Source organism: Chionomys nivalis, chromosome 1 (genome assembly GCF_950005125.1).
Source record: "Chionomys nivalis chromosome 1, mChiNiv1.1, whole genome shotgun sequence".
NCBI lineage: Eukaryota > Metazoa > Chordata > Mammalia > Rodentia > Cricetidae > Chionomys > Chionomys nivalis.
Window position 1 is genome coordinate 9,103 of NC_080086.1, and position 144,179 is coordinate 153,281.

General features: G+C 38.3%; 4 protein-coding genes, 1 long non-coding RNA gene and 1 pseudogene across 5 annotated transcripts; 5 read left to right on the top strand and 1 right to left on the bottom strand.

Moving 5' to 3' along the window:
- Positions 1-19,037: 19,037 nt before the first annotated feature.
- LOC130886327 (uncharacterized) lies at positions 19,038-69,719 on the bottom strand. Its single transcript, XR_009058283.1, has 6 exons — positions 69,609-69,719; positions 68,908-69,050; positions 68,131-68,719; positions 54,927-54,978; positions 40,872-40,923; positions 19,038-19,411 (listed from the first exon to the last, which is right to left on the bottom strand). It is a non-coding gene; the product is annotated as an uncharacterized LOC130886327 (long non-coding RNA).
- Positions 69,720-101,942: 32,223 nt separating this feature from the next.
- LOC130877646 (olfactory receptor 4A5-like) lies at positions 101,943-102,872 on the top strand. Its single transcript, XM_057775114.1, has one exon. It carries the CDS (start codon positions 101,943-101,945, stop codon positions 102,870-102,872), a length of 930 nt encoding a protein of 309 aa, XP_057631097.1.
- A 4,212-nt stretch (positions 102,873-107,084) lies between these two features.
- On the top strand, positions 107,085-108,074 carry LOC130887847 (mitochondrial fission regulator 1-like; annotated as a pseudogene).
- Positions 108,075-123,617: 15,543 nt separating this feature from the next.
- Positions 123,618-124,541, top strand: LOC130876174 (olfactory receptor 4A16-like). Its single transcript, XM_057772628.1, has one exon. It carries the CDS (start codon positions 123,618-123,620, stop codon positions 124,539-124,541), a length of 924 nt encoding a protein of 307 aa, XP_057628611.1.
- Positions 124,542-132,765: 8,224 nt separating this feature from the next.
- Positions 132,766-133,707, top strand: LOC130878861 (olfactory receptor 4A16-like). The gene has a single exon (XM_057776975.1). It carries the CDS (start codon positions 132,766-132,768, stop codon positions 133,705-133,707), a length of 942 nt encoding a protein of 313 aa, XP_057632958.1.
- Positions 133,708-143,014: 9,307 nt separating this feature from the next.
- Positions 143,015-143,932, top strand: LOC130872197 (olfactory receptor 4A15-like). Its single transcript, XM_057766065.1, has one exon. The coding sequence runs from the start codon at positions 143,015-143,017 to the stop codon at positions 143,930-143,932; it is 918 nt and encodes a 305-aa protein (XP_057622048.1).
- The last annotated feature ends 247 nt before the right edge of the window (positions 143,933-144,179 follow it).

The following is a 144,179-nucleotide window of genomic DNA, read 5'->3' on the forward strand; positions in this document are numbered from 1 at the left end:
TAACCAGTAATAAACTAACCAGCAAACAACTACCCAGTAACCAGCAAACCAGTAACCAGCAAACCAGCAACCAGCTAACCAGCTACCAACTAACCAGCAACCAGCTAACCAGCAACCAGCTAACAAGCAACCAACTAACCAGTTACAAACTAACAAGCAAACAACTAACCAGTAAGCAACTAACCAGTAAGCAACTAACCAGTAAGCAACTAACCAGTTAGCAAATAACCAGTAACCCCCTAACCATCTAACCAACTAACCAGCAAACAACTAACCAGCAAACAACCAGCAACCAACTAACCAGCAACCAACTAACCCATGAAACTTGCCTTAAACATAGAACTTAGCACCAAACCCTAGCCATAGAACCTTAACCTAAGCAAGGACCAAGAACGGAGTGTGGAGGTAACCGGTAGGACAACCAAACATCTAGGACATTCATTTTGGGTCTAATGCCCAGGCCCCTTGCCAAATGGCTTTTCTTCTCTAGCTAACTAACAGGAGAGAGTTGCCTGAATGTACTCTAACCTAATACCCAAAGAAATCACTGTACCCTGGAAGCTGCTAATCACATCAGACCCAAAAAACTCACCGTTTCTCGTGCCACAGCGATGAATCTATGAAAGCAATGTGTTACAATACAGAGAGAAACAAGCGGCGCATGACCAGCAACACAGCACAACACCACACACTGTAGGACATCACAACACCCCACTCTCTAGGACATCCATAGTAGGAAAAGTATTTGGGGCCCTACACTACCTTCCTCAGGTTATAAAAAAAAGAGAGGAACTCGAAAACCAAGCAATGACCTCACAGAGTAGACCAAAAGAGCAACTCAATAAAATAAAACGAGAAAGCAGGCTAAATGAGACTTCTGAGACAGAGAGCAGACCAAGAACAGTTGCCAAATGACAGATAGCCACGGTAAGAATCGGAACAAGATAAAAAGACGCTGCCAGGATCAAATGAAAAGAAAACATGGGCATACTCCAATGAAAGAATATATCAAAAAACCTAAAAAGCATCAAAGTAACATCAGAATCAGATGATCACAGACCAGGCAGACATCGTAAACAAGAATAATCAGACTAAAACCATTTAAATGAAAAGAATACATGGGCATACTCCAATAAAAGAATTTATCAAAAAACCTAAAAAGCATCACAGTAACATCAGAATCAGGTGATCACAGACCAGGCAGACATCATAACCAAGAATAATCAAACTAAAACCATTTCAAAAGATAAAATTATGGAGAGGATAGAGATCATTAAAGTAAAAACGGCCCATTAAAATTAAAAAAAAGCAACAGCAAAAAACTTAAAGAAATTAATGAACCACTCACAGAAAAACCCAGATTATGCAGAAAAAAAAAACAAACTATTGAAGGAAAGAAATGGTTTAAGACTTAAGACCGGAATATATGCAATAAAGAAAACACAAAATATAGAAAGACTGGATATAAAAAACAAGGGAAAATTGACAGGAATTATAAAGGGAATTATAACAGACATAATGAAAGACATGGAAGAGAGAATCTCTGGGTTTGAAGATAACTAGATCAGTTCATGAAAACAATAAAAAGTAAAACTAACAAATTAACAAAACGGACAGGACAACAAGATAACAAAAGACGAACCCAAAGAAAATTTGGAATAGAAGACACAGAAAATATAATGACGAAAATTAAAGAAAACTTTCCCAACTTAAAGGATATCCCTGTGGAGATATAAGAAGCATGAAGAACAAATAGATTTAAAAGATCACGTCGTCACATCATAAAACATCAAACACAAAAGCCTACAGAATAAAGAAAGAATATTAGGAACCGAAAAGGACTAAAGCCAAGTAACATTTAGGGAAACCTAAGAATTACTCCAAACTTCTCAATGGAAACCATGACAGCCAAAAGATCTTGGTTAAATATGCAGCACACAATGAGACCTTGGAAACAAATACACACTACTAAAACCATCCAAGCTTTCTTTCACCATTGGAGAAAACAAGATTTAAAATATTTTTAAAATACGCATCAAAATACCCAGACTTACTAGAAAGCAAACCCAAACAAGAAAGCAAAGTTCAACCAAAAATTCCAAAGCAACAAGCAAACTCACATCAGCAAAACTAAAGAAAGGGAAACACACAGCCACTATGACTTACTAAATCCACAAGTAATGACAAAAGCTAAGAAAACAGATAGGAAAACAAGAATCAGCCATCTGTTGTATACAGGAAACACACCCACCTCAACCTCAAAAACAGTACCTCAGAGTAAAGGGTAGGAAAAAGGACCCAAGAAACAAGCCGGTGTGGCTATCTTACAATAAAAAATTTGATTTTAAGGTAAAATTAATCAAAACACTTGGAGAAGGACACTATGTTAATAACAAAGTCAGTCTATCAAGATGAAGCCTCAATCGTCATCTATGCCCATAATACAAGAGCACTAACACATATAAAAGATACGTACTAGAACTCAAAATACTCATCAAACCACACACAGTAATGGTAGGGAATCTCAGTACTCCTCTCTAGAAAATGGACAAGTAAACCAAGCAAAAATTTATCAGAGAAATAAGAGAACAGATGTAATGAATAAAATTGGCTTATCAAACTTCTATGGAATACTCAACCCAAACCAGAAAGAATATAACATATTCTCAGCATCTCATGAAACCTTCTATAGAACTGACCACACACTGTATAATACAGCAAAAAATCAGACACAAAAAATTTGAACAAATACATTGTGTCTTCTGAGATCACACAGTTTAAGGTTAGAACTTGACAACAGTACTCTCAGAAATCCTACAAAGTAATGTAAACAGAAAACCACTGAACCAGCACAGAGTCAAGTAAGTGATGGAGGTGGGTCTTGTATTTATCTGGTGCTTTCATTTAGGTGGGTGGAGAAAACAGAACAGAATGCTGGGGGAAAGAAGCCAAATCTGGGAGTCACCCTGATTCTCCCGCTCTAGAAAGACGCAGGTTAAGATCTTTCCTGGTAAGCCACCTCGTGGTACTACACAAAATATTAGAAATGGGTTAGATCAATATGTAAGAGCTAGCCACAAAGAGGCTGGAACTCATGGGCCATGCAGTGTTTAAAAGAATACAGTTTCTGTGTAATTATTTCAGGTAAAGCCCTGCGGGCGGGCGGGCGCCAGGGACGCAGCCCTGCCGCTCTTAATTCAACAGTGTGGCACCCAGCGTGATAATGAACTACACATAAAACCTGAGGGCTTAAAAAGGAGAGAGAGAAATTTAAGACAGCTTGTTGCTGTTTCTGTGTTGATTGCCACAAAGAAATTGTCCTGACTCAGCAGCAGGAAAAAACTGGCTGCTTTAAAATGCCGGCTTTCTGGGCTGTGCCGCCATTGCGATCTGTCGTGCTCTTGTGGGAGACAGACCTTTTGAATGGATCATTTGAAGTAAATGGCTACGATTTGTTTGATCGCAACTAGACTGTGTGCATAAAAGGAAGTCATTGCGTGCTGCGGCTCAGACGCACAAGCAGCTCATGCTACTGGTGCAATGTGCAAGGATCAGAGACACGAGCGGTTCCGCCATATTGTACTAAGCGGAGCAAACTAGCAGGACCTGTTTTTGAGCTAGAAGTGTCACAGCTTAGATTCTTAAAGCCCTAACGATTGAAAAGCTAAAAACAAAGTGATCCTGGATAGTAAAAAAAATTAGAGAATCACAATGAAACAGATTCAGACATAAAAGACCACAAAGTTGGATGAGTGTACGCAGGCTTGAGAGAGAAGAAAAAGAACATAGACAATGAAGCTAATTTTAGGAATGTGATAGATCAATAAGTAAGAGCTAGCCAATAAGAGGCTGGAACTAAGGGGCCAGGCAGTGATTAAAAGAACAGTTTCCATGTAATTATTTTGGGTAAAGCCATGCGGACAGCCGGGTGCCGGGGACGCAGCCCCGACGCTCCTTATTACAACCAAGAAGAAATAAAGACATTAAAGACTTCCTAAAATTAAACTAAGAGATGACACTAACACCCAAACCTATGGAACACCATGGAAGCAGTGCTTAGAAGAAAAGTCGTAGCATATACAGACAGCTCACACTAGCTACTTAAAAATACATATAAATGCTCTAGAAGACAAAAAGCGGACATGCACAGAAGTATTAAAGAACAGGAAATTATCTAAATGAGAGCTGAAATTAATTTAATTAAAGCAAATAAAAAAATGCAATGAATCAATGAGACAAAGAGCAGGTTCTTTGCGGAAATTAACTAAATAGAGAAACCATTATGCAAACTAATAAAAAAGCCGAGAGAAAATATACAAACTAACACTCCAGAAATAGAAATGGATACATGACAGCAGACACTAAGGGAATACAGAGAATTCTTAGAGCATACCACAAATACCTGTACTCCACAAATTTAGGGAAAAAAAAAAGAAACGGACAATTTTCCAGTCAGGGACCATATCCCTAAATTAAATCAAGCCCAGGTGAGCAATTTAAATAGGCATATACTCTTTAAGGACATAGAAGGTATCATCAAAATCAAGAAAAATATCCCAGGGCAAAATGGTTTTAATGAAGAATTCTATCAGAACTTCTGATACTCCTCAAAGTGTTGCACAGAATATAAACAGAAGGAACATAGCAAAACTCTTTTTATGAGACTACAGTTAGATTGATACCAAAACCACAGGAAGACTCATCGAAGAAAGAGAATTACTAACTAATCATACTACTGAACACGACTCGAAAATAACTCAAAAGAATACTCAAACCAAATCCAAGAATACATAAAAAATTCTTTCAGAATCAAGTCACCTTCATAACAGAGGTGCAGGAATGGTACTACAGTCATCAATCAATTAGCTTAATCCATAATATAAATAAACCTAAATAAAAAAACATATGACCAATTTACATCTCCTACTTGTCTTCAAAGACTGTACACATAATCCATTAATCAGACCTAATATTAATAAAAATTATGAATTAGCATAACCTGTATGTCCAGATTTCAGATATTTGTTTAAAATATCAGCCATTTATTTGGAAAAACTTGTTTGAGCAAGTTTGGCAAAATAATGCAAAATAAATGGTTCAATTGGGTTACATATGGTGAACTAAGGAACACTTGTTCTGAAATATCACCACTTGTGATTTGATCACTGTCATCAGGAAGAATAAAACAGAACAAAACAGTAACAGGAAGCTATCTTCTGGCATGGATTGCCTTCATCACAGCCCTTACTGCAATACCGACGAAAATTAGGAAGATGATAGCTACCTTAAAACCTGTTCAACTTTTTACTGGCACATTTTTAGGAATAGCAGTGGAGCCAGCAGTTTAACAAAAATCATCACGCAGTGGCTTTTCTTCCTGCAGTTCTTTATATTTTCCCTTCAGACACCTCAGATTTTTAACAAATACTAGGCGGACACAGAAATAAGACCCGGTTTTCATCACGACTAGGCAACAGCGCCACCTGCTGGATAATAGGTAATATGGCAGTTTTCGTTTCCAACACGAATTTTACGGTTTTGCTTACCAAAACAATGGGTTATGTCATGCAAGGTTTAGATGACTATGAGGATAAGTTAATTTAGTGGTTACTAGGTTTCAGTATTCTTTTGAATATTCAATCATTTAGGAATAATATGGCACTCCTAAGAACCATACAATCTTTACAAGAAACTCATGCAGGTCAGGAGATTCAGGATTCAAAAGCTTTGGAATCACAGGTGAAGAATAGGGACCCAAAAATTGATACCTCAGTGAAAGCACTAGAAACACATGTAAGTCAGGAGATTCAGGATTTGAGAGAGACAATGAAAAAAGACTTGAAATGATTGGAGAAATAATTGGAGATGGTGAACAGAGTAAGAAGGCACAAGGACAGGATACAATGCCACCACCAGCTATTAAAACTGGCTTGCCCAGGGTTTTAGCGACATACCCTGTAATTCATTCTATCAAAGCGTCAACTACTAAAGGCTCAAAGGGAGTCAGAGAAGCTAGATGGATGCCAATAGCAATGAATGATCTAAATGAAATTGAGCAAGCTATTGTTACCTTTGGCTTGCACTCTGCATATGTTAATGCTAGAGCAACCCCCCACGATTTCCATCAGTTAGTGTCTGCAGTTTTAGATAATGAACCTTGCTTGATGTTTGGAATCGATTTCAGAGAAGCAACCAAACATATGGAACAGCAAGGAAGAGCAAAAGGTGTGGAGGTTTCTCAAGATCAAATTCTTGGTGTAGGAGAATATGCTGATCCACAGGTTCAAGTTCTTTATGATGATGAAGTACTGTGTTTATGTCACCAAGCAGCTTTAAATGCTTGGAACAGGCTACAAGATCCAGCAAAAAGGGTTGAATCATACACCAGAATTAGGCAGGGACAGAGAACCCTTCATTGACTTTTTGCAAAGATTAATTAAGGCTCTGGACATAGGGGTAACAGACCCAGAAGCTAGACGACTACCTCTTGAATCTCTAGCTTTTGAGAATGCAAACATAGAATGCAAAAAGATAATTGGGCCTTTAAAGTTTAGATCAGCAACTAGCTATTGTAGACCAGGCTGGTCTCGAACTCACAGAGATCCGCCTGCCTCTGCCTCCCAAGTGCTGGGATTAAAGGTGTGCGCCTACTAATCTACATTCTTTAGAAATGCTAATGTTACTACTTGTGTGACACTAACATGTTTTTTTAGTTGGAAGAATCAATAGCACTACTAGAATTAGTTGTGATTTTCAATTGTATTCATGTATTAATTTCTCACTTTAGTTTAATCCTAAAAATCACTTATGAAACTGCAACAACGTGCACATATTCGGCTGCCTGCAAACTTAGGGCATTCTTGGGATCAAAATCATCTGGATAATAATGTTGTAGATATTGAAGATGAATAAGTGAATGTTATGTTTAGTAATAGCTGTAACTCCTAACATTATTGCTGTCACTGGTAATGCTTCTTTGGCTGGTATTGATTCACATACATCCTTGCATACATAACTCTTTCTAGGGCAATGCTATAAAGATTCTCATTAAATGGACTGAGCAAGCTCAAATAGGTCTTCGCCTTCAGACAGATCAAACTGTGGTATGGTGGGAAAAGAAATATTAATCTCTGCAAGAACAAATTACTTTGCGTTGTGATTGGAATTTAACCACTTTCCGCATTACTGATTAGGCTTATATTGATTCATTACTGGAATGGAAAGTTATTCAAACATATCTTTTGGGCAATGCCGCTCCTTGATCTCTCATTGATCACTTACATGATGATATAAAACTTACTTTTCCTAAGTATTTAATGATTAAGATGCCTCTACCATGACACCAACTTTCGATGACAAAATGTCAGGACAATTTGGACAAGTTAGATCCTCCTAAAATTATTCTTCATACCACCGGTGTGATGCTTATCATACTCATTCTTATCCTTTTTCATTTTTGTTTAATGGATCAGGCTTATTTTTTCAAACAAATGAATATTTACATACTTTATGGTTAAAATTCATGACACTTAAGAATAATAAAAGAAGGAAATTATGGAGACACAAAACTGGCGTAGAGTGCAGGCTCCTCTCGTGAAAGATGAGACAAAGTTTGTAAACAATTGCATAAGAAACCAAGCATAGATGAAAGCAATCTCTGCCCATTAGTCAAATGTTCTGTCATAATCTGTACCATGGATAAAGAATTGGATTTTTAGCTCAGGGTATTTTGCTTTTGTACACGTTTTGCCTCATTTCTATGTACTTATTTTCAATTTTCTTACTGATATTAATTAAGGTACTGTTTCTGCCAAGGAGAGGAAAGATTTAAATAATGACCATATACGTGAAAAGAGTGGTTTCAGAGTGTAACGCTTTTTTCATAGATGTAACGTTTTTTAGTCTGTATGAAAAGCCATACTAAATAAATCTTATTCTGCAGTTGTTCATACTCTGCATCCCCGTGTACTGATTTACAAGAGAACCATATACCAAGGGACCACAATGCACTAGATGTGGAAAAGTGGCACGGGAACAGGGAACATGAATAGGAAACGATATGAAGGGCTACCAAAAAATAACAAAATTAGTATTCTTCATTACAGGGTAATGGGACAAGCTAAATCTTCTCTGTACCTTGATATGCTAAAATGTTGCATAAAAACTCATGTTTCTTTTTCTGATTTAGAAAAGTGTGTTGAAGAATTTAAGTAATATTTGATTTACAGAAGGCACCTTATATATAGATACTTGGCAAAGAATTAAAGCTAATTTTTAAAAAGCTATAAGACAATGGGAGAAAATACGTGTCTGTTTATGGTGGATAGGGTCTATGAGTTTTACAGTTTTCAAATAAAAGCAAATGAAAAAAATGGTCACTGTGTGAAGTCACAATGTAGTGCCTGCTGTACCAGTTACGAACCATGTCTAAAAAAATAATATATTTGGCTTCTTTGTCAATGGGATGAGGAGTTATATAGCACTCGATCTTTTTTAAAAAACTACTGAGATAGAATTAAAAGTAGCTGAAGAACGTACGAAGGATTTAGAGGAGAATGAAACCTAACATTCCTATTAAATTATTATTGTTCGATACATATAAATATCCTACATTCATTTTAACTCAAAGTATTTTTTCCCTTGAATGTATTTACTGAAAGCATATTTTATAAAAACAATTTATGAAGTCATCTACATGTCCAATATAAAATTCCATTTCGTCAAGATAAATAAATTATTTTTAATTGTCCAACTTATCATCTGTTACATATACATTCTATTCCTCAGGGGGTTAATGATTAAGGATCTCAATCAAATGAAAATTGGCAAATGGCTGTTACTCATTGCAGATTTTAGATGTTAATATTTCCTCCATGTGACCATAGAAACTCCATGATTTTAATGGGCTACTCTTTTAGGTGGAAAACACTAAAGTTTTAAAACATTCACTAACAGCCTTTTCTATCATGGGTGTAACCTCTTTTAGTGAAACAGATAATGGGCATACTTTCATATTTCCAAACGTTTACAAAGTTATGTGAATCATATAACATTACTCGTGTTACAGGTATTGCATGTAATCCACAAGGACAAGCATTGTTAAATGTGCTCATCATACTTAAAAACAAATTAACAAATCAAAAAGGAGAAAAAAGGAACATCACGTCATGGAATTAATGTGGGATTATCAGAATAATGTGAGAGACAGTGTACATCAAGCACTGTTTATATTAAATTTCCTAATTATGAGGGAGGCGAACAATTTAACTATCAGAGAAACATTCTATAAACACTCCAAATGCTGACTTCGCTGAAAAAATTTGGGACAAAATTAGCAGAGGCTGAATGGCAGCCAACATAGTTAATCGTGAAAGGAAGAGGATATAGTGTTGTCTCTCTGCAAGATGGGCGACAATTATCCATCATGGCTCGGAAAGTAGGAGAAACTAAACACAGGAGTGCAAGGTAGTCATGATTGCGCTTTTGTCAAAGAAGCTATTCATGTATTGCCAATGGAACAATTATATCTACGGTAGCAACCTCGATGACATAGATCTTCACCCCAGACGACCTGGGGTCAGGTGAAATGTCTTACAGCTCAAGCTCAGATTATTGTCCAGCAGTCCAGATTATCGGTTATTGCTGAGCATTACTTTCTGGCCATGAATGCTCTGTTATCTGTCTCTTCAGTCCAGAGATCAGATGTAAGTTATTGAGCTTATATCCCTAACTCTAATGTATTTTAGGGAGATAGTGATGTGTTACTGTATAACACTCCCATTGTCCTGTCTCCTTGAAGGCGAAAGTCATAAACAACCCACACAAGTTTGGAATTATAATAGGGTGGTATTTATTTAAACGGGAAAAACATAAAGATCACCATTTCAGACAACAGCCCTCTGTGCAATTGGAGCAGGGAGTAAAGAGAGAGAGAGTAGCAGCCTTTTTAAAAGGAGAGAAAACACGCCACAAAGGGCTGGTATCCCAGCAGTTATAGGCTGGAGGAGCGGAAGGACATCCCCAAACATCTCCTACATGGAATAATTTGAGTTACCTGAGTATTTCTGATAATAATATGTGGATAAAAGGTAGCCAACAGTATTTGGAAATTATCCTTGATTTTCAGTGGGATTTCAGCAGTAGTTACACCTGTTATTAAAATAGGCAGATCTCACAGTCATCTTCAAAGACTCCAAGCATAGCCCAATAATGAAACCTGGGATAATAAAAATGGGATAATAAAACCACGTCTCTGCCCATGTGGTTTGCTATTTTCTGAGTCGTTTTCAAATCTACCTTGCAAGCACAGTTCTTAAGTGGAGCGAACCAGAGCACGCAGTTACCGGTTGCCGAAAGCTGAAACCCCTTGGGACAACTCTGACACGTGGAGGCATACACGGCTTCCGGGTTACTCTTCTCTACCCCTGGATTCTGGGTTTATGGTTCCGTGTATGGAATAGATTTAATTACATTTACTTGGTTGAGCAACTTGCAGTTCCCAGTTTTTAACAAATACTAGGTGGACAATGAAACAGCACCACGTTTTCGTCACGACTTGGCAGCAGAGCCACCTGCTGGATAATAGGTAATATGGCAGTTTTCGTTTCCAACACGAATTTTACGGTCTTGCTTACCAAACAATGGGTTATGTCATGCAAGGTTTATATGACAATGGGGATAACTTAATTTACTGGTTATTGGTTTCAGTATTCTTTTGGATATTCTATCATTTAGGAAAAATATGGCAATCCTAAGAAACATACAATCTTTAATAGAAACTCATGCAGGTCTTGAAATGATTGGAAATTATTGGAGCTGGTGAACAGAGTAAGGAGGCAAAAGCACAGGATACAATGCCACCACCAGCTATTATGACTGGCTTACGCAGGGTTTTAGCGACATACCCTGTAATTCATTCTGACAAAGCGTCAACTTCTAAAGGCTCAAAGGGAGTCAGAGAAGCTAGATGGATGCCAATAGCAATAAATGATCTAAAAGAAATTGAGCAAGCTATTATTACCTTTGGCTTGCACACTACATATGTTAAGGAAATGATAAGGACTTGGGCTTCTAATGCTAGAGCTACCCCCATGATTTCCATCAGCTAGTGTCTGCATTTTTAGATAATGGACCTTCCTTGATGTTTGGAATCTATTTCAGAGAAGAATACAAACATATGGAACAGCAAGGAAGAGCAAAAGGTGTGGAGGTTTCCCAACATCAAATTCTTGGTGTAGGAGATTATGATGAACCACAGGTCCAAGCTCTTTATGATGATGAAGTACTGAGTTCATGTCACCAAGCAGCTTTAAATGCTTGGAATAGGCTGCAAGATCCAGCAAAAGTGGTTGAATCATATAGCAGAAATAGGCAGGGACAGAGAGAACCCATTATTGACTTTTTGCAAAGATTAATTAAGGCTATGGACATAGGGGTAACAGACCAAGGATATAGACGACTACTTCTTGAATCTCTAGCTTTTGAGAATGCAAACATAGAATGCAAAAAGATAATTGGGACTATGGATGAATGGATTCAGCATACAATGAATGTTGAGACGTTTAGCTATAATGATGAATCCTGGGTAGGAGAAGCGATTTCCAAAGCAATGAGGAGACATCAAACTGCCAGGTGTTTAAACTGTGATAAATTAGGACATCTGAAAAGGGATTGCAGGCAAAGGATTTCTAGGAATAATATCCCGTATGAGAATGACAAAAATAGGAGACCTCGGCCTTCAGGTATATGTAGGAGATGCGGTAAAGGCCGACATTGGTCCAACGGATGCAGGTCAACAACAGACAGACAAGGCAACCCGATACCGTCGGGAAACTCCTTGAGGGGCCTCTCGCAGGCCCACAAGCCAACAGTGGCCCAGTCATTCCCCGTAACAGTAGAGAACGTGCCTCACCAAGAAAATTAAAAGCTCCAAATTCTGATGTAAAAAATATTACTGGTCTAAATGATGAATTACGCACGGAGGATGAGTCAAAAAACCCAGTAGGACATAGTAAACGTATATTTTGGCAGACTTCTATTAATGATCAAAGACCAAAGCTAAGAGTCTGTATAAATGGCACTTTTATTGAAGGCTTATTAGACACAGGTACGGATGTAAGTTATCATTACTCCAGAATTTTAGCATCCGAACTGGCCTCTTCAAGTAGGTAGATGTTCAGTTCCTGAGAATTGGAACCCTATCTCGTATAAAACAAAGTACAAGATGGGTTGAATGCATAGAGCATGAAGGGCAAATAGGAAGACTAAGGCCATATATTGCCAACATTGCAATAAATTTATGGGGCCGTGACCTGCTACACAGTTTAACATTACTGTAGTTCCAGGAACTCATAATTCTGGGAAGGATATGATGAGATATTATGGGAAAAAGTCACCAGGCATCCCGGCTGCATGAGAACACACAGCAAATACCAAACATTTAGACGTAACAACAGCCATACATTCAAAATGGCTAACTGAGAAGCCAATAAGGAGCAAACAGTGGCCTCTAGATGAAGATAAATTACAGGCATTGGAACAGCTGGTGCAAGAGCAACTAGATGCTCACCATATTGAAGAATAAACCAGCCCTTGGAATTCTCCTGTGTTTGCTGTAAAAAAGAAATCCGGTAAATGGATAATGGTGACAAATTTAAGAGCTGTCAACAAGGTAATTCAACCTATGGGCCCACTACAATCTGGAATTCCTTTGCCTTCTCTATTACCAAAAGGATGGCATCTTATACTTATTGATTTGAAAGATTGTTTTTTAACCATACCGTTACTAGAAAGGATAGATACTTATAATAATTCTCTGCCTAATAGGAGATATCAATGGACTGTCCTCCCACACGGTATGCTCAATAGTCCTACATTGTGCCAATATTTAGTAAGTAAGCCATTGGGAATAACTCGTAAACAATTCCCAAAGTCCATAATTTTTCATAACATGGATGACATCTTGTTATCTGATTCAAATAAAGATACTTTAGAAAGAATGTTTGGAGAAGTAAAGAAAGTCTTGCCTAGGTGGGGAATACTAATTGCCCCTGAAAAGTTTCAAAGAGGAAATTCTATTAATTACCTAGGTTAAAGAATAGGGCTAGAGAAAATGAAAACACAAAAGGCACAAATTAGGCGAGACCGGTTAAAGACTCTTAATGAATTCCAAAGATAGTTAGTAGACATTTCCAGTCAAGGACCAGCTGTTGGGATAATACCTGACGTAATAGTTCATTTAAACAAAACCTAGATGGTGATAAAGATTTGAATAGTCCAAGAAAACTGACAGCTGAAGCAGAAAAGGAACTGACAATGGTTGAGGAAAAATTACAGGAGGCACATGTGGATAGGGTGAACCCAAATCTTAGCTGCATCCTAGTCATATTGCCTCCAGAATTTCTCCTACAGGGATTCTAATGCAGAGGGAAGATATTATTTTAGAGTGGATATTTATACCTAATAAACCAAGTAAAAAATTAAAAACTCATGTGGAAAAAGTCTCTGAATTAATTATAAAAGGTAAACTGAGACTTCGTCAACTAGCAGGTATAGACCCAGCAGAAATTATAGTGCCTTTTACTACTGAAGAAATAAAAATGTTATGCGAAGACCATTTACCATGGCAAAGAGGTCGTGCTAATTTTTTGGGAGAAATTAATAGCAACTATACCAAAAGTGGTAGAGTTAACCTCACAAAGAGAACTTCTGGGATTCTTCCTACAATTGTACGTGATGCTCCAGTAACTGGAGCATGTACGTTCTATACAGATGCAAATAAATCAGGGAAAGCAGGTTATAAGTCAGATGAATTGAGTAAGGTGGAACAAAGCCCTTATAATTCTGTCCAGAAGGCAGAATTATATAAAGTTCTTGTGGTGCTAAGGGATTTTAAAGAACCTATTAATATAGTTACAGATACAAATTATGCCGAAAGAGTTATCTTGCATATTGAAACCGCTGAATTTGTACCAGATGACACAGAGTTGACTTCATTGTTTATCCAGGTACAAGACATAATCAGGAACAGGCTTTATCCAATGTACATAACACACATTCGGCCACATACAGGTCTGCCTGGTCCTCTAGCAAAAGGAAATGCCGACATTGATCAATTATTGATTGGAAGCGTGTTGCAGGCCTCAGAATTTCATAAGAAGCATCATGTCAATAGTAAAGTCCTAAAGAAAGAATTTTCCACTACATGGCAACAAGCTAATGACATTATAAAGAGATGTCCTACTTGTTCTTTCTATAATCAAACACCGTTGCCGGCAGGGAGTAACCCAAAGGGTACTAATAGAAATGAAATCTGGCAGATGGATGTGTTCCACTTTATGGAATTTGGTAAATTAAAATACGTATTCAGGTTGTCAATGGGCTACTGCCATGAGCTCAGAAAAGGCTGATTCAGTAATCACACATCTACAGGAAGTTATGGCCATCATGGGAATACCTGCACAAATAAAGACAGACAATGGTCCAGCATATGTATCTAAGAAAAAGAAACGCTTTTTTGCTTATTATAATATCAAACACATTACAGGTATACCACATAATCTCACAGGTCAGGCAGTTATAGAAAGATCAAATCGTACTCTAAAGGATATGCTGAACAAACAGAAAGGGACCGAAAATACCAGAAATAGATTACATCATGCTTTATTGACTTTGAATTTTATTAATGATAATGAGACAGCAGCAGAAAGACATTGGATAATGGAAAAGTCTGCTGAACTAAATCCATCAATTTATTTCGAAGATGTGCTGACCTCTCAATTGAAGCCAGGAGATGTGCTACATTGGGGAAGGGGTTTTGCTCTTGTTTCCACAGGAAAAGAAAATTGTGGATACCATCAAAATTAATAAAGGTTCGATTTGAAGAGGAGAAACCTCTTGGAAAGGAGAAATGACAACTCATCCACAATGATGATATTCATACAGGTGGTCAGAAAAACATATAGAATGGCAGCAGGGTTCTGTTCTTCTCTCCATAGGAAAACACCCGTCTTTGAAAAATTCAAAGGATCCTGGATGTTTGGATACTGACAGATGGAAAAATACCTACCCAACAGGAACTATCAAGAAAACTGAATAAGTTGTGTGATTAAAATATACTAAACCATATTTCTAAATTTATAGTGCTGGTTTTGAAGTTGGAATCAAGCTCAGTCCCTCTACAATTCCAAGTCTGTTGGTTAGAGAAAAACCCAGAGTTTCTGGAGTTTCTGTCTCATGTCAAGAGCCATGACAGGGGACAGAAAGAAATGAGTTTTGAAAACATCCTTGCTTTTCTTCAAATCTAACATACTTTTCATTGAATATATCTATCATGCCTTTCATTGAATATATACATATATATGTGTGTGTACATATGTCTATATGATTAATGTTTAAGTTTTTCACAGTGAACAATGAGTTTTTCCTGAAGTAACATTTAAAGTTTCCAGGAAGAAGATGGGGCCCCATAACAAGGACTACTCCTGGTTGACATGACGTCATGATACTGATAGTGCTACTACAAGACCTGTTTTGGGTACCAGCTGCACAAGATGATCCCAACTTGATTAGCTGAAATGGTGCACATCTTATACAACATTCTGGCCAGACATGCACCAAATACTCAAGAGACTATTTGCAATTTTAAAAGACATTGATCTTGAAATTTAATTATCATTTTACTTTCACAGGTTCCCCCAGAAAGAATGTTGCCCACGTGACAGCTGGAATTAACTCTAGAGGATGACATCCCCTCTCCCAGTACAGTTTGACCTTGGGTTTAGGGACATCATTTATGGTTTGATTATACTTGGTATACGGCTGAGGGCTGGGGAAGGGATTTTATAAGCTCAGGGATCATTTAAAGAAAAAGGGATAATTGTTTGGTACTTGTTGGTACATGTGAGTTATTGTTTTGAGACAAATGTATTGGTATCGATTGTTATATATTGATACAAAGTGAAATTATATTGACTATTGTATGCATGCTTGTTTCAACCTCAGTTTAAAAACATTTTTATGCATTGACACATACTGTATTTATACATATACATTGTATATACTTAACATATTGCAGTGTACATTTATACCTCAACCACTGACAGAAATACAGAGTCTCTGTGAATGGAAAAAACAGGACTGTCATATCCTGCCAAGACAGGGTAAGATAGTTTTGACAAAGTATCTTGCCTTTGAAAATGGTATGTCAGTTAAGTAAGGCATTAGCCAAAGTTGGTTGCTTCAAAGTTGCAAACGTGACCTTGGGTCATTGCCTGGTAGATTGTTGTCTCTGTGATTTGATGCATGTTTTGGAAGTTGTTTGATTGCATTTCATAATTACTCAGGTAACATTATTTCCCTTCTCAGATCTTCGATGGGGTTGAAGACTATATAAATGTAGTTACTTTTGACTCATGACTTAGCCAAGCCATTCATGATATAAGACCTAAGCCAGTTAAAATAGGATATTTGAACTTATTGTATATAATTTCATAATAGGTTTAGAACTCTCTTACTTAAACAAAAGGGTGAGGTATTGCGGGAGGTCCTTCTGCTCCTCCAGTCAATAGCCGATGGGATACCAGCCCATTGGGGCTTGGTCTCTTTCCCTTTAAAAAAGTGGCTACTTCCCTCCTCGCTCTCTTTACTTCCTGCTCCGGTTCCAGAGACTAGACTTCTTCCTAATTTAGCAGAGGGCTGTTGTCAGGGACGGTGATCTGTAAGTTTATTCCCCTTTAAATAAATACCACTGGTGTTGGATTGTTTATGACTTGCGCCTTCACCTGTATGTCCAGATTTTACGTATAATAGCTTAAAATATCATTCCTTTATAGGGAAAACTCGTTTGCGGAAATATGGAAATTATTTAAGAATAACTGGTCAATCTATTAACACTTGTTCTTAATGGTATATTCACTCTGTGATCTGGTTTATATTACCAGCATGAATCTAACCGAGAATGAAACGATAAATGGAAGCAGTATTCTGGCATGGGGATATGGAAGAATCAGTGATGATGGCAATGCCTTATTCACAGTCCCTACTGCATTACAGACGCATATTTGGAAAATCATGTTTTTAATGGGTCACTACTTGAAACAGAAGTATCCGCTTCTACTGATTATGTGTCACTAACACATGAATTTTTATTTGGAAGAATCAATTTTACTACTGAAATTAGTTGATGTAATTACTTAATTGTAATCATGTATTAATTCCTCCATTATATTTAATACTGAAAATCACTTATGAATAAACAACAACGTACATATATTTGGCTGCCTATAAACCTAAGTCGTTATTCGCCTCCAGACTCTATAGCAGATATTGTTGCATAAATCATCAATAAGATATTTGAGAAAATAAAGTCATGTTAGGTTCAGCAATAGCTGTAATTCTTAACCTTATTGCTGTTGTTGCTACTGCCTATATGGCTGTTACTGCTTTACATACATCCTTGCAGACCAACATTTTGTAGAGCAATGTCATAAAGATTCTCATGAAATGGATTCAGAAGGCTTAAACATATGCTCAACCTCATACATAGATTGATGTACTTAAGCAAACTGAGAGTAGGTTTGGAAAAAAATTTGTATTATTGCAAGAAAAAATTACTTTGCATTATGATTGGAATTTAAACCCTTTCAGAACTAATGATATCTCTTAAAATGATTCTTAACAGGAATGGAAGGTTATTCAAGCTTATCTTTTGGGCAATGCCTCTGCTAGATCTTTCAATGATCACTTACATGAAGATACAGAACTTCTGCTAAATCATTTCCTGAGTCAGATGGCTCTAACATTGAACATATTTTTGCTGACAAATTGACAGAATAAGATCCTAAGAGATTCTCACAAAGTATTATTCATACACCCGGTGATATGCTTATTATACTCATGCTTATAATTTTTTTATGGTGATGTATGTCTTATATTCAAAAAAGACAAAATGTTAACATACTTCATGGTTAAAACTACTTTTCATAAAAGTATGAAATTGTGTAGACACGGAAATGGGTCAGAATTAAGGCAACTCCTGGGACAGATGAGATGAAGTTAGGAAACAATTGCATGGGAAACCAAGAATAGATGAAAGCTAACTCTGCACATTCCTAAAATATTCTATGAGAATCTATACAATGGATAAAGAAATGGCTTTTGAGCTCAGTTCTTCACACTCTACCAGTTATAAAGGAGTGCTTTGCTTCTGCATTCTTTTGGCCTGGGTTCTATGTACTTCATTTCATTTTTATTGAGGTATTGTCTCTTGCAAGGAGAGGCAAAAGTTTCTCATGAACATGTATGTGAGTAAAGAGGGGGTTTCAAAGTTGAAGTAATGCTTTTTACTCTGTATAAAAGGTCATACGAAATTAATCTTATGCAGTTATTCATACTCTTCATCCAGTGTCCTGATTTAAATGAAACCACTACCCAGGGACCAAAAAGCAATAAATGATAACACTAACCAATGTTAAAGACATCTATGAAATGAACTTTAAGCTTTTGTAGAAAAACACTGATGAATACAGCAGGAAATGGAAAGATCTCCCAATGTTCTTGAATAGAGAGGATTAACATGATATGAATGGTAATCCTACCAAAAGCAATCTATATAATAATTGCAACCCACATCAAAATATCAATAAATTATTAATGTCAGTTTAAATAAAAACTTCATACAGAAAAAAAAAAACCAAAGAAAGCAGAAACAATCATGTAAAGGAAAGGAACTTCCAGAGGCATGACAATCCATCAACCTCCACCACAGAGACAGCAATGGAAACAGCTTGTTATTGGCATAAAAACAGAGACTTGACCACTAGAATAAAATCAAAAACACACATAGTAATCAACACTGATGAAAAGCTGATTTTTTACAAAGAAGCTAAAATTAGCCAATCAAACAAAGAAAGCATCTTCAAAAAATGGTGCTGGCATAACTGGATGTCAACATGTAGAAAAATGAAAAAAGATGCATATCTATCAACATGCACAAAACTAAAGTACACACAGATATCCCAAAAATATAAAAAGCTCAAGAAATTAGACATAAAAATAGCAAATTACAAAGTCAAATAACAAAAGTTTAAATGAAACACAAAAACAGATTTCTCAACGCGGGAATAGCAAATGGCTGAAAGCAACACCCTGAAGGGAGGAAACTAGGCCATCAGAATGTGGTTGACAATGGTATGTCGAGGCAAAATAAGGGGCCACTGGCAGTGTCACCAGAATTTATCTCTACTGCTTGTACTTGCTTTTATGGAAGCTACTAGCTTTGAATGGACACCTTGTTCAATCGAGATATAGTAGAGCGGTCCTTGGACTGTCCCAAAAGAAAGATGCCTTACCTTCTCTGACGACCAGAAGGATGTGGTAGGGAAGCTGCTTGTTTCTTCCCGGATGCTGATACCTAAGTAACAACACAGAAACCATATTATTTGTAACAGTGATTGGCAATTAGCTTAAGCATATGTCTGACTAAGTCATATCATAAATTAACCCATCAAAATTAATATCTACTTCAACAAGGCTGTGGACTACATTGTGAATTTCCTGCATCTGTCTCCAGCATAACTACATTGTTTTCCTATTAATCCACCTTCTCTCTGTCAGGATTGACTTATATTTCCCGAATGACTATCACACAGCAAAGCCACTATCTCAAAGAGATTTGTCATTAAACAACGGAATTAACAGCACACAGAGGGGACTCTGATATGACCTTAAGCATGAGTGAAAGCATCAAACAGAGAACAGGCACTCAAAAATCTGCTAAGTTTTCTGACCATTCAGAGGTGCTTCTCCCTGGCTACTAAAATTCTCTACCTACCCCATCCCAGATAGACTCCAAAGACTCATATGAATCTGCATGGTCCTGTGGTCCATCACCTACTCTATGGTGGAGTGTATACAAGAGAATCCAGAGATAAAATAACTAAGAAAAGGCAGACCCAGAAAAAAACACAAGTACACAGGTTGCCACAGCAAAGATCGTAACACCAGCCAAGACTTAGCACAGATGTACATGTGTGTAAAAATACCTCCGACAATCTGAAAGACAGCATAATAGCATGAGAATCCAGCAAACATACAACAGGAGAACTATGACGTTCCGCCTCGTACATCAAGAAGGATGCAGCACCAGAGCTTTTCCTGCTGCAGTTTATTCCGGACTTTATTCACAATGCATTCTCTGTCTCTCTTCCTCTCTCTGGGAAAACCTCTCGCAGCACTTAAGTAGGACTGGGACGCCAAACACAGATTGCCAGGTGGGCACTGCCCATAGGTCCACGCATATGCAAGCAGCGGACAATCATTGCGCGATAATAGCATAAGTGAGGACTAGCTGATATTAGTAGTTGAGTATCACAGAGAGCACTCGCTTTCGGGATCGCGGAGGGCGGGAGCCAGCACCATCAAGTGCAACTCCACGTAGCTCTCTACACATAGCCATCAGGTGTGACTCCACGCGACTCTCTACAGAGAACTTGAAAACGCTAATCCAAAGGATGAAAAAGAAATGTACACTAAAGGTAAATTTATAAAAGAGATAGGGTCCATCAAACAATGTGAAAAAAAATTCTAAAAAAATGGATGAGAAGAATCGCAAAAACTTTTAAGAAATGAAAAATCACTCAAAGATACCTTAGAAAAGGAAAACAAGAAAAAGGAATCAAACCTGAAATGAAAAGAGTACAAGTCTTGAAAACTTAAATAAAGGAAATCTTCAGAAAAAAAAAAGGAATGGCTGGATAAAGACAATATTGGCAAAAAAAACAGTGGGTACAGAGACAAGTATAAACAGTAGAATAGAAGAGATAGAAGAATCTCAGACGTTGAAGATAATAGAGGAAATAAACGCACTGATGAAAGAAAACAGCACACATAACACAATCTTAACACTAAAAAATCCAAGAAATCTGGGACAACACGAAAAGAACAAATAAAAAAATAAGGGTAAAAGGAGAAGAAATACAGCTCAAAGACCAAGAAAATAGATCCATAAAAATAAAAGTCTTTCCAAACATGAGGAAGGATATTCCTATTAAGGTACAAGCACATACGGAATACCTAATAGACCAGATTTTAAAAAACACCCAACATATAATCACAAAAACATAAAGCATGCAGAATTAAGAAAGAATATTAATAGCTGCAAAGGAAAAAGGTCTATTACAAATCACTAACATCTAACAAAAATTACCTTAAACTTAAAGCAGGCATAAAAGAATAAGATGGACACTTTATACTCATAGCAGGAATCTTTCATCAGAATGAAATATCAATACCAAATATAAATTTCAGAAAAATAAAAATATTACTAGATATCAGAGTATGCATCAAACCACACTAATAGTAGGACAACGCAGCACTCCTCTCTCCACAATGGACAGGACAACCACATAAAAACCTAACAGAGAATTAAGAGAAATAATGGAGATAATGAAACAAATGGACTTAACAGAAATCTATATAACATTCCACGAATATGCCTCCTCAGCATCTCACGGCACCTTATTACATATTGACCACATACCTGGTAACAAAGTAAACTTAACAGGCCAAAAAAAGGTTTTGGCAGAGACAGGTGGATCTCTCTGAATTCAAGACTGGCCTGGTATACAAGAGCTAGTCACAGAACAGGAACCAAAAGCAACAGAGAAACCCTGTCTTGAAAATGACAAAGGGGAGGGGGGAATACTGAGATGGCTCAGGCTAAGAGCATTGACTGCTCTTCCAAAGGTCCTGACTTCAATTCCCGGCAACCACAAGGTGGCGCACAACCTACGGTTATTATCATTGGCGCCCTCTTCTGGCCTACAGTCATACACACTGACAGACTTTTGCAAACATAATAAGTAAATGAATAAATAAATAAATAAAATCTAAAAGAATTTTTGCAACAACATGAGCCTTATCAGATCACCATGGATCAAAGTTAGAATATGACAACAGTTCTAAGCCCAGAAAACCAACAAACTTATGGAAACCGAACAGTCGACGAATAAAGTACCCGTGGGTCAGGGAAGAATTAAAAAAAGAAAAATAAAGTCTTCATGGAATTCAACGAAAATAAAGACACAACATAAACAAAATGAAAGCAGCTATAAGAGGTAAGTTCATCGTGCTAAGTGCCCACATAACAAAAGTGGAGGAAGCTCACATTAAACACTTAACAGCACAGCTAAAAGATCTTGATAAAAAGATGAATCTCACAAAGGAGTAGAAAGCTGGAAATCATCAAATGAAGGAGTGAAACTAACAAAATGTAAACACAGAAAACAATCCAAAGAAATCAATGAATCAGAAAGCTGGTTATTCGTGGAAAAACAAGGTTGACAAGCGGCTATCCAATGTAATAAAAAGGCACAGAAAGAGAACATGGAAACTAACAAGATAAGAAATGAAATGGGGGAAATAACAGACTAAGGATACCCAGAAATAATTTGATCTTGCTAGAAAGGCCTATATGCCACGAAGTTGGACAATGTAAAAGAAATGGACCTGTTTGTAGACAAATAACATATACCAATAATCAATAAGACGAGGGGAACAATGAAAATAGACTGAGAAGCGGTGAGGAAACATAAGGAGCCGTAAAAGACCTACAATCCACGAAAAGAACAGGTCTAATTAGTTTTAATGAAGAATTTTAACAGAAATTCCAAGAAGAGCTGATACCTATACTCCTTAAGGTGTTTCACAGAATAGAAACAGAAGAGTCATTGCAAAGCTTTCTATGAAGCTACATCATTGTCCTGATATCAAAACCCAAAAAAAAAAAACTCAACATAGAGAAAATAACCAAACATTCTTGCTCGTAAACATAGATGCAAAAAGTGAAAAACCTAATCCAAGAAAACAGAAACAGAAAATATATCACGATAAGAGGCTTGATCACAGAGATGCAGGGCTGACAGAAAACATGAAAATCTATAAATCAAAGCTATTATACAGATATAAATACAATACAATACATATAAATACAATGAAAGAAAAAGAAACCATACAATAATTTCATTAGTTGCTGGAAAAGCATTTGACAAAGTTAAACACTACGTAATGATAAACTGCTTAGAGAGGTCATGGATACAATGATCACATCTAAATATAAAAAAGCTATATACAGCAAACCAACAGCTGATATAAATTAAATGGAGAGCAACTCAAATCCATTCCAATAAAATTAGTAAAAATACAAATCTGTCCACTCATAGCGTATCTTAAACATAATGTGTAAAGTTATAAAAATAACGAGAATACAAAACACAGAGATCACGGGTATTCAAATAGGTAAGGAAAAAGTAAAACTTTTGTTTTATAAAAATGGTATGATTTCATACATCAGTGACCGCAAAAAAATCTTGCAAATAACTCCTACAAATACCTGCAGTGATGAGGATGGACACAAGATCAAATAAAAAGAAATCAGAACAGGGAAATAAGAGAAACTTCATATTTCTCAGCAGCCACAAACAGCATAAAGTATCCAGAGGCTACAGTATTCAAAAATGAAAGGCATATTTGACAAGACTTTAAGGCTTTGAAGAAAGAAACTAAAGAGGATCCAGAGCTCATGAATGAATAGGATCAACATAGTAAAAATGGGAGTTAAAGCAAAGGCAGTAGATAAATTTAATGCATTCCCAATTATAATCTAAACAAAATTCTTTAAGAACCTTGAGAAAACTGTATTCTACTCAATAAAGAAAACCAAGAAGTAAGGATAGCAAAGAATCAAGTACAGTAATATCACGGGCTGGCAAGTTGGTGTCCCTGTGCCACCCGGTAACCAAAAACCAAAAAGCCACAGAGAAAATCAGAGATATCACTAGACTCGCCAACTACCTCAGTCTTATTATCCCCTGTAGCTTAAAGACATTATTCTCAGTACCTTCAACTGTGGGACAGATCAAATATTGCTTCTTCAGAGTCTGTGCTGGAGTGGGGGAGTGTGCTTTCTCCTTTCTAACATGCTCTAGTTATCCTCACAATGCATCCACTTCCTGTGTGGTGCAACCGCATTTTCCTCCTGCCTAGACAATCAGCGTTTCACTGAAATACTTGATTGACAGAATACAGATAATTCCATAACACAAATTTCCTTATTTTGGTCAAACAGAGGAAAATACAGAGTGCATTTTTGGGAAATGTGTGCATAGCACTACTGGCTAATTCCTTAATGTTTATGGGCACTGATAATCCTTTAAGGAAAAAAAATTGTAGAGTCCTTTTTTTAAACTCAGAATGAATCCACAATCTCTCATTTCAAGTGAAAACAGAAGAAAATTCTATTCTCCAAACTAACATGCTTTCTGCATTCCAAGGTATTTGAAAATATCTATCTTAGGATTCACTTAGCAGCATTTGCAAACAAATATCTTTTCGCAGTGGTTGCTACATCTCAGGAATAAAAGAATTCAAAGATCGAAAATTAGCAAAGAGGATAAAGATTCTCTGTGTATTTTCCCTCTTTGAGCTGTGTGATTTTAATTTAAGTTAAAATTTTAATTAAAATCAGGGAAAACATCAACAGACAAAAACTAAGAATGATAGGGACAGAAGGAGAACTCAAGCTCAAAGACACTGAAAACACATTCACAAACATCATACAAGAAAAATTTCCAAACTTAAAGAAGGATAGCCCTACAAAGATAGAAGAAGAGAACACAATACAAAATAGACTGGATCAAAATAAAGTCCTATCACCATATAATAATTATAACACAAAACATATAAACTAAAGACAGACTTATGAGCTGCAAAGGGAAAAGATCAAGTACAAAATAAAGAATTACACCAGAAGCCGGGCGGTGGTGGCGCACGCCTTTAATCCCAGCACTCGGGAGGCAGAGGCAGGCGGATCTCTGTGAGTTCGAGGCCAACCTGGTCTACAAGAGTTAGTTCCAGGACAGGCTCCAAAATCACAGAGAAACCCTGTCTCAAAAAACCAAAAAAAAAAAAAAAAAGAATTACACCAGACTTCTCAATGGAAAGCAAGAAAGCCAGAAGGCCCTGGTAAGATGTGCTGCAGACACAAGTATCTATACCCAGCAAACCTTTCAATCACCATCAATGGAGGAGATGAGATATTCCATGACAAAACCACATTTAAACAACACATAACCACAAACCCAGCCTTACAGAAAGTACTAGAAGGAAAACCCCAAACAAAGCAAGCTAACAGAACCCAAAAAACTCAAACAGATAACCTCACATCAGCAAAACCCACCTGCAAAGACATTGTATCCAATAAACCAAGTGTTTCACAGATTAACAGCAACAAGAAAAATAAAAATAAGTAAATAAAGAAGCATATAATTAATTACTTGGAACACATTACCTAAAAACAAATATGCTGTGTATACTAAATTTAAAGAATAAAATTAATACAATTCAATGACAATTTCCAAAAATTACAAAGCTACATTCATAGTGGAAACACTCAAGAGTCACCAATACGATTATAAATAGTAGACAGACTGACACAATATGACTTCTGGCAGGAAAGTGGTGGTGTAAATCTTTAATCACAGCATTTGGGAGGCAGACACAGGTAGATCTCTGTGAGTTCAAAGAGAAACCAAAAACTCAAAAAAAAAAAAATCGAAGCTATAACAATCGTGAATGTAAACAATATTTAAGATAAATATTTAGAAAAATATTTAGAAAAATAAATACTTAAATTCTACTTTGTGTTGGGAAAAATTCCCAATCAAGCACAATTTAAAAGATTTTTTTTTGTAAGAGGCTTACAGTGGCAAAAACAGACATGGCTTTTTTCAGTAAGTGCCAAGTGTCCACATACAGAACTCCACCTCAGCCAACCCAGAGGCCAAGGGATTGACAACAACCTGACTCGAATTACCAGCGTGAGCTCACAACTACAATTAGAAATCTGAAAACGACAAAAATAAGTACGAATGGGTCCCCACAAACCATATAGCATAGACAAGAAAAGGGACTCACCAAGAAGCAGCCTCTATAGCCCAGAGAACGGTTTTAAGACTGGCACAGACAGTTCAAACTGCAGACTAGGGGCCTTTAAACAGGAGGCCTGCCACGTGGAAAGGACCTGCCCTAGCTTGGTGAGAACCTCCAAATGTTAGAAATAATTCCTAAACAAGCTCTATGAAGACGCAAAAATTACCAAACAAGCCAAATAAAACAATCAAAATTAAGAAATATCCAGGTTTAAAGGGAGATCTGCACTCTCGGTGGCAGAGAGGGAAGAAAACCGGGAAGCCGCCTGGAATGCGACCACCGGGAAGAATAAAGAGAGACCACGTGTTTCTCTTTTGGGGCATCAACTAAGTACCCGAGGGAGGGGTCAGGACCTGGCATGCTGAGATTTGAATTCCAGACCAAGCATGGTGGCTGGGATAGAAGCAAAGGACTCGGGAATGAATGCGGCTAAACCGGAAGAGGTAGGGAGTGTAGGCTTGAGGGGTTAGAGCAGGGGCCAGTGCCTCAGGCAGCATGGTAATGAGACTGGCTAAGGTGGGGGTGGACCAAGAGCACAGAGACCAAAAAACCATGGACAAAGAAACATATATATGTAAGTTAGGCTCATTTGTATAAGACAGGCTCAATTTAAAAGATTTTTTTTTGGTAAGAGGCTTAGAGGGGAAAAAAAAAACACCCGGCTTTGAACTGTAAGTGCACATTTAGAGAATTTGAACAACCACGTGGCCTAAGTCCATTTCAGAGCATCCTCCAAAGTGGCTCTTAGGTCAAAAAGGGGTCGCAGAGATTGAATAACTGGCGTCCCAATACAAACAGATCTCCACCTCAGCAAACCCAGATCCCGCAGGATTGGCCGCAACCTGACTCAAATTCCCAGCGTGAGCACATGATTTCAAATGGAAATCCGAAAACGACAAAAATAAGTACGAATGGGTCTCCCCAAACACTATAGAATAGAAAAGAAAAGGGACTCACCAAGACGCAACCTCTATAGCCCAGAATCAGTTTTTAAGCTTGGCATAGACAGCTGGAACTGAAGACTAGGGGCCTTTCAACATGAGGCCTGCCACGTGGAAAGGACCTGCCCTAGCTAGGTGGGAACCTCCAAATGTTAGAAATATTTCCTAAGCGAGCTCTCTGACAAAGCAAAAATTGACAATCAAGCCAAATCAAAACCATGCAAATTAAGAAATATCCAGGTTTAAAGGGAAATCTGTGCTCTCAGTTGGCCCCGAGAGGGAAACGGGAAACCTCAGGAATGCAACACCTGGGAGGAAGAAAGGAAGACCACATGTTTCTCATGGGGGGGGGGGGGATGACTTAAGTATCCTGGGGAGGGGTCAGGACCTGGCATGCTGGGATTTGAAGTCCAGAACAGGCCTGGTGGCAGGGATAGATGCTAAGGACTGGAGCCTAAGCTCCCAACCTAACTCTTTCTGGGTCTTAATGTCTCCTAAGAACTGGTACATCCTTATACCATTAATCCTATTATCAATTATACTCTTCTACATCACTGTTTAGCAGTGGAGTGCTACTCTACACAGGAGAAACATTTTACAAGCCCCTGTAATAAGTATTTTCTAAGCATATATATCACATATCAGCATATATAGCACAATATGCTACCATAACAGGACTGCAGAGTCTCCCTCTCCCCAGGAAATCCATACACAGGGAGGATCAAAGTAGGATATAGTTATAATCTCAAGAAATTACTGTGAAAATTGAAGCAGGCTTTATGGCCATGTGTTACTATGGGAAATTCTTATACCATTAATTATATTAGAAAATCATGCAATCTTAATTCACAGTTTAGCAGTGGACTGCTACTCTACACAAGAGAAACCATTTACAAGCTCCACAAAACTAACTACAGAGTAAACGTACCTACATGCTAAAAGTGTTATGGTATTCAACCTCACTCTGCAAGTCATGTCTGTTTTTCTTCTGGGGGACTACATCTCCCAGAAGGCCGCTGTGCGTAGAGGCCATAATGTTACGCCTAACCTGGGAAGACCACATTTCCCAGAATCACACAGCCTTTGAGAAAAGGGCCGCGCATGTGCAGAATAGAGCGACTGCCCGCATGATCTAAAAGACCACATTTCCCAGAATCACCCAGAGTTCCACGAAAAGGCCATGCATGAGCAGTAGAACTCACTCTGCAAGTCCTGTCTATCCCTGTCTCTATCTTTGGCCCGCCTGCCCTGTGTCTCCCTATCTGGGACCAGCCACTACTAGGGAACCAGCAGCCATCTCTGCCTGAGACTGGCTGCTCTCAGGGCCCACTGCCTGACACCGCATGGAATGCCATCACCACTCAGGCCAACAAACTGGGACTAGCAGCCATTTCTGCCTATGACTGGCTGCTCCCAGGGCCTGCTGTATGCCACCACATGGCCCGATACCACCATTTTGGGAACTACAGCTGCATACTGCCTCCAGGGATCTTGCAGGACTTTTTTAAAAATTATAGAAAAAGTGAGGAACTTCTGAAGATGCTGGAGAGACCAGTAGTCTTCTGAGTTTGGCAAATTCGGTGATAGCTAACCCCATACAACAACGTAAGCATGACAAAGGCACCACCTGGCAAGAATATCCTTATTCTTGCCAGGCAGACAATATTTGGGGATTGATGTGATGGAGACTAAAGAGCTTTACATTCCTGGGGAGACTGCAAAATGGGGGCTGTAGGATACTGTCACTGACAGTTTCATGAGGAGCCAAAAAAAGTAAATAGTAGAAGACAAGGAGGAGGCTGAACCAACATAGAAGAGTGGATACAGAGCAGAGATGGTGCCATCCTACTTAAGTGCACCCTATGCACTCTTCTTTGACATTTGATCCTTGGGATTTTGCAAACAATTCTTTCAAAGACAGCTCCATGTAAGTGTCTGATTAACATAGCCTTAAAGTGACTTCAGTTCAAGTCTCAGGATATAACCACAATCTGGATGTCATGTGGTCACCATCATTCAAAACTCCTAACTAGAGATTTTGTAGGCATCAGGGAAGCACAATATGATTCCATTCAAAGAAGTCAGAATACATGCATGCAAGTTCCTTTTCTTTTCTTAATAGGAAGTAAAAACTCAACCTGGGGTTCATCTGACATGCGAGCTTATGGGTTCCAATACATGTCTATTAAACAAAACATTATTTTGACTTTGGTTAAATAGTCAAGCATCTTTTAAAGTATTTTATTGTCAGTCTCCATCCTGATTATTTTTATACTTTACCAGCATTTAATGGAGGTTTTGGGTGATCAGAATTACACCTGACTTCTCAATGGAAACCAAGAAAGCCAGAAGGCCATGGTCAGATGTGCTGCAGACACTAAAATACCACAGATGCAAGCACAGATATCTAGACCCAGCAAACCTTTCAAACACCATCAATGGAGGAAATGAGATATTCCATGACAAAAGCACAGTTAAACAACACATAGCCACAAACCCAGCCTTACAGAAAGTACTAGAAGGAAAACCACAAACCAAGAAAGCTAACAGAACACACAAAAACTCAAACAGATAACCTCACATCAGCAAAACCCACCTGAAAAGACATTGTATCCAATAAACCAAAAGTATTTCATAGATTAACAGCAACAAGAAAAATAAAACCCAAGAAAATAAAGAAGCATATAATTAATTTTGGGGAACTTAATACCTAAAAACAAATATGCTGTGTATAGTAAAGTTGAAGAATAAAATGATTTTTTTTCTTGTTTGCAGGACCAGCACAGGATGAGTGGTCCTGAAAAGTTTAACTTCTTAATTGAAAGACAATAACACACTTGGACCACAGGCATAGCAGGTTTTGTATGAAGTTGCTTCCTAGGACTAGGAATCATATTGCTTACTACTTACATAAATTGAAGGTTTAAGTGGATGGAGTCTTACTCCTGGAGCATCTTGTGAGACTTCCATTCCATGGAAAGGCCCTTCTCTATAATAATAAACTCATTGAAAATCCCTGCTTATCCTAGTAATTGGTTGCCACCTGCAACTACCTTTTCATTTTCATTTTTTTAAGCCCTTGTTTTCCGTTTAATGTAGACCAGAATGAATCATCAATAATAACCATCCAACAGATCCAATGTTTCAATAGGAAAGAGAAAATGGATATGATATAATCTCAAAAAATTATTTTGAAAATTTGAAACAGGATGGATAGTCATGTGCTTCAGTAATTAGAGAACATCAAAGATTTCTCAAACCTTTTATCTCAGGGTGTATATTTAAAACCAGTAATAACAGTACTGTTAGGCAGGGCCACATTTTACTCGGATCTATTTTAGTTGAACTACTGTAAATATAGCGATTTGGCTTTAGGAATAGATCAGTTTTGTATCCAGATTCCTAATTATACTGGCATGTGGACAAAAATTGGACACCCGGGACATTTATGGAGCATCTAAAATTGATTACCTAATTACTAAGTAGGTAATTAATACATAGCTAATCACTGCTAATCTCAACTACTGTTGAGGTTGGAACCTTCTCCTGTCTCTTTCTGCACTGTGAATCTACCAGCTTCAAGATGAACCTAAGAACTCAGTTCTTGCACAGATCAATCTTCATTTATGATTAACAATAAAAGACAGAGATACTGGAGGTCACTCATTAGCTGGTCTATTTTTCCTTCACACAAAACAGACAAGGTCCCGTCATGAAGGAGTTCAAGGACTATCTACCAAGCACTGGGCAGCAGAGGCAGGATTAGGTGTTTAAACCAATTTTCAATTACATAGCATGAGGCAAAAACATTATAAGTTCATAGTATCCCATGCCAGTATGACAAAGCTTCAGCCTCACCCAGGGAATTCAAACTCAACAAAGATCAGAGGTCAAGGGCCAATAACAAGGTCACCAAACAAACGAACAGAACCTGCCTGGTTCATGGTTCATTGCTTTGTAAGAAGCTAATAACTCAGCCAACCTGAACTTCCTGGTGATCCCTTCAGCAGAAAAAGAGAATCCTTTAAAAAAAAAAAACAGTAAAGTAACGCTGATCCTGATTAGCAAGTAGAGTCCTTCATTACCTAGGGTCACCCATCTGGGCTTCAAGACATTACCAGTTAACCTAATGGGTGAACAGAGATAAAATATCTCAGAGAGCAAAAGTCCTCCAAGTTTGTCCTTACACACTATGGTGAGATAAGACGCTACTTTGTAGTTTAATAAAATATTCTATTCTCCCAGAGCACTTCCTGTTCTTCATCCAAGGCACAGGGTCCTATGCATATAAACACTATTATACACTCAATGTCCAGTGTAGCAAACCCTTTAATTCATACCTCGGAGGTACTGCAACCAAACACAGGTCACATTCAAACAATAACTGTGAAAAAGAGGCCATGGAGTATCTCTCTCTGCTCTTTTGGGGTACACACAGGTTTTGTCTCTCCACTTCTCTCTCTCTCTCTCTCTCTCTCTCTCTCTCTGCCACTCTCTCCTGTAATAAACATTTTCTCAGCATATATATCACATATCAGCATATATAGCACAATATGCTACCATATCAGGACTGCAGAGTCTCCCTCTCCCCAGGAAATCCATACACAGTGAGACTCAAAGTATGATAGTTATAATCTAAAGAAATTATTGTGAAAAGCTGAAGCAGGCTTTATGGCCATGTGTGACAGAAACTATGGGAAATTCTTATACCATCAATTCTATTATTAATCAAGCAATCTTAATTCACAATTTAGCAGTGGAGTGATACTATACACAGGAGAAACCATTTACGAGCTCCACAAAAATAAATACAGAGGCACGTAAACCTAAATGATAAAAGTGTTATGGTATTCAACCTCAATCTGCAAGTCATGTCTATTTTTCTTCTGGGGGACTACATCACCCAGAAGGCCTCTGTGCATAGAGGCCATAATGTTGAGCCTAACCTGGGAAGACCACATTTCCCAGAATCACACAGCATTTGAGAAAAGGGCCATGCATGTGCAGAGTAGAGCTTCTGCCCGCCTGATCTAAAAGACCACATTTCCCAGAAGCACCCAGAGTTAGATAAAGAGGCCATGCATGTGGAGAGTACTGCATCTGCCCGCCTGATTTAAAAGACCACATTTCCCAGAATCACCCAAAGTTCCCCCGAAAAGATCACACATGCGCAATAGACCTCACTATGCAAGTCATGTCTATCCCTGTATCTATCTTTGGCATGCCTGCCATATGTCTCCCTGCCTGGGACCAGCTACTACTAGGGAACCGACAGCCATCTCTGCCTGAGACTGGCTGCTCTCAGGGCCCAATGCCTCATAACACATGGCCTGCCACCAACACTCAGGCCACCACTCTGGGACTGGCAGCCATTTCTGCCTGGGACTGGCTGCTCCCAGGGCCCGCTGTCTGCCACCACATGGCCCGATACCACCATTTTGGGAACTACAGCTACATACTGCCGCCAGGGATCTTGCAGCATTTTTTTAAAAAATTATAAAAAAAGTGAAGAACTTTTGAAGATACTGGAGAGACCAGTAGTCTTCTGAGTTTGGCAAATTCGGTGATAGCTCTCCCTGTACAACAACATAAGCATGACAACATAAGGCACCACAATTCATGTATCTTAGAATATCATTATTCTTGCCAGGCAGACAATATTGGGGATTGATGGGATGGAGACTGAAGAGCTTTACATTCCTGTGATGACTGCAAAATGGGGGTTGTAGGATACTGTCACTGACAGTTTCATGAGGAGCCAAAAAAGTAAATAGTAGAAGACATGAAGGAGGCTGAAACACCACCATAGAAGAGTGGATACAGAGCACAGATAGTGACAACCTACTTACGTGCATCCTATGCACTGCTCTTTGGCATTTGATCCTTGGACTTTAGCAAACAATTCTTTCAAAGACAGCTCCATGTAAGTATCTGATTAACTTAGCCTTACAGTGACTTCCGTTCAAGTCTCAGGATCTAACAATCTGGATGTCATGTGGTCACCATCATTCAAAACTTCTAACTAGAGATTTTGTAGGCATCAGGGAAGCACAATATGATTCCGTTCAAAGAAGTAAGACTACATGCCTGCAAGTTCCTTTCCTTTCCTTAATAGGAAGTAAAAACTCAACCTGGGGTTCATCTGACATGCGAGCTTATGGGTTCCAATAAGATGTCTATTAAACAAAACATTATTTTGACTCTGGTTAAATGGTCAAGCATCTTTTAAAGTATTTTACTGTCAGTCTCCATCCTGATTATATTTGTACTTTACCCTCATTTTATGGAGGTTTGGGGCCCCTAACCATAACCTCTGAAAGTGGCTTGCTCCCATACAGAGATAACCAAGCGGTGAGTGACAAGCCACCCGGTATGACACCACGCTTTCTAGGCCATCCATAGTGAGGCAAAACCGTGGACCTCTACCTTGACTGCCTCAGTTTCACTAGCGAAAAGGAGAGTTTCCTGCAGGTAGGCTGGAACAATACCCACTCCCATCCACTGGACCTGCACAAGCAACAAACACCATCCTGCACCCAAATTCACCTATCCTGCAACCTCAGTGGTACTCTGAAATACAATACTAAGATGACCAAGGGGTGAGTGAATGGCAACCCAGCCATGGTCCTCACAACCTGATTTGGGTAACCTAGACAGCCAGCAGAAGAGATTCCTGCTGAGAGGACCATGAGGGTAACTATAAAGCACAAGCTGGGAGAGCAACCCAGGAGAACAGAGCAAGAGAGCAGGCTAAAGGAGACCTCAGTGGCTGTCTGAGACACAGAGCATACAGTTACCAAAGACTCAGAGAGCCACAGGAAGAATTGGACCAACAGAATAGAAAAGATGGAAGAGAGAATCTCAGGGGTTGAAAGATAGCAATATGAAATAAATTCATCAGCCAATGAAAACATTATATCTAACAAATTCTTAACACAAAACATCCAGGAAATCTGGGAAAACATCAAAAGACAAAAACTAAGAATAATAGGGATAGAAGAAGAACCCCAGCTCAAAAACACTGAAAACACATTAACCAACATTATACAAGAAAAATTTCCAAACTTAAAGAAGGATAGCCCTACAAAGATAGAAGAAGCTTACAGAACACAAGATAGACTGGATCAAAATAAAGTCATATCACCATAATTAAAATACAAAACATATAAACTAAAGACAGACTATTATGAGCTGCAAAGGGAAAAGGTCAAGTACAAAACAAAGGTAGACGATCAGAATTACACCTGACTTCTCAATGGTAACCAAGAAAGCCAGAAGGCAATGGTCAGATGTGATGCAGACACTAAGAGACCACAGATGCAAGCACAGATATCTAGACCCTGCAAACATTTCAATCACCATCAATGGAGGCAATGAGATAGTCCATGACAAAACCACATTTAAACAACACATAGACACAAACCCAGCCTGACAGAAAGTACTAGAAGGAAAACCCCATACCAAGAAAGCTAACAGAACCCACGAAAACTCAAAAAACAGATAACCTCGCATCAGCAAAACCAACCTGCAAAGACATTGTATCCAATAAACCAAAAGTATTTCACAGATCAAAAGCAACAAGAAAAATAAAACCAAAGTAAATAAAGAAGCATATAATTAATTTTGGGGAACTTAATACCTAAAAACAAATATGCTGTGTATAGTAAAGTTGCAGAATAAAATGAATACAATTCAATGACAATTTCCAAAAATTTAAAACAGAAAAGCTGATTACAAAGCTACATTCATAGTGGAAACACTCAGAGTGATCAATAAGGTTACAAAAAAAATAGTACACAGACTGACATAATATGACTTCTGGAGGGAAAGTGGTGGTGTACATCATTAATCCCAGCATTTGAGAGGCAGACACAGGCAGATCTCTGTGAGTTCAAAGACAGAGAAACCTAAAACTCAAAAAAAGCGTACATCAAAGCTATAACAATCAGGAATGTAAACAATATTTAAGATAAATATTTAGAAAAATGTTTAGATAAATAGAATACTTAAATTCTACTTTGTATTAGGAATATTTCCAAAGTGAGCTCTTTGATGATGCAAAAATTAGCAATAAAGCCAAATTTAAAAGATTTTTTTTGTAAGACACTTACAGTAGCAAAAACAGACCTGGCTTTAAACTGTAAGTGCCCATTTAGAGTATTTGACCAACCACGTGGCCTAAGTCCATTTCGGAGCGTTATCAAAAGTCGCTCTTAGGTCAAAAAGGGATCAGGGAGATTGAATGCCTGGCCTCAAGATACAAACAGATAACCACCTCAGCCAACGCAATCATGCACGATTAACCACAACCTGACTGGAATACCCAGCGTGAGCTCACGACTTCAAATGGAAATCCGAAAATGACAAAAATAAATAAGAATGGGTCCCCCCAAACCCTATAGCATAGACAAGAAAAGGGACTCACCAAGAAGCAGCCTCTATAGCCCAGAAAATGGTTTTAAGACTGGCACAGACAGCTCAAACTGCAGACTAGGGGCCTTTCAACAGGAGGCCTGCCATGTGGAAAGGACCTGCCCTAGCTTGGTGGGAACCTCCAATGTTAGGAATAATTCCTAAACGAGCTCTCTGACGCCGCAAAAATTACCAATCAAGCCAAATGAAAACAATAAAATTAGGAAATATCCAGGTTTAAAGGGAGATCTACACTCCTGGGTAGCCTAGAGGGGAAAACCTGGAAGCTGCCTGGAATGCGACCACCTGGAAGAATAAAGGGAGACCACGTGTTTCTCTTTTGGGGCATCAATTAAGTACCCGAGGGAGGGGTCAGGACCTGGCATACTGGGATTTGAAGTCCAGACCAAGCATGGTGGCTGGGATAGAAGCAAAGGACTGGGGAATGAATATTGCTCAACCAGAAGAGTTAGGTAATGTAGGCTTGAGGGGGTAGGGGAGGGGCCAGTGCCTCAGGCAGCATGGTGCTGAGACTGGCCAAGGTGGGGGTGGAATGAGAGCACAGAGAAAAAAAGGAACATGGACAGAAAACCATATATATGTAAATTTTGCTCCATTCCATGGCAAGGGCATTCTCTATAATAATAATAAACTCCTTGAAAATCCCTGCTTATCCTAGTAATTGGTTGCCACCTGAAACTACCTTTTCATTTTCATTTTTTTAAGCCCTTGTTTTCCGTTTACTGTATACCTGAATGAATCATCAATAACCATCCAACAGATCCAATTTTTCAATAGGAAAGAGAAAATGGATGATATAATCTCAAAAAAATTCTTTTGAAAATTTGAAATAGGATCATGTCATGTGCTTCAGTAACTAGAGAACATCAAAGATTTCTCAAACCTTTTATCTCAGGGTGTATATTTAAAACCAGTAATAACAGTCCTGTTAGGCAGGGCCACATTTTACTCAGATATATTTTGGTTGAACTACTGTAACTATAACAATTTGGCTTTATGAAAAGATCAGTTTTTTATCCAGATTCTTGATTATACTGGCATGTGGACAAAAAAATGGCCACCCGGGACATTTATGGAGCATCTAAAATTGATTACCTCATTAGTAAGTAGGTAATTACTACATAGCTAATCACTGCTAATCTCAACTACTGTTGAAGTAGGAACCTTCTCCACCACTGTCCTGTCTCTCCCTTTGTGCACTGTGAATCTACCAGCTTCAAGATGAATCTAAGCTCTCAGGTGGCCCTGAGGGGGAAACAGGAAGCCACAGGAATGCTTCTCCCGGAGGAAGAAAGGGAGATCATGTGTTTCTCTTTGGGGGGGGATGACTTAATTACCCTGGGGAGGGGTCCGAGCCCATCCCCAGGGAGGGGTCAGGACATGGCATGATGGGATTTGAAGTCCAGACCAGGCATGGTGGCTGGGATAGATGCTAAGGACTGGGGCCTATGCTCCCAACATAACACTTTGTGTGACTTAATGCCACACTGGTAAATCCTTATACCATTAATTCTATTATCAATTATACTCTTCTACATCACAGTTTAGCAGCGGAGTGCTAATCTACACAGGAGAAACCTTTTACAAGCTCCACAAAATTAAGTACAGACGAATCCTAAACCTGAATGTTAAAAGTGCAGAAGTTCTGAAGACCCAGGAGAGACCACAAGTCTAGGAGTTTGGCTCAGTATTTGTCATTTTTTGGAGAGTGGGTTGGAGGCCCCAAAAAAAGTAAAGAGAACAACTACAGGTTTTATCCTCACAGCTTCATGGCATGAACTCTCACAATCTGCTTACTACGTACATAAATTGAAGGTTTATGTGGATAGAGTCTTACTCCTGGAGCATCTTGATAGACTTCCATTCCATGGCAAGGGCCTTCTCTATAATAGTAATAAACTCCTTGAAAATCCCTGCTTATCCTAGTAATTGGTTGCCACCTGAAACTACCTTGTCATTTTCATTTATTTCAGCCACACTTGATCTCTTTTTACTATAGACCTGAATGAATCATCAGTAATAACCATTCAACAGATCCAATATTTCAATAGGAAAGAGAATGTAGATATGATATAATATCAAAAAATTATTTTGAAAAGTTGAAACAGGATGGATGGTCATGTGCTTCAGTAACTAGGGATTTATATTAGACAACATCAAAGATTTCTAAAACCTCTTATCAAAAAATGAATATTTAAAACCAGTAATAAAAGTCCTGTTAGGGAGGGGCACATTTTATTCAGATCTATTTTGCTTGAACTACTGTAGCTATAGCCATTTGACTTTATGACAAGATCAGTTTTTTATCCAGATTCTAGATTATCCTGGCATGTGAACAAGAAATGACATTTATGGAGCATCTAAAATTGATTACCTAATTACTACTTAGGTAATTACTACATAGCTAATCACTGCTAATCTCAACTACTGTTGAAGTAGGAACCTTCTCCACCACTGTCCTGTCTCTCACTTTCTGCACTGTGAATCTGCCAGCTTCAAGCTGGACCTATGTACTCAGTTCTTGCACAAATCAATCTTCATTTATAATCAACAATAAAAGACAGAGATACTGGAGGTCACTCATTAGCTGGTCTATTTTTCTTTCTCACAAAACAGACAAGGTCCCGTCATGAAGAAGTTCAAGGACTATCTACCCAGCACTGGGCAGCAGAGGCAGGATTAGGTGTTTAAAGCAATTTTCAGTTACATAGCATGAGGCAACAACATTAAGTTCATAAGTGTCCCATGCCAGTATGGCAAAGCCTCCCCCTCCCCCAGGGAATTGACACTCAACAAAGATCAGAGGCCAACGGCCACAACCCAGGTCACCACACAAACTAATAAAACCTGTCTAGCTTATGGTTCATTCCTTTCTAAGCAGCTAATATAGCTAAGCCAACCTGATCTTCCTGGTCTAGGGGGAAAGGGGTACTACATTCACCATGGCATGGTTTTGTGCTCCTACTTACAGCATCCTTCAGCAGAAAAAGAATCCTTTAAAGAACCTGTAAGCCACTGGTGGTCCTGATTGCCAAGGACAGTCACTAATTAGCTAGGATCACCATGACATGGCTTGTGGTCCTTACAGCTCCTCAGAGCAAAACAAAAGAATCCTTAAAGAACATTTAAATTACCTCCTACCCTCATTAGCTAGGACCACACAGCTGGGCTTCAAGCCATTAGCAGTTAAAGTACTGGATGAACAGAGATCAAATGTCTCAGAAAGCAAAAATCATCCAGGTTTATCCTTCAACACTATGTTTAGATAACATCATAATCTGGGAAAATTGTAGTTTAATAAAATCTATTCTCCCAGAGCAATTCCTGTTCCTCCAACCAAAAAAAAATTAAACAAAATAAAATGGGTACTATGTGTACATATTCCATTGTATACTTAATGTCCAGTGTAGACAAGCCTTTACTTCATAGCTGGGAGGTACTGCAACAAAATGAAAGTGACATTAAAACAATAATTGATAAAGAAAAAGCCATGAATTAGAACACAATGAAGGTTCTATGGCAGGGCTTAGAGGCAGGAAAGAGATAGTGGAAATAATGCATTTATTATCTCAAATATCTGAGCTGACTTAAGTGTGTCAACAAGGATTGAACATATCTGCATCGGAGAGTTGACAATTGGAAACTAAATATGTAGTAGTTCAGGTTTTACTCCCAAAACTGTACATGCAATGGTGTCTGTCTGTCTTCATTCACATGCAAGGAATTAATATATGATGGGAAATCACACAGTCACTCACTGTGCCCAATCAGGTCCTTCTTTGTAATTTGTATACCCATGAAGCTCACTCCCTTAGACTTCATTATGTGATCTAGTTATTGTCCAGTCTTTTTCCCCTTTCCAATGTACACAGTATACTGTCTCTACTCCTCTGGTATGAAGGGAAAAGCCATGTTCCACACAAATGATTATCTCAAGTATCACCATAGTCTGGTGAAGGATGGAGATAAAGACAGAGAACTTTATCAGAGCAGTGGACTGAGCTCCCAAGATACAGTTGAAGAGCAGAAGAAGGGGGAATATGAGCAAGGAAGTATGGACCACGAGAGGTTGGTCCTCTCACTGAGACAGTGTGACTGGTCTAATGGGAGCTCAGAAAATCCAGCGGGACCAGGAATGAATGAGCAGGAAAGCATGAAATCAAACCAGACTCTATGAATGTGGCTGACAATAAGGGTGACTGAGAAGCCATTGATAAAGGCACTGGGTCTGGTTTCTACTACATGTACTGCCTTTTTGGCAGCCTAGTCTATTTGGATGCAAAGCTTCCTAGGCATGGCCATAGAGGGGAGGGTCTTATACTTCACACAGGGCAGGTTTCCCTTCCCTCTCTTAAGAAAGGAAGGGGAGGGAAGAGGGGGAATGGGAGAGTGGGTGGGAAATGGGAGGAGAGGAGAAAGTGTAAATTTCTGAATGAAAAAATTTAATTAAAAGAACAAAATACAAGATAAAAGACTTTTAAAGAATCAATATATACCTAAAGCAAATCAGTTTAAAATTGTTTCACAAGCATTTGGTGGGGGGGGGGGGGATTTGAGAGAGGGTTTCTCTGTAGCTTTGGAGCCAGCCCTGGAACTAGCTTTTGTAGACCAGGTTGGCCTGCCTCTGTGTTAGGAGTTCTAGGATTAAAGGCATGCACCACCACTGCCTGGGCACAAGCACTTTTGAAACAAGTTTATTGCTATTTCTTAAAAATCTTTGGACATGAGAATGAATGGTCTCTGCACGTATACAGGATATGGAATAATAGATATTTGTGAGCCTCTCAACTAGAGTGTTGGTATTTGAAATCAGAATATATGAGGAACCACCTACAAAAACATTTTAGCCAATAAGCCAAAATCTTTCACAGATTAACAGCAACAAGAAAAACAACCTAAGTAAATGAAGAAGCAAATAACCAATTCGTGGGAACATTATGCTGTGCATAGTAAATTGGCAGCATAAAACGAATATATTTCAATGACGATTTCCAAAAATTTGTAACATAAAAAGCTGATTACAAAGCTACAGTCATAGTGGAAACACTCAAGACCTGAGCTGGCCTTGTCTTGTAGTAAGACTGATGAATAACTTAAATATGACCAAAGAACATTCATCCAGCAACTGATGGAAGTAGAGGCAGAGACACGCATCACAGCTCTAGACTGATCTTTCAAAGTCCAATTGAAGAGTGGAAGGAGTGAGAATATGAGCAAAGAGGTCAAGACCATGATGGGGTCACCCACTGAAACAGTTTAACTGAGCTAATGGGAGCTCACCAACATCAGTCAGACTGGAAAGGAACCAGCATAGGTGCAAACTATTCCCTTGGAATGTGGTTGACAGTGGTATGGCTGAGGAAGACTGATGGGCCACTGGGAGTGGAACCAGGATTTATCTCTACTGCCAGTACTGGCTTTTTGGGAAACTATTCTCTTTGGATGGATACCTTGTTCAGCCTAGATATAGCAGAGAGGGCCTTGGACCTTCCACAAAGCAATGTGCCTTACCTTCTCTAAGAAATGGATGGGTGGATGCTTGTTTGTTCCCAAGTGCTCAGACCTGAAATAATAACACAGAAACCATATTGTTTGCAATGCTGTTTTGTAACATGAAGGGCCAGCATTAAAACAATTCAAAGAGAGCATAATAACATACAGTATCAAGATTCTCTGTGTATTTTCCATCTTTATGTGGCTTTATTTAAAATCTATTTCTTTTATATTTACTTTTTCTTTTTGAGACAGGTTCTCTGTATATCTTTGTCCAGGAATGACTCTGTAGACCAGGCTGTCCTTGAACTCAAAGAGATCTGTACCAATAGTGCTGAGATTAAAGGTGTGTGCTACCAAACCCCGAACTCACAGAGATCTGTCTGTCCTGTCCTCCCAGGCATTGGGATTAAAGGTGCTTCCTGCCACACCTTAAAGGCACAGAGGTCAAACTACTTCTAGCTCCCCAGTGTTGGGAATAAAAGTGTTGGAATTAAAGATTAAAGCTTGACCTATGAGTGGGGCGGTGGTGGCGCACGCCTTTAATCCCAGCACTCAGGAGCAGAGGCAGGCGGATCTCTGTGAGTTCAAGGCCAGTCTGGTCTACAAAGGGAGTTCCAGGACAGGCTCCAAAGCTACAGAGAAACCCTGTCTCGAAAAACCCAAAAAAAAAAAAAAACAAAGCTTGACCTATATACTCAGTTCTTGCACCAAACACAGGTCACATTCAAACAATAACTGTTAAAAAGAGGTCATGGAGTCTCTCTCTCTCTCTCTCTCTGCTCTTTTGGGGTGCACAAGGGTTTTTTCTCTCCTCTCTTTTATCTCTTTTCTCTTCTCTCTCTCTCTCTCCCCCGCTCGCTGGTAATAAATATTTTCTCAGCTCTCTATCTCTGCTCTTTTAGGGTGCACACTGGTTTTGTCTCTCCTCTCTTTACTCTCTTCTCCCTCTCCCCTGCAATAAATATTTTATTCCTAAAAAAAAAAAAAGAGGCCAGGGATTAGAAGACAGGGTCCATGGGAACAGTTAGAAGCAAGACAGAAATTGTGAAGCTAATGTAATTACAATATAAAAATATTACAGTTAAAAAGTTGAAACAAGCTTCATGGTCATGTGCTCCAGAGACTAGGGATCTATATTAGATCACACCAAATACAACTTTCATCATTCTCTGCTGGTATGCAATTATGTTAGGCAGCACCCACCCTTTTATCTAGTGGTAGTAGTTTGCTTGAAATACTGTAACGACAGTTATTTGGTTTAATAGTAAGTTCAGTTCTTATACAAATACTTGAATGCATGGTTTGTGGTGTGTCACTACTCATTGCTAATGTCAACTACTGTCACAGCAGGAAAGTTTTCACCCTCTTTTTTGCCCATCCCTTTTTCTGCTGTGACTATGCTTGTTTTACAGTTGTTCAGTGAACTAAATTCTTACACCTAAGAAACCTCTGCAGCTCGGAAACTCCCTTTGTCCCCTGGAATTAAACATCAATGAATCACACCATTGCAACTGGTGGTAGCAGAAAGTTAGAAACATTTTAATCATGCATTGCTAAATCAACAGCACTGTAGTTCTACCAGCTTTTAAACTATTTAAAACATTTGTAAGACAAACTTGAAAGTAGACTAATATTCAGAACTTCTAGAAACCATATCGTCAGTTTTACAATCTGTCTTCCCACTGCACACCAAAAGCATGGCTCTGTTTGTACACTGGACAGTGATATAAAAAGCACAATATCCTACCATACCAGGACTGCATCTCCCTCTTCCCAGGAAATCCATACACAGGGAGGATCAGAGTATGATATGGTTATAATCTCAAGAAATTATTGTAAATAGTTAAAGCAGGCTTTATGGCCATGTGTTACAGAAAATATAGTAAATTCTTATACCATTAATTCTATTATCAATTACGCAATCCTACTTCACAGTTTAGCAGTGGAGTGCTACTCTACACAGGAGAAACCATTTACGAGCTCCACAAAATTAACTACAGAGGTATCATAAACCTAAATGCTAAAAGTGATATGGTATTCAACCTCACTCTGCAAGTCATGTCTATCCCTGTCTCTATCTTTGGCCCGCCTGCCATGTGTCTCCATGCCTGGGACCAGCCACTACTAGGGAACCAGCAGCCATCTCTGCCTGAGACTGGCTGCACTCAGGCCCACTGCCTGCCACCACATGGCCTGCCACAACCACTGAGGCCACCACTCTGGGAGCGGCAGCCATTTCTGCCTATGACTGGCTGCTCCCAGGGCCTGCTGTCTGCCGCCACATGGCCCGCTACCACCATTTTGGGAACTACAGCTGCCTACTGCTGCCAGGGATCTTGCAGCATTTTTTTAAAAATTATTTAAAAAAGTGAAGAACTTCTGAAGATACTGGAGAGACCAGTAGTCTCTGAGTTTGGCAAATTTGGTGATAGCTCTCCCCGTAAGACAACATGAGCACAACATAAGGCACCACCATTTGTGGATTGCAGCGCTCTGCTCTGGGCAGACAAAGCCAGGGCAGAGAAGTTATTCAGAGGCTGCCAGCAGGGTGTTGCAAGGATCACTTAGAACTACTTAGGACAAGGCAGAAACACATTAAACTCTGTGTTTGTCCACTGGATCACAAACAGACAGGGGAAGACGCTGCAGACCGGCCACAAGCCTCAGGAGGCCATTCAATCCTAGTTTTGAGACAGTGACCCCTCACCTGCCAAGCCCAGCCACTCCTCTACACGTGGGGAGGGCAGCCACGTGCACCAAGGCAGGCCACTCCTCCACACCTGAGAACATTGGCTCCTTAGTCACCTTGGCCCACCGCTCCTCCCATCGGTGGAGAGCAAACACTCACCATGGCACAGCTGCTAAGCTGATAAACTCTGTCTCCCAAGATACAGTGATTGAGAGAAAAAGATTTCTTCAGGAAGTGCTAATCTTTTTTTTTTTTTTTTTTTTTTGGTTTTTCGAGACAGGGTTTCTCTGTGGTTTGGGAGCCTGTCCTGGAACTAGATCTTGTAGACCAGGCTGGTCTGGAACTCACAGAGATCCGCCTGCCTCTGCCTCCCGAGTGCTGGAACTAAAGGCATGCGCCAACACCGCCCGGTGCCAAACTCTTTTTTAGGAGACTCCAGTTACCCTGATCCCAAAACCACACAGACTCAACCAAGAAAGAGAATTAAAAAATAATCTCACTTATGGACATAGATATGCAAAAATACTCAATAAAAAGCTAGCAAACTGCTCCCTCTCCTCCAGCTCCCGCTGTGCTGTGGGGAAGCCGCGCGCGCAGCTCGCAACTCCCTCCTGCTCCCACCCTCCTCGCCCACCCCCCCCCTCCTCGCCCACCCCCCCCTCCCCCGCCAGACCTCCCCACGCCGCCACCCAATGCTGCACGTAACCCCTGCGCCGGCCCGGGAGGCCCGGGGGCCCCAGTTCCCGGGGACCGGCGGGAAGCGGCCCGCCACCGCGGGAAACGGAACTCCGCCCTCTCCCCCTCCGTGAACCAGCACCTCGGATTCCCACGTGACAATCGCGGCTCCACAAGCGCCAGCAACTGGAGCTGCCGCGGGGGGGGGGGGGTGGAGAGCGGCGGTTTTTCTTCTATTTTTCTCCTTTTTTCTCCTTTTTTCTGCTTCTCCCGCGCGCTGGGAGCCAGCTACGAGCCTGGCGGGAGCGGCCTGTCTGTATTTCCCGGGCAGGTAGACAGGAAGGAAGGAGCTTGGGCATGCAGGCCGGGAATCATGGGAGACCGAGTCCTCCCGGACCGGTCCCGGACTACAGGAAAAATGGCCGCCGCGGGAATCATGGGAGATGAAGTCCCGGACCGGAACCGGGAGAGCGTCCACGGGCCCGGACACGCCCCGCGGGGACCCCACGCCCGGCCCCCGGACCCCAGGCACCACAGGTCCCCCAAGGACACCAAGTGCAGGGTCACCCCAGCCCTGGCGACGCCCCAACCCCAGCGGCGCCCACCCCTAGCGATGCCCCAACTCTAGACACGCCCTAAGCCTAGCCACGCCATAACCCTAGCCCCCCAGGCCACCCTAAGTGCCCAGCAACCCCGGCCCCACCCACCCCTGGCAACGTCCCACCCCCCCTAGTGCCGCCCACACTAGCAACGCCCCACCCCTAGCCACGCCCTAACCCTAGGCCCGCCCTAACCCTAACCCTGCCCTAATGCTGGCCCTGGAATTCATTCTGTAGATAAGGATGGTCTCAAACTCTGACTCTCAAAATCTGACTGCTTTAACCTCCTGAGTGCTGGGGTTAGAAGTGTGCACAGCAACCAAGCATCTGAAGGTGAATATCACCTAAAATGATCCAGGTTAAAGACAGGTCTTTAATTTTAAAAGCTTTAGAAAAATCCCTCATCAGTATATCCACTGGGTTTTAGTTAATTACAGATGTAGTCAACTTGACTTCCAAGATTAGCCATCACAACAGCCAAGACAGAATAAGAAAAATTGTTATCAGCAGGAGACAGGGGAAGCATGGAAGTTATTTCCAAAACAATGTTTTTCAAAAACAAAGGAAGCATGTGGATTTTACTAAGGGAGTTTCTACACATTTATGTAGAGTTCTGTCTATTCCTAAGCAAGTTCAGTTAACAAATGCATTTCTGAAAATGATGACAATATAAAAGTGGAGATGTTTAGGGACATTCTCACTTCAAAGTCATGTAAAAACATATAAATTATAAAAATGATGGAAAGAAATGCCTCTGACATGTTTATCTTGTACCACAAGTGTTAGTATTCAGGCATCTGTACTGGTCTGCCCTTGGGGTTGTAACAGGATATGTCCTCAGCTTCAGTCACTAAGATCACCTCCTGTGCCCACTTCCTCTATTTCCCTCTCCCTCTCCCTCCAATTCTACCTTTCTGCCCTTTTCTCTTTCTCTTTCTCCTTCTTTGCCTGTCTCTGTCTTTTCCCTCCATCTCTCTGCCTCTCTCTTCTCTTCTGCTGCTCCTTTACCTAAAGACTGGTCTCCCCACTCTTTTCACATTACCTTTACCATAATTAAAAAAATCCCTCCTTGTGAGCTCTCCTTTTGTGATGCTTTTTTAAATTTACAACAACATGGTCTTAGCTGAAAATTAGGTAAAACACACAGAAGATGAGGACTGTTTTGGAGCCTATGTGGCCTGTCAATCTTGATGTTTGATCTAAAAGATAACTGTACCAATGCCACAATTCTCACAGATACAAAAGAGAGAACATAAATTTAAAAGAAAAAAACTTCAAGGAAAGGTAACTTAGCAGCACTGTACACTCTGTTCTTAGATGGATGGCTATGATGAACTCTATTAACCTAAATAGTTGTATGGGTGTTTTGGTAGCATGTCTGCACAGTACCTACAGAGGCAAGAAGAAGGCAGAAGATGCCTGGGACTGAAGTTAAAGCAAATGGTTAGCTACCATGTAGGTTCTGGGAATGGAACCTTGGGATCTGTAACAACACCCAGTGTTCTTTTTTAAAAAAAATTTTATTTATTAATTATGTATACAATATTCTGTCTGTGTGTAAGCCTGCAGGCCAGAAGAGGGCACCAGACCTCATTACATATGGTTGTGAGCCACCATGTGGTTGCTGGGAATTGAACTCAGGACCTTTGGAAGAGCAGGCAATGCTCTTAACCTCTGAGCCATCTCTCCAGCCCTCACCAAGTGTTCTTAATTATTGAGCCATCTCTCTAATCTCTCTTTGTATTTAAAACTTATTTCCATAATGGTGAGGGGGGTCCTTCTGTCTATGTGTTAATTACTGGTTAATGGATGAAGAAAACTGGCTTGGTCTATAGCATGGGAGGAGGAAGGCAGAGTTAGGAGAAGCCATGGAGCTGCCAGAGACAGACACTGGCTGGAATCTAGCCGGTAAGACACAGTCACGTGGCAATACTCAGATTAATAGAAATGTGTTAAATTGATATGTAAGAACTAGCCAATAAGAAGAAAGATCTAATGGGCCAAGCAGTTATTTAATTAATATAGTTTTTGGAGTGATTATTTTCGGTCTAAGCAAGCCAGACAGTCAGAAACCAACTAGCGACCTCCCTAGAACACCATTAAATGATAATTAAAAGATACTGCATCGTATTCCCCTTTTATCTCTTCTTTCCCTCCATTCCCAAATCCCTTCCAACGTCTTCCTTGTTAAGTCTGGGTGAATACATATGCTGAAAACATGAATACAAACTGATGCATCCATTTTTGTTGATTGTGCATATATGGATAATTGGCTGATCATATTGTATTGGATAAACAGTTAGGGAGCTCATCCCTGCCTGAGACTTATTTTCCCAAATAGAGGAATTTTTTTACTTTTTAACCAGCATCAGGTGTTTGAGCCTGACTAGGCTGCCTTGGACAGTAAAATCAAGAATAGAAAACTTAGTATAGAAAACATCTTACCAGTTAAGAGCACTGAAATTCTGTCAGAGCATCCAGATTATATTCCTGGTACATATAGAAGTTCACTACTATCTGTAACTCTAGTACCAGGGCTTCTGACACCATCTTCTGGCCTCCTTGGCCATAAGAACAGGAGATTAGACCATAAAAATTATTTTCAAGCTATATGTGGGAATGCATTCTTTTAGTACCTGCAATCTGGACACAGAGGCAGGAAGATCACTAAGAGTTTTAAAGCCTGTGCTACATAGTCTACACATACACACACACACACACAGAGAGAGAGAGAGAGAGAGAGAACATAGGAAAAGAACAAAACCTAATAACTTACAAGATAGGAACATTGGAGAATTGGGACATGCAATACCTATTAAAGTCATTTCAAGTGTTTGCCACTGGTTTCCATAGAACCATATTAAAAAAAAAAAAAAAAATATGGTCAATCATATGAGCACATGCCATTCATTTATCCCAGGCACTGGAAGAATCTGAACATTTGACAGTGGGTCACCAACTTAACATGAGACGTGAACTGCCCATCATGAGCTGTGTGTTATTGGGGCCACCAGTCAAACAGTAGGACAAGCACAGCAACAATCTATTGTCAAATAGATGTGGTATATAAGATATCAGGACCAAGCTGGGGAACATGAATGCCAACCAGAGTCCCTCATTAGCTAGGACCACCTAGCTGGGATTCAAGACAATAGCAGTTACCACAATCCAATAATGGTAGGTAGTGTTACGTCTTCAGAGGAAGGTGGGATAAGAACTGGAGGTAGAAATCAATTATACAATTTAGGGAAAAAGAAAAACAACTCTCATGGCTCCCTATTGGCTCCCTCATGGCTCACAATCTACTTCCCATTGGTGCTCCTGATTGCTAGGCTTGCCCAAAGTCCCTCAAGAGCTAGAATTGCCCAACTGAGCAACAAGACAGTACCAGTTCCCCTACTAGATGAGCAGAAATCAAATGACTAAGCCAGCAAAGCCCTTCCCAGCTCTGCCATTCCACCCTAGGGGAACACAGGGCTCTAGTCTGGAAAATTGGTATTTTAGTAGAAACTCTTCCAGGCTCTCAGAGCACTTCCTGTTCCTCTTCCAAAATATGGTGTCCCTTGCATGTGTGTTCCATTACAGAGTCACTGACCAGTGTAATCAACCCTTTCCATTATAGCTCAGATATTCTGAAGGCAAACCTAAGTCACATTCAAACAGCAACTCTTGATAAAGCAAAATTTATGATTTTTCTAATTTGTTGAAAGTATTAGAGGCAAGAAGGTGATGATGTAAATGATGTAATTATAATCCACAAAAATTAATTAAAAAGCTGAAACAGATTTTTGGTCATGTGCTCTAAAGTTTAGTGATTTATATTACAGCACACCAAGGATTTTATCTCAGACTGTACATCTTAAATATGTTAAATAACACTTCTTTTAGGCAGTGGAACACCATTTTATCCAGTTCTATTTTTGTCACAGTAGATCAACTACTGTAATTTGGTTCTTTATCCTGATTCTTGATTCCTTAATCTGTGGATGCAAGAAATGGTCAGTAAGAACATTTAGCAATCATCTAAAATTGATTGACTCACTGCCTACTTCTTATGTGAGCTATGGTCTAAGGGGGAAAGATTTCATGCTCCTTCTTGCCTTGCCCATACCTCTCTGTGCTGGGACTATACCTGATTTATAGTTTGTCAGTGAACTCAATTCTTACATGAGTCCCTCTTTATTTGAAAGTTAACAATAAAATACAGATTAGTTGGAGGACACTCATCTATTTTCCTTCTCAGTGACCAATTAAGGACAAGCCTTGAAACAGAAGCAAGACTTTCTTTCCAGTACTGAGCAACAGAAGCAGGATTGGGTGTTCAGAACAATTCTAAACTACAGAGTGTGAGAAAGGTAGGTCTCTATAAACTCAAGGTCAGCCTGGTCTACAAAGCTAGTTGCAGGACAGACAAAGCTACACAAAGAAACCCTGTCTTAAACAAAAAAAAAAATGTATTAATTTAGTTGTCTGTGATGTGCCAAACTATAATTCAGGTAGACTAGAGATAAGGTGGCCAAACCGCGCTGATTTTCTACAAGATGCTACTCTATACACTGAGTTAAATACAACACAGCCAGAGATTCATAATGAGGCTATTACTTAGGATAAAAAAAATTGAAAATAAAAAAGAACAGATTATTATTAAAAGTAAAAAACATGATATTTTTGGATGAGACTAATTTGGAACAGTGATGAAGATATAAGGCGATTAATTTATCCTTGGGGTCCTAAGTCATATAATGAAAGCATTCTCAGCTCTGAAACCCTCCTGTCTCTCCTGTAAGGTGGTCACATAAGGAGTAAATGTTTCTTAAATAGACATGGTCTCGCATGAAGGTGTCAGTCTTTTTGCAAAAAGAAATTACCAGGGAAACTCAAATTTCATAGTGTCTATTATTTCAGTAGTTCTTAGCCAAAGGGAGATATTTGAATGTATCTTAGAATATCCTTATTCTTGCAAGGCAGACAATATTGGGGATTGATGGGATGAAGACTAAAGAGCTTTACAGTCCTTTGGAGACTGCAAAATAGGGGCTGTAGGATACTGTCACTGACAGTTACATAAGGAGCCAAAAAAGTAAATAGTGGAAGACCTGGAGGAGGCTGAAACACCATAGAAGAGTGGATACAGAGCACAGATGGTACCAACCTACTTAAGTGCACCCTATACACTGCTCTTTGGCATTTGATCCTTGGGCTTTTGCAAACAATTCTTTCAACCACAGCTCCATGTAAGTATCTGATTAACTTAGCATTACAGTGACTTCAGTTCAAGTCTCAGGATCTACCCACAATCTGGATGTCATCTGGTCACCATCATTCAAAATTCCTAACTAGAGATTTTGTAGGCATTGATTGTTAGTTTCCCTCCTGATTATTTTTGTACTTTACCCTCATTTTATGGAGTTTTTGGGCCCCTAACCATAACCGTAACCTCTGAAAGTAGCTTGCTCCCATACAGAGAGAACCAAGAGGTGAGTGACCAGCCACCAGGTATGACACCACACTTTCTAGGCACTTCCATAGTGAGGCAAATCCCTGGACCTCTACCCTGACTGGCTCAGTTTCTATAGCCAGTCTAAAGGAGAGTTTCCTGCAGGGAGGCTGGACCAATACCCACTCCAATCCACTGGACCCACACAAGCAACAAACACCATCCTACACCCAAATTCACCTATCCTGCAACCTCAGTGGTACTCTAAAATACAATACTGAGAGGACCAAGAGGTGAGTGACCAGCAACCCAGCCGTGGTCCTCACAAACATGACTTGGGTTATCTAGACAGCTAGCAGGAGAGGTTCCTGCTGAAAGGACCAAGAGGGGAACTCTAAAGCACAAGCTGTGAGAGGAACCCAGAAGAACAGAGAAAGAGAGCATGCTAAAGAAGACCTCAGTGGCTGCCTGAGAAACAGAACAGACCAAGAACAGTTCCCAAGGACTCAGACAGCCACTGGAAGAATTGGACAAACAGAATAGAAAAAGATGGAAGAGAGAATCTCAGGGGTTGAAGATAGCTATATGAAATAAATTCATCAGCCAAAGAAAACATTAAATATAACAAATTCTTAACATAAAACATCCAGGAAATCTGGGAAAACATCAAAAGGCCAAACCTAAGAATGATAGGGGAGAAGAACTCAAGCTCAAAAACACAGAAAACACATTCACCAACATCATACAAGGAAACTTTCCAAACTTAAAGAAGGATATCCCTACAAAGATAGAAGCTTACAGAACACAAGATAGACTGGATCAAAATAAAGTCCAATCACCATATAATAATTAAAACACAAAACATATAAACTAAAGACAGAATATTATGAGCTGCAGAGAGAAAAGGTCAAATAACATAGAAAGGAAGACCTATCAGAATTACACCTGACTTCTCAATGGAAACCAAGAAAGCCAGAAGGCCCAGGTCAGATGTGCTGCAGACACTAAGAGACCACAGATACAAGCACAGATATCTATACCCAGCAAACCTTTCAATCACCATCGATGGAGGAAAGAAGATATTCCATGACAAAACAAGATTTACACAATATATATCCAAAAACCCAGCCTTACAGAAAGTACTAGAAGGAAAACCCCAACCCTAGGAAGCTAACTTCACACACAAAAAAAAAATCAAGAAATAGATAACCTCACATCAGGAAAACCCAAGGAAGGGAAACACACAACCACTCACATCGAAAAAGAACAGGAATTAACAACCACTGGTCATTAATAGCACTTAATATCAATGGTCTCAACTCACCTATATATAAAAGGACACAGGCTAAGAAAATGGATAGAAAAACAAGATCTAGACTTCTGTTGTATACAAGAAACACACCGCAACCTCAAAGACAGACTTTACCTCAGAGTAAAGGATTGGGAAAAGATTTTCCGATTAAATGCACCTAAAAAACAAGAAGGTGTAGCTATCCTAATATCTAACATTAAATTTCAAAATAAAATAAATCAGAAGAGATGAAGAAATATATCAAGCTGGTCTCAATCCTTAACATTTATGCCCATAATACAAGAGCACTCACATATATAAAAGAAACATTAATAAAGCTTAAAACATACATCAAAATCCACACACTAATAGTAGGAGACTTATACATTCCAATAACAACACTGTTAGTTTGGTCTACCAGACAAAAAATTAACAGAGAAATAGGGAAACTAATAGATGTCATGAATGAAAAGGACTTAACAGACATGTACAGAACATTTCACCTAAACACTAAAGAATATACCTTCTTCTCAGCACCTAAGAACATTCTCTAAAAATGACCACATACGGCATAGCATAGCAAAGCAAACATCCACAGATACGAAAAAATTGGAGTAACCCTATGTATCTTACTGGATCACCAAGGTTTAAAGTTAGAACTTAAAAACAACAATACTATCAGAAATCACACAAATTCATGGAAATTGAAGAGTTAACTATTGAACCACCCCTGGGTAAAGGAAGAAATAAAGAAAGAAATTAAAGACTTCCTAAAATTAAACAAAAATGAAGCCACAAAGTAACCAAACCTATGGGACACTATGAAAGCAGTGATAAGAGGAAAGTTCAAAGCACATAAAGAAAGTGAAGAAAGGTCACTAGACAAACTCTTATCCAAACTAATAAAAAAAAGCAGAGATAGAACATCCAAATTAACACAATCAGAAATGAAAAGGGATAAATGACAACAGACACTAAGGAAATCCAGAGAATCCTTAGATCGTACTACAAAAACCTGTACTCCACAAAATTAGAAAACATAAAAGAAATGGACATTTTTCTGGTTAGGTACCATATACCAAAATTAAATCAAGACCAAGTGAAGAATTTAAATAGACCTATAAACTATAAGGAAATAGAAGCTATCATCGAAAGCCTCACAAACAAAAATATCCCAAGGACAAATGGTTTTAATACTGAATTATATCAGAACTACCTATACTCCTCAAAGTGTTACCCATAATAGAAACAGAAGGAACATTGCCAAACTCTTATTTATTAGACTACAGTTAACATGATCCCAAAACCACACAAAGACTCAACCAAGAAAGAGAATTAAAAAATAATCTCACTTATGAACATAGATATGCAAAAATAATAAAAGCCGGGCAGTGGTGGCGCACGCCTTTAATCCCAGCACTTGGGAGGTAGAGGCAGGCGGATCTCTGTGAGTTCAAGACCAGCCTGGTCTATAAGAGCTAGTTCCAGGACAGGCTCCAAAACCACAGAGAAACCTTGCCCCAAAATAAAAAAAAAAAAAATACTCAATAAAATGCTAGCAAACTGAATCCAAGAACACATCAAAAAAATCCTTCATTATCAAGTCAACTTCATCCCAGAGAAGGAAGAATGGTACAACATACAAAAATCTATTAATAGAATCCATCATGTAAATAAAATGAAAGAAAAAACCGTATGACCAACTCTTTAGATGCTGAAAAAGCATTTGACAAAATATGATACCCCATCATGATAGAGGTCTTGGAGAAATCAGGGGTACAAGAAACATATCTAAACAATATAAAAGCACCTGTCAGAATGGGTAAGTCCAAAAACACCAATGATACCATAAGCTGAAGACAATGTGATGTAACTGTTCAGAATGCATACTTGCACAACCGCTTTCAAAAATCACTGTGGCTATTTCACAGAAAACTGGACATCAACCTACCCCAAAATCCAGAAATACCAGTCTTGGAATTATAACAAAAAAACGTGCAATCATACTACAAAGATATATGTTCAAATATGTTCATAGAAGCATTTTTTGTAATAGTCAGAACCTGGTATCACCCTGAATTCCCCTCAACTGAAGAATGGATAAAGAAAATGTGGAACATTCATATAGTTAGATTACTACTCAGTGGTAAAAAAAAAAATATGTTAAATTCTGCATGCAGATGGATAGAACTAGAAAACACTATCCTGAGTGAGGTAACTCAGACTCAAAAAGATGAATATGGTACTATGTACTCACTCATAAGTGGATATTAGCTATAAATAAAGGATATTGACCCTATAGTTCATGATCATAGAAGCTAAGTAACAAAGTGAGCCCTAAGAAAAACATATAGATACACTTGGAAATTCAAAATATACAAGATCAGCTGAAAGAGAATGGGAATACAGGGATGGGGGAAAAAGAAAGGTAGAAGAGAAGGGGAAAGGGGAGGGTGAAGAGAACTTGAGGAAATGGGATCATTGAGATGGAGGAAGGTCAGAGATTAGAGCAAGGAAAGAGATATCTTGATTGAGGGAGCCATTATGGGGTTTGCAAGAAACATGACTCTAGTAAATTCCTAGGAATCGGGGCTGTTGAGATGGCTCAGAGGTTAAGAACACTGACTTCCAGAGGTCCTGAGTTCAATTCCCAGCAACCACATGGTGGCTCACAACCATCTGTAATGAGGTCTGGTGCCCTCTTCATGTCCAGCAAGCTTGCAAAAAGACAGAACACTGTATACATAATAAATAAATAAATAAATTTTAAAAAAGGGGGGAGGGAAGGAGGTGGGGAGGGAAGGAGGTGGGGAGGAGGCGGAAATTTAATTAAAAAAAAAATAATGAAAAAAGAAAAAAGAATTCCTAGGAATCCACAAGGATGACCCTAAATAAGACCCTAAGCAATAGAGAAGAGGGGACCTGAGCTAGCCTTGTCTTGTAGTCAGACTGATGAATAACTTATATATAAACAAAGAACATTCATCCAGCAACGGATGGAAGCAGAGGCAGAGACACACATCACAGCTCTGGACTGATCTTTCAAAGTCCAATTGAAGAGTGGAAGGAGTGAGAATATGAGCAAAGAGGTCAAGACCATGATGGGGTCACCCACTGAAACAGTTTAACTGAGCTAATGGGAGCTCACAAACACCAGTAAGACTGGGAAGGAAACAGCATAGGTGCAAACTATTCCCTTGGAATGTGGTTGACAGTGGTATGGCTGAGGAAGACTGATGGGCCACTGGAAGTGGAACCAGGATTTATCTCTACTGCTAGTACTGGCTTTTTGGGAAACTATTCTCTTTGGATGGATATCTTGTTCAGCCTAGATATAGTAGAGAGGGGCTTGGACATTCCACAAAGCAATGTGCCTTACCTTATCTAAGGAATGGATGGGTGGATGCTTGTTTATTCCCAAGTGCTCAGACCTGAAATAATAACACAGAAACCATATTATTTGCAATGCTGTTTTGTAACATGAAGGGCCAGCGTTAAAACAATTCAAAGAGAGCAAAATAACATACAATATCAAGACTCTCTGTGTATTTTCCATCTTTATGTGGTTTTAATTAAAATCTATTTCTTTTATATTAGCTTTCTTTTTTTTAGAAAGGTTCTATGTATATCTTTGTCCAGGAATGACTCTGTAGACCAGGCTGTCCTTGAACTCAAAAAGATCTGCCACAACAGTACTGAGATTAAAGGTGTGTGCTACCACACCCCAAACTCACAGAGATCTGTCTGTCCTGGCCTCCCAGGCATTGGGATTAAAGGTGTGCCCTGCCACACCTTAAAGTCACAGAGGTCAATCTACCTCTGCCCCTTGAAGTCACACAGGTCAAACTACTTCTGGCTCCCAAGTGTTGGGATTAAAAGTGTTGGAATTAAAGCATAAAGCTTGACCTATGTACTCATTTCTTGCACAGATCAATCTAAAAGACAGAGATACTAGAGGTCACTCATTAGTTGGTCTATTTTTCTTTCTCACAGACCAGTCAAGGCCCAGTCCTGAAGGAGTTGCAGGACTACCTACCCAGCACTGGGCAGCAGAGGCAGGATTAGGTGTTTAAAGTAATTTTCAATTACATTGCATGGGGCAACAACATTATGAGTTCATAGTCTCCCATGCTAGTATGGCAAAGCCTCACCCTCGCCCAGGGAATTCACACTCAACAAAGATCAGAGGTCAAGGGCCACTACCCAGGTCACCACACAAACTAACAGAACCTGTCTGGTTCATGGTCCATTGCATTCTAAGCAGCTAATAACTCAGCAAACCTGCACTTCCTGATGCTCCCTTCAGCAGAAAAAGAGAATCCTTTAAAGAACTGGTGCTCCTGATTACCAAGTAGAGTCCTTCATTACCTAGGATCACCCATCTAGGCTTCAAGACATTACCAGTTAACCTACTGGATTATCAGAGATCAAATATCTCAGAGAGCAAAAGTACTCCAGGTTTGTCCTTCCACACTATGGTGAGACAAGACCCTAATTTGTAGTTTAATAAAATTTTCTATTCTCCCAGAGCACTTCATCCAAGGCGCAAGGTACTATGTATACACATTTCATTATACACTCAATGTCCAGTGTAGCCAACCCTTTACTTCATATCTGGAAGGTCCTGCAACCAAACACAGGTCACATTCAAACAATAATTGTTAAAAAGGGGCTTTGGATTAGAACACAATAAAGGGTACATGGGAACAGTTAGAAGCAAGACAGAAATTGTGAAAATAATGTAATTACGTTATCAAAAAATTATGGTTAAAAAGTTGAAACAAGCTTCATGGTCATGTACTCCAGAGGCTAGGGGATCTGCATTAGAGCACACCAAGTACAACTAACATCATTCTGAGGGTATACAGTCATGTTAGGCAGACCACATCCTTTTATCTAGTTGTACTAGTTTGCTTGAAATACTGTAACTATAGTAATTTGATTTAATAATGAGCTCAGTTTTTATACAGATCCTTGAATGCATAGTTTGTAGTGTGTCACTACTCATTGCTAATTTTATGGAGTTTTTGGTCACCTAAGGATAACCCTAACCTCTGAAAGTAGCTTGCTCCAATACAGAGAGAACCAAGAGGTGAGTGTACAGTCATGCCCCCACACACACTTTGTAGGCCCTCCATAGTGAGGCAAAACCCTGGACCTCTATCCTGAATGGCTCAATTTCTCTAGCAAATCTACAGAAGAGTTTCCTGCAGCTAGGCTGGCCCAATACCCACTCCCATCCACTGGACACACACAAGCAACAAACACCATCCTGCAAACAAATTCACCTATCCTGCAACTTCAGTGGAACTCAGAAATACAGCTTGCTACAATACTGAGAGGACAAAGATGTGGGTGACCAGGACCCCAGCAGAGGTCCTCACTAACCTGATGCAGGTTATCTAAAAAGCCTGCAGGAGAGGTTCTGCTGAGAGGACCAAGAGACGAACTCTAGCTGTGAGAGCAACCCAGGAGAAAAGAGCATGAGAGCAGGCTATAGGAGACCTCAGTTGCTCCCTGAGACACAGAGCAGACCAAGAACAGTTAGTTCCCAAAGACTCAGAAAATGTTTCAAGACTTAAAGACTGAAATAGAGGCAATACACAAACCAAGGAAACTCTGGACATGGAAAATCTGGGTAAATGAATAGAAACTACAAAGTATAACCAACAGAATAGAAAAGATGGAAGAGAGAATCTCAGGGGTTGAAGATAGCTAGATAAAATAAATTCATCAGGCAAAGAAAACATTAAATGGAACAAATTCTTAACACAAAACATCCAGGATATCTGGGAAAACATCAAAAGACCAAACCTAAGAATAATAGGGACAAACGGCACAGAAAACATATTCAGGAAAATTATAGAACAAAACTTTTCCAACTTAAAGAAGGATATCCCTCTGAAGGTACAAGAAACTTAAAGAACACCAAATAGACTGGATAAAAAAAAAATCCCCTCGCCATATAGTAATCAAAACACAAAACATACAGAATAAAGAAAGAATATTAAGAGCTGCAAAGGAAAAAGGTCAAGTAACATATATAGGAAAACGCATCAGAATTACACCCAACTTCTCAATGGAAACCAAGAAAGCAAAGAAGGTCCTGGGCAGATGGGCTGCAGACACTAAAATACCACAGATGCAAGCAAAGATATCAATACCCAGCAAACCTTTCAATCACCATCAATAGAGGAAACAAGAGATTCCATGACAAAACCACATTTAAACAACACATAGCCAAAAACCCGGCCTTACAGAAATAGAAGGAAAACCCCAAACAAAGAAAGCTAACAGAACCCACAAAAACTCAAGCAACAGATAACCTCACATCAGCAAAACCCACCTGCAAAGACATTGTATCCAATAAACCAAAAGTATTTCACAGATTAACAGCAACAAGAAAAATAAAACCAAAGTAAATAAAGAAGCATATAATACAACTTTGGGAACTTGATACCTCAAAACAAATATGTTGTGTATAGTAAATTTGCAGCATAAAATGAATACAATTCAATAACAATTTCCAACCATTTATAACAGAAAAAAAGCTGATTACAAAGCTACATTCATAGTGGAAACACTCAGAGTGATCAATAAGATTACAAAAAATTAGTACACGGACTGACATAATATTACTTCTGGCGAGAAAGTGGTGGTGTACATCTTTAATCCCAGCATTTGGGAGGCAGACACAGGCAGATCTCTGTGAGTTAAAACAAAGAGAAACCCAAAACTCAAAAAAAAATTACAACAAAGCTATAACAATCGTGAATGTGAACATATTTAAGATAAATATTTAGAAAATTAGAATACGTAAATTCTACTTTGTGTTAGGAATATTTCCCAAGTGAGCTCTTTGACGATGCAAAAATTCCCAATCAAGCGAAATTTAAAAGTTTATTTTTTTTTTGTAAGAGGCTTACAGGGGCAAAAAAAAGACCTGGCTTTGAACTGTAAGTGCCCATTTAGAGTCTATGCCCAACCACATGGAGTGAGTCCATTTCAGAGCGTCCTCCAAAGTGGCTCTTAGGTCAAAAAGGGGTTGCAGAGATTGAATGTCCGGTGTCCCGCTACAAACAGATCTCCGCCTCAGCCAACCACATCCTGCAGGATTGACTGCAACCTGACTGGAATTCCCAGCGTGAGCTCACGACTTCAAATGGAAATAAGTACGAATGGGTCCCCTCAAACCCTATAGCATAGACAAGAAAAGGGACTCACCAAGACACAGCCGCTGTAGCCCAGAAGCCGGTTTTAAGCGTGGCATAGAAAGCTGAAACTGCAGACTAGGGGCCTTAAAAAAAAGAGGCCTGGCACCTGGAAAGGACCTGCACTAGCTCGGTGGGAACCTCCAAATGTTAGGAATATTTCCTAAGCGAACTCTCTGAGGACGCAAAAATTCCCAATCAAGTCAAATCAAAACCATCCAAATTAAGAAATATCCAGGTTTAACAGGAGATCTGCACTCTTGCATGGCACCGAGAGGGAAATGGGAAGCCGCAAGAAAGCAACCCCAGGGAGGAAGAAAGGGAGACCACGTGTTTCTCTTTGGAAGGGGGGGAATGACTTAAGTACCCTGGGGAGGGGTCCTGACCCCACACCCAGGGAGGGGTCAGGACCTGGCATGCTGGGATTTGAAGTCCAGACCAGGCCTGGTGGCTGGGATAGATGCTAAGGACTGGGGCCTATGCTCCCAACATAACACTTTGTGTGACTTAATGTCTCCTAAGAACTAGTAAATCCTTATACCATTAATTCTATTATCAATTCTACTCTTCTACATCACAGTTTAGCAGCGGAGTGCTACGCTACACAGGAGAAACCTTTTACAAGCCCCACAAAATTAACTACAGACGAATCCTAAACCTAAATGTTAAAGGTGCAGAACTTCTGAAGATCAAGGAGAAACCACAAGTCTCTGAGTTTGCCTCAGTGTATGTCATTTTTTGAGAGCCGGGTGGAGGCCCCCCAAAAAGTAAAAACAACAACTACAGGTTTTATCCTCACAGCTTAAAGCATGAACTCTCACAATCTCTTCACTGGGTTTCTGACTCTGCCAATCTTGGATGCCAGTAACAATGCTGAGTTGTAACCACAAACTCAGAACCCAGTACCTTAAATTTTGATTTTTTCCTGTTTCCAGGACCAGCACATGATGAGTGGTCCTGAAAAGTTTAACTTCTTAATTGATAGACACTAACACACTTGCACCACAGGCATAGCAGGTTTTGTATAAAGTTGCTTCCTAAGACTAGGAATCACTTTGCTTAATCCTTAAATAAATTGAAGGTTTACATGGATGGAGTCTTACTCCTGGAGCATCTTGCTAGACTTCCATTCCATGGCAAGTGCCTTCTCTATAATAGTAATAAACTCCATGAAAATCCCTGCTTATCCTAGTAATTGGTTACCACCTGAAACTAACTACCTTTTCATTTCAGCCCCATTTGTTTTCTTTTTACTGTAGACCTGAATAAATCATCAGTAATAACCATCCAACAGATCCAATATTTCAATAGGAAAGAGAATGTGAATATGATATAATCTCAAAAAATTCTTTTGAAAAGTTGAAACAGGATTGATGGTCATGTGCTTCAGTAACTTGGGATTTATATTAGAGAACATCAAAGACTTCTCAAACCTTTTAGCTCAGGGTGTATATTTAAAACCAGTAATAAAAGTACTGTTAGGCAGGGCCACATTTTACTCAGATCTATTTTGGTTGAACTACTGTAACTATAGCAATTTGGCTTTGTGATAAGATCAGTTTTTTATCCAGATTCTTGATTATCCTGGAATGTGGACAAGAAATGGCCACCAACTACTGTTGAAATAGGAACCTTCTCAACCACTGTCCTGTTTCTCCCTTTCTGCACTGTGAATCTACCAGCTTCAAGCTGGACCTATGTACTCAGTTATTGCAGATTCTTTTTCATTTATACGCAACACTAAAAAACAGAGATACTAGAGGTCACTCACTACCTGGTCTATTTATCCTTTTCACAGACCAGTCAAGGCCCAGTCCTGAAGGAGTTGCAGGACTACCTACCCTGCACTGGGCAGCAGAGGCAGGATTAGGTGTTTAAAGTAATTTTCAATTACATAGCAAGAGGCAACAACATTATAAGTTCATAGTCTCCCATGCTAGTATGGCAAAGTCCCTTTCCTCAGAGAATTCACACTCAACAAAGATCAGAGGCCAAGGGCCACTACCCAGGTCACCACACAAACTAACAGAACCTGTCTGGTTCATGGTCCATTGCTTTGTAAGCAGCTAATAACTCAGCCAACATTAACTTCCTGGTGATCCCTTCAGCAGAAAAAGAGAATCCTTTAAAAAAACAGTAAGGTACTGGTGATCCTGATTAGCAAGTAGAGTCCTTCATTACCTAGGGTCACCCATCTGGGCTTCAAGACATTACCAGTTAACCGACTGGGTGAACAGAGATCAAATATCCCAGAGAGCCAAAGTCCTCCAGGTTTGTCCTTCCACAATATGATGAGATAACACCCAAATTTGTAGTTTAATAAAATCTTCTATTCTCCAAGAGCACTTCCTGTTCTTCCTCCAAGGCACAGGGTCCTATGCATATACACACTATTATACACTCAATGTCCAGTGTAGCGAACCCTTTAATTCACAGCTGGGAGGTACTGCAACCAAACACAGGTCACATTCAAACAATAACTGTTAAAAACAGGCCATGGAGTATCTCTCTCTGCTCTTTGGGGTGCACACAGGTTTTGTCTCTCCTCCCCCCCCTCTCTGCCCCTCTCTCCTGTAATATTCTCTCTGCATATATATCACATATCAGCATATATAGCACAATATGCTACCATATCAGGACTGCAGAGTCTCCCTCTCCCCAGGAAATCCATACACAAGGAGGCTCAAAGTATGATATAGTTATAATCTCAAGAAATTATTGTGAGAAGTTGAAGCAGGCTTTATGGCCATGTGTGACAGAAACTATGGGAAATTCTTATACCATTAATTCTATTATCAATCATGCAATCTTAATTCACAGTTTAGCAGTGGAGTGCTACTCTACACAGGAGAAACCATTTACGAGCTCCACAAAATTAACTACAGAGTAAACGTAAACCTAAATGCTAAAAGTATTATGGTATTCAACCTCACTCTGCAAGTCATGTCTGTTTTTCTTCTGGGGGATTACATCTCCCAGAAGGCCGCTGTGCATAGAGGCCATAATGTTGCGCCTAACCTGGGAAGACCACATTTCCCAGAATCACACAGCGTTTGAGAAAAAGGCCGCGCATGTGCAGAGTAGAGCTTCTGCCCGCCAGATCTAAAAGACCACATTTCCCAGAAGCACCCAGAGTTAGACAAAGAGGCCATGCATGTGGAGAGTACTGCATCTGCCCGCCTGATTTAAAGGACCACATTTCCCAGAAGTACCCAGAGTTCCACGAAAAGGCCACACATGTGCAGTAGACCTCACTCTGCAAGTCATGTCTATCCCTGTCTCTATCTTTGGCCCGCCTGCCAAGGGTATCCCTGCCTGGGACCAGCCACTACTAGGGAACCAGCAGCCATCTCTGCCTGAGACTGGCTGCTCTCAGGGCCCACTGCCTAACACCACATGGCCTGACACCACCACTCAGGCCACCACTCTGGAATTGGCAGCCATTTCTGCCTGGGACTGGCTGTTCCCAGGGACCTCTGCCTGCCACCACATGTCCTGCCACAACCGCTCAGGCCACCACTCTGGGAGCAGCAGCCATTTCTGCCTAGGACTGGATGCTCCAAGGGCCCGCTATCTGCCACCACATGGCCCGATAGCACCATTTTGGGAACTACAGCTGCATACTGCCTCCAGGGATCTTGCAGCATTTTTTTAAAAATTATAAAAATAATTAAGAACTTCTGAAGATACTGGAGAGAACAGTAGTCAGTCTCTGAGTTTGGCAAATTCGGTGACAGCTCTCCCTGTACGACAACATAAGCATGACAACATAAGGCACCACCATTCATGTATCTTAGAATATCCTTATTCTTTCCAGGCAGACAATATTGGGAATTGATGGGATGGAGACTAAAGAGCTTTACATTCCTGGGGAGACTGCAAAATGGGGGCTGTAGGATACTGTCACTGACAGTTACATGAGGAGCCAAAAAAGTTAAATAGTAGAAGACCTGGAGGAGGCTGAACCACCATAGAAGAGTGAATACAGAGCACAGATGGTGACATCCTACTTAAGTGCACCCTATACACTGCTCTTTGGCATTTGACCCTTGGGCTTTTGCAAACAATTCTTTCAAAGACAGCTCCATGTAAGTATCTGATTAACTTAGCCTTACAGTGACTTCAGTTCAAGTCTCAAGATCTAGCTAACCACAATCTGGATGTCATGTGGTCACCATCATTCAAAACTCCTAACTAGAGATTTTGTAGGCATCAGGGAAGCACAATATGATTCCATTCAAAGAAGTAAGACTACATGCGTGCAAGTTCCTTTTCTTTCCTTAATAGGAAGTAAAAACTCAACCTGGGGTCCATCTGACATATGGGTTCCAATAGATGTCTATTAACAAAAACATTATTTTGACTCTGGTTAAATGGTCAAGCATCTTTTAAAGTATTTTATTGTCAGTCTCCATCCTGATTATTTTTATACTTTACCCTCATTTTATGGAGGTTTTGGGCCCCTAACCATAACCTCTTAAAGTAGCTTGCTCCCATACAGAAAGAACCAAGAGGTGACAAGCCACCCAGTATGACACCACACTTTCTAGGCCATCCATAGTGAGGCAAAACCATGGACCTCTACCCTGACTGCCTCAGTTTCTCTAGCCAAAAGGAGAGTTTCATGCAGGTAGGCTGGACCAATACCCACTCCCATCCACAAGCAACAAACACCATCCTGCACCCAAATTCAAATATCCTGCAACCTCAGTGGTACTCTGAAATACAATACTGAGAGGACCAAGACGTGAGTGAACAGCAACAAAGCCATGGTCCGCACAACCTGATTTGGGTTACCTAGACAGCCAGCAGGAGAAATTCATGCTGAGAGGACCAAGAGGGGAACTATAAAGTACAAGCTGGGAGAGCAACCCAGGAGAACAGAGCAAGAGAGCAGGCTAAAGGAGACCTCAGTGGCTGAGACACAGAGCATACAGTTACCGAAGAATCAGACAGCCACTGGAAGAATTGGACCAAAACAATCCTGTATAAGAATGGAACTTCCAGAGGCATCACAATCCATCAACATCCATTACAAAGCTACACTAATGAAAACAGCTTGGTATTGGCATAAAAACAGAGACGTTGACCACTGAAATGAAATCAAAGACCCAGATACTGATCCACAAACCTATGAACACCTGATTTTTGTCAAAGAAGCTAAAATTATACAGTGGGGAAAAAAGCATCTTAAAAAAATAGTGTTGGCATAACTGGATGGCAACAGGTGGAAGAATAAAAAAAGATCCATATCTATCCCCATGCACAGAACTTAAGTCCAAAAGGATTAGAGACCTCAATATAAATCTGACTACTGTAAACCTGATAAACGAGATAGTGGGAAGTAGCCTTCAATGCATGGGGACAAGAGACCACTTTTTAAATATAACACCAGTAGCATAGACACTGAGAGCGACAATAAATAATAGGACGCCCTAAAAATTAGAACTTGTGGCTTACCAGGAAAGATTCAGTGTGTCTGACCTGGCAGCTTCATGGCAGGCAGCTCTCTGCCTGCCTTCTTCCTCCAAGAATTCTGTCCTGTCTACCTCACCCACCTAAGGGCTGCCTATCAAAAGGCCAAGTTAGCTTCTTTACTTAACCAATGAAATCAAGACAAATGCAAAAGGACCTCCTATACCATTAAAACCTTTCTTTTTATTTAGACAAAAAGGGGGAGGTGATGTGCAATTCCCCTCTGTTTGCTGTGAATATGTTTTATTCCCAATGGTTAATAAAGAAACTGCTTTGGGCCTATGGCAGCACAGAATAAAAAAAAAGGTTGGAATTCCAAGCAGAAATAGAGGAGAAAAGAAGGCAGAGTCAGGGACATGCCATGTAGCCACTGAAGGAGACAGATGCTGAATGGAACCTTACTGACACGCCACAGCTATGTGGCAATACACAGATGAATTGGGTTAATTTAAGATGTAAAAGTTATTTAAGAAGCCTAAGCTATTGGATATGCAGTCTTATAATTAATATAAGTTCTGTATAATTATTATGGGTCTGGATAGTGGGAAAATGACTAAGCAACCTCTGTCTATACCAGGATATAATGAAGATTGCAAGCTATACAGCATACACATGATTAATGTATAAATTCAAATGTCCTGTTCTTAGACTAATAAGGAATCTTACAAAGAAGCACAAATCAGCCTGAATGCTTCACTGCCTGAGGGAATGCAACATATTGTGACCCAGGAACCATGGGCTTTAACCTGAAAATCCTATGACACATGTTTCTCAAGGGAGTTAGGTAAGGCCAACTCCATGGTTCCCTGAAGAGTCTACTGCCAACTAAAATCCTATGACCTTGACCTGTCTGCCATGACTCTCAACATTCCCATCACCTACGTCCTACAAGAACAGCTGATTAAGCTCTTTCTCTTTGTCTAGTTTTCTGATATCTTGAGCATTCTTATAAGAGTCAACAGTCCAAGGTCATTTGCAGCAACAAAATTCTCTTTGAGTTCAATTTTAATTCCACCTTCCCTCTGTTGCTATTATTAAATTATGGAATCAAAAGCAACTCAGGTGATGAACATGTTTATTTGGTTGTTAAACCTATTTCACAATTCTTTTTTATGGGAGCTTAGGATAGATACTCAAGCTAATAACTAAAGGCAAAACATGTGGAATCATTGTTTTCTGACTTTCCCTCTTGTTTGGTCACTGTCTTGTGCTCAGAGCTTTGTGCTCAGAGATATTGCCAACCAAGTGGAAGAGCCTTCCTATATCAATCAAAATCAACACAATCTCTCTCAGATAGCTTAATCAGATATTCTTATCTAGGCATACTCTAAATTGGTATTTTCTGAGATCACTCTAAGCAATACCATGTTGATAGCTGAGGCTAATATGCAAGAAGATTTTAAAGATCCAAAGGCAATGTACTAATTATATCAATCACTTAAGCAGCAAAAACAAAGATAGATATGCCAGGAAATGAAAAGAGGAAAACATTTAAGATAAAGAAGATAAAACTAAAACTGTCTCTCCAAAGAAACTTTCGAAACAAACAAAAACTCAAGGAACTAATAACATGAGAAATCTGAATAAGAAATTGGTGAGACCATTATTTTCCAGAAAATAAACAATATACTTAGATAACAATGAATAAAATCAACAACATAGATTAATAGCACTGACAAACAAAGAGGATGGAGAGAAAAAGCCAAGAGCAAAGGCAGGAAAATATAGTCAGCTATTAATCAAAAGACCAAAGGAAACAGTCAGGAAACGTGTGATCCTGACCAATGTTACCCAGCTACCTATGATTCTATGTGTATGGAAATTAAATAAAGTCTTCACAATTTTCACAAAATTACTTCAATGTGACCCTTAAACAGTTGTTTCAGACCTTCCAGCTACTGTTATTTCTTCCAGAGAGGCCTCATGCTCTAGAGCCCTCTCTGCAAAAACAGATGATCTCCTGCTATGGTTATGCAGCCACTTAGACCTCCTTGTGTTTTCAGGTAAACCCAGACACACTGATGCCCAATCCCAAAACAATATAGAATAACTTCTGCTTCCTGACAAATGGATTATAGCACAAGATATAGATTCTGCTCTATCTACCTGCCCAACACCATAAAAACCTAAGAAACCTCTGTAGCACAGAAACTCCCTTTCTCCCCTGGAATTAAACATCAATGAATTACACCATTGCAGCAGGTGGTAGCAGGAAGTTAGGAACATTTTAATTATGTATTGCTAAAAGACAATCAACATCACCATAGTTCTACCAGCTTTTAAACTATTTGAGACATCAGAAAAAAATTGAAAGTAGACTACAATATACAGAACTTCTAGAAATCAGATTATCAGTTTTCAAATTTGTCTTTCCACTGCACACCAAAAGCATGGCTCTGTATGTACACTGGCAGTGATATTATAAGCACAATATCCTACCATGCCAAGGCTGCAGAGTCTCCCTCTCCCGGGGAAATCCATACACGGGGAGGCTCAGAAGACAAACATGGGTCACATTTATAACTTTTGTTAAAGAAAAATAGGCCATGAATTAGAAGATAATAAGGGGTCATGGTAAAGCTTGGGGACAGGAAAGAGAATGTGAATATGATATAGTTATAATCTCAAAAAAATATTTTGAAAAGTTGAAACAGGATTCATGGTCATGTGCTTCAGAAACTAGAGATTTAGATTAGAGCACATCAAAAATTTCTAAAAAACTTTCATCTCCAGATGTATATTTAAAACCAGTACAATAACAGTCCTGTTGGGCAGGGCCACATATTACTCAGATCTATTTTGGTTCAACTACTATAACTACAGCAATTTGATTTCATGAGAAGGTCAGTTTTTTATTTAGATTCTTGATTGTCCTGGCCTGTGGACAACAAGAAATGGTCACCAGGACATTTATGGAGCATCTAAAATTGGATTACCGAATCCCTAATTAGGTAATTAGTAAATAGCTAAGCATTGCTAATCTCAAATACTGTTGAAGTAGAAAAGTTCTCAACCACTGTCCTGTCTCTCACTTTCTGCACTGTGAATATACAAGCTTCAAGCTTGACCTATTTATTCAGTCCTCCTGATGCGTTGAACCCCAACTAAAAAATTATTTTCACTGCTACTTCATAACTATATTTTTGCTACTGTTATGAATTATAATATAAAATATCCGTGCTTTCTGATGGTCTTAGGCCAGTCCTGTGATAGGATCATTTGATCACCCATAGGAAGCTGTGACCACCAAAGTTAAGAAACCCTGCTCTAAACTGATATAAATAAACAAACAGCACTTAAGAAAAAATGGAATGAAATTCTTAAACTAGAAAACATTGAAAAATATAGCAGTAATGCATCTAAATAAAATGAATGTTAAAAATGACACCAATAATTAATGCTTTAAAATGATAAAAAAAAAAAAAGTAGAACACTTATCTATCCTAAATTTGAAATGGAGTAGTCCCTTCCCTGAGAGAAAGAATGACATTAATAAGAGACTGTATGACTTTGTTCCACTAAACAGCACTGAATCATGTCATTGTGGCTGGTGATAGCAAAAAGTTAGAAGCATTCTAATTATGTATTGCTAAAAGACAATAAAGATCACCATAATACTACAAGCTTTGAAACTATTTGAAACATTTATAAGACAAACTTGAAAATGAATGCAATATTCAAAAATTCTAGAAACCACACCATCAATTTTCAAAACTCTCTTCCCACTACACACCAAGAGCATGACTATGTTTGTACACTGGACTCTGTTATTACAAGCATAATATCCTACCATGCCAGGCCTGCAGAGTCTCCCCTTCCTCTCCCCATGGGCGGCCAGGACACCATAGGCATGGGCTCTGTCGCCCCCCCCCCCCCCCAAGCACCATCAGCACGTACCTGAAGCCTCTCTGGGGACGGCCCAGGCCCTCGGTGGAGTCATGATCGCTGTCTGGGCAGAGTCTGTGGACACTGGGGCGCACTGTGGCCCTCTGTGCCCTATGTTGCCCTCTGGGAATCTTCCTGCAGCCTCCAGAGCGGCATCTCGGAGTCCGGGGGCGAACTGAGTACAGTCAGGGGCATGCAGAGGGCACAGGGGAGACGTGGGGTCAGCGTCTGGCCCAGGGGCGGCCTGGACACCATGGACGTGAGCTCTGTCACCCACAGTGGCATCAGCTCGTCCCCGAGGCCTCTCTGGGCACGGCCCAGGCCCCTAGTAGAGGTCTGGTCACTGTCTGGGCAGAGTCCAGAGGCCTCCTGAGTGTCCTGTGTCCATCCGGGGGCTGCCTGGACACCGTGGACTGAGCTCTGCCCCCCAGAGCACCGTCAGCGCGTACATGAGGCCCCTCTGGACATGGCCCAGGCCACCAGTGGAGTCCTGGTCGCTGTCTGGGCAGAGTATGTGGAAACTGGGGCGATCTGTGCATCTTCCTGCAGCCTCCAGCGAGGGATCTCCGGGTCAAGGGGCGTCCTGAGTCCGGTCAGGGGCCTGCGGAGGGCACGGGGGAGATGTGGGGTCAGCGTCTGGGCCGGGCAGAGGGGCCTGGCGGACTCTGGTCTCTGTCTGTGCAGAGTCTGGAGGCCTCCTGAGTGTCCTGTGTCTGCACAGGGGCGGCCTGGACACCGTGGGCGTGAGCTCTGCCCCCCCCCCCCCCCCGGAGCACTGTCAGCGCTTACCTGATGCCTCTCTGGGCCCCGCCCAGGCCCCAGTGGAGTCCTGGTCGCCGTCTGGGCAGAGTCTGTGGACACTGGGGCCCTCTGTGGCCCTCTGTGAATCTTACTGCAGTCTCCAGCGAGGGATCTCGGGGTCCGGGGGCGTCCTGAGTCCAGTCAGGAGCATACAGAGGGCACAGGGGAGACGTGGGGTCAGAGTCTGGGCCGAGCAGAGGGGCCTGGCGGACTCTGGCCAGAGTCCGGGGACCTCCCGAGTGTCCTGTGTCCACGGGGGGGGGGGGGGGGGGGTGCGGACACCGTGGACGTCTGTCTGGACCTGGGATGCTGGCTGCTGCTGCTGCTCCCGCCGCGGCCTCTCCTGGCAGGAAGCCGCGCGGCTGGCTCGCTCCCTCCCCCTCCCTCCTCGCCCTCCTCCCCCCCCCGACCCCCGCCCGCCAGCCCCCCGCGGACACAGGACACTCGGCCCGGGAGCCGGCCCAGGAGCCCAGGTCGCCCAGGTTCCGGTCACGGGGACCGGCGGGAAGCCGCGCGGCTCGCTCCTCCTCCCTCCTCGCTCCCCACGCACCCACCCCCACCCCCCCACCGCCCCCCCCCCCCACCCCTCAGCGCCGGCCGGGAGCTCTGATCGCCCCGGTTCCGGTCCCGGGAACCGGAGGGAAGCGGCCCAGGAGCTCTGCCCCCTCCCCCTCTTCCCCGCTCCGAACCGGCGCCTAGGATTCCCCCGCAGCAATCGCGGCTCTACAAGCGGCGGTTTTTCTTCCTTTTTTCTTCTTTTTTCTCATTTCTCTGCTTCTCCCGCGCGCTGGGAGCCGGCTACCAGTGTGGCGGTAGCGGCATGCAGGCAGGCAGGAAGGAAGGAAAGAGCTTGGGCTTTCAGCCCAGGGATCCTGGGAGACCGAGTCCGTCCGGGACCTGGACTACAGGCAAAATGGCTGCTGAGAGGAATCATGGGATACGTAGTCCCGAACCGGGTCCTGGAGCCCTGGGGCGGGGGGGGGAGGCGCCCCCCCATACACCACAGGAGTGTCCACGGGCCGGACATGCCCCGTGGGGACCCCACGCCCTGCCCCCGGCCCCCCAGCCACCCTGAGTCCCCAGGGACCCCGTGTGCCGGGTCACCGCGGCCCCTCCCCGGTACTGGCAACGCCCCATTCCAGGCACTGCCCAACCCTAGCCACGCCCCACCCCTAGCCACGCCCCAACCCTAGCCCCCCAGTCCCCCGGAGTGCCTGACGGTCACCCCGGTCCCTCCCTGGCCCTGGCAACGCCCAACCCCTAGCGCAGCCCACCCCTAGCAACACCCCACCCCTAGCCCATTACAGAGTTAGTGATCAGTGTATTCAACCCTTTCCCTTATAGCTCAGATATTCTGAAGCCAAACCTAAGTCACATTAAAACAGCAACTCTTGATAAAGCAAAATTCATGATTTTTCTAATTTCTGGAAAGTCTTAGAGGCAAGAAGGTGATGATGTAAATGATGTAGTTATAATCCACAAAAATTAATCTAAAAAGGTGAAACAGGTTTATGGTCATTTGTTCCAAAGTTTAGTGATTTATATTAGAGCACACCAAGGATTAGTAACACATTTTATATCAGGCTGTACATCTTAAATATGTAAAATAACAGCTCTTTTAGGAATGGGAACACCATTTTATCCAGTTCTATTTTGGTCAGACCAGTGCAACTACTGTAATTTGGTTTCATACATTTGGTTCCTTATCCCAATTCTTGATTCCTAACTCTGTGGATGCAAGAAATGGCCAGTCAGAACATTTAGCAATCATCTAAAATTGATTGACTCACTACCTATTTCTTATGTGAGCTATGGTCTAAGGGGGAATGCTTTCATGCTCCTTCTTACCCATACCTCTCTGTGCTGGGACTAGACCTGATTTACAGTTTGTCAGTGAACTCAATTCTTACACGAGTCCCTCTTCATTTGCAAGTTCACAGTAAAATACAGATTAGTTGGAGGACACTCATCAATTTTCCTTCCCACTGACCAATTAAGGCCCAGCCCTGAAACAGCTGCAAGACTTTCTTTCCAGCACTGAGCAACAGAAGCAGGATTGGGTGTTCAAAACAATTCTAAACTACATAATTGTGAGAAAGGCAGGTCTCTATAAACTCAAGGTCAGCCTGGTCTACAAAGCTAGTTTCAGGACAGCCAAAGGTACACAAAGAAACCTTGTCTTGAATAACAAAATTGTATTAATTTAGTTGTCTGTGATGTGCCCAACTATAATTCAGGTACATTGGAGATAAGGTGGGCAAATCACGCTGATTTTCAACAAGATCCTAGTCTATACAGTGAGTTCCAGGACAGCCAGAGATTCATAATGAGGCTATTCTTTAAGATAAAAATAGAAAATAAAAAAGAACAAATTATTAATAAAAGTAATAAACATGATATTTTTGGCATGACTAATTTGGAACAGTGATGAAGATATAAAGTGATTAATTTATCCTTGAGGTCCTAACAGGTTTAGATAGATGGCAAGGGATATACACAACTAAGTTAATATACCTAAGTCATATAATGAAAGCTTTCCCATCTCTAAAACCCTCCCCAAACCTCAGCTCCTGTCTCTCCTGTAAGGTGGTCAGATAAAGAGTAAATGTTTCTTCAGTAGGCCCGGTCTCACCTGGAGAAGTCAGTCTTTTTCCACAGTGAAATTCCCAGGGAAACTCAAATTTCATAGTGTCTATTATTTCACTAGTTGTTAGCCAAAGGGAGGAATTTAAATATATCTTAGATTATCCTTATTCACACCAGGCAGACAAGTAATGGGGATTGATGGAGTAGAGACTAAAGAGCTTTATGTTGCCATGGAGACTGCAAAATGGGGGCTGTAGGATACTGTCACTGACAATTACATGAGTTGACAAAAAAGAAAATAGTGGAAGATCTGGAGGAGGCTGAACCACCATAGTAGAGTGGATACAGGGTACAGATGGTGCCAACTTACTTAAGTCCACCCTATGCCTTGCTATTTGGCATTTGATCTTTGGACTTTTGCAAAGCTCCGTCCCTAACAATTCTTTCAAACTCCACAGCTCTTTGTAAATGTCTGAGTAGCTTAGACTTACAGTGACTTCAGTTCAAGTCTCAGGATCTCCCCACAACCTGGATGTCATCTGGTCACCACCATTCAAAACTCCTAACTAGAGATTTTGTAGGCATCAGGGAAACACAATATGATTCCATTCAGCTAAGTCAGACTTCATGCCTGCAAGTTCCTTTTCTCTCCTTCACAGGAATTTAAACTCAACCTGGGGTTCATCTGACACCCGACTTCTCAATGGAAACCAAGAAAGCCAGAAGGCCCTGGTCAGATTGCTGCAGACACTAAGAGACCACAAATGCAAGCACAGGTATCTATACAAAGCAAACCTTTCAATCACCATCAATGGAGGAAACAAGATATTGCATGACAAAACCAGATTTACACAATATATATCCAAAAACCCAGCCTTACAGAAAGTACTAACAGGAAAACCACAATCCAAGGAAACTAACTTCACCCACAACAACTCAAACAACAGATAACCTCACATCAGCAAAACCCAAGAAAGGGAAATATGCACAACCACTCCCATTGAAAAAGAACAGGAATTAACAACCACTGGTCATTAATAGAACTTAAGATCAATGGTCTCAACTCACCTATAAAAAGACACAGGCTAATAGAATGGATAGAAAAACAAGATCCAGCCTTCTGTTGTATACAAGAAACACACCTCAACCTCAAAGACAGACATTACCTCAGAGTAAAGGATTGGGAAAAGGTTTTCTGATCAAATTCACCTAAGAAACAAGCAGGTGTAGCTATCCTAATATCTAACATTAACTTTCAAACTAAAATAAATCAGAAGATGGAGAAGGACACTTTATACTCATAACAGGAACAATTCATCAAGATGAAGTCTCAATCCTTAACGTCTATGCCCCTAATACAAGAGCAATCACATATGTAAAAGAAACATTACTAAAGCCTAAAACATACATCAAAATCCACACACTAATCGTAGGAGACTTCTGCACTCCACTATCCACAATAGACAGGTCCACTAGACAAAAACTTAACAGAGAAATAAGGAAACTAACAGATGTCATGAATAAAATGAACTTAACAGACATGTACATAACATTACACCTAAACTCAAAAGAATATACAGCACCTCATGGAACCTTCTCTAAAATGGACCAAATACTCATAACAAAGTAACTATCATTGGCTGAACCACTTTTAAATATAACTCTAGAAGAAGAAATAACCCTAGCTCTTCTAATCTAACACTAACATTTTACAATTCTTTGGAGTACATGACATATAACCTTAGCACGCAGAAGCTGGGAGGAAAGCTGCCATGAATCAGTGGTCTCCCTGGGCTAGGTAACAAAACAACAATAAAACAATTCCATTCAGGATACCATAGGCAGGCATAAGAATTTCAAGTCTTTTGCAGTAAGAAAATTACATTTGAGGTACCATTTTTTGTTCCAACTTTCTTCTCTGTTGCTGTGATTAAATTCTCTATCAAAAAGCAACTCAGGTAATGAGGTTTATCTAGTTGATATTTCTAGATCACAGTCCATCCTTGTGCAAGCTTAGGATAGAAACTCAAGCTAATAAATGAATGCAAAACATGGGGAAACATTGCTTCCTAGGTTTCTATCTTGTTTTGTCATGGTATCATGCTAAGCTAGTTCTCTTCTGCAGGTCCACTAGCTTAGAGATATTGCCAACTCAGTAGAAGAGCCTTCCAACATCAGTTGAAATCAATACAATCTCTCTCAGATGCAGCAATTAGATGTTCTCATCTAAGCACACCCTCAACTAATGCTCCTTCAGACAATCCTAGGCAATGTCATGTTGACAGCTGAGATGAATTAGGAAAAAGACAATAATATACAAGGAGGTTCTAAAGATCCAAAGTCAATGTATTAATCGCATCCAATCACTTAAACAGCAAAAACCCAAACATGAAGATAGCAGCAACTGGAAAACACAGATATGCCAGGGAATGGAAAGAGGCAAGTCTCAAAGAACAATAAATAAAAAATCTAAAACTGATTCTCCACAGAAACTTCTCAAACCAACTAAAACTCAAGGAACTTTTAACAAGAAATTTTCTGGATACAAAATTGTTGAAGGCCGATCTTTTTCCAGAGGAACAATATAATCAGATGATAATAAAACTAACAATATAGATTGCACCACTAAAAAAATAAGACATAAAGACATAGCTACCAATATAGATTATAATTTCTTAAACAGAAACGATAAGACTCTAATCAAAATCAAACTACAGGAAATCACTGACCATTACTCATCCAGTACACATCATTCTTTCCTTTGCTAATAATAGAGAATGGGTTGTGTGAGGAGGGTGTTCCACCATAATTGGAGAGATTCACTTGAAGTCTTCTGAGGTTTTAACTTTGTAGAAAATATTGTGACTACTAAAAGGATCTCATTCTATTGTGATAAAGAATAGGATGTCTGTTAGGGTCACTTAGACAGCATTTTGCTTACTATTGTTGGGTCCACGTGTCGTGCAATTATTGAGAAGCGGGTAGACCACTAAAATCTACTAAACCAGAAGCAAACTTTATTCCAGAAAAAGGAAGGAAAAAAACTCCATGGGGCACACAAAGCTTACCAGTTGTATGTGACCACAGCCAGAGATTGGATTTCTATATCTGTGGCAATGGGCGATTTCCAAAATAGCCTTTTTATAGCAAGAAACAAGCATTATGCATGAACAAAAGAATTTTTATAATCTCGAGGTAAAGCTCAGGTACAAATTGTTTTGTTTGTTGTTACAATTTCCATTAACAGGGTTTTTCAATTAAACTAGGGTTTGCATTTAGCCTATGTTTCTCTCTGCCACTTTCTGATGGTGTTTATTGAAGTTCTGCAATCCCTTGATACTGACAGTTTTGCATATCAGGAAAGGGTATGAGAGAATGCAAAACAAAAAAGTCATGTACATCACATCATTTAAAAGTTAACTCAGCTCATGATAGTTGTTAGTCATGAATGGTCAGGGGTTATCTAAAAGCTGACCCTCAGTTTGAAGAGGGACCATCAGTTTGCATAGGGATGCTTCAGTCTTTAAGGCAGAGCTATCAGTTGTAAAGCAAACTAATCCACTGTTAATAGTTAATCCTTAATGTTGTAAGAAGGCCACTTGTTGGTTTTAAGCTGCTCAGCAGCTCAGACCTGAAATAATCACAAAGAAACTACCTTGTTATTGGCTAACTCTTACATCTTAATCTACCCTGTCTCCATTATTCTGTGCATCACCATGAGGTCCTGGACTACCAGCAAAATTTCAGCATGTCTGTCTCCAGCAAAAGCTCTATGGCTTCTCCTAAATCTGCCTTTCATTCACCCAACATTCAGTTTAATTTTCCCTGCCTACCTAAGTTCTGTCCTATCAACAAATCAAGTAAGTTTATTTATTCACCAATGGTATTCACAGCACACAGAGGGAAATCCCACATCACCTTAAGCTGCAGAGAAAGCTGTTGACAGTCTGTTCTCATTCTCCTAGGCTTACAACTTTATATTTTGTCATTTCTACAATTCTATTTCTGGAACCTACACTCTTATATTCTTATTCTTGGAATCTTCACTTTGATTTATGATGGCCAATAAGTCTGCTTCAAAGTAAGGAAATGAAAATATTTTAAAACATAATACAAGATAACAGACTATTAAAGAATCGGTATATACCTAAAGCAACTCAGTTTATAATTGTTTTATAAGTCACAAGCACTTTTTTTTTTTTTGGTTTTTCGAGACAGGGTTTCTCTGTAGCTTTGGAGCCTATCCTGGAACTAGCTCTTGTAGACCAGGCTTGCCTTGAACTCACAGAGATCCTGCTGCCTCTGCATCCTGAGTGCTAGTATTAAAAGAGTGTGCCACCACCGCCCGGCCACAAGCACTTTTGAAAGCAAGTTTACTGCTATTTTTTCCAAATGTTTTCGCATGAGAATGAATGTTCTATATATGTATGCAGGACCAGGAACAGTAGATATTTATGAGTCTCTCAACTTGAGTGTTGGTATCTGAAATCAGAATATATGAGGAACAACATATAAAGACATTTTGGCCAATAAACCAAAAGTTTTTCACAGATTAATAGCAAAAAGAATAACAAACCCTAAGTAAATAAAGAAGCAAATAATTAATTCTTGGGAAAATGATGCCTCAAAACTAAGATTCTGTGTATAGTAAATTTGCAGCATAAAATGAATACAATTCAATGACAATTTCCAACAATTTATAACAGAAAATCTGATTACAAAGTGACATTCATAGTGGAAACACCCAGAATGATCAATGAGATTATGAAAAAATAGTACACAGATTGACATAATATGACTTCTTGCTGGAAAGTGGTAATGTACATCTTTAATACCAGCACTTGGGAGGCAAACACTTGGGAGATTTCTGTGAGTTCAAAAACAGAGAAACCCAAAACTAAAAAAAAAAAACTTACAACAAAGCTATAACAATCAAGACTGTGAGCAATATTTAAGATAAATATATAGAAAAATAGAATAATTTAATATCTGCTTCCTGTCACAAGGATTATAGCACAAGATATAGATTATGCCCTATCTACTTGCCCAACACCATGCACACCTGAGAAAACTTGGTAGCTCCTTTTGTCACCTGGAACTAAACATCACTGAATCATATCATTGTGCCTGATGATAGCAGAAAGTTAGAAACATTCTAATTGTGTGTTGCAAAAATACAATCAACAGCACCACAGTTCTACCAACTATTAAACTATTTGAAACATTTATATTATAAACTTGAAAGTGAAATACAATATTCAGAAATTCTAGAAACCCCACCATCAGTTTTCCAATCTGTCTTCCCACTGCACACCAAAAGCACTAGACAATAATATTACAAGCATAATATCCTATCATACTAGAGCTGCATTATTTCTCTTCCCAGGAAATCCATATACTGGGAGACTCAGAGGACAAGAACCACTGGCCAGATCACTACATAGACCAACAGAACCATAGCCTGGCTCATGGTCCATACAAATCCCAGCAGAAATGACAGCTCAACAGATCATCTCTGAACACCCTGCACTCACCATGGCATAGCTTGTGGTCTTCCTTACAACTCATTACAACAGAAGCAGAGAAGAATCCTGGAAAGAACCACCTGTAAGCTACCTACCACTATTGTTCCTGCTTGCTAAGCCTTCCCAGAGTCCCTCACTGACTAATGCCACCCAGCTGGGCATCAGAATATTATCAGTTCCCCTACTGGGTGAACAGAGATCAAATTACTCAGATATCACAGAACTTTCTACTCTGCCCTTCCAGTACAGTGCATAGGGCCCTAGTCTAGAAAGTTAGTATATCTGAGAGCATATCCTGTTCCTCATCCAAAGCACAGGGTCCTTTGTGTGCACATCCCTTTACACACTCCATGTGCAGCCAACCCATCGTATCATACCTAGGAAATCCTGCAGCCAAACACAGGTCACATTCACAACTGTTGTTAAAGAAAAGCAGGCCATGAATTAGAAGACACTGAGGGGTCATGGTAGGGCTTGATCACAGAAAAGAGAATGTGGGTATGATATAGTTATAATCTCAAGAAATAATTTTGAAATGTTAAAACAGAATTTATGGCCATGTGTTCCAGAAACTAGGGACTTGTATTAGAGCACACCAAAGATACCTCAAACCTTTTACCTTGTGGTACATATCTAAAACCAGTAAAAATAACAGTCCTGTTAGGCAGTGCCACAACATTTTACTCTGATCTATTTTGGTTACTGTTGTAACTGTAACAATTTGGTTTCATAATAAGATCAATCCAGATTATTGATTGCCTGGTATGTGGACACCAAGAAATGACCATCAGGATATTTATGGAGCATCTAAAATTGATTACCTAGTTCCACATAACTAATCTCAGCTACTGTTGAAGTAGGAAAGTTCTCAACCACTGTCGTGTCTCTCCCATTCTGCACTGTGACTCTACCAACTTCAAGTTCTGTCTATGCACTCAATTCTTGCACAGATCCCTCTTTATCTATAATCACACACTAAAAGTCAGAGAGACTGGAGGTCACTCATTAGCTGGTTTATATTTCCTTTTTACTGACCAGTCAAAGCCCAGTCCTGAAGAAGTTGTAGGGCTATCTACCCAGCACTGGGAAGCAGAGGCAGGATTAGGTGTTTAAAGAAATTCTCAATTACATAGCACAAGGCAACATATCACAAGCTCATAGTCTCCCATGCCAGGATGACAGAGCCTCCCCACTCTCAACAAAGGTCAAAGGCCAAGGGCCACTAAACAGGTAAACACAAAGAACAAAAGAAACCTGTCTGGCTCATGGTTCATTCCTGTCCAAGAAACTACGACAGCTCAGCCAACCTACTCCAGTGTGGCCAACCCTTTATTTCATAGCAGGGAGTAACCAAACTGCAACCAAACACAGATCACATTCAAACAGTAATTGTTGTTAAACAAAAAGAAGCCATGAATTAGAACACAATGAATGGTCTATGGCAGGACTTAGAGGCAGGAAAGAGATAGTGGAAACACTGTATTTATAATCCTGAAAAATTCTGTTTAAAAGTTGAAACAGGCTTTATGGTCTTGTGCTCCAGAGACAAGGGATTTGTATTAGAGTACACCAAGCACTAGTCATATCTTCAACCTCAGAGTATACATCGTAAACCTCGAAAATAAATCATGGTAGACAGGGCCACACCACTTTATCCAGCTCTTCTATTTTACTTTAACTACTGTAACTACAGTAATTTGGTTTAATGATAAGTTAAGTTCTTTACAGAGATTCGTAAATGCATGGTCTATGAACCCATGAAATGGCCAGACAGGATATTTATGGAACATCTAAAATTAATTACCTCACTACTCACTGCTAATGTCAACTATTGTCAGAGCAGAAAAGCTTTTACCATCTTTCTTGGTCATCCCTTTTTCTGATGTGACTCCACTGGCTTTGCAATTGGTCAGTGAACTCAATTCTTACACAGGTCCCACTTCACTTATAAATTCATAATAAAATCTAGAGTGTAGTAGGAGCTGTGGGCTGTATTCCTGCCACCCCAGCTCCTGGTCGCCTGGCTAGCTTATGCCCCGAAATAACAACACACAAACTGTATTCTTTTAAACACTGCTTGGACCATTAGCTCTAGCCCTTACTAGCTAATTCTCATATCCCGATCAACCCATCTCTAATAATCTGTGTAGCACCAGTCTTACCGGGAAAGATTCAGCATGTCAGACCTGGCAGCTTCCTTCATCGCGTCTGCCCTGGCAATGAGCTGCATGGCATCTGGCTCTGAGAGGAGCTGCCCTGCATCTGAGCTCACTTCCTCTTCCTCCCAGCATTCTGTACTGTTTACTCCACCCACCTATGTTCTAACCTATGAGGGCCAAGCAGTTTCTTTTTGAATTAATCAATGACCTTCCTCCATCACTAGAGAAGTTAAAGGATACTCTGAAGGCGAAGGCGTAAGTCACAAACAATCCCATGCTAGTTTGGAATTATGATTAATATAATGGTTATTTATTTAAAGGGGAAAAACTTACAGATCACTGTCCCAGACAACAGCCCTCTGTGCAATCAGGAAGGGAGGCTAGTCACCGGAAGTGGAGCAGGAAGTAAGAGAGAGCGAGGAGGGAAAGGGAGAGAGACTACACCCCAATGGGCTGGTATCTCAGCGGCTATTGGCTGGAGGAGCGGAAGGACTTCCCGCAACACCTCCCCCTTTTGTTTAAATAAGAGAGTTCTAAACCTACTATGAAATTATATACAATAAGTACAAATATCCTATTCTAACTAGCTTAGGTCTTATATAATAAATAGCTTGGCCAAGTCATGAGAGGAAAGTAACTACATTTATGTAGTCTTCAACCCCATCAAATATCTGAGAAGGGAAATAATGTTACCTGAGTAATTAGGAAGTGCAATCAAACAACTTCCAAAACATGCAACAAATCACAGAGACAACTAGCTACCTGTGCAATCACCCAAGGTCACGTTTGCAGCGTATAAGCAACCAACTTTGGCTAAGGCCTAAATTAACTGACATACCATTTTCAAAGGCAAGAAACTTGTCAAAACTATCTTACCCTGTCTTGGCAGGATATGACAGTCCTGTTTTTTCCATTCACGGATACTCTGTATCTCTGTCAGTGGTTGAGGTATGGGCATTTCTTCGCCCAAAGGCCAGTTCAGCCAAGAAGAAAGGCTCCAGGTGGAGTGTCTTTGGTGCTCAACATTCTCTCAGGAATAGAGCGGTGTTGCCAGGAGCAATTGTGTCTCACTACCACAAAACTCTGAGTTAGATTAAAGGCCATTTTCTACAGCTCTTTGAAGAGGTTGAAGATTATCTATCTATACTGAGTATAATCTCTATGCATCTAAAGAACCTGATTAGTCTAATTATAAATGACAAACTTAGAATACTATTGATCTATATAATTCTCAATACCTATCTAACTTAAAGACTAAGAAAATAAAGGACTGTGAAACAAATGAGGACAATGACCTCCAAATATAAACAATGTACAAATATACATTGCAGTATGGTAAATATTTATCAATACACAAACAATATATAAGTATCTTAATCAGAGGTAGAAATGTACACTGCAATATGGTAAATATATACTATATATATATATATCAATACAATATTTGTCAATACATAAAAAAATGTTTTAAACAGAGGCAGAAACATGCATGCATACAATAGTCAATATAATTTCATTTTGTATCAATATATAAGAATCAATACCAATATATTTGCCTCTGAATAATAACTCACAAGTACCAACAAGTACCAATCTATTATCCCATCATCCCATTATCCCTCTTTTTTTTAAATGATCCCTGAGCTTATAAAATTCCTCCCCCAACCCTCAACCATATACCAATTATAATCAACCCCTAAATGATGTCCATAAACCCAAGGGCAAACTTTACTGGGAGAGGGGACATCGTCCTCTAGAGTTATTTCCAGCTCTCATGGGGGCAATGACTTTCTGGGGGATCCTGTGAAAGTAAAATGATGGTTAAATTTCAAGATCAAATGTCTTTTAAAATTGCAAATAGTCTCTGAGTATTTTGTGCAGGTCTGGCCAGAATGTTGTATAAGATGTGCACCATTTCAGCTAACCAAGTTGGGATCGCTTGTGCAGCTGGTACCCAAAACAGGTCTTGTAGTAGCACTATCAGTATCATGACGTCATATCAACCAGGTGGAGTTGTTGTTGTGGGGCCCCATCTTCTTCCTGGAAACTTCAAATGTCACTTCAGGAAAAACTCATTGTTCATTGTGAAAAACTTAAGCATTAATCATATAGACATATATATATATATATTCAATGAAAGGCATGATAGATATATTTAATGAAAAGTATGATAGATGTGAAGAAAAGCAAAGATGTTTTCTAAACTCATATTTCTTTCTGTCCCATATCATGGCTCTTGACATGAGACAGAAACTCCAGAAACTCTGGGTTTTTCTCTTACCAACAGGCTTGGAATTGGAGAGGGACTGAGCTAGAGTCCAACTTCAAAACCAGCTCTATAAATTTAGAAATTTGGTTTAATATATTTTACTTACACAACCATTCAGTTTTCTTGATAGTTCCTATTGGGGAGGTATTTTTCCATCTGTCAGTATCCAAACATCCAGGGTCCCTTGAATTTTTCAAAGATGAGTGTTTTCCTGTGGAGATAAGAACCTGCCCCCATTCTATATGTTTTTCTTACCAACTGAATGAATATCATCATTGTGGATGAGTTGTCATTTCTCCTTTCCAAGAGGTTTCTCCTCTTCAAATCGAACCTTTATTAATTTTGATGGTATCCACGATTTTTCTTCTCCTGTGGAAATAAGAGCAAAACCCCTTCCCCAACATAGCACATCTCCTGGCTTCCATTGATGTAGGGATAAGCCCCACCCATTGGGGGTGTGTTCACCTCGGGCTAATGTTTACTGATAAATCTGCCGGGTGTGATCCCAGCAGTCCTTTTTTTTTTTGCTCTGCTTTCCTGTTCTCCTGTGGTCCTGTAAGTCTATTTCCCCATTAAAGCTGTATATATTTTTATAATATGTCTGCATTCATTTATGTCGTTACATTTTGGTGTCCAACATCGGGCTATTTTGCCCCTGCCCCGGCATGGGGGGGCGCAAGCTCCATCTTTCCCAGTCTTTGTGAGCAAGTTAGCTACCAGAGCTCAGGAAGTGCGATTGGGCAAGCATAGCCTGCTAGCTTTCACAGCGTGCTCCCTGCTCGCTTTCCCTTCCCCCACTCCGGGCCACGATACAGTTGCAGAGCGGCGACCCCCACTCGGCCCCTTACGCCTAGCCGGTGGGCCTGCCCCTTCTTTCAGACTTACTCGGGCCAGAGCAGTTAACCGCTCCCTGCCTGCCTTCCAAAGCCCCACTGCCTGAATTAACGGAAGCACCTGCGATTTTGAAGCAAAAGCCGCCACAGCAACAGACAAAGTGACCCCTTCCGCAACCAATCTAACTTCTCAGGCAGTACAATAATTTTCGTTTTTAGTTAATTGTTTCAGACCGGCTCTGGCTTAGACCACGTGGACTCAGGTGAATTTCTTTCGCCACCACTGGCAGGAAAACGTCATTACAGGTAAATAATTTTCTTTTATAAATAAGAAAAATGTCTGAAAACATTACCATTCAAGACTTTAACAGCCTTTTCGATTGTACCATGTGGGAGATTTTACAAGACGTGTCTGTCAGCCCACAGATATGGATCTTTCTGGGATTCGTAGTTTTCCTTGGTACTATATGGTTTGATAATAGAAATATGATAAAGTCTTTATGAGACGAGGTTGAACGCTTAAAAACAATTGAGAATGACAACAATCTTCTCAAAAATCAGTTTGAAGTTCTCCAGGCAGAGAACAGATCTTTGTTTAACACAACTCGACAAACTGAACAAAATTTAGAAGAGGTACAGGCTGATGTTAAGGAGAAATTCATTACTATGGAAGAGGGAACAGCTGATTTGGATCGTAAGCCTCAGTCCCTTTCTGTAAGAACTGAAACATTAATGGCTGATATTAAGGAGAAATTCATTATTATGGAAGAGGGAACAGCTGATTTGGATCGTAAGCTTCAGTCCCTTTCAGTAGGAACTGAAACATTAACTGAAAGAATCAAAACTGCTGAATGTGACAATCGGATTTTGTCTAAAGCTTATGACAGATTGGCGGAAAGATTGTCAATATAAGAAGGCACGGTTTATGCTATAAAAATTATGCCCAAAGATGAGATGTTATTTCTAATGGACAAACTTCATACTTTAGAATCCTCAATGAAGGATTTAGAACATAATTCTGGACAGGAGATTCAGACATTGCAGAAGGCAATGGTGAATAGAATTGAAAAGATTGAGGAATTTCTGAATTCTGATGAAGAAGAGCAAGGGGTAGAAAGGCAAATTTTAACTACATCTGTGGGTAAATCTCTCCGGGACAATTCCCACAAAGCTCTACCTACAGTTCTACCTGCCTTTCCAGTAGTAACAACAGAGAAAGTGGTTGGTTCCAGAAACCCTAGGGTCACCAAGGAAGATACATGGGAACCTGTCCGTATGAATAATCTCAAAGAAATTAAACAGGCTGTAATGACTTTTGGGATGCATGCCTCTTTTGTTAAAGAGATGCTAAGATCTTGGGCCACGAAAAACAAAGTAACTCCCTCTGACTGGTTACAGCTGAGCTCTGCTATACTTGAGAGTGGACCGCAATTGAAATGGAAATGCTTATTCAGGCAAGAGGCTAGACTTTTAGAACAGCAGGAAAGAGCAAAGGGAATTGAGATTTCCCTAGATCAAATTCTAGGAGAGGGGCTCTTTTCTGACCCTCAGGAACAAGCTAATTTGGATGAAAACATACTCTCCATGTGTACTACAGCAGCCTTAAGGGCTTGGGACAGGGTGCAAGACCCAAGACAGAGAATGGAATCATTTGTCAGAGGTAAACAGGGTCAGAGAGAACCCTTTAGTGACTTTTTACAAAGACTAACTAAAGCTGTACAAATAGGGATATCTGACCCAGAAGCAAGACGTATAATGATCGAGTCTTTGGCTTATGAAAATGCAAATGTGGAATGCAAAAGGATTTGGGGATCTTTAAAGCTCAGATCAGTGCCATTGGAAAAATGGGTCTTGCATACACTGAATGTTGATACATTTGACTTTGGCACTGAAGCATGGGTAGAAGAAGCAATTTCCAATGGTAAAAGGAGACATCAGAATACCAAATGTTTTAATTGTGGCAAAATGGGTCATATGAAAAGGAATTGTAGACAACGGATTTTCAGAAATAATAATAATGCATCTTCTAGAAATTGTTGTAATAGAAGCGGCGGGGCTGCGTCCCCGGCACCCGGCCGCCCGCATGGCTAGCTTATGCCCCGAAATAATTACACGGAACCTGTATTCTTTTAAACACTGCCTGGCCCATTAGTTCCGGCCTCTTATTGGCTAGCTCTTACATATTGATCTAACCCATTTCTAATATTCTGTGTAGTACCACGAGCTGGCTTACCAGGAAAGATCTTAACCTGCGTCTGTCTGGAGTGGGAGAATCATGGCGACTCCTGACTCGGCTTCTTTCTCCCAGCATTCTGTTCTGTCTACTCCGCCTACCTAATTTTCTGTCCTATTAAAGGGGCCAAGGCAGTTTCTTTATTACTTAACCAATGAAACAACAGATAGAAAGATGACCCACCTCCATCATTTCCCCTTTTTCTGTTTAAACAAAAAATGGCTTTCACTTTAACATAGTAAGATTACATATAACAAAATAGTTATCAAGCAAGAATTACAGTTACAATATTTATATCTACTTTATCTTTTATCATAACTAAGGAAAACTATAACTATCTATTTATTCTTCAACTCCATCAAAGACTCCAGAAGGATATAATATTACCTAAGTAAACAAGAAATAAGAAAACTCTCGAAATGACAGAGACATCTTGCTGCCTGGACAGTCACTCAAAGTTCCTCTGTACCGTTGGGGCATCCATCTTCGGCCTACAGGCCCATAGAATTCAGCAGACATTTCCATGAAGAAGGAAATTTCAAAGACAGTTCAGTCACTATCTGCTGTGTCCTGCAGAATGTCTCGTAGACTCTTTTATAAATCAGGAACCCCGAAAGATCATCTCACCTTTAGGCAAGTTCAGCAGTCCTCTCTCTGTGGGTTCTCTGTGTCCAGTTTATGCATCAGTCCAGGCAAGAGTAGTTTCTTGCCCAAATGGCTAACCAACTCCATAAGAAGCCTCTTCGATGCCCATCTTCTTCTTGAAGTAGATTGGTACTGCCAGGAGCAGACGTATCTCACTATAACAGTCCTAAGTTATTAAAACATTTAAATGCCATATTCTGTAGCCTTTGAAAGATATGAAGAATGCCTATCTAACTGAAATATATCTATGCTCATCTAGAAAATCTAACTAGCATGACTACAAGCTTGACTATTATTTATGATTATCCATTAGCAACCTATATTTCCTAATTATACATTACATTTTTAAATGAACTACACAATCACAATACCTTAATCAAGATCAGAAATACATATACATATAACAAAATTGACCTTAAAATCTATACCAATGCAAATTATTCATATCTATATCATATCCCCCTTTAAATGTAAAAGAACATTTATAAACAATATTTGGGAACATGGGTGCAGTTTTTTTTCTCCAAACTGCTTCCTGCTGAATGGGGGCGCTGTTATTCAGATCTTTCATGGTGTAACCTGTGTGTCAGGGTCATCTCAGTTGGCAGTTGTGTGAAGTAATTTTTTTGAGGGTATTCACAGTAACCTTTCAGGAGGGCGTGGTCTATCATACCATATTGGGATAGAAGAAATCCACAGGGTCGCATCCTCTGTGAAAACAAAAGAAGACCCTCTCCAAAGCATCATATCCTTAAACCCATATTCTGAAATCATAATACCCTTGTATCCATTTTGGTTTAGCTTGGCAGCCCATATAATGAAATGTCTCTCTGCAGTTAGCTCCTTTACAGTCAAAAATTTTAAAGAAAACACAATAATACAAAGAATCCAGACTCTCTGTGAATTTTCCATTTCTACGTGGCTTATTTTTCTTTATTTCTTTTAATCTATAACTATCTGTACTCTGTCTCTTTAAGGACTTTATCCTTTTTTTTAAGGGCATTAACTTTATTCTCTCTCTATATATATTTTTTTTCTCTCAAGCCTATGTACATTCATCCAACAGTGTCTGAATCAGTTCTATTGTGAATCTGTAATTTTTTTACTATCCAGGAGCATTTCTTAAAATGTTAAGCACTTCTTAAAAACTTAAGTTGCACCGTGTACAGATAATACGGTATCACCTGTGTCCTGCCCAGTCGAAACCTTAACTGCGCTGTTATTATGGTAATTACTGTAGTTCCTGCCTGAGACCACCACAGTTCAGCATGGCAGAGCTGAGACGCTCCTGCCTCAGAGCCATTTGGTGCCCCTGAGCCACACACAGTTCCAGGCACACTGCAGTCCACATTGCCATCAAGCAAGCCATAGCACTTTACTCCAAATGCTCCATTCAAAAGCTCTGTCTCTTGCAGGAGCCAGACAGAAATCACGATGGCGGCACAGCCCAGAAAGCCGGCATTTTAAAACAGCCAGTTTTTTCCTGTTGCTGAGTCAGGACAATTTCTTTGCCGCACGCAACCCACAAACAGCAAAAAGCTGTCTTAAATTCTCTCTGTGTCCTTTTTAAGCCCTCTCAGGTTTTACGTGGAGTTCATTAGCACGTTGGGTGCCACTCTGTTGTAATAGGAGCGGCGGGGCTGCGTCCCCGGCACCCGGCCACCCGCATGGCTAGCTTATGCCCCGAAATAATTACACGGAACCTGTATTCTTTTAAACACTGCCTGGCCCATTAATTCCGGCCTCTTATTAGCTAGCTCTTACATATTGATCTAACCCATTTCTAATATTCTGTGTAGTACCACGAGCTGGCTTACCAGGAAAGATCTTAACCTGCGTCTGTCTGGAGTGGGAGAATCATGGCGACTCCTGACTCGGCTTCTTTCTCCCAGCATTCTGTTCTGTCTACTCCGCCTACCTAATTTTCTGTCCTATTAAAGGGGCCAAGGCAGTTTCTTTATTACTTAACCAATGAAACAACAGATAGAAAGATGACCCACCTCCATCAAGAAATAACAGAAATAGGAGGACTCAGCCTTCAGGTTTATGTAGAAGATGTGGAAAAGGCAAACACTGGACGAATGAATGCAGGTCTATAAGAGATAGAGATGGCAACCTGATACAGATGGGAAACGTGAGGGGGGGCTCACAGGCCCCCATGGCAAACATGGTTCAGTCATTTCCAGTTACTACAGAGAACGTGACTCGTCAGGACAATTAAGAAGTCCCATGCCTACTGTTACAAGCAATAATGATCAGAAAGATGAGTTCCGTGTGTTTTGGCAAACTTCTATAAATGATCAAAGACTAAAGCTGAGAGTGTGTGTAAATGGCATTTTTATTACTGGCCTGCTGGACACAGGTGCGGATGTAAGTATCATTACCCCAGAATCTTGGCATCCGTATTGGCCTCTTCAGAATGTAAATGTTCAGCTCCTGTGAATTGGAACCCTATCTCAAGTAAGGCAGAGCACGAGATGGGTTAAATGTATAGGACTAGAGGGACAAATAGGAAAATTAAGGCCATATGTAGCCAATATTGCAATGAATTTATGGGGTCGTGACCTATTACAACAATGGAATACCCAAATTAACATTCCTGCTACTTCTAGAGCCTATATTTCTGAGAATAATATTAAAAGATATTACAAACGGAGAAAACCAGCCATTTGGGCTGTACAAGAACAAGCAATTGATATCCCTTCAGAGATGCCAACAGCCTTGCCTTTAAAATGGTTGACTGAGAAACCAATATGGACAAAGCAATGGCCTTTAGCTGAGGAAAAGTTACAGGCTTTGGAACAGTTGGTATAAGAGCAATTAGATGCTGGACATATAGAAGAATCTACCAGCCCTTGGAATTCTCCTGTATTTGTGGTTAAGAAAAAATCAGGTAAATGGAGAATGGTGACAGATCTCAGGGCTATCAACAAGGTTATTCAACCTATGGGCCCTCTGCAATCTGGAATTCCTTTGCCCTCTTTATTGCCAAAAGGATGGCCTCTCATAGTTATTGATTTAAAGGATTGTTTTTTCACTATACCTTTACAAAAAGAAGATAGAGAAAAATTTGCCTTCACAGTGCCTACTTATAATAATTCGCAGCCTTCGAGGAGGTACCACTGGGCCATCCTCCCCCAGGGTATGTTAAATAGCCCCTCCCTGTGCCAATATTTTGTGAATCAACCATTGCAAATAATACGCAAGAAATTTCCAAAATCGATAGTATATCTTTATATGGACGACATTTTGTTATCCGATTCAAACATGGATACCTTGAACAGATTGTTTGAAGAAATAAAAATACTGTTACCTAAATGGGGACTACAAATTGCTCCTGAAAAGATTCAGAAGGGAGATTCTGTTAATTATTTAGGTTATAAAATAGGTTTGCAAAAAATTAAGACACAAAAGGCACAAATTCGGAGAGATTGCTTACAGACTCTTAATGACTTTCAAAGACTGTTAGGGGACATTTCCAGTCTACGACCAGCTATTGGGATAACACCTGATCTAATAATTCATTTGAACAAAACCTTGGATGGTGACAAAGATTTAAACAGTCCCAGAGAATTAACAGCTAAAGCAGAAAAGGAACTGACAATGATTGAGGAAAAATTACAACAGGCACATATGGACAGGGTAAATCCAGAGCTCGATTGTATGTTGATCATACTACCACCAAAAATTTCCCCTACAGGTGCACCCAACCACTGAGACAGTGGGGCCGATCTATTGGGAGCTCACCAAGGTCAGCTGGACTGCTACTGAAAAAACATGGGATAAAACCGGACTCTCGGAATGTGGCGGACAATGAGAGCTGACGAGAGGCCAAGGAGAATGGCACAGGAACTTTCAACTGGCGATAGATCGAGAGAGAGACAGAGACCCAAATTGGAGCAATGGTCTGAGCTCTTAAGGTCCAAATGAGGAGCAGAAGGAGGGAGAACATGACCAAGGAAATCAGGACCACGAGGCGTGCACCCACCCACTGTGACAGTGGAACTGATCTATTGGGAGCTCTTCAAGGCCAGCTGGACTGGGACTGAATAAGCATGGGTTGAAACTGGACTCTCTGAACATGGCGGACAATGAAGGCTGATGAGAAGCCAAGGACAATGGCACTAGGTTTCGATCCTAATACATGAACTGGCTTTGTGGGAGCTTAGCCTGTTTTGATGCTCACCTTCCTGGGCCTGGATGGAAGTGGGAGGACCTGGGTCTTCCTGTAGGGCAGGGAATTTGGACTGCTCTTCAGTATCGAGAGGGAGGGGGAATGGACTGGGGGGAGGAGAAGAGGAGTGGGGATGGGGGAGGGGAGTGGGAGAGGGGGCAATGTGTGGGAGGAGGGGAGGGAAATGGGAAACGGGGAGAAGTTGGAAATTTTAATTAAAAAAGAATAAAAAAAAATTTCCCCTACAGGAATTTTAATGCAGAGAGATGATATTATCTTGGAATGGATCTTTTTACCACATAAACCAAGTAAGAAACTGAAAACTTATGTGGAAAAAGTCTCTGAGTTAATTATAAAAGGCAAGTTGAGACTTCGTCAACTAGCAGGCATAGACCCAGCAGAAATTATAGTGCCTTTCACTGCTGATGAACTAAAGAAATTATGGGAAGATAATGAACCATGGCAAAGAGCTTGTGCTATTTTTTGGGAGACATTAATAACAACTATCCAAAAAGCGAGAGGCTTAACTTCATAAAGAGAACTTCTTGGATCCTTCCTCGAATCGTCCATGATGCTCCAATAACTGGAGCCCGTACGTTCTAAACTGATGCCAATAAATCAGGGAAGGCAGGTTACAAATCAGAAGACTTGGGTAAGCAGTGCTAAGAGGAAAGTTCATAGCATTAAGTGCCCACTTAAAGAAAACATAGAAAGCACACATTGGAGACTTAATAGCCCACCTGAAAGCTTTAGAAAAAAAAGAAGCAGACTCACCTAGGAGAAGTAGAAGACTGGAAATAATCAAATTGAGGGCTGAAATCAACAAAATAGAAACACAGAAAACAATCCAAAGAATCAATGAAATAAAAAGCTGGTTCTTGGAGAAAATCAATAAGATTGATAAACCCCTATCCAAACTAATCAAACAGCGGAGAGAGAATACGCAAATTAACAAAATCAGAAACGAAAAGGGAGACATAACCACAGACACAGAGGAAATTCAGAGAATCATTAGATTTTACTACAAAAACCTGTATGCCACAAAATTGGAAAATGTAAAAGAAATGGACACATTTTTAGATTAGTACCATATAGCAAAGTTAAACCAGGACCAGGTGAACAATCTAAATAGACCTGTTAGTCGCGAAGAATTAGAAGTTGTTATAAAAAACCTTCCCACCAAAAAAAGCCCAGGTCCAGATGGCTTCAATGCAGAATTCTACCAGAACTTCCAAGAAGACATAATACCTACACTCCTTAATGTATTTCACAATATAGAAACAGAGAAGTCATTGCCAAATTCCTTATATGAAGCTGCAGTTACTCTGATACCAAAACTACACAAAGACACAACCAAGAAAGAGAACTACAGGCCAATCTCACTCATAAACATCGACGCAAAAATACTGGCAAACCGAATCCAAGAACACATTAGAAAAATTATCCATTATGATCAAGTAGACTTCATCCCAGAGATGCAGGGCTGGTTCAACATATGAAAATCTATCAATGTAATCCATCATATAAATAAACTGAAAGAAAAAGCCATATGATCATTTCATTAGATGCTGAAAAAGCATTTGACAAAATTCAACATCCCTTTATGATAAAGGTCTTAGAGACATTAGGAATACAAGGGTCGTACCTAAGTATAATAAAAGCTATTTATAGCAAGCTGTCAGCTAACATCAAATTAAATGGAGAGAAACTCAAAGCTATTCCACTAAAATCAGGAACACGACAAGGTTGTCCACTCTCTCCATACCTCTTTAATATAGTGCTTGAAATTCTAGCAATAGCAATAAGACAACATAAAGGGATCAAAGGGATTCAAATTGGAAAGGAAGAAGTTAAACTTTCATTATTTGCAGACGATATGATAGTGTACATAAGCGACCCCAAAAACTCCAGCAAAGAACTCCTTCAGCTGATAAATACCTTTAGTAGCGTTGCAGGATACAAGATCAATTCCAAAAAATCAGTTGCCCTCCTATACACAAAGGATAAGGAAGCAGAGAGGGAAATCAGAGAAGCATCACCCTTCACGATAGCCACAAATAGCATAAAATATCTTCGGGTAACTCTAACCAAGGAAGTAAAGGATCTATTTGACAAGAACTTTAAGTCTATGAAGAAAGAAATTGAGGAGGATACCAGAAAATGGAAGGATCTCCCTTGCTCTTGGATTGGGAGGATCAACATAGTAAAAATGGCAATTCTACCAAGGGCAATTTATAGATTCAATGCAATCCCCATTAAAATCCCATCAAAATTCTTCACAGATCTTGAGAGGACAATAATCAACTTTATATGGAGAAACAAAAAACCCAGGATATCCAAAACAATCTTATATAATAAAGGATCGTCTGGAGGCATTACCATCCCTGACTTCAAACTCTATTACAGAGCTTCAGTATTGAAAACAGCTTGGTATTGGCATAAAAACAGAGAAGTCGATCAATGAAACCAAGTAGAAGACCCTGATTTTAACCCACAAACATATCAACACCTAATTTTTGATAAAGAAGCTAAAAGTATTCAATGGAAAAAAAGAGAGCATCTTCAACAAATGGTGCTGGCAGAACTGGTTGGCAACCTGTAGAAGAATGAAAATAGATCCATATCTATCGCCATGCACAAAACTCAAGTCCAAATGGATTAAAGACCTCAATATTAGTCTGAACACACTGAACCTGATGGAAGAAAAAGTGGGAAGTACTCTACAACATATGGGTACAGGAGATCACTTCCTACGTTTATCCCCAGCAGCACAGACATTAAGGACAACATTGAATAAATGGGACCTCCTGAAACTGAGTAGCTTCTGTAAAGCAAAGGACACTGTCACTAAGACAAAAAGGCAACCCAATGACTGGGAGAAGATCTTCACCAACCCTGCAACAGACAAAGGTCTGATCTCCAAAATATATAAAGAACTCAAGAAACTAGACTTTAAAATGCTAATTAACCCAATAAAAAATGGGGCACTGAACTGAACAGAGAATTCTCAACAGAAGAAATTCAAATGGCCAAAAGACACTTAAGATTATGCTCAACCTCCTTAGCGATAAGTGAAATGCAAATTAAAACAACTTTGAGATACCATCTTACACCTGTCAGAATGGCTAAAATCAAAAACACCAATGATAGCCTTTGCTGGAGAGGTTGTGGAGAAAGGGGCACACTCATCCATTGCTGGTGGGAATGCAAACTTGTGCAACCACTTTGGAAATCAGTGTGGCTATTTCTCAGGAAATTTGGGATCAACCTACCCCAAGATCCAGTAATATCACTCTTGGGAATATACCCAAGAGATGCCCTATCATATGACAAAAATATCTGTTCAACTATGTTCATAGCAGCATTGTGTGTAATAGCCAGAACCTGGAAACAACCTAGATGCCCTTCAATGGAGGAATGGATGAAGAAAGTGTGGAATATATACATATTAGAGTACTACTCAGCGGTAAAAAGCAATGACATCGTGAATTTTGCATGCAAATGGAGGGAAATAGAAAACACTATCCTGAGTGAGGTATCCCAGCCCCAAAAAGATGAACATGGGATGTACTCACTCATAATTGGTTTCTAGCCATAAATAAAGGACATTGAGCATATAATTTGTGATTCTAGAGAAGCTAAATAAGAAGGTGAACCCAAAGAAAAACACATACTCATCTGCCTGGATAGGGGAAGTAGACAAGATTGCTGGGCTGTTGTAATAAGAGCGGCGGGGCTGCGTCCCCGGCACCCGGCCGCCCGCATGGCTTAGCTTATGCCCCGAAATAATTACACGGAAACTGTATTCTTTTGAACACTGCCTGGCCCATTAGTTCTAGTCTCTTATTGGTTAGCTCTTACATATTGATCTAACCCATTTCTAATATTCTGTGTAGCCCCACGAGCTGGCTTACCAGGGAGGATCTTAACCTGCGTCTGTCTGGAGTGGGAGAATCATGGCGACTCCTTACTCGGCTTCTTTCTCCCAGCATTCTGTTCTGTTTACTCCGCCTATCTAATTTTCTGTCCTATCAGGGCCAAGCAGTTTTCTTTATTAATTGAAAGTAATTCCTCCATCATTTCCCCTTTTTTTGTTTAAACAAAAAAGAAAGGCTTTAACTTTAACATAGTAAAATTACATAGAACAGTTATTAAGCAAGAATTACAGTTACAATATTTATATCTATTTTATCTTTTATCATAACTAATGAAAACTATAACTATAACTAACCATTCTTCAACTCCATCAAAGACTCCAGAAGGATATAATATTACCTAAGCAAACAAGAGATCCAAAAACTAGAAATGACAGAGACATCTCACTGCCTGGACAGTCACCCAAAGTTCCTCTGTACCATTGTGGCATCCATCTTCAGCCTACAGGCCCATAGTATCCAGCAGACATTTTCGTCAAGCAGGAAATTCCAAAGACAGTTCAGTCACTTTTTGCTGTGTCTTGCAGAATGTCTCGCAGACTCATGAGTCAGGAACCCCGAAAGACCATCTCACCTTTAGGCAAGTTCAGCAGTCCTCTTTCTGTGGGTTCTCTGTGTCCAGTTTATGCAACAGTCCAGGAAAGAGCAGTTTCTTGCCCAAATGGCTATCAAACTCCTTAAGGAGCCTCTTCGGTGCCCATCTTCCTCTTGAAGTAGATTGGTGCTGCCAGGAGCAGACGTGTCTCATTATCATGAAAAGCCCTAAGTTATTAAAACATTTAAATGCCATATTCTGTAGCCTTTGAAAGATATGAAGAATGCCTATCTGAAATATATCTATGCACATCTAGAAAACCTAACTAACATGGCTACAAGCTTGACTATTATTTATGATTATCCATTAGCAACCTATATTTCCTAATTATACATTACATTTTTAAATGAACTACACAATCACAATACCTTAATCAAGATCAGAAATACATATACATATAACAAAATTGACCTTAAAATCTATACCAATGCAAATTATTCATATCTATATCATATCCCCCTTTAAATGTAAAAGAACATTTATAAACAATATTTGGGAACATGGGCGCAGTTTTTTTCTCCAAACTGCTTCCTGCTGAATGGGGGCGCTGTTATTCAGGTCTTTTATGGAATAACCTGTGTGCCAGGGTCATCTCAGTTGGCAGTTGAGTGAAGTAATTTTTTGAAGGTGTTCACAGCAACCTTTCAGGAGGGCGTGGTCTATCATACCATATCGGGATAGACGCAATCCACAGAGTCTTATCCTCTGTGAAAACAAAAGAAGACCCTCTCCAAAGCATCATATCCTTAGACCCATATTCTGAAATCATAATACCCTTATATCCATTCTGGTTTAGCTTGGCAGCCCATATAATGAAATGTCTCTCTGTACTTAGCTCCTTTACAGTCAAAAATTTTAAAGAAAACACAATAATACAAAGAATCCAGACTCTCTGTGAATTTTCCATTTCTACGTGGCTTATTTTTCTTTATTTCTTTTAATCTATAACTATCTGTACTCTGTCTCTTTAAAGACTTTACCCTTTTTTTAAGACATTAACTTTATTCTTTATATATATATATATATTTTTTTTCTCTCTCAAGCCTACGTACATTTATCCAACAGTGTCTGAATCAGTTCTATTGTGAATCTGTAATTTTTTTACTATCCAGGAGCACTTTGTTTTGTGCTTTTAAATCGCTAAGCACTTAAGAATCTAAGCTGTGACATTCCTAGGTCAAAAACAGGTACTGCTTGCTTGCCCCGCCCAGTCCAACATGGCGGAGCCGCTCGTGCCTCTGATTCTTGCACATTGCACCAGTAGCATGGTGGAGCTGCTTGTGCCTCTGAGCCGCAGCACAAAATGACTTCCTTTTAGGCACACAGTGAGTCTAGTTGCCATCAAACAAATCATAGCACTTTACTCCAAATGCTCCATTCAAAAGCTCTGTCTCCCGCAGGAGCCAGACAGAGATCGCAGGAGCCAGACAGAGATTGCAATGGCGGCACAGCCCAGAAAGCCGGCATTTTAAAACAGCCAGTTTTTTCCTGTTGCTGAGTCAGGACAATTTCTTTGCCGCACACAACCCACAAACAGCATAAAGCTGTCTTAAATTCTCTCTCTGTCCTTTTTAAGCCCTCTCAGGTTTTACGTGGAGTTCATTAGCACGTTGGGTGCCACTCTGTTGTAATATGAGCGGCGGGGCTGCGTCCCCGGCACCCGGCCGCCCGCATGGCTTAGCTTATGCCCCGAAATAATTACACGGAAACTGTATTCTTTTGAACACTGCCTGGCCCATTAGTTCTAATCTCTTATTGGTTAGCTCTTACATATTGATCTAACCCATTTCTAATATTCTGTGTAGCCCCACGAGCTGGCTTACCAGGGAGGATCTTAACCTGCGTCTGTCTGGAGTGGGAGAATCATGGCGACTCCTTACTCGGCTTCTTTCTCCCAGCATTCTGTTCTGTTTACTCCGCCTATCTAATTTTCTGTCCTATCAGGGCCAAGCAGTTTTCTTTATTAATTGAAAGTAATTCCTCCATCACTGGGCAAAAACTGGGAACTTGGGGGTGAGGTGGCATGGGGCCTAGGGTAAATTGGGTGAGAAACATGAGAAGGGGAGGATGGGGGGAGCTTGGGGAATGGGATGGTTGGATAAAGGAAGGGTGGATACGGGAGCAGAGAAATATATATATATATATATATATATATATATATATATCTCCTAATTAAGGGAGCCATCTTAGGGTTGGCAAGAGACTTGACTCTAGAGGGGTTCGAAGGTGTCCAGGGAGAGGTCCCCAGCTAGTACCTTGGGCAACTGAGGAGCGGGAACCTGAAATGACCCTATCCCATAGCCATACTGATGAATATCTTGCATATCACCTTAGAACCTTCATCTGGCGATGGATCGAGATAGAGACAGAGACCCAAATTGGAGCAACGGACTGAGCTTTTAAGGTCCAAATGAGGAGCAGAAGGAGGGAGAATTTGAGCAAGGAAGTCAGGACCACGAGGGGTGAACCCACCCACTGTGACAGTGGAACTGATCAATTGGGTGCTCACCAAGGCCAGCTGGACTGGGACTGAATAAGCATGGGATGAAACCAGACTCTGAACATGGCAGACAATGAAGGCTGATGAGAAGCCAAGGACAATGGCTCTAGGTTTCGATCCTAATACATGAACTGGCTTTATGGGAGCCTAGCCTGTTTGGATGCTCACCTTCCTGGACCTAGATAGAAGTGGGAGGACCTTGGACTTCCAGCAGGGCAGGGAATTTGAACTGCTCTTCAGTCTCCAGAGGGAGGGGGAATGGAGTGGGGGGAGGGGGAGAGGAGTGGGAAGAGGGGGAGAGGAGTGGGGGGAGGGGGCAATGTGTGGGAGGAGGGGGAGGGAAATGGGAAATGGGGAGGAGGTGGAATCTTAATTAAAAAAGAATAAAATAAAGAGAAAAAAAAGTTGAAACAGATTTTATGGTCATGTGCTTCAGAGACAAGAGATTTGTATTAGAGCACACCAAGTACTACTCACATCATTTCTCTCAGAGTATACCTTTTAAACCTGGAAAATAAATCATGGTAGGCAGGGCCACACCATTTTATCCAGCTCTTCTATTTTACCTGAACTACTGTAACTACAGTAATTTGTTTTAATGATAAGTTCATTTCTTTATATATATTTGTAAATACATGGTCTGTGGACCAACAAAATGGCCAGACAGAACATTTATGGAACATCTAAAATTAATCACCTCACTACTCACTGCTAATGTCAACTATTGTCACAGCTGGAAAGCTTTTACCTTCCTTACTGCCCATCGCTTTTTCTGATGTGACTACACTGGCTTTACAGTTGGTCAGTGAACTCAATTCTTACACAGGTTTTACTTCACTTGTAAATTCACAATAAAATCTAGAGAAGTTGAAGGATACTCATTCACTGATCTATTTCTCCTTCACACAGACCAGTCAAGGTCCAGCTTGGTAGGAGTTGCAGGACTGTTTTTGCAGCACTAGGTAGCAAAGGCAGGATTAGGTGTTCACATCAATTCTCAGTTACATAGTATGATGCAAGCCTGAGCTACAGGAGACATTAATCTAAACCAGTTGTTCTCAAACTTCCTAGTGCTATGACCCTTTAATACAGTTACTCATGATATAGTGACCCCCCCCACCTATAAAATTATTTTTACTGCTAGAATCAATGTATTTCGTTCTATGTTGAGTCTTTGATCCACCTGGCCTTGAGTTTGTGCAGGATGATAGACATGGTTCTTTCTGCATTCTTCTACATGTAGAGAACTATTTTAAAGGAGCACTATTTTTGAAGATGCTGCCTTTTTTTCAGTTGAATACTTCTGGCTTCTTTAAAAGAATCAGGTTCCATAGGTATGCATATTTATGCCATGGTCTTCAATTTGATTCTATTGATCATTGTATCAGTTTTTATGTTAATACCATTCAGTTTTTATTACTATAGCTATGCAGTACAACTTAAAATCAGGAATAGTGATACCTCAAGTAGTTCTTATGTTGTTTAGCATTGTTTTAGCTATCATGTTTTTTATTTTTTCATATAAATTTGACAGTTGTCTTATCAATGTCTGTAAAGAATTATGTTGGAATTTTTATGGGAATTACATTGAATTTGTGAATTGTTTTGGTAGGAAGGCCATTTGATAGTATACATAAATAACCCTAAATATTTCATCAGGGAAATTCTTTGGCTGATAAAGAATCACATCAAATTGGCTAGATACAAGAATAACTTAAAAAATAATTAGCCCTCCTATATACAAATTACAATGAACTACATAGCCATCCACAATAACCTTAAATAATATAAAATATCTTGGAGTAACTCTTGCCAAGAAAGTGAAAGACTTGCATGATTAAAACTTCATGTCTTTGAAGAAAGAAATTGGAGAAGATAACAGAAGATAGAGAGATCTTTTATGCTAATGGATGGGTAGTATTAACATAGTAAACATGGCTTGATCTTTCATTTTGTTAACATTCTTTTTTTTTTATTTAAATCACTGCTTGGCCCATTAGCTCTAGCTTCTTATTGGGTAACTCTTACATATTAATTTAACCCATCTCCATTAATCTGTGTATTGCCACGTGACAGTGGCTTACCCGCTAAGTTTTGGCATGTCTGACTCTGGCAGTGTTGCTTTCATTGGTTAATGAATAAAGAACTGCTTTGAGACCATGGCAGGGAAGAACAGAACTCAGCTGGAAAGCTAGACTGTATGCTAGGACATTCTTATAATGATATCTGGGTCGATATACTCCTTTTGTTAGTTTTGTACTTGATATAGATAAAGGAAGTTAGGAAAAGAGAAGATAAGGGGGAAGCCTGGGTCTAGGGTTTTTTGAGGGAATGATGTTGTTTAGACAGAGGTAACTGGGACTGTGTACAGGATATTCTTTGTGTTACAAGTTGGCAGTGTGCAGGGAGAAGGGTCTGGGTAGAAAAGTTTGTTTAGATATGGAAGAATCTTGTGGTTGGCAGATAAGTAAGGAGGATCCTGATTGAAGTCTAGAGTTCCTTTGGTATGGAGGACAGGAAATCCAGACTAGGATTGTGCACTGTTTGTGAATCTATGCTATATTTGTTGGGTTGAAGAAATGGAGTGGATAGGGCAGATTCTGGTAGAAGCCTAGAAGTTAGGTGTGGCAGGAGTAGTGGTGGTCAATTAGAATGAAACAAATTTGAATTTTTAAAAACAAAAATACATTTTTATTTCCATGTTAAAAAAGAATGAAGAACAGTGAGTAGTAAACTGATATGGTATAAATAAAAACCTTTGTTTCTCCAAAAGGAGAAATACCTATTTTCAGCTCCAAGAGATGAGGAAGGCCCAGCCCCCAGCCTCTGTACCTCAAGGCTTTTTAAACTGATAGAGACCATGCTTTGCTGTGGTGTTCTTAATGCAGGCACTGAAACTGATGCCTTTTCATCCTGGGTTAATCATTACTTGCCTATTGCAAATACATCATTATGTGCAACTCATAGTTCCTAGACATTACACTTTGGAAATTTTCTTTTCACATTATAGACTTTCCAAACCACCTTTGGAATAAACTACTTATTGTTGGCAAGATCTGAGGATCTTACCTCCAGGGATTACAGAAGTGAAGAAACATTGCTTCATTTAAATTGCTTCCAAATATTTTAACTAGCTTATTGACTAAAATAGATGAGCCTATGCAGCTAATATAAATGGAAGAACTATTTTCCTAATTAAATGATCCAAAGGCCTTTGAAAACTCAAAAACACTGCCAAGCTGGAGCATGCTGTCATTTGATATTTAGTCCTTGGTGTACATTTTTCGTAGCATTTACCTTTATGTATGAAAGTTTGTGGATGGTTTCAACTTCCTCTGATATTCTACATATAAACACATATTACTAAGCAGAAAGAAAGGGTTCTTAGTGTTCTTCATCTTGAAAATAATACACTTTATTTTTCTTTATGGTTGAAAAACTTCCATATTTGTAAGAGTATTTTTATAAAGATATTATTTCCTATTTTGTTGTTAAAATTTTTAAAAATTGTTAACAGAAATTTAAATGGAAAGCATTCATTTTCTCCAATTTTTATGGAATCAGATCTTTAGTAATCTATAATGTGATTTACATTAATTTAAATATGATATGGCTGAAGTATTGTGTTCTCATTTTGTTATATAATAACTATATTGGTTTCTATAAAATTTGTTCTGGTGGAACTCAATGCTGATTAAAGTGTGAAAGGTGCTAAAACATACAGAAAAATGTGTGACAATGACAGGACTGAATGTTTTTCTGTGCTTATGCTCTACTTCATTGTGACTTCATCAGTCTAAAGCTTCAAGTGTGGCAACTGTAGATCTTCTATATCAGGTAACAATAAAAATATTTTTAAATCGTGGGGAAGGTTTATTATTACTGCCACCTGAAGGAAATGAAGACTTCTTTTGGCCTTATCCACTATTAAATCATGTAAATGAGTTTTTCCTTGATTGCTTCTCATTGAAACATATTCCTTCATAGGTAATTGTTGTGAACACTTAAATTTATTACAGTACAAAATTTCTAATATACTTTTAACCTATGTCTTAAATGTTGATCATGATGTACTCAGAGGCTATTCTTTGTACCCACAAGAATGATTGTAATAATTAATCACTAACAGAGATTTTCATGGATTCTTGAAATTGATATAATGACACAAGAACAACATCACTAATAGCTAATATTCATTTAGATGTCACAAATAATGAGCATAACTTGAAAAACTCAAAACTAAGCAAAGCACCCAAGGATGTTGTAGATCCCTGAAGTAAGATAACGTAGGTAGTAAGTGAGTGATCTTGACAGTAACACAAGCTCATGACCACCGAATTCACCACCACGCTATTCTTTCTTTCTCTCTTTTTCAAAGCATGTCTGGGGTTATTTCATAGATATCATGAATAATAAATCTACAGTCATTATTTAGTGTCATTATCATATCCCATTTATTCATGATTATTAATATTAATGTAGTGAATATAAGCTTATAGATTGATTATGCAAAGGTGAATAAATAAAACTATGACAGCATTATGTAAAAAGATAGCTTTGAGCTAATGATGCTGGAAACAAATAAGCTGAAAAAACTCTTAAGTTCTGTTGTCTAATTTACTTAACATAGAAATTGCAATGGATTCACATTTATAATGTGTATAGTAAATGATCCATAGTTATGCCTTACCATGCTAATTATAATGCTTTTGTGAACACTCTGTATTTGGAGACTTGGACATTGAATTTCTACTTGAGAACCCCAGGAAGCACCTCTATTCATCTTTTAGTTTCTATGTCTCCTATTTAATCACCCATATTATCACAAGAGTTCTGGAAAGAAAAGTCTCAACTGGTACAGTAGTCAATGACAGTTGTGGGTTAGTTCATTTCAGTTAAAATGATTTGGGACAATTGCAGTCCATTTAAATGTGAGATCCAGTGATGAAATGGACAGAATTTTAGCTCCTGGTAGCTCTGACAAATAATCAAGTAAAATAATTGACACCAGTGATTCTGTGCAAAATAATGTTAGTGTTATTAGATACAGTACAAAGAAAGTCTTTTGAGACTAAATAAAAGATATTTCAACAATAGAAGTCTTTTGAAATATATTTAGTTACAGTATAATAGCATCGAGGGGATGATCCAGGACCATTCTTGTTTTGGGTGATGTACAGATCATATTATGACATTTTCTGCTAAGATGTTACTAGCTAACTCCCTGTGTATACTAGTTGATAGTCATAGGGTTTATTGACATCACTGTTTTCTATTTATCTTAAAATGAGTAATGCTTCTTCAGTGTTTTGTGATGTAATGTGTTTTTAATAACCAGTTTTACATTTTGAGAGAAATACTAATATGTGTAAAATTATTAGAGCAGAACTATGAAGAATCCCCAAGAGGAACTCAACAGATGGTTACTGAAGAAACACTGAAGTTCACCACTTAGAAGATGTTAATGAAGATGTGCCTTCTGGCATAAAGGAAATGTAGGTGTACGTCACAATGTCAGGTCCTGTTCTGCTGAGCTGATATCTCTGAAACAAATATAATAGTAGAGTAAATGGGACAGAAAAACAATGTTACAGAGTTTATCCTCCTGGGCCTCACTCAGGACCCTGTTGGCCAAAAAGCATTGTTTGTCATGTTTTTACTCATCTACATTATGACAATGGTGGGCAACCTGCTCATTGTGGGAACAGTGATTGCCAGCCCCTCCTTGGACTCTCCCATGTACTTCTTTCTTGCCTTTCTGTCACTCACAGATGCTGTTTATTCCACTGCCATCTTGCCCAAGTTGCTTAAAGACTTAGTTTGTGATAAAAAGACCATTTCCTTCACAGCTTGTCTAGTTCAGCTTTTTGTGGAGCACTTATTTGGTGGTGCTGAGGTCTTCATTTTGGTGATGATGGCCTATGATCGCTATGCTGCCATCTGCAAGCCACTGCACTATTTGACCATCATGAATCGTCAGGTTTGTATTCTCTTGCTCTTGGCATCTTGGGTTGGAGGATTTGCTCATGCTCTGCTTCAAGTTATCTCTGTGTATATACTTCCTTTCTGTGGACCCAATGTCATTGACCACTTTGCCTGTGACATGTACCCATTATTGGGACTTGCATGCACAGACACATACTTTCTAGGCCTCACTGTAGTTGCCAATAACGGAGCAATGTCTGTAGTGGTCTTCATCCTTCTCCTTGTCTCCTATGGAATCATTTTAAACTCTCTTAAGTCTCACAGTCAGGAAGGGAGACACAAAGCTCTGTCCACCTGCAGCTCACACATCATGGTGGTTGTCCTCTTCTTTGTTCCTTGCATTTTTATGTATGTTAGACCTGTCTCTAATTTTCCTATTGATAAATTTATTACTGTATTTTATACAATTTTCACTCCTATGTTGAATCCTTTAATATATACCCTGAGAAACCTTGAGATTAAAACTTGTATGGCAAAGCTGTGGAATAAAATGTTCACTACAAGCACAAAATGAATTTCTCCTCACTGAACATACTTCTAACTGGAAATAAACATTCAGTAATTAATTTTAGCAGTTTGACTTTCAATGTTCTTTATTTGGATCAATATTTGTCATTGTGAGATCTTTGGTACTTTTGTGAATGCCATACCAAAAAAAAAAACCAAAAAACAAAAAACCAAAAAAAAAAACTGGTAATTGCTGCAATTTTAGTTTTCTTTATTGCTACTGAAGTTGATCATGTCTTTATGGGCATCCAACTTTTGCAACTCTAAAATTTGTAATTCTATTATTATTTTATTTTTGGGTATAGCCTTTCATGAAAGTGGGACCCCTGGCAGCGGGACCAGGATGTATCCCTGGTTCATGAGCTGACTTTTTGGTCAGATTATTTGCTCAGCCTCAGTGCAGGGGTAGTTAATTCTATCTCAACTGAATGTGCCAGAGTTTGTTGACTCTCCTTACCCTTTCTGAGAAGTGGGTGCATGGTGGAGATGGAAGGGAGCATGTGGAGAAGAGGGACAGGGGAACCATGGTTGGTATTGTAAATGAATAAAAAATTAAAAAAAGAAAAATAATAGCTTTGAACTAATGGTGCTAGATACAAGGAAGCTGGAAAACCAAAATCATGCTGGCATTTGAATTTTGGAGTGAAAAAGTTATGGAGTGCTTAGAGCTCAGTGGAATGTTCTATGCAATCTTAGAAAATAAAAATGTGGAGACTAATGCTGATGATGGAGGTCTAGCTTGTGAAGTTTCAGAGGGAAGAAAAGGCTCTGTAAGTATATTACATAATATTTTTAATTAAGAATCCCTGATTCTGGTCAGTTTTAGCTGAAGAACTGACTTTGACTAACAATACTTCAGAACCACTAAAGTGAAGTTTTTGCCTTGTTGGGACAGTCTATACTGGTTATCTGCAGCTGAAGAATCAGCTGTGATTCAGAAGAGACCAGCATAACTGAGGAAAAATTTGGGAAATACTTCCTCCTGATCAACACACAGAAATACAGACAGAGCCAAGACTATTCTTTGTGATGGCAACTCTATTTGATAATGTGTTAGAGTTTCCCAGGTGCTGCTAGTTTTGAAGGCATGACAGGGTGATGGAGATGCTAAGATTTGGAGCTAATGATAGACTAGAAAAGGCCATTGCTGAGAGGCCAGCCTCACTTGCAGCAGAAGCCATAAGGCAGTATATACGATTAAATGATAAAATTGTTTTAATATATTTGTTGTCTTGCATAGCATTTTTGTGCTACTGTATGAACCACATTTAAAGTCATCTAAAATTGAAATATTTGCTTTCTTACTATAGTAATAATAAAAATATTTCTAACACATTTATATAAAATAATCATTTCCCTTAGCTGGTTATAATCCATATTCATTATTTTTTATGAGGATGTATCTATGTATTTTTCTTAGCTGTGCTAATTTTATTGTTTATTTATAATTCATTACTTTATTATTATGTGTCAATGAAGTAGATTTTTTAGATGCAGTGAAGGCTTCTCATTTAATACTTTAAAGAATGGCATACTCCAGCATTGCAGTATTTCAGAGTCTTTCTATAATACTTTATAGACCAAGAATAATAAATTAAATGGAAATAATTTGGAAAGTAATTGACTTCTTCACCATACCCTTAACATTATTCTGGGTGATATTCATTGTGTCATTGATTCTTTGAAATTTGCCCTTTTTATTTTATTATAGTAATATAATATTAATGAATTTTATATGTAAACTGTGTTTAGGCTTGGCTTGCTATTATTGGCTAATATTCTAATGTACATAATTAGTTTATTTATTTATTTAGAGCTGTAAACTTCTGTAGCAGCAGGCTGCTTGTTTGTCTTGGCCATGCAGAACCAAAATAATCACACAGAAACTGTGTTCATTAAATCACTGCTTGGCCCATTAGCTCTAGCTTCCTATTGGCTAACTTTTACATATTAATTTAACCATTTTCTATTAATCTGTATATCACTACAAGGTTGTGATCTACGAGCAAAGTTTCAACATGTCTATCTCTGGCAGTGGCTCCATGGCTTCTCTTAACTCTGCCTTCTTCCTCCCAGCATTCAGTTCAGTTTTCCCCACCTAACTCTGTTCTACCCTATCAGGCCAACCCAGTTTTTTTTTCCAAAGAAATCATTGTATTTATAGAAAAAAGAACAAAAAGCATTTTCCATTACTGACCAGGAAACAATCACAGAAACATCTGTATGCTATGGTGACTTGTCTGCTTTCAAAACCAATGTCATATTTCCTCTGACAGAAAATCTTCTAAAAAAATAAATAACAAAAAAAGATTTCCTTGTACTGAGTAATATTTGTTTATGAAATCAAGTACCAGCTGGGCCCAAGGTCCAGGAAAAATCAAAAAGAGGAAAAATCACAAAGAAACTGAGGTGGTAAAAATACCACCTCGGGGGACATTGTTCCCCTGCTATGCTTGTATGAGCAGATCTGCTTCCTTGTTGAAATTGCATTCTGAAAATGAATGGAACCTCTATAGTAAGAATAGTTTGCCGTGGAGGCAGGACAGAGCAAATAAAATAATCCTTACTTTCAATTACATTTCTCTGTTTTAGATAGGATATAGAATGTTATGGAAGTGGGAGTCTTTGAGAAATTCCAGCCCTTTGAAATATAACAACACCAGTTAAATTTGACAGAAAGCTTTAAATTTATGTTTTTGAATTTTTTACTAGGAAACAAACATTTTACTGCTGAGTTTTCCTTAAAAAATTTAATTGATTATTCTTTATAAATTCCCCAATCTAACATCCATATAAAACATGATCTTTCTTCCTGCAATTCCAATGCACCCCTGATCCCTGGTATACTGAGTGTATACCAGTATAAATGATAAAGCAATAGGACCATGACACCTCTCCTGAAGCCTCGATACTATGGTGGTTTAAATGAAGCCAGTTTCTTTATTCATTAACCAATAAAAGCAACACATAGACAGAAGGACCTCCTACACCAAACTTTCTTCTTCAGATTGCTTTTCTTATAAAATATAGGCTTTTGTTTTTTGTATTTTTACTTAAGATTCATTTAATTTCCCTCTTGATTGCTATGGTGACCCATGTATTACTCTGTGATGTGTTATATAATCTCAGTGAGTTTGTGAATTTCAGTTTATTGTGGTTATATAGAGGATATTAAAATATTTCAATGTTTTCTAAATTTTTAAAATATTTTCTTTGTCACCTCATATATGCTAAATTTTAGGAAATGTTTCATTAACTGCTGATAAATATGTCTTCTGCAGTGTTTTGATGGAATAGAATTCAATTGCCCTTGTATACTAACATATTATATCCTTATATATCCATAAATAAAAAAGAAAAAATTCAGTAAGTATAGTGACTGGTATAAAGATGATAGGGAGAAAGTAGAAGGTATGAAAGAGAAGAGGTAGCTTTGGAGGCCTAAAAAAGTCAGGAGGGAGATAATTTTGTCTAAATAGACTAAAGAGGCTGAAGTGAAAATAATGCTTTTAGGTAACATAAATATCCAATCTTCCAAAAAGCTGCTGAAGGGTTCTTGCAAACCAGGCCCATATTTTTGGTGAAAGGAGAAAGCAAACTGAAAGATTAAGGAGAGACGGATAAAAAAGCAAACACAAAACAAAAGCAATAAACATAGTAGATAAAAAAAGAAAGACTAGAGTCCAAATGATCACAACTCTCAGTTTTTTTAATACTACTCTGCCATAAAATATTTTTATGCTTACTTTTCCCCAAAGTAAAATTTGCACTGTGTATCTTTTTTATTTATCAACAAAGGAGGCACAATTATAAATGTGCCATAAAATATTTTTATGCTTACTTTTCCCCAAAGTAAAATTTGCACTGTGTATCTTCTTTATTTATCAACAAAGGAGGCACAATTATAAATGTATCAGTTACATACGATAATGAATTTATCTGTTGTAATGTAAGTTGAAAATAGTTAAGCTTTAGTAGAGCCCATCTGGCCTTATGACACAGAAAATCCTATTTGCAAATAAAGATAAGAAAGAAAGATACTAACTAGAGTAGATAATAGGCCTAATTATAGAAATATTAGTGAAAGTCCTGGCTGTAGTTCTTTTTAAAATACTAGAAGAAGGTGGGCTGTGGTGCAACAGAGTGTGCTCTATGGACCATATGCTGCTATGGATTCCTGCAGCACTTCAACTGAAGGTTGGGAAGATGCAGACACTAAATGCTGGGCTGGATTAAATGCCTGCTGAGGTTGGTGGTTCAGCAAGTTGGGGTCAGCAAACAGTTGGTACTTTGGTCTGGAAAGCCATATGGTTCATCTCGAAGTATTGTAAGAAAGATTGGTACCAACTTGTCTCTGATTCAGTGTCCAAGAGTTCAATGTCAGCTTACCAGTCATGCAACAGAATGTTGTCCCACCCACCCAGGAAAGGATGTGGTGACATCTTTTGCTGATGTTGGGTGGATAGCCACAGAAGAAGGGGAGTGCTCAACAAGACTCAGAGCAGAGGTCAGGTCCAAGTCTTCCTTTGAGGATGACTTCCTTGCTTTGAGAAGCCCCCAAGCAGGCACATTTCCTTACCAAACTTGTCTCAAGATGAGCCTCCTCCAAAGACAACACTGGCCAGTAAGGAGGCCTTGCAGAAGATATCCGCTCTTGAGAATGAGCTTGCTGCCCTTAGAGCTCAGATTGCCAAGATTGTGAACCTGAAGGAGCAACAGAGTCTTAGTGCAGGTCATTTAGATTCTTCTACTGTAGCACCACCACCTCTTCCCCCTCTTCCAACCTCCCCCTTCCTTCCCCTCCATCAATGCTCCACCAAAGTATGTCTGCTGTTGATCTGATTAAAGAGTGATGAGAGCAAAGACTCAATAATGGGAAGACTTTTGCTAAGAGCCACTCAAAGCCGCCTGACATGTCAAATATGCTAGAGATCCTTAAAGACATGAATAGAGTGAAACTGCAGTCATTTAAGAGGTCGGAGAAAGATGTAAAGCCTAGGCCAGTGGATACTACTGACACTGCTGCCCTCATAGCAGAGGCTCTGAAAAAGAAGTTTGTTTATCGGTATCGACACAATAGCCAGGGTAAAGTTGAGAAATTCCAAAGCCAGAATGAGAGGCCACCTCAGAGCCAGCCCTGTTTGGCCTGCCTATATTGAAGTCTGCAGGTAAAATGAAGGCATTAATTGAAAATGTTCCGGACTCCTAATGGACAATGACTCCTGGTTCACCTGTTGTCTTGCAGAGCTGAGTCTGACTAGTAGAAATCACCAGTATTTAGTAAATTCCTGACGGTAGTATTCATTGGTTTCCTTATCCTAATTAGAGGAGTGAGAGGCAGTGAAAGCACCAGGGGTTGGTTTGGATTTTAGGAGCTGGCCAGTTTTGGAGCTTTCCTTAACACACATGTATTATGGGATGTTTTTAATTGGTTTTAATAGAGTCTCAGAATACAGACATGTCATTTGTGGATATTGGTGTTCATTCTCAATTCTTAACACTATTATCTTTGTGTGTGTATTATATGCACACATTTGTATATAAAACAGTATGTAAAAACTTACAAGGAATGGTATCAGTGAGGATCCTGTTATCTTCATTTTGAGTTTACTGGTCAGTGAGGAAACAGCTGGTATACTGTGTTATTAGAGGACAGTGTTGGAAATGGAAATGCTTTGAATAGGACTTACATATGTTCTCACATTTTTTATCCTCCTGGAGCTGAGTTTACATAAGCAGCAGAAGATGTTCACTGCTGAGTTCCCATATTGCTTTCTATTAGAGGGAACCAAGAGCCTGGAAGACTGCTTAAACCTCATTGCCATCCAATACGGGGAAGTCAGTGTACTTCGCAAGTAGCAACAAATTGAATTATTGAATTAAATCACCTTTTAAATAAAAGCCAGAATGTACCATCAAAAAATACTAGAAGAAAACATAAGCAGTATACTATATGATATAGCTACAGGAATGTGCTTATCTCATAGGACTCCCTTTGTCCAAGAATTAATGTCAACAATTGACAAATGAGACTTAATGAAACTGTTAGGCCTGCACAGGTAAAGAAACTATTAATCGGGTGAAGAATAAATCTACAGAGTGGGAGAGAATCGTTTCAAACCGTATATTGAAGAGAAGATTAATATCCAGGATATATAAAAAACTAAAAAAAAAGAGTTAAATACAAACAAGACAAAAATCTGACCACTGCTACTACCGCCTTCATCACTGCCACCACTGATAACAACAACAACAACAACAAAAAAGCAGTTGACACATTTGGAAAATGGGTTTGGGACTTGAATAGAGTTCTCTTTAGAAGGAAAAAATGGCTAAGGAATATGTTTTTAAATCTTTATCATCCTTGAATTAGGAAAATTCAAATCAAAAACTGCTCTGAGATTTCATTTTACCCCAGAACAGTAAAGATCAACAGAACAACTAACAACAAATATTGGGGGGATGCAGGGAAAACAATTGGCTTTTAAATATAAATTATTCAACCAACAAAGTCTTGAGATGAAGGGGTTAAAATGAATGGAATAAAATTACTTATGGCTCCATATTACAGTGATTATGGAGTCAACTAAAACTCTCTACTCCTTTGAAATGGGCATAGTTATAATTCTTTTCTTAAGAGTCAGTTATACCAAATTCTGCAGTGCAGTTTCAAGGTTTCTTACTGGAAGCTCAGAGTTTCTGGTCAGAACCCTGACACTGTCAGATTAAGAGTGCCCAGTTGGTGTGCAGGTAGTTGAGGAGTCTGGGATGCTTGTTTTCTGTAGGTTGCATTGCATATTACTTGACTTACCAACCATTTCATGTTTAATTTTCTAAGTGTTTGTTTGTGAATCATTTCACTTTGGAATTTCCTTGCTTCACATTATAGATTTGTGCCATTTAGCAACTAATTACTCCCACTTCCCTTGAGATTTTTTTGGGGAAAAAACTGTCCAGGAGAGATTTCGTTTTCTGAATTAGTTCCAAGTATTTTAATGAATTAACCTATAATAATCAAATTATCGCTGGTACTATGAATAGTCACCTGCTCAAATAAAATTATGCACTGATTAGAGGAATTATTTACCTTTTTAAATGGGTCAGGGTACTCTGGAAGCAGATGTGTCTAAGCTGGGTACGTGTAGTTGGTATCTAGTCTTCAAGATACCATTTTGTCTTATATTCATCATTATTCCTAGAACTCTGTGTAAAATGTCAATCTATTTTGGGGATATTTTTGATACAGGATTGATGTGGGATTCCCCTCTGTATGCTATGAATACCACTGTTTAATGTAGAAGCTATTTTGGGCCTGTGATAAGGTAGGGCAGGACTAGACAGGAAAAACTAAACTGAATGCTGGGAGAAAGGAGGCAGAGTCAGGGAGAAGCCATGGAGCGGCTGCAGGAGACAGACACACTGGAACCTTGCTGGTAAGCCACAAGCCTCATGGTAAAATATAAAATAATGGAAATAGGTTAAATTAAGACGTAAAATTTAGCCAATAAGAACCTAGAGCTAATGGGCCAAGCAGTGGCCCAAACTTTAATTAATAAAGTTTCTGTGTGGTTATTTCGGGAGTCTGGTTGACCAGGAAATGAACAATGAACAGGATGATTTTTTATATTAGAAATAAAGAATCTTAAGATTTTATTTCAATGAGTACAAGACTGAATGAATTTTCCTCTGGTTATGAGAAAGTATGCCACTCAATTTCTATAAAGCTAAATTTCAGCCTTTCTACAGTTAGGTATAATGTTCAATAGCTAAGCAAACAGCTTGTTACTATAAATCCTCAAAGAAAGATCCCCATTTTGTTTCATCACAATAGAGGAAAGGTAAATATTGATATAAGTACGATTTTTAATTAAGTTATTTCTTTACCCGACAAGGTTTGAACATTAGTTTCTGCTAATTAAGTTACTATCTCACAGTCATAAGTAAATTTCATATTTTGTTTGATTATAGCAAATAATAATATTAAAATGCCTTTTTAAAGTAATTATATTTAATGGTCTTTATGTATATTTTCCTATGCTGAATTTATACTGAGTAAAGGGGGCAATAATTTTCTCTGACAATATGCAAGTTTTACAACATTAGCTTAGGAACAAAATATGATGCTCTTGTGTTTTACTGAAATAGAGGAATATTTCTAAGGTCAGATTGTTTCAAAAGGTATCAAAACTGGGAGAATAAATCTGGAAAACACAGAAGCTCACTGGATAATGCATAATATATTGGGTTAACTTTTTATACTCCCTAGAGTTTATTTTCCACATTGGTCAATAGCACATACTATATATTAAATAAGCAAAAATAAAAAACCACAATTATTTGTTATTTATGTTATGATATATTTTACATGACATGTTGATAAGTATACAATTATAAATATTTATATTAGAAATTTTAAATTCTACACAATAAATGTGTTAGAGTATAAGGGAAATGTTTGTAATGTATATTTTGGAAGCTTAATACAGCTGTTCACATGTAAATCTTAAAATTATGCCAGACAATATGTTAGCACACATACATAAAGAAAGCCATGGTCAGTTTCTTGCATACTGTTATATAGAAGCATCATATTGAAAGGCTATCATGCTTTAAAAGTTGTTATTTTCTAGAAAATATTAATAACTAATGTTAAATACCACTATAGTGTTCTATATTTTTATACTATCCAATCTTTGTATATGTAATCTATATAGCATACTAGATAGTTTGAAGGCTCTATATTTGCTATATTATAGAAATGTTCTAGAGATTACTCATGGTGAAATGCGGTAGTGACAATGAAACTTAAGATGCTTAAATTTTTAGGAAGTCAAATGTGAAAGCATATGTATTGGACACAGAGTGCTTTCTCTCTTATGCAATAAAACAGCTGTGCTGTTACCAACTTTTAGTTTCTGCAGTCCAGACTTTCTGAATGAGTACTTAACATGAGTGAGAATGATACATGTAGAATTTGTCTCATGGCTTCTAAATAGTTCCCAGACTTTCTCTTACAGGTTCCTTCCTATCCCATTTAATATATCCATGGGCATAGGATCTTGATTGACTCTATGCATAATGAATTGCTTTACAGATAAATATTGTCCTCGTTTACATATGATAAATAGGTAGTTCCTAAGATAACATTTTGTCTATTTCTTAAATGATGTTTGTGAATTGCAATATATACTGCTATTTACACCCTGGGCCATGAAAAACATTCTTATTTTTTGGATAGTGGTTGAGATTGTTTAGTGTCTTTGGTCAGAGTAAACACCTTAAAGCATTGATAATGTCAATTATCAACCTAGGTTTTTACTAGATGCTATATGGCACTGTAGTCATTACAAATAACAAGATTTTAAAAAGTGTCAGGGAAAGTACATGATAAGCATGTTCTCATAGAATAAATGATGAAGTAGAGTCATAGGGAGGTTACTTATGTCTCCAAAGTTGTCTTCACATGAAGTTCATGAACCTGAGGTTGCAACACAGGTTACATTACTGCAGACTCTTGAAGGCGCAAGTCATAAACAATCCCACACCAGTTTGGAATTGTGATTAATAGGGTGGTATTTATTTAAAAGGGAATAAACTTACAGATCACCGTCCCAGACAACAGCCCTCTGCGCACGCAATTAGGAAGAAGTCTAGTCGCCGGAACCGGAGCAAGAAGTAAGGAGAGAGAGGAGGGAAGTAGCCGCTTTTTTTAAAGGGAAAGAGACCACGCCCCAATGGGCTGGTATCTCGGCGGCTATTGGCTGGAGGAGTGGAAGGACCTCCCGCAACAGACTCTTCATCACTCACCACTACCCTGTTAACTGCCTTCCAGTAATCCTGGTTCCTTTACAGATAGCATTCAATTAGAGAAACATCACCTTTATTTGGCCACAGTAGTTATCAGATCCTAATTACTACTAAGCAGCATTTTTCAGGATATGGAAGTAAGCTTGAAATCTGTTGCATGACTGTTCAAATATAAAAAAAAAATAAATAAATCAGTAGAATTGAAAGTGGCCTGAACTGGAGATTTTGTTCACTTTCTGCTTCTAATTCTCTTTGTTTATAAACTTCCTTTCTGTGGTTCTAATGTAATTGACCATTTTATGTGTGACATGTATCCATTGCATTGGTGTTACTGTGGTTGCCAGTGGTGGAGTAGGCTGCATAGTGATCTTTATCCTTCTCCTAGTCTCCTATGGAAAAATTCTAAACTCTCTTAGAGCTCATATTCAAGAAGGGAGGTACAAAGTCCTGTCCACATGCAGCTCTTCCATCACAGTAGTCGTCTGGTTTCTTGTTCCCTGTATTTTCAAGTATGCCAGACCTGTTTCCTATTTTCCCATAGATAAATCCATTTCTGTTTTTATACAGTTGTTATTACTTCCATATTGAATTCTTTAAGATACACTATGAGAAATTCAGAGATGAAAATTAGTAAAAATATGAAAAAACTTTGGCATAAAATGTTAACTACAGACAGAAACTGTGCTGAGAAATTACTAGCTGTATCAATCGGGAATAAGTTCTAACAAAGGGTCACTTTGTCTACTTAATGGATCACAAACATTCTTTTCACTCTATGAAGACCTCAGAAAAGGTAAATACATTATCAATTGAGCTTTTATATTAAATTTGCATGTATCCATATGATGTATTTTGGTAAGGTCCATATGTAATTCCCTCACCTCCAACTCCTCCTTTATCTTCTCTTACCATTTTTCCATTCCAGTATTATGTGCACTTTTTATGTTTACCAGTATTTATATAAGTGTAGAGTCATTTATTGAGTATGGTATATTCCCAGAGGCAGCAATTTGAAGAAAACCAACTCTCCCTGTCTCAGGAGTCACAAATTGCCAAAGGATTTTCAGCTAGATGAGGGATTTCACTACTTCCTTCCTCATCCATTTTGGAATTTTGTCTGGCTTGATGTGTTAAGATCTTTTTTGCATGTAGTCACCACAGTATCTATGAGTTCAAGTGTACACATGTTTGTAGTGTCTGGAAAACATCATTTACCTTCATTCACTCTTGCTGTTATATCTTTACACCCTATCTTTTTTGATGGTTCCTGAGCTTTGTGTATGTGTGTGTGTGTGTGTGTGTGTGTGTGTGGTGAACATGTCCCATTTTGGTTGAAATTCGACAGTTTCTTATTTTCTTCAATTAACCAGTTGTCACTCTCTATATTCTTTGACACCAACTGCAAAAATATCTCCTTTGATGAGGGTTAAGCGAGGCACTAATGCTTAGAGGTGGTAACACATGGCATTAATCCTAGCACTTGGGATGAAGAGGCAGGCAGATCTCTGTGAATTTAAGGCAACCATGCTCTACAAAGAAAATTCAAGGACAGCCAGTACTAGGAATGAGTTTCTTCTTCAGGAGCAGGCCTTCTGTTCACTTTGCTAGCTGTTTATTTTCCCCAAGAGTTTAGTGTCTCTATTGCACCAATGGACTATATTGATGGTCACCCCATGCTTTTAGGATTGCAACTGTGTAGGGGTGTTGGTACATTTTCTTTCTCAGCAGGATGTATTATGGCACCTTCTGATATAAGAAAGGTAGCTATTAGGGAAGTACTGAAAGCTTAGATTTGTGTGTATACCATTAAAGCTTTCTCATGTCCCTTGGCATTTAAGTACTCTCCTTGTAAGTGATTCACCACCCTTTACTTAGAGATTTTCATGAAAATAAATCTATCCAGGAGAGATGTCATTTACATTTCTGCCATGCCTTCTTACAAGCTCATTTATTAGAAATGTGGATGGCAAACAGTCACATACACATGTAAGATTATCTGCACACATAAATAGAAAATTATTTTCTCTTTAAATTTACACATGGATTTTTGAAAACTCAATTATACTCAAGATGAAAATCTTAGAATTTAGTCCTCAAGTTATTGTCTTCCTTTGTATTCATCACTGCTTATTGAAGTTTTGCCGAATGTTTCAACTGCCTTGGAGGTAATAAAAGACTATAGAGGTTGCTCCACTTATGAGAAAAATGTCATCAGCTTTGCCATGCACTTAATCTCAGCTTTTCTATTGTTATTTAAGTGTTAGAAACATTGAAGATCTAAGCACATGGTAACTCTGGTAAATCCTCAAGGAAAAATCCTTTTGTTTGCTTTAACAAAATAACAAATTTACATTTTCACAAGTGATATATGTGTATGTATCTTGATGTTATTTGTTTAATACAGACTTTTAAAAAATAAGTCAGGCATTTATGTTACATGCCTTTAATCCCAGCACTCGGGAGGCACAGACAGGCAGATCTCTCTAAATTAGAGGCTAGCTTGGTCTACAAGAACTAGTACCAACAGGCCCCAAAGCTACAGAGAAACCTTGTCTCCATAAACCAAAACTAACTAACTAACTAACTAACTAACTAAACAACTCTTTTCTGTGAGGGACAAAATGGTTTATGAGTCTTCCCTAAATTATGAAAAGCTACTTCCTTGACAACATTGCCAATGTCTAGACAATGTCTAGATTTGCTGATTACCCATTTATGAAATACTTGTCTGACTGATCAAACCGAAAATTTGCATATATGAACCTGTGAATAGTTAAGCACTGCCCCTAGTATAAGACACAAGTAATTAACCAGGGAACTCAATTTTGTGTCTTTTGACAATGCTTTTAGCACTTAGATGAACATTTTCAACTGATTTCCATATGGAGTTTACTTTCCAATTTTGAAAGTTCCTTTGGTAAATAAATTGTCTTATTTTTCTTTAGAAGAAAAAAAATTGTTAAATTTACTTTAATATGAAATCCATGCATACATATATCTATACAGAGATTTTTATGAAAATATAGACACACAGTTACAGGGAGAGAGAGAGAGATGCAACACTATAATGTTCAAAACTATAGTGATACCATATACTGTATCAAAACATATTCATTCTTAATAGAACCTGCCTATTTTTCATACAGGCAAATAAGTACTAGAATATTAATTAACTATAAAATAACAAAAATATAGATGAGCATGTACTTTTTAAAATAAATTTATTTTTATTTGAGAAAAATATAACCTTATGTTTGACATTACTCAAAACATGGATAAAACGGGTGATGTTATTTTAAAAGAAAATGAATGAATGAGCAATTATTCCAATGATTAAGTTTTTTAATTTTCTTATATATATTGTTGATTTCAGCGCTCAGCTTGATTATTTCCTGCCACCTAGTCCTCCTAGGTGAGTTTGCTTCTTTTGTTCTAGAGTTTTCTGGTGTTTTGTTAATTCACTAGTATGGGATTTTTTTCAGCTTCTTTATGTAGGCATTTAGTGCTATGAACTTTTCTCTTAACACTGCTTTCATTGTGTCCCATAAATTTGGATATGTTGTATGATCATTTTTGTTGAATTATAGGAAGTCTTTAATTTCTTCCTTTATTCCTTCCTTGACCCATTGGTGATTCAGGTGAGCATTGTTTAATTGCTATGTGTTTGGGGCTTTCTGAATTTAGTGTTGTTGTTGAATTCTAATTATAAGCCATGGTGATCTGATAAGATACATGGGAATATTCTATTTTTTTTTGTTTCTTTTGAGGATTGCTTTGTTACTCAGTATGTGGTCAGTTTTTGAGAAGGTTCCATGAGGTGCTGAGAAGAAGGTATATTCTTTTATGTTTGAATGGAATGTACTATAGAAATCTGTTAAGTCATTTGAGTCATAACATCTGTTAGTTACCTTATTTCTCTATTAAATTTCTGCCTGGCAGACCTGTCCAATGGTGTGAGTGGGGTGTTGAAGTCTCCCACTATTAGTGTGAGCTTTAATGTGTGATTTAACCTTTAGTAATGTTTCTTTTATGTGTGAGGATGCCCTTGTATTTGGGGCATAGATATTCAGTATTGAGATTTCCTCTTGATGGATTTTTCCTGTGACAAATATGAAATGTCTTTCTTTGTCTCTTTTGATTGAGTTTAGTTTGAAGTATATTTTGTCAGATATTAGGATAGCTACACCATCTTATTCTTAGGTCTGTTTGATTGGAATTTTTTTCCATTCCTTTACTCTGAGGTGATGTCTCTCTTTGAGGTTGAGATATCTTTCTTTTATGCAGCAGAAGGATGGATTCTGTTTTCATATCTAATCTGTTAACCTGTGTCTTTTTATAGGGGAGTTGAGTCCATTTATATTCAGGAATAATACTGACCAGTGATTGTCAGTTCCTTCTATTTTGATTTTCATTGTTGATAATGTTATTGTGTGTGTTTTTTCCTTATATAGGATTTGCTGCTGTGATATCTATTGTCTGTGTTTTTGTGGATGTAGATAACTTCTTTGGGTTGGAGTTTGCCTTGTAGTACTGGGTTTGTGGCTAGGTATTGGTTAAATGTGGTTCTGTAATGAAATTTGTTTTGTCCTTCTATTGAAAATTTTGCTGGGTATTATAGTCTGGGCTGGCACCCATGGTCTCTTTATGTCTGCATAATGCTTGACCAAGGTCCTTCTGGCCTTCATTGTTTCAACTGAGAAGTCAGGTGTAATTCTGATAGGTCTGACTGTATATGTTACTTTGCCTTTTCCTTTGCAGCTCTTAATAATCTTTCTTTATTCTGTAGGTTTACTGTTTCGATTATTATGTTGTGAGGTGACTTTTTTTTTGGTCCTGTCTATTTGATGTTCTATATGCTTCTTGTATCTTCATATGCATTTTATATGCATATCTTTCTTTAGGTTGGGAAAGTTTTCTTTTATGATTTTTAAAATATATTTTCTGTGCATTTGAGTTGGGCTCTCCTTCTTCTATCCCTATTATTCTTAGGTTTGATCATTTCATGGTGTCCTATATTTCCTGGATATTTTGTGTTAAGCTTTTGCTAGATTTAACTTTTTTTTGGTTGATAAGTCTATTTCCTCTATCATATTTCAGTGCTTGAGATCCTTTCCCATCTCTTGTGTTCTGCTATTTATGCTTGTATTTGTGGTTCCTGATCATTTTCCCACATTTTCATTTCCAAAATTCCTCATTTTGGATTTTCTTCAACACTTTGAACTCAGTTTTCACACATTAAATTGACTTCCTTATTTCACTCATGTACTTGCTTTCTTCGAATTGTTTAATTATAGTTATAACCCGTTTCAAGAATATTTTGCCTGGGGAACTTCCAGATCATTTTATTAGGAGCCATTACTGTTTCATCTGTAGTTTTTATAGGTGTTCTTAGGACTCCTATACTATACTGGCCCGATCCCATATGAGCTGACAACAATGACTGCATCCTGTCTGTGTGATGCTCTCATCCCCCCACAGTCTCTGGGCATGGAGCTGCAGCCTCTGCTGCAGTGTTCCCCTCCCCTGTCGGCTCCTCCAAAGCATGCTCACACATTGCTGAGACTTCTCATTGTGCCACTGCTACTCAGAATCATTGGCATTTGCCAATGGCCATCAACAGCCCAGTAATGAGACAGCTACCATTAGCACAGCAGCGAGAGGGCCACTGATAGCACAGCAGTGAGGTGCATACCAGCCACACAGGAGCAGCATAGCAGTGGCACAGAGAGACAGCATTGACAGCACAGCATCAAGAGTTCCTGCTCTTCACTAATAAGCTCCTCAATGGGTGTGTTGAGTTCTGTGGTTTACTTCTCATGACTGCAAAGAATCAACAGACATCTGTGTGAGTTGGGAGGTTTTTACTTCTTAAGTGCAATTTGGTACATCTGGAGTTAGTTTATTGGTTGAATTACTCATCCTTTCTCAAAACATTCTAAAGACATGTTTCTTCCTTTGTGGGATGTTTTAAAAATGTTGAGTAACATACTGGTTCATAGCAAGGTTAGAATACCAATTTTATCTGTTTGTATGATATTTGGGACTACAGTCTCTATCCCAGTTCTTCTGTTTGCCAGTTATAGTTTTGGTGCCTTCAGCAGCTTGTTGTGGGAGCTTGGAACAAGTTTATTCTGCTAGTGTTGCCTTGTCCTGAGTCTCAGGGTTCTATAGGTTCATGCATTTGGCAAGACTGTGTGTCTCCTGATAACCTGAGGTAGTCAGAGATTCCATGGTTCAAAGTGTGTTGGAATCTGTAGGGCTCAAAGAAAAGAAGAGGGGCCAGGAGAAGTGGTAGTTCCTGGAAAACAACTGTGGATTTTAGGTGACTTGAATGGAAGGAGGGAAGAAGGGGAGAGAAAGACATTAAAAGCTGCATAAGTGAATGATCAAGTCAATTATAAAAGCAGTTTCTTTTTTTTTTTTTTTTTTTGGTTTTTCGAGACAGGGTTTCTCTGTGGTTTTGGAGCCTGTCCTGGAACTAGCTCTTGTAGACCAAGCTGGTCTCGAACTCACAGAGATCCGCCTGCCTCTGCCTCCCGAGTGCTGGGATTAAAGGCGTGCGCCACCACCGCCCAGCAGCAGTTTCATTTTAAGAACACCTATTTGATAGAATCCTTTAAAGATGTATTCAAAGTCATGAAAGACCACAACTGTCTGCCTAGTGTTATATGCAGCAAAACAACCCATGATACAAAAGATTAAGGACTTTGTGACCATTTACAGAGATTATAAAGTGAATAGGTTAGTTTTAAAGAAGAAGAAACTTACCTATGTCATCACAGGAAACAAATAAAAACTGCCAGGCTATAAAAAAATGAAAGATAGCTGAGGAAATAGCTCACTGTATTTTTCTTGTAGGAGCAAATACAGACTCAAGTTTTGATGACATCATCTGATGTATTGATTTCTTTAAGTTCATTCCCATAGTCTGAGATCCAAAGTTTCCTGAATAAGTAGAAAAGATAATGTTTAAAATAATGAACAATTTTCCACTTTTAAATGATAATTAGACCCTCAGAAATGTTATTACATCAGATGGTTATTCTACAATAAATATACACATCTGTGCATATTTTCACACTTATTAATAAGAAAGGAACAATTAGACATATATATTGTACTGCAGGATGATGACTTTATCCATTTGCGAGTTAAAGTGAATATGGACAACTTTTAGACCATAAGGCTTTTGTAACCCAGAAAAGCAGATCTGTAAAGAAGCACATGATGTCATTTGCTCACTGGCTCTGATAAGAAGTGGCTACAGAGATAACCCTGTAAACATAGAAATTGTTCCATTTTGAATAGTCACATTTTTTTCATATAAAAAGAGTTATTCAGTTAATAATGGCTTGGGATTAAAGAATTTAATGAATGGAATAAAATCACTGTGGAGTCATCTCACAGAGATTCAGGATTGAATCAACTCCACTCCTTCCCAATTACAGAACTGTGATCTGCTGTTTTTTCAAGAACTATAATATCAACTATGAAAGTTACTGCAGTTCTACGTTCTCTTTTTCAGAGCCTCTGTTCTTCTTGAGTAGAATCTCACTATCAGAGCAATACTGTGCTCTTCAAGGTACAGCTGAGTAAGGAGCCTGGTTTAGTCTCATTCTTCTCATTCTTTGGGTTGATTTACACTTACTTGCCTTGTCTAAGTATATGGTAATGTGTAACAATTACTAATCATCTAATTTTGAAATATTTCTTTTACATTATGGGTTTTCATGTCCCTTGGCATTTAATCACTTTATTTCTTTGCAATATCCAAACCTTTATACTCTGGGGATTATTAAGCGAAAGAAACCTATCCAGGAGAGATTTCTCCATTTGAATTTGCTCCAAGTATTTACCAAATTAATTTGTAGTGATCTTAAAGTCTTTTATGTTGGAAATAGAGATGATGCAACACATTGTTTGCCCACGAAAAATTGTCTACACGCATAAATAAATGTACCAGGAAATTTCTGAAAAGTCAGTTATGCTCAAGCTGGAGAAGGTGTACTGGTTTTCAGTTCTTGAGATGTCAGATTTTCTATAAATGTCTATCATTGCTTAAAGATATTTGTAGAAAGTACCAATTTTATTGGGTGATAAGTTTAAGATATAGATTAAAGTTTTTAAGTAGAATAGAATTTGGAAGAATTATGACTGAATAAAAGACTGAAGAGGTCTCTTCATTTGTAAGAAAACTTCAGCTTTGCTATGAGGTTAATCTGGTTTTCCACTGTTAGGTAAGATTTTTAATAGTTAAGCTCATGGGAGTTTTTGTGTTCATGAAAGTAAAGTCAATTCACCAAAATAAACCAAAAGGAGAAAAATTTAAGTAACTATCATTACTTCAATGTTTTTCTTTCTGGTTATTTTTGTTCATCTGTAACATCAAAATAGGGTAGGACAATTAGTTTTAACTTATTTGGTCCATTTTATACATAATTGTCTTAATACAATAACTTTGCTTTTTCTTTGATATTTTCTAGCAATTAAAATATTCACTTACCCTTATACAAGTATTGTTATTATATTTAGGTGTCTTTATATCTGTAATCACAAGTTCACTCATGTATTTATACTCAACAGTCCATACTTAGTTAAATAGGGCATGGGTTTTTCCATCAGGGGCAAATGCAGTATCTGCTTTCTTGAAATCATGAACTGGGGGTTTAAGATGTTGCTATTTTTATGTTTTGAAGCATATGGAATTTTCCGAAGTTCGCATTGTCTTATGAGAGGCATACAGATAGGTAAATAAGATGACAAATACAGAAAGAAGTTAATTGGGACAAACATAGGATACTTATTTTTAATTTCATAACTTCATTAGTGTTTATTTTCTATATTGGCATATGAAAGGTTTTATATGTTATATAAAAAATAGTAACTAAATTTTTATAGGTATTATAGAATATATTTATGAATATTTAACAGAGGTACAAAATATTTGATATCTAAGATTACATATATTTCTGTTAGAGGACAAGGGAAAATATAATTTTTCTTGAGGATTAATATTACTTATTGCATGTGAATCTTAAAATGATGGCACACAATGTGTTGGTTTATAAACTCATCAAAACTCATGGTCATATTGCCCCTTATAAACTATCATGTTGGTTCATATACTGTCATGTTGAAGTTCTATCATGTCCTTAAACGCAGTATTATTCTTAGAAAAGTTTCAATGTCCAATATTAAGAATGCAATTATATTATTCTATCAGTTTGTAATACTAACATCTTAAATTTTCATGCTAAAGTTTAAATATTGTGCTTTGATTGTATTTTTGATATTATTAAACAAAACTTTGGAGATTTGACCCATTGAAATTCAGTATTAGTAATCAATGAATGTGAAGGAGCAAAACCTGACAAGAAGTACAATATGCAAGGGTGAGTACTGGACACAGCACTTCTCTCTTATGTCACTTAGTAGCTGAGATGTTTTCTGCTTGTAGGTTCTACAACTCCAGATCATAATGAGAATTTTACAGAAGGAATATCAGATCTGGCTTCTCAAGAAAACTTCAAATGCCCCTTCGCCATAAAAATCATTCAAACAGCATCATCTTGTGTTTTTGTTTCTAGACAAAATCCATCATCTCAAAGGTAAATAAATAATCTTTGTACCTACCAGTAGTAAAGTACATATTTCCTAAAACATACAAGTTAATATAAAAGTATAATGTTATTTATACTTCAGATAAAGGCAAGAGTTCTGTTTAAATTAACTGTGATAATTCATTATTCTTTGCCACAGTGAAATACTCAAAAAATTTCTAATAGCTATCACCTTCATGTTTACCAGGCTGTTTTTTACTGCTTATGTATAGCGACATCAATAACAACGTAACCAGAGAAAGGAGTTGCTAAGCGTGCCCTCTTAAAGAAATGAGGAAGTAGGGCATTGACAAGATTCTTATGTGGTAAAAGTTCATCTTCACAGCAAGGAAAAGAATCTCGGATCAATAAATAAATTCATATGGCTTCATAACCCACATTATATACCACTGTCCAAGGATTAACTTTTTCCCTTTAAGACACTGCTTTCATGGATGTGAATGCTGCATTTCTAACTGAGCACTTTCTACCCGGAAAAATGATACTTAAAACCAATAATGAGTATTCTCTACCCAAGTCCTCAGTTTATGTTTCCTCCTGTTTTACTACCTATGTCATTTAAGAGCAAGAAAAGTGCAAATTTCAGATGAAGTATTTGATGATACTGTGGGATAGATTTCTGAATTATTTGAATTTAATAAAATTGGGGATCTTTGTTGTTTCCTGGGGATTATAGGGATTAGTTGAAGTAATTGCTATAGACAGAAATGTTTTAAATACATTTGTAATTACTTGATGCAGTTTCACATTAAATCTCTCAAAATTATGTGAGATTTCCATGCAGACTGAATGCCTTTGAGAAGTGCAGGTCATTTGCCTAATGTCACAGTATCATGGCATTGAGCTCTATGTTCCTAGAAACCTAGAACATATTTTGAATATGTTATTAGATAAAGCAATTTACATCATTGCTTCTATATTAATTTAGCTAGTGAAGGTTTGTGATAACATAGAAGCCAGATTTCTTAAAAGTGGGAATGATTTTTCTGTCATTATTGAAAATTGTGATGATTTTGTGCATTTATATATTTTAAATAATTCTAAGTGTATCAATACATACATACAATATAGAGTCAATGAAATCATCATAAGCAGAGTACTACTAGATAAACTCATCATAAGGAAATAAAACATTCAATAGAAAGCTTTATTTAGATTCTTGAAGAAACCAAAGACTTGTTAACTAAATTCATACTGCAACTTACCAAAGTGGAAAACAATGATAAAGGTGTTATTCATGTCATAGTGAAGTCACATATTTAAATTTCCAGCAGGTCCTGTTCTTAGGAGCTGCCATCTTTGATACAAGCATGCTGAAGGGGCTGATGGGAAAAAGCAGCAATATCACAGAATTTGTCCTCCTAGGCCTCACTCAGGATCCTGTTGGGAGAAAAGCATTATTTATCATGTTTTTATTCATCTACATTGTGACAATGGTGGGCAACCTGCTCATTGTGGTGACAGTCATTACCAGCCCCTCCTTGGGCTCCCCAATGTACTTCTTCCTTGCCTCTCTATCATTCTTAGATGGTCTTTTCTCTACTGCCATTTCACCCAAGTTAATTATTGACTTACTTTGTGATCAAAAGACTATCTCATTCACAGCTTGCATGAGCCAGCTCTTTATAGAACATTTATTTGGTGGTGTCGATATTGTCATCCTGGTGGCAATGGCCTATGATCACTATGTGGCCATCTGTAAGCCACTGCATTATTTGACCATTATGAATCGAAGGGTTTGCATCACTTTGTTGATATTTGCCTGGACTGGAGGTTTTACACACTCTCTGATTCAAATTATCTTTGTATACAACCTTCCTTTCTGTGGGCCCAATGTCATTGATCATTTTATTTGTGACATGTCGCCATTACTGGTACTTGCATGCACAGACACTTACTTCATTGGCCTCACTGTCATTGCTAATGGTGGAGCCATGTGTATTGTGATCTTCATCCTTCTCCTCAGTTCCTATGGAATCATCCTAAGATCTCTTAATACTCACAGTCATGAGGCGAGGCGCAAAGCCCTGTCTACTTGCAGCTCCCACATCTTGGTGGTTATTCTCTTTTTTGTTCCATGTATTTTTATGTATGCAAGACCAGTTTATAACTTTCCTATTGACAAATGCATTACTGTTTTTTATACGATTATAACTCCCATGTTGAACCCTTTAATATACACCTTGAGAAATTCAGAGATGAAAAGTTCTATGATAAAGCTCTGGTGTAAATTGCCACCTACAGATTAAACTGGAAAGTCTCCTTGGTGGAATTACTTTTGTTATTTGAACAAATTCAGTTATAAATAATTATAACAAAGGATGATACCATCTACTGATTGTATTTATCTAGGATACTTTTCTTCATGTAAAGCCTTTGAAAAAATAAAGTTTTCCTTTGAGATTGAAACCAGTATAACATCATTTTAGTATTATAAAAAAGGTCCTGTGGATTTATCCCATGTAAAAACAAAACTATATTACCTGAGAATATAATTAATCTCTTTTGAAATTTAAATCAGTCATTAAGCAGTGTTTTATTTTTATATATTGAAAATTATACAACAATATTTTGTATTTGTGATTACTCATATTATTTTCTCCAGACCTTTTCATAGTTAAGACTAATAGTCAAATTTCTGAGACTAAAAGAAAGGACGGGCTTAGCAATCATTCATTAATGGTACATTTGTATAGCTATAACATGCACAGTGCTTTGCGATGTCTCCCTTTCCTCATCTCAGTGTCTCTACTCTTCTAGTTCAGGTTTTTGGATTGAAGATTATATTGGGCCTATTTATGATGCTTTTAATGAACCTTGTTATATGATATGCAGCTGGTTATGAAATTAGATACTAGTTCTTGAAGGTTACATTAAAAGTTAAGTTACAAGTAATTTTTACAATCTTCTTGAATATTTAACAAGTTCTATCCTAGCCTTTTTTGCTTTTGAGTTTTCAAGACAGGGTTTCTCTGTAGCTTTGGAGCCAATCTTGGAACTAGCTCTTGTAGACCAGACTGACCTTAGCTCACAGAGATCCGCCTGCCTCTGCCTCCCCCCCTCCCGCCCCGCCCACAGTGCTGGGATTAAAGTGTGAGCTACCACTGCCTGACTATCATAGTTTTTTAGAGAATTGTTTTTCAAATTGCTTTAATTGCTTTCTAATTTCTAATGAAGAAATAATTGACAAAGTAATATAGAAGCAATGTGTTCTCAAATATATATTGAAGTTCAATATTTTACTTTTTATCTATTTTATTTTCAAAAACAATCTTTTTTTATTTTACATATCAATCCCAGTTACCCAACCCTCCCCTTATATCGCTCACCCCACCTCCCCCACCCCATTCCCCATCCAGTCCTCAGAGAGGGTGAGGTCTCTAATGGGGAGTCAACAAAGTCTGTCATATCACTTGAAGTAGGATCAAGTCCCTGCCCCCAGGTTCCCCTCAGCCAAAGGGAATGGGCTCAAGAGAGCCAGTTCATGAAATAGGGATTAATACTGGTTCCATAGCCAATGGTCCCACAAAGTGCCCAAAACACACAATAGTCACCCACATTCAGTGGGTTAGTTCAGTCTTATACAGGTTCCCCAGTTGTCAGTCCACAGTCATTGAGCTCCAATTAGCTAGAGTCAGCTGTTTTACTATTTTACTTATAAACTTAAAAATAGATTATTTTCATGTATTCAGTTTTTTCCATATAAGCAAACATTCCTGAATTTTTCTGAGTACACAATTATTATAAAACAATGGAGCAGTGGAGATTGCTTTCAACTTCCCACATTCCTACTCTTTGAACTTGATATTCTCTCTGCCTTTCTCACTGAAAAAGAAAGAAAAATATAGACAAATGAAACAAGAAAATCTACTAAGACAAAAATATCAAGCCAAACAAAAATTAAAACATTAAAATATGGAATCCTTTGATATTGGTCTGATGTTTAATGTGGTTATATATTCAACAATACTCTTTTAGAAATAACATATTTTCCTTTTCAGGCGGGAAGTATCAGTTACAAATATCTCCATGTTTAGGAATGGAATTTTGTGTTCACTTCCTATTTATGTGTTGGAATTTTTTCTAATTTGAGTTTGTGAAGGTCTTGGATGTTCTGACCCAGGCTCTTGTGTTCATATATGTCTCCAGCCTGTTGTGTCTAGAAGGTATACTTTTCACAGAATGGTAATGATTGGATGTTTTAGAGGTGACTGTGTGAGTTAACCTTTGATATCATGTTAATAAAGTCTTTTGTTCCATTCTCCCCCAGTTTACATTGGATATAAAAGTTGTTGAAAAATATGGGTAATTTCAGGGTCTCAGTAATCCCTGGAATACCCTTCTGATATTTTCTATGTTTTCTGTCTTATTATTTTTATGCATCTGCATACTCTTTAGTTATATTTTTTAACTCCCATGCTCCTACCCTGGTAAGAAGTATTTTTTTATCTAGGCTGGTCCTTGACACAGGTTCACCTGTGAAACAGACAATGGTGATGTTTATGCCATAGTGAATTCACGGTCATGTTCATAACTTCATGTCAAGATCTGTTCGAGATCTTTAATCAGCAAAACATGATTTTTAAACAGGTCAATGGAACAGAGAACCAATGTCACAGAGTTTGTTTTTCTTGGCTTCACTCAAGACCCTGCTTGTCAAAGAGCAATATTTGTTACATTTTTACTCATCTACGTAGTGACAGTAGTGGGTAATCTGTTTATTGTGGGGAGCAATCATTGCCAGCCCTTCCTTAGGAAACCCATTGTACTTCTTACTTGCCTATCTGTCACTTCTGGATGCTGTCTATTTCAACCATTTGGTGATTTTACTTTAGTTTTCCTAAAAATAGATTTTTTTCATACAATAGATACTGATTATTATTGATCCCCACTACCCATCCAATGTCCTTTTCACCTCCCCACCCACTCAAATTCACACTTTTCTCTCCCCCTTATTAGAAATCTGGCATCTAAGAAGAAGAAATAAAAGATAGAAGAAAAATATAATGATAAGATTAACAAAATCTACACAAACCTGAATAGGAAAATCAAACAAACAAATGAGCAAATATAAAAACAGGGTCATAAAAATCACAAGAAATATATATATAGACACAGTCTGCTTCTTATTTGTATATATGAGAGTTACTGATTTTTGTGTAATGATTTTGTATAGAGTTTGTGGAAAGTATTTATGAGGTGTAGAAGTTTCCTGGTAGATTTTTTTTGGATTACTTATATATACAATAATATGACTGCTTCCCTTCCTATTGGGATCTCTTTGATTTCCTTCAGTTGTCTTATTACTCTAGACAACACTTAAAGTACTATATTGAATAGGTATGAAAATGAAACCATATCCCCAAACAAATAGACAAACAAAACAACAATCTATAACCAAATAAAAGCACATTTAAAAAAATAAACAATGAAGTGTATTATGTTCACCTTACGTGAACATGAGGTCTTCCTTGGAGTGGTTGATGCACCCAGTATAACTCCACTGGAAGAAATTGATTTTCCCTCTCTTGGCAAGTACAAATGACAGCTCAGCTATTGTTAAACTATGAAGCATTCATGTGCCTCTCCATCCAGGAGTCTAAACTGGAGTCTGGGAAACATTCACCCACAAATTTCACTGTATGAAAAGATATCAGGAACTAGTATCTCTAGACTTTTCTGGCACTCTGGTCTTTAAATGAAAGGACATTTATGGCTTCTGCCAAGGATGAGATTGTTGAGTACCAGAGGTAGAATGACCAAATATTAAAGTTCTATCTAAAAACTGCCCGATTGTTTTCTTTCTCCTGTTTCCATCATTACGGTGCTGCATGCTTCAGCTCTCAAAAATGTATCCATCCTTCTTCTTCCTCTTTTTCTTCCTTTTCTTCTTCCTCTTATTCATCTCATCATTCTCCTTCTATTTTGAGACGGGGTTTCCTTTTGTAGCCCAGTTTCTTTTGGAACTTGTTTTATAGACCACACTGGCCTTGAACTCAGAGATCTGCTTGCCTTTGCCTCCAGAGTTCTGGGATTAAAAGTCTGTACCACCACTGTCCAGCAGTTTATCTGAATTTGGTTTAATTTGTTAATTGGTATATACAAAATCTATCCACTTCTTTTAGATTTTCCAATTTGTTGGCATATTATTAAAGTATAAACCTTTGATTCTTTCTTTATCCTTGGTTTCTGTTTTTATGTCCCTCTTTTAATCTCTATTTCTGTTAATTTGAATCTCTTCGTTCGGCTTTTTGGACAATTTAGTTAAAGGTTTGTCAGTCTTACTTATTTTCACAAAGAATCAATTCTTTGTTTCATTTATTGTTTTTATTACTATCCTTTTTTTCAAATTGATTTTCATCCTGAGTTTATTTCTTGCTCTCTATTATTTGGGGCAGCTTCAGGTATGCTGTTAAGTTACTAATATGAAATCATTCCAGTGCATGTAGGCATGTAGTGCTATGAACTTGCCTCTTAGAACAACCTTTATTTGCCCCATAACTTTGGGTACTGAATTATGAGGGCAAGAATATGGAAAGTAAGGATGGGAAAGAAAAAGTAAAAAGAAATAAAATATTGGTCACTAGCTCATCTCTATTTCATAGACAATGCACTATAGTAATGTGAGAGAAAATGGGGGGGTGACTATTTTAGAGTAATGGGAATTTCCCAACTCAGGTGATTGCTTTTTATTAATATTCTTATACAATATATTCTGATCACTGTTTATTCTCCCCTAACTTTTCCCAGATTCTTTTTCCCTCCTACCTACTTCCTTGCCATTTTTCTCTATTTTTATAAGGCAAACAATGAAACAAGCTAGATTAAAATAAAAATAAAGGAAAAAGTACAAGAAATACATATACACACACACACTACAAAAACACAAATTCAGAAATCATACAGACAATAGACCAGTAGAAGAAAAGAGTACAAAGAAATGAGACAAAAGTCTATAGAAACACCAGCATTTTGTATTGACCTTATTGCACAGGACCTGCCCTGAAATATGGTTACTATACACAGTAAGATCCCACTGGAGAAAACTAATTTTTCCCTTGCAAGTGGGTATCAGTTGCAAATACCTTCTTGACAAAAGGAATGTGATTTTGTATCTAGATACTCCCCTCAGTGCACGGACAACATTTGTCTTGAACATGTGTAGGGTCTGTGTATGCTGCCACAGACACATTGAGTTCACATGTGGATCAGTCATAATGTTTTGGGGAAAACCAAACTGTACTATTCTACTAAAGAACCTATTCATACAGATGTTCTTCTATACTCATAGATCGGTACCTTGCTCAGCCATCATCGGAGACACTTCTTCCTGCAGCACATAGGAACTTATACAGAGATTAATGTGAGAGTGAGAGATTTTGGAACACTACATACTGGGAATTCTCATCAATTCCTCCTCTCAGGGCTCAGAGAGCTTTGTGGAAGAGGAGGCAGGAAGATAGTAAGAGCCAAAAGGGGGTGGATGAATCCAGAAAGTGCATCATTTCAGTCTTAGGAAAGTAAAAAATTTCTTCCAACATTATATATAATACTATTTAATGAAATTTTCTTTTTTTTGTGGAAAAAGATCTTTACTAACCTCACATCAGGCAGAGGATTGATCTCCAAAATATATAAAGAGCTCAAGAAATTAGACATCACAATATCAAATAATCCAATTAAAAAATGGGTACAGATCTAAACAGAGAATTCTCAACAGAATAGTCTCAAATGGCCAAAAGACACTAAAGGAAATAATCGTTCAACATCCTTATCTATCAGCAAAATCAAAACAACTCTGAGACACAGCTGTCAGAATGGTTAAGATCAAAAACACCAATGATAGCTTATAGCTCATCTATTGCTGGTAGGAATACAAACTTGTATAACCACTTTGGAAATCAGTATGGAGGTTTCTCAGAAAATTGGGAATCATTCTACCTTAAGATCCAACAATACCACTCTTGGGCATATACTCAAGAGATGTTCATTCATACTACAAAGACATTTGTTGAGCTATGTTCATAACAGAATTATTTTTAATAGTCAGAACCTAGAAACAACCTAGATGCCCCTCAACAGATGAGTGGATAAAGCAAATGTGGTAATTTACACAATGAAGTACTACTCAGTAGTAAAAAGCAATGGCATCTTGAAACTTGCATGCAAATGGATGGATTTAGCAACACTATCTTGCGTGAGGTTAAAATATGTTTATGTTAAATCTTTGAGAATTTTGTTCTTAGTAGTTTGATCATAGTTTGCTCTTTTCTCGTATTTGTCCCAGATACACTCTCATTCCATATTCACACAAAAATGTGGGCTCCTTCATTTACTTTTTACCCCATTGAGTGCAATTAAGGCTGTCTATATACTCTTGAGTATGTGGCCATCCACTGGAGCTGATTAGACCTATTAGAGACACATTCCTAAAATCAACAACTAACTCTCAATCTCCCAGCAGCTACCAGTCATATAGCTTTATCTCTCAGTTTGAGACTCTGATGAAATATTTTGCTCCTACTAAATCTTAGAACTATCTGGACTATCTTCCAAGAATTAGAACATAGACTAAAACACACAGAAGTTGCAATTTCTTAGCCTTCATGCCATGGAGATTCTTGGGCAGAGAGAATCTGGCTATCACGGTAAGACTGAATTTTGCTAGAATATTTTTTGAGTAAAACAATTATGAACTCTTCCTTCTTTGTGCTGTTTTAACTGAAGTTAGAACAACTGAAACAAATTCAGATTAGTAAATCAATCACTTCTCAGCTGTTTTCTCTCCCTGAAAAATCTCTAGAGAAAATGATCTGAATCTTGGCAAGAGAAAGTACCTAACTACTCCACAGAATATAAAAATTATGTTGTGAATCCTGATAAAATCTTCACAAATATATGATTTGCACATATGAGATACATATGCATATGACAGGGAGTATTTAAATCAGTTAATTGTTTAATTTGGTTGATTTTTACACACTTGTCCAAACATACCATTGTTGTTTTTTTATGAAAATATTTTCACAGAGAGTAAGACTATTCAACTACTATTTTTGAATTTAAGCCAAGCAGTTTTATATCTGTCTGTAAATATATATATATATATATATATATATATATATATATATATATATATAATATGTATAGTATGCATATATACACACATGTATATTATATCGCAGTCACCCTTTGTATAGATAAGAATGATTTCTGGGTCAAAATAAAATTCAGGATATCAATTATAGATGCCTAATGATGTTAAAGTATTCTTATACTGAAGAAAACCAATGGCTTATTAGTCTCTTTGGTGATTTCTGAATAAAATATTTAAGGGATCATAGCAATAAGTCAACTGGAATGTGCATCTTTTGTTGTATCCAGTGTTAGAATGTGATTATTGTTTAATTTCTACAAGGTCAAATAATAAGTATTATGTTATTACATGTGTAACAATAGAAAATATCACATCATCTTATTTATAGTGTTATATATTATATAAAATAAGAAAGAAAATTATTTTTGATTCATTATTAAATGTATTTTATTAAGAAAAGTGTCAGAATGAAAAGAAATGAATATGTATTATGTTCTGGAAACTTGATATGGACTTTTATTTGTGAACCTTAAAATGATCCAAGCAAAGTTGTTGGGACATAACATACAGAGTTACCTTCTATGACTTAGATTGATAAAATTATTTTATGAAATATGATGTTATTTTTTAAATAAAATTTTAAGAATTATGTTGATCCTTTAAGTATAAAAGTAAGACAGTTTTAATAGAAATCAAATCTTTAAAATGAATCAGATGATATGTCCACCATTTTAAATATTGTATTATAACTTTTTGATACAGGTAAAGCCAAGTTCCTTGAAACTTAATATGAAATCTCTAAAGAAAAAAGTCATTTGAGATGTTTATGACAGATTGTAAAGATACAGTATCATTGCTTAGAAATGGTTGTGCCTGGAGTAGAGCTGTCTGGGGGTTACATAGTATTATGAATATATGTACTACAAAATAACACCAAACTCAAATAATAGACATTATGTCAGTTGATGTATTATAGTTTTATATTCAACCAACAGTATGGATTTCTTAACATTAATACCCTTCTTATGTCATTGTTGACATTTGTGAAAAATAACATTTTAAACAAGAAGTCTAAACATATTAATAACTGTGGAACTTTTGTTTGGTCTCAGATACAAAGATCAACCTAAGTCATGACAACAAACCTGTTTGCTGGGGCTCAACAAAATCAACCAGAGAAAAATAGCTTTATCAACATATCAATGGTACTCCATGGGAAATAAATCTGCTATATACTTTTCAAAACCCAATTGGGATTCATATCTAAAAACTGAGGATGCTGTTGATTATAAGTTAAAATGTTTCTTGGCCATGATCACAATTTTATTACAGGTGTTCCTGAGGTATTATCTCTGGATCTACTCTTGTCAGACTAAATGGAGCAGAACAACGTGACAGAATTTATCCTGCTAGGTCTCACTGGAGATTCTGCAGGGAGAAAAGCATTGTTTGTCATATTTTTACTCATCTACATTGTGACAGTGGTGGGCAACCTGCTTATTGTGGGTACAGTGATTGCCAGCCCCTCACTGAACTCCCCAATGTACTTCTTCCTTGCATGTTTGTCACTCATGGATGCTATTTATTCCACTGCCTTCTCGCCAAAGTTGATTATGGACTTGATCTGCAGCAGAAAAACAATTTCAGTTTCAGCCTGCATAGGCCAGCTCTTTGTGGAGCACTTATTTGGTGGTGCTGAGGTTTTCCTTCTGGTTTTCATGGCCTATGACCGCTATGTAGCCATCTGTAAACCACTGCATTATATGACCATCATGAATCGTCGGGTTTGCATTCTCCTATTAGTGGCAGCCTTTGCTGGAGGTTTTGCCCACTCTTTTGTTCAAGTTATCTTTGTTTACAACCTCCCCTTTTGTGGCCCCAATGTCATTGATCACTTTATCTGTGACATGTACCCATTACTGGGATTAGCCTGTACTGACACTTATTTAATCGGCCTCACTGTGGTTGCCAATGGTGGAGCAATTTGTATGACTGTCTTTATCCTTCTCCTAGTCTCCTATGGGATTATTCTAAACTCTCTTAAGACCTATAGTGAGGAAGGGAGGCGTAAAGCCCTGTCCACCTGCAGTTCCCACATCATGGTAGTTGTCCTCTTTTTTGTTCCCTGTATTTTCATGTATGTTAGACCTGTCTCCAACTTTCCTATTGATAAATCCCTGACTGTAATTTATACAATTATCACCCCCATGTTAAATCCTTTAATATATACACTGAGAAATTCAGAGATGAAGAGTTGTATGGAAAAACTTTGGTATGGAAGACTAACTATGGAAAGATTAAGAATGTTTCCTTGCTGAACACACAGTAATTTCAAAGCTACAAATAAACAATAACTGCTAACAAAGGATGCAGTATGCTCAGAGAATTCTTTAGGTACGCTTTTGTTTGTACAAAGTCATTGAGGAGAAGAATCAATTTTCTATTGAGATTAAAATTAATCTAATAGAATTTTGAGTTTTACATATTAAGAAAAAACTAAGCTAATCTTTTAAATATTTTTAAAATAACTTTAGATAGGGCATAGAAAAGGGGTTTATTTTCTAATCAGTCAGCTAATCAAGATTTTGAAATTATAATCATGTGTGTTTATGAGAAATCAATGAGAACAATTCCTAGATAAATTCCTGGAAAAATTTTTCTAAACTAAATACACACCATACATTTCTAATGTAATATAATCTGTATGGCAGATTTTAATACCTGTGCACTGTTTCAGGGTTTCTTCTTTTTTCTGGGCCAATTTTAACACATTTTTTCATTTCATGTACTCTAATGATAGATGATATTATGATTAACTAAAGATATGAATAGTTTCATTATATGAGATTCATTTGAAGATAGCAAAAGTTTACAGTTTTTGTTGACAGAATAACTATTATTTAAAAACCATATTATGCCAAGTTATGAATCCGTTTTTGTTTTTTGTCACTAGTTACCAATATAATTTTTTCAGTTTTTTTAAAAAATAGGTGTATGTAATAATTATTTGTTATTAAATAAATCAAGAAAATAAAATGTTGTTATTATAAACAGTGTTTTTACTAAATATTGTATTTGTATTTTACTTGAATATTTTATTTATAGATTTAAACTTATATATACATTTTTAAATTTTAGATTGTTTTTAGTCTACAGCCATGTTGGTTCATCCATATTCTGAATATAATATAATTTTAGTATTTATAGTCTTAACAACTGCTATTGAGATGATATTTAATAGTATATAAAGTTGTGTAAAATGAACAAGGCTAGACATTCAGGTAAAATAGTTTACTATTTGAAAATGTGTCTTAGAATACTCATCCTTTAAAATATAAGTTTATGCATATCTGAAATACATGTAACTTATTTATAGATTTTGTATTTTACATATGCATTGGTAATAAAACCATTGAAAGTACTTTGTGTAAGTAACTGGTGGAGTTGATGAAGATCTTCTCCCATTCAGAAGGTTGCCTTTTTGTCTAATTGTCTGTGTCCTTTGCTTTACAGAAGCTTCTCAGTTTCAGGAGACCCCATTTATTAATTGTTGCTCCTATTGTCTGTGCTACTGGGGTTATATGTAGGAAGTGGTCTCCTGTGCCAATAAATTGCAGGCTACTTCCCACTTTCTATTAGGTATTCTTTCTATCAGATACTCTTCTATCAGGTTCAGTGTGGTCAGACTTATACTGAGGTCTTTAATCCATTTGTATTAAATGGTGCTGGCATAAGTGGATGTCAACCTGTAGAAGTATGAAAATACATCCATATCTATCACCATGCACAAAACTCAAGTCAAAATGGATTAAAGACCTCAATATTGATTATTTAACTTAATAATATTCAGTTTCATTCATTATTGCTACAAATTAATGGTGTTCCTCTTTTTAAAGGCTGAAACGCATCTCACAGTGTGTTTTTTACTAAATATTGCTTTCTTCTTTTTATTATTTATTTTTATTAAAAATTTCCCCTTCCTCCCCTCCTCCCATTTCCCTCCCCCTCCCCCACCCCCTCCTTCTCCAGTCCAAAGAGCAGTCAGGGTTCCCTGCCCTGTGGGAAGTCCAAGGTCCTCCACCCTCCATCCAGGTCTAGGAAGGTGAGCATCCAAACAGACTAGGCTCCCACAAAGCCAGTACATGCGTAGAATCAAAACCCAATGCCATTGTCCTTGGCTTCTCAGTCAGCCCTCCATGTCAGCCACATTCAGAAAGTCCGGTTTGATCACATGCTCCATCAGTCCCAGTCCAGCTGGCCTTGGTGAGCTCCCATTAAATCAGCCCTACCGTCTCAGTGGGTGGGCACACCCCTCACGGTCCTGACTTCCTTGCTCATGTTCTCCCTCCTTCTGCTCCTCATTTGGACCCTGAGAGCTCAGTCCAGTGCTCCAATGTGGGTCTCTGTCTTTATCTCCATCCATCGCCAGATGAAGATTCTTTATCAATGGCTTCTCAGTGAGCCCCCATTTACAGCCATGTTCAGAGAGTCTTATATGATCACATGCTCATGCAGTCCTGGTCCAGCTGGATTTGGTGAACTCCCATTAGAACAGGCACACTGTCTCAGTGGGTGGGCCAACCCCTAGCCAACCAGACTTCCTTGCTCATCTCCTCCCTCCTTCTGCTCTTCAACTGGACCTTGAGGGCTCAGTCCGTTGCTCTGATGAGGGACTTTGTCTCTATCTCCATCTGTCGCGGGGCGAAGACTCTATGGTGATATTCGAGATAATCATCAGTGTGATAGTGGGGCAAGGCCAGTTCAGGCACCCTCTACTCTGCTACCCAAGGACTTAGCTGGGGACATCCCCTTGGACACCTGGTATAGGAGCAGGGAATAAGATATCTACATTAAGGGAGCCATTTTAGGGTTGGCAAGAGACTTGGCTCCAGAGGGGATCCCAGGTGCTTTCTTCTTTATTTATACATGGATTCATTATCATGTAGGTTGATTCTATCTTGACTAAGGTCAATACATCCTACATGAGAAGGAAATATTTTTTAGTCACACAGGCATTCACAAACTCCTATCCTTGAATGTGGCATGGATTGCATAGTAGTGTTTTCTGACATAGCTGTGCAATTTTATGTTCTTACCAACAGTATCTTAGGGGTTCATTTTATGAGCCCCTTTTTGATATATTTTTATATTTTGCTTGTTTGCTTATTTATTTCCTTTTTTACTCTATCTTATTTTGAAAATAATATTTTGTTTACTCATACTGGAGAGCACTTGGGGATAAGAGCACTTGTTACTTTTTATTTATTTATTCATTCATTTATTTATTTTTTAAAAATATTTATTTTTTTGTACAGACTGACAGCAAATTTCCCTCCCTCATTTCCTCCAAATCTCTTTCCCAACTCCCTTATGAAATCCCATCCTCTCCCCCTCAGCCTCTCTCCAGAAGAAGGCAAGCCTCCCTTGGAAAACCTCAGTCAACCCAATCAATAACTCTAAATATGTCACATATATAATTAATATTTAAAACTGGAAGACCTCAATCAATAACTCTGATTGACTCTGAATTATTCTTTAAATGCATGGGGATTTATTTGGTATTTTCCTACAAAAATGTGTTCATTAAAAATGGTCATTCCTGTTTATATGTTGATGTCCTCTTAGCAGCAAACAATACATTTCAAAGGAGTAACACAAGCTATAATGATGTAGTATTGTCAGACGCAATGAAGCTCCGGCCCAAGATGGATGTAGGGTAGAATCCTTCCCGGTAAGCCACACAGATTATTAGAAATGGGTTAGTCAAGATGTGAGAGTTAGCCAGTAAGAGGCTAGAGCTAATGGGCCAGGCAGTGTTTAAACGAATACAGTTTGTGTGTTGTTATTTCGGGTGTAAAGCTGACCATATGGGAGCTGGGCAGGACGAAAAGCAGGCCTGCCCGCAGCTCCTTCTACACTATAAATTTTGTGTTAGATCTCAGTGGACCTCATACTAGTCACATTCATCTACCATCTAAGAAACTCAATGATGATAAATGAGAGGGAGAAGCTGGGTAAAAAAAATTGTATCATTATATAAACCATCACTTGATAATTTTATCAGTTAGTAGATGCATGTCTTTTGGATAGAAAATTTTTCTCAGATATCTGTTATATTCTTTTCTTTCTAGAGCAGGTATGATAAATTCAATTAATGCACAGACTATGTGCTTATACTATTATTATTATTATTCTTTCACAGTTTTTTTTACAATAATATAGTGGTTATATATGCTGGAAGTTTTATCCATTTTCTTAAAATGACATGAGTTCATCTTCTTAGGGCAAATAAAACTCAGTTGGGTCTATAGCTCCATAAATGGGTGCTTACATAGCATATATGAAGCCCTAGTTAAAGTCTAAGTATTACACAAGCAACACCAAACAAACCTGTGTGGAAATGATAGTATATTTTTAATCCAAACACCTGGGAAGTGGAAAGAGGGGATTCATGAATTCAAGATCATCTACATGACATCCAGTATCAAAAATGAAAACAAATAATAATAAAAGTAATGTATTTGAAAGAGAGCAAAGAGAGTATATGACCTTGTTTGGATGGAGAAAAGGAGAAATGATACACTTATAAACTCGAGAATAAAAAATAAATCTAAAAAGGGAAAAAAAGAAAAACAAAACCTAACAACAACGAAACCAAATACATTACAAAACTCCAGTGTATTCATTTTCAAAATACATTATTAGGAGACTAGCAAATGACCAAAGTATCCACTAAATGTTTCACTGTGTTACTAATCATCAGGGAAATGAAAATAATAGCTGAAAGTAGATGTCATTTCACATCTGTTAGAATAGTTGCTGTCAAAAGGCAGAAGGTCTAGGCTTGGTGGCATCAGCCTAGAATTTGGGATACTGAAACAATTGTGTCACCAAATCAAGACCAATTAGAGTTCCATTGTAGACCCTTTATAAACAGAACAAAACTCCAAAATAATACATTAATTCTATAAATCAAATCAAAATAAAATGGATGTTCTTGATGTGTGGAACAAAAGTTATTCTGCGTTCTTCTTGGAGATATTGACTCAAGAGTTATTATGGAAATATGTTTGGAAAAGAAAATAAATGATGGAGATGAGCCAAGTTCAGTTCCCATTTCCCATGTCACAGCTCCCTCTTTCGGACTCTTTGGACATCTACTTCCACATGTATGTAAACTTTCATGTAAGAAAGCGTATAAATAATTAAAAGTAAAATATTTTAAAAATAAAAATATTAATTATCAAGAAATCCTACTACTGTTAATTTAGACAAATAAAACTGAACATATTTTAAAGAACTATGTTCATGTTCACTGTTGTGTTATTTTTAACTGAATATAAACTTTGAAATTTCTTATCCTTGAGGAATGAATAAGGACAATATGATATAAAATAACACAATATTCAGGAGGAAAGATACATAGCCAATTATTGCAATTTATATTGTTAAACTAAATCATATCTCATATCTTGGGCCCAAAATGGCAGATAATGCATTATTTCAGTTGTGTGGGAGGTTTTTTAGACTTATAGGACCAGAGCACAATGCCTGTCAAAGCATAGAACATGTGAAAGGCTTTAATATTAATACTTAGCAACAATGATTCTAAATTATAGCTATGATGGCTAATCTTGGTTGCCATCATGACTACATCTGAGATCAACTAAAACCCAAGCTGTTGAGCATACCTGTGAAGGATTTTTCTAGATTGGATTATTGGGATAAGAAGTCCTACACTAAACCTCAGTCATACCTTCTTGTCTTCCTTTCATAAAAGGACATTAAAAAAGGAGGCTTCTGCTTTTTAGCCTGCTTGCTCTTATGCTTGCTGGCAAGTTCATCTATCATATAAAGGAGGCATTCCATCAATAGCGTTAGAAACATTTTCTTTGGGATTTCACATATACTGAAGATCAGCGGAGATATCTAACTCTGGGGACTGAACAACTATCAGATTCTGTACTTTGCATTAAAATATAGCTATTGTTGGACCACCTGGACCACAGCCTATAAATCAATCTAATCTCCTTATATTATATTCATTCAATCCATTCTGTTTCTTTAGAGAACCCTGACTAAAACAGTAGTCAATAACATGATAACTGTAATTATGAAAATCAGGACAAATAGATATTAATTTTTCTAAGCATTTCCATAAAATGCCTTAAGGAAATAATCAATCACCTGAAAGATAAGTGTATTATTGACTTATTTATCATCATGATCACTTTATTGTGTATACATTTAACCAAATATCAGTAGTATACTTGAAATACATGAAACTATTAATTTTAAATTTTATACCAATAAAACTAGTATACTTGAAAGAAAGTAAACAATATGGTTGATACTACTAAAATATGACTATATACAATATCATTATATGCACTACTATGTGCACTTTATTTTTCTTTGTAGAAATTTTCATTCAAGAAGTATATTCCAGGGGAGATGTACAGATTATATTGCTATATTTGTAAACAATTGGTTAAATTTTAGACTTAATTTTGCTATCAATTTACAACTGAATTCCTACTGATATTTATTTTGATTGAGTGAAATTCTTTGAAATATGTATCAGTGTATGTTATAGACTCATGACTAGTGACTTCAGGATCCATTTTAGTGACTATTTTCTGAGGTATCTCAAAGACATAGTCTCCTACTTGTTTTCTCTTTCTCTACCCCTGTACTAAAACACAGTCTGCCAACTGTTCTCTAAAGCTATATAAACTTGAACTTTTTCCCTTAAGGAACATATCTACATTTGAATTAAGCCTTTGGTAACTAGCTTGAAATTAATATTCCTTATGTTTTTGCTGTGTGATCAATTATCAACTGGTAAAGAATAAGTTAAATAATATACTCAAAGTGATTTTCATATATGAAATTTTATACATTCTTTTTATTGGCCAAGATTGGACATTATCATTTGGTAATTTGTCCTCAAGTTGTTCACTCATGATATTTTCCTCAAGTCTATAGTGGTTGTCCTTGGGGGTATCTGAGGAGATGCATAGCCTACCTTCAGAATTACAAATAAGGTCCCAGTGAATCTAATTAGAGGAAAATTACCATTGGAGATACCAATGATGGATAGTTTGTGATGGTGTGTTATATAAAACGTCCACAGACTTTGCTCTTCCCTTAGAATGTTTGTCTCTATCAGTATTCATGGAGCTTTCAAAATCAGAAATGATAAACTCACATAAGAATGAAGGAATACAGATTAAGACTATTTCTACCCTTCAAGCAATCTAAGTTCAACTGCATATACAGGCTAGTATACCTGAGACTCCAGTATTTCAAAGATTATTTCATTATTTTAATTTTTGTATAAAACATAATTACAATTATTTTTATTAAGTATTTATTGTCTCCAACAAAATTTACCTATGTGTCCTCAGCATGCATATTTAATATTTATTTACTATTTCAAGAAATTTTTTAAAAAGAAAGATTTCAGATTTCTGTGTTGCAAATTAATACCAAAGGTTTGCAATTATAAGATATTCTAAATATTCAGTTGAAAAATACTAACAAGGTTAAAAAGTAATACTTCATTTTTTTTCTGAATGACTGTTCAGTCTGAATTCTTGCAAGCATAAAGAGAATTGTTTAGCTGGAAGCATTTCAAAATCCAGATTAGCACTTGTGTCATTTTGATCTCTCTTAAGAAGTGAAATCAATGTGTGAAGTTGTCATCATTCTGGACCAGAAATCACGAACCACATTTCTGAATTTGAGCTGAATGAATATGCCCTTAATAGGTAACTAAGGATGTATATTTATTTGTAAGGGTCTTTTAAAATTTTGTCTGTGAGGTTGTGATGATCATTCCCATTATGGATCCATTGTGACCATTAAAATGTCTATGGATCCGTATAAAACTGTAATGCTTTTGCATGTCTTAACACTATAAAAATCTGAAATATGTTTTCCTGATTACTGTTCTTAACAACTAATTTCCAAAGCAACTACTTAAGGGATCTTCCACTGAACAATCAGTTGATGGTTTCAACTAAGACATTCTCTTAGCATTGTTGAATATGTTAAACATTAGAAGAGGATGTAACACTGCAGTAGTTGAATGAGGGGAATCAAAGAAACTAGCATAATTTTTAAGCCTGCTGCTACTTCAGTTGGTGTAAATAGCAGGACAACAAATAAATAGAGGAAGAACAAAATCAGCCTTCAGGTTCAGTGAAGTGAGGAGTATACAAAGAATATAGAATAGAGGTAGCTGCTTCCTTAAAGGTAATATAGGGCAAGAAGATAGATTCTTTTTTAAATTGGACTTACATAATTGTGATGACAGAATAATATAATACAGGGAGAAAATTGATGATGAGGGAAATGGAGGGGAAATTCATTTAGTGTTCTTGAGAGTATTAAAGAATTGGGCTGGTGAGATGACTCAGCTGATAAAAGTGCCTGCCATGGAACCTGATGACTAGAGTTTTATCCTCCTTCAGGACATACATGATTTAAAAGAAGAACTGATTCCTGTAAGTTGTCCTCTGACCTCCTCATGTATGCCATGGCATGTGTACATATAATGGTATGGTAACTTGGTATATGAAATCAATCCTGCACCCCTCTTCTCTTCCCCTCCCTCTCTGTCTTTCTTTATTGATTATTTCCTCCTATTAGTTTCATTCTTTAATGTAAGATTTCTCTGTCTTCCTACATTAACTATATATATATATATATAAATTTTACAACATTGTGTTTTATTTAATTATTATCATTTATTTTACTATTTCATTTTTGCTTCCTCTATTCATAAATAAAACAGCAGAGTGTGTCCTCATGTTCTGTGACTTTAATGCTTTGGAACAGATTTAAAGACTAGAACTGATGAGATGATAAATACTTGTATTTTTATTCAATATAGATTGTCAAATTTTATCCAAAATACAAAATTTGCATTGAACTTCAGAATACAAAAATATCCTTTTCAACTGCACAAGCAATTTGTTGATGATCTGTTAGGTACAGATTTATATTTGAATTTCAGCATCCTATATTTTTCACTTTCTTCTAATGAGTGAATTTTAGCATCTTATAATACTTTTTAAAACATTTGAAAGTATTTCTTTTATTGAACTTTAAATATTAAAGTTTTTATTAAAATAATTTGCTTATAATTTGCTTTTTTGAAATTATAATATAATATACCTTATGTTGTTGTCTTTCATTATTATCTTGCATGCTTTTGTTTCTTTTATGTTTTTTTATATATTGTTTTAACTTTATATTTTATATTTAATCCATATTATTTTGTTTTTTTCTTATTATACTAGATTTATGTCTGATTTTATCTGGTAGTTGTAAAATATAGTTGTTACAACTCATTTATTTAACAATCTGTTCTTTTCCCTAATAAATCTCTAATATGTTATATTTCTTTCAATTAGTCTGTAAGAAAACTGAATTTGGAAACTCCTGTTTGTTTTATCTATAAGTGTGGGGATAAAGTAAGTCATGATCTCTATTTTCTTGTTTTCAGAATAAATGAAATTTTTTTTTAAAAATTCATGAAGTCATTGATAAAATTCCAAATAATTTGTTTGACTCCTGACATGAAAATATACAGAAGGAACAAAGTATAAAATATATATGGAACAAAGAAACAATGTGACTGAGTTTGTTCTATTGGGTCTCACTCAGAGTCCTGAAGGCCAGAAAATATTATTTGTTCTGTTCTTGGTTATCTACATTGTGACAATGGCAGGCAACCTGCTCATTGTTGTGACTGTTGTGGTCAGCCCAAGTTTAGATGCCCCCATGTATTTCTTTCTTGGCTACTTATCATTTATGGATGCTGTTTATTCAACCACAGTTACACCAAATATGTTCATAGACTTACTTTATGAGAAGAAAACTATTTCCTTCCAAGCTTGCATGGCACAGCTTTTTATAGGACACTTATTTGGTGGTGCTGAGATTTTACTCTTGGTCGTCATGGCCTATGATCGGTATGTGGCCATCTGCAAACCCTTGCATTATCTGACCATCATGAACCAAAGTGTGTGTGTTCTGCTCCTGCTGCTGGCCTGGGTTGGGGGTTTTGTGCATGCTGTAGTCCAACTTCTCTTTGTATATAACCTTCCTTTCTGTGGTTCTAATGTCATTGACCACTTCATTTGTGATATGTACCCCTTATTAAAACTGGCCTGCACAGACACCTATGTTATTGGCCTTACAGTTGTTGCCAATGATGGGGCAATCTGTGTTGTTATTTTTATGTTGTTGCTAATTTCTTATGGGGTCATTCTCCACTCTCTGAAGAATCTCAGTCAGGAAGGGAGGCACAAAGCCTTATCCACCTGTGGCTCTCACATCACTGTGGTAGTCCTCTTCTTTGTTCCCTGTATTTTTATGTATGTGAGACCTCCTTCTACTTTACCAATTGATAAATCATTGACTGTTTTCTATACTGTTATCACCCCCATGTTGAACCCCCTTATATATACGCTGAGAAATACAGAGATGAAAAATGCCATGAGAAAACTTTGGATGAGAAAAAGGAAATGAATTGAAAGAAATGTCATAAAATTATGGCTACTAAGAAAGGGAATTAATCTTCTCTAATGACTGTTACCCTGATTAAGTATCCAATCTCAAGTAGTCACCTCTAGATTACATATACACAAGCAACACTAAATAAACTCATCAAGTTGTATTTATAAATAACTAAATATTCAAATATACATATGAAACAATAATAACTAAATAAGAGGCCATGAAATTTTTGAGAAACTGGTGTGGCAAGGATGGAGTT

Coding starts and splice junctions, on each gene's coding strand:
- LOC130877646 (XM_057775114.1), top strand. CDS start 101,943: ATGGGACAGAAAAACAATGTTACAGAGTTTATCCTCCTGGGCCTCACT.
- LOC130876174 (XM_057772628.1), top strand. CDS start 123,618: ATGGGAAAAAGCAGCAATATCACAGAATTTGTCCTCCTAGGCCTCACT.
- LOC130878861 (XM_057776975.1), top strand. CDS start 132,766: ATGGAGCAGAACAACGTGACAGAATTTATCCTGCTAGGTCTCACTGGA.
- LOC130872197 (XM_057766065.1), top strand. CDS start 143,015: ATGGAACAAAGAAACAATGTGACTGAGTTTGTTCTATTGGGTCTCACT.